This window comes from Marmota marmota, unplaced genomic scaffold, assembly GCF_001458135.2.
Source record: "Marmota marmota marmota unplaced genomic scaffold, marMar, whole genome shotgun sequence".
Lineage (NCBI taxonomy): Eukaryota > Metazoa > Chordata > Mammalia > Rodentia > Sciuridae > Marmota > Marmota marmota.
The window spans coordinates 4,861,669-4,997,940 of NW_026000000.1; the positions used below are offsets into that span (position 1 = coordinate 4,861,669).

Below are 136,272 nucleotides of genomic sequence, written 5' to 3' on the forward strand. Positions count from 1 at the left end.
CAGGCCTACTATAATTATATTTGGATGTTGGACCAGTGCTCTGTTATCCTTGCCAGATTGTCTGACTCACTTTAAGAGTTGAGTAGTGCATCAATTGTAGGATGCCAATTTTCCACATTATAACATCTCTAAAACTGGGGTGTATCTTCTAATCAGAGAAATCTTACCATTATAATTAATAGCACTTTTTTTTTTACTATCTTGGTGATTAAAAACATAATATAGGTCATTATTGTGAGTGGATGCTTAGATTTTATGAAACACAGTATCACCTTGGGATGCACACTACCTTGGAAGTGCATCTACCTGAAATATATACAACTGAGCAAGTTTACTTAATTTAAAGAAACTTTAATTGTGGAAATCGTTCTTTTGGGATACAGTTAATTGTGAAGCTGCACCTGTGGTACCAGATTAGTCAACAAGTAGGATAAAGATTTTAAATGATCAATAGACCCTTATATAATAACATACAAGCCTCTATAAAAGCTGTAAAATGATTGTGGTGAAGCACAGACAATAAGGCCTTTTGAAAGAAAGAGCTTGGATATATGATATAGGAATAGATGACATTGCTGTCCTGTAGGTACAATTGATCAAATATTGGCACTTTCATATGCCTCTGCCATTTGTTTCTCATTGTGTATAAAAATTTCTGCATGTTGTGTTTACTTTGCATGTCTTTAGTGGCATACACCTGTAATCCCAGCAGCTTGGGAAGCTGAGACAGGAGGGTTGCAAGTTCAAAGCCAGCCTCAGCAATGGTGAGGCAATAAGCAACTCAGTGAGACCTTGTCTCTAAATAAAATACAAATTAGGGCTGGGGATGTGGCTCAGTGGTTGAGTGCCCTGAGTTCAATCCCTGGTATTCCACCCTTAAAAAATTACTTGATTTTTATTTTATCATAGTTTCTCAGTTTAATTGTGTTACTTTTTTGATGTAAAATTATTTGTACTTTCATTTTTATTATAAAAGCTAAAACTACTTGTGGAGTATTTAAATTATATAAAAATATAAACCTATAACCTATCCTTAGAAAGAACTATTGGGTAACTTTGGTTGTAGCCAGAGATTTCTAGTTCTTCTCACAGAAACAAATTCTTCAATTATGGAGTTTATTTAGTGAAGAAAACTAGTTCAGTCTGTGAAAATTTGATCTCCTTTACAGTAGCACATTTAAGACTACCTATGTGATCTTGAAAAAATGACTGTCTTCAAGTCTATTTTCTCACTTTCAAAATGAGAATGGTAATACATACCTGTCCCATATTGCTGTTGTAAAGATAAATACACATTGTGAAGGTTAAATAACATTAAATATATACCAAGAGCTATTAAGTTTGAGATTCACATTCTGAGGAAACTATTAGAAATGGTAAATTTTGTGGAAAAGAGACTAAACCAGTGAGGATGTCAACTGATCTTAAATTTTTAAATTAAAATGTGTTTATTATTTTCTTTAATTGTTATAGACAAAAATTCAGAAGGAAAATTGGTACTGACTCTAGGAGAGTTTCAACACTTTTTGTAGATTCAGAGAACAATTCCAGTGTCATGTTATGAAGGCTTATCATGTGTTAAGCTCTTGTCCTAAGGCCACACAATTTAAAAATGGCTGCCCCAGAATCTAAACTTGAGTATTGTGCTTACAAGCTTCCTCTCTGATCCCTGTACTACACTTCTCAGGGGAATAAAACAGAAACCTCTGACCAAAACTTTCTTCTAATGGCAAAATATAAATGATGGTCATCCAGGCTCACATTTTGTTAAAGGTTGTTAGCTGTGTGTGTGTGTGTGCACTTCCTTTAATGAAAGCATTATTTCTGGAGATGGATGTCTAAAAGGATCTTTGATTCCACATTGTGTTCCTTAAGCAAATGCTCTCTGTTTCAGGATACAGTCGCCAACATGAGCAGCGGTCCAGAGCCTCCATTTTTCAAACAACTGATTATCCCACTGATTCCTAATATCGAGGATAAACCACCAATAGGCAGAAATTTTGGAGATGTCCTAGAGCCAGTGAAACCTAAATACAGAGTGGTAAGACTCAGAGAGATGTTTTAAAATATTTAAGAGGACATGTTTTTGGAGGTGAAGGGAAGGATATTGTTTAATATTAAAACCTACTACTAATCATACCATAGGGCAGCTTTACCAGTGATCATTTTGAGAGTTATTTTCTGTAGAGACTCTGTAATAACGTAAGTAAAGAGAATGGGAAATGTTTTTATTTTTCCGGGGGTAATTATGTAAAATTAGATTTCTATACTATAAAATATTATTTTTTTCTTAAATGGATGGTGAAAGAACCATTTGCTGGCGCTGAGAGAATATGTCTTTTAAATCAAGCATATGGAAATGAAGCAGGATCTTTACCTGTGCGTTTTATGTTGAGTGTGTGCTCTACAGAGTCTTGCTAAATCATTTCCAATAGGTGGGTTTTCTTGTTTGTTTGTTTGTTTGTTTTGGTATGGATTCCTTAGGAATTTCAACATATAGTATCATGTCAATTTTAAAAAAATAGCTCTGTGTATGTTTTCTGGATGTCTTCACTTTTTTTTGTTTTGTTTTGTTTTTGTTGTTGTTGAATGGTCTAAAACCTTCAAATACAAGGGTGAATAAAGTTGTGAGAATGGACATCCTTGCTTTGTTTCTGATCTTAGGTGAAAAATATTCAGTGTTTCCCTCATTTAATATGACACTTTCTTTAGGATTTTTGTATATGACCTTATCAGGTTGAGATAGTTCTTTTTGATGCTTCATTTGTTCAAATTTTTACTTGTGGTGGGTTTTGGATTTTTGCAGATGCTGCTGAGGTGATCATGTTTTGTTTTGTTTTTGCTTTCTACTCTATTAAAATGGTATATTGCACTGATTTTCAGATATTAAATACTCTTTCATCATGGCGTATTCATGCTTTTTCCTGCTGCTGACACTAATTTGCTGATATTTTGCTAAGGAGTTTTATATCTTTGCCCATGAGGGATATTTGTAGTTTTCTTTTGTTCATTGTCTTTGTCTGCAGAGGTTGCAAAGAAAAAATTGGATAGCATGTCCTCTTATATTTTCTGGAAAAGCATGCAGAAGATTATTTGTATCATTTCTTGTGTGAATATTTGATTAGATTTATCTGCAAGAGTCTATGGAATTGGGCTTTTATTTATGCCAATAATTTTAATTACTTATTTAATTTCTGTACTTGTTATAAGCCTACTCAAATATTCTATTTTTTTCCTTTGAGTCTATTATAGGTCTTCCCTAGAATTTAACTTTCTTTTTAGTAATCTTTATCTTTCTAGCAATTTCCATTTGTCTAGAAACTTTCCCACTTTGTTTATGTTGTTTAAGTTGTTGGTACAATATAAAATTTGTTATTCATAATATTCCCTTATAATCCTTTTAATTTCTCTAGGGTTGATAATGTTGCCTCCTATTTCTTCCTGATTTCAGTAATTTGTGTCTTCAAAGAACTAGATTTTAGTTGTATTGCTTTTATCTATGGTTTTATTTATTACTAAGCTTTTTAGGAAGGGCCAGAAAAACTTTTAGTCTAGGGCAAATCCATTCTCCCCTACCCCTCACCCTATCCCACTGAGGTAAAGCTCTTCTTAATTATAAAGTTTTCTAATCTGGTTGATGGAAACAGAACTTTTTACAACTCCATGTGAACCTGGGGATTCTTCCACCTAATTCTTTCAGGTGAATCTTTTCTGGTTTCAGGTAGCTCCCTTGCATGCTTGTGCACTTAAACTATGCCTTCTGCAAATTTTGAGTTCTCACCCTTCCCTGCCCCATTAATTCTCCTTTCTATGGTACTCTGCTCTCTGGTACTCTAAGCTGTGAACTTATTCAGACTTCCTGAATTCCCTCCTCCATACCTTCAACTTAGGTAGACTCCCTGGCTTGACTTGAATTTCTTTTTGTGTTATGGCTTTTAAACTCTGAAGGCATTAACTTGGAGCAATTGTTTAAAGAATAATAATAATAAAGAAGAGACAAGGCACAGAGGCAGGGAAGTTGGCAGAGCGGTGTCCAAGCGGCCATGCTTATTTATACCAATAGGTTACATTAGGTCATTAGTACCATAACCACATTATTGTTTAGAATATCAATAAGGTTGCTTATTGTGCACTTACATTTCATAGTTACAATATGCAATGTTAGGAGCTTTGTGCAGTTCTCAAGAAAGTCCATTGTGTGAAGTTACTGTTAGGCTGGTAGTTCCAGGAGTACTGGAGCTTGGTGAAACACTGTAGTTATCTAGCAAATAAGTTCTTCTGTTCCCAGGAGCTATGTGCCTGCAATCAAGGTGGAGGCTTGATGAGGCTCTAACACAGAGGCATCTCAGGGCATTGCCATGCCAGATAGACATTGCACATATATTAGCTATGTTACTAGATCCTAAGAAAGATTGCAGGGCATTCTAAGGGTAGGAAACAGGGTGCTTGTTACCCTCTAGGAGTTTGCTCACCAGGGGAACGCTTTCCTATATATTTCCACGGTCAGAATCTCTACACAATTGTAGAGCTTACATTCCTTGTTTTCTACCACTCGGGGATTGCTTTTCAGTTTTTAAATTATTTCAGGTGGTAGAGTACTGCACACCCAGAGACTCCATCTTATAAAAATATAAGATAAGTCATACATGGAGTGTTTTAACTCCTCTTATTTGATTCAGCCTATTTCCTGGGTATGTGTGGGAGGGAGGCATGAGAAAATTTCATCTATATCTGAATCTACCAGAAGAAAATTCATTGACCCCATGTTCATTGTTACAAGGGTATTTCTCATCCTTTTCTTAGAAGGTAGTCATGTGATTAAATAGAAAAGAATCTATATAGGCATCCAGAACATATAGTAGATAATGACTTGAATATGAGTACAGCAAAAATTCTTTTATTAGAGCTCACTAAATGAAATTTTTATTTCTAGGGAGAAGTTGCTGAAGTTACATTTGTAGGTGCTAACCCAAAGAATTCAGCAGAAAACCGGGTAAGCATCAATTGTCTTTACAAATTTAAATTCTTTTAGAGGTTCACAACATAAAGAAAAAACGTGCAAACTTGTTTTGCATCTTATTTTTTGAGGTGGGAAAATATGCAGTGGATAAAGTTAATGTGAAATGGAGTCTGGAAAAACAGTACACAGGAGACATCTAACCTGGCTCTACTTAGGACACATATGGCACAGTTCATATAGGACTGTGTTGTCTTTTTAGATGATGTTTGAACACAATCTCATTTATGTACTCATATTTAGAACTCCAATAATTTGTCAAAATAATTAAAGGGCCAAGCAAGTGAACTGTGTCCTTAGTTCTGTCTCCCTCCTCCGTGGGCCTCTCCTTCTTCTCTAGTATTGTTGCCCCTGGTCCCACCTCCTTTGCTGGGGGATGGTTACGGATCCCTGGGTGGATGCCTTGTGGGTGTGGGTTCTGACCCACGGGCTTTACTTTACTTTTTATTGACTATTCCCTACTCTTGACTGCTGGCACTAACAGGGTGCTTATTTATTAATCTTGCAAAATGGCATCAGAACCACTTGTACAATGCAAAAATGAACACTGTAGAAGTATATAAAATAGAAAGTGAAAGTACCCTTCTTCTTATAAATCTGCTTTTCAGAGGAAGTGTACTATTAAGAGGTCATAACATAGCATTTTAGACTTTCTTATAGGATATAGACTTTCATATAGGATCCATGGTATCTCCTACTCCATCTAAGGCCTTCCCAACTAACAGAAACAGTTAATAGGCCCTAACTAGACAGAAAAATTCTCTTTATAAGTTGCTATGATTATGAAAATTTCTTTTCATGACATATATGATAAATTATTCACATATGCAATGTATCTAGTAATAAAATGAAGTAATCTTACTCTTCTATGGCTTCCTTAGGATAGTCTTAATAACCACACAAGTAATAATGGGATACATTCTGGTTGCAAAAATTTAAACAGTGAATAAATCCGTAGAGGAAAACAAAATTGGCATATGAAAATGATTTCAAGGTTGTATATTTTACGGGGCTAAGAATGTATTTGCTTTATCCATGAGCCATTTGCCTAGGGTCCATAGTCACTTATAATCTAAAATACCTTTCTTCTAAATGAGCTTTCCTTTTAAAATGCTGGTATAGCCATGATAACCATTGTGGCCCTATGACATTGTCAAATATGAGATTGGGGGTAGTGTTCTGCTTGAATAGTAAATATGTACCTATTTGAAATAATTTCACTGGGAGATCAAGCTATACAAGGATATTAACATGCTTATAATATTATTTTCTGAAGATATTGGAACATTATATCGGGCTTAGCTGTCATCCTATATCCTTAAGGTAGAGAAGCACTGTCATCATTAATGCCATGGAGAAGCAGGAGAACAAAATGCTTAAATGAGTAAAAACTATAATGAGAATAGAATTAATTTCTATGAATGCTCAGGGACTTTGTGCAAAACAATTTCTAGTACCCTTTATTTTTAATAATCATTATATCATCATCATTACTATTTAATGCATGCTTATTAGTAGTAGCTACTAGCCTAAGTACTTTATATGCCTCATCATGTAAATCTCATTTAATCCTCATTACTGCCCAATACATTGTTTTACTGTCCTTAATCTATAGATGAGTAAACTAAACCCTAGAAAGATTAACTAATTATGCATCTGGAATAGTTTATGATACCTGTGTTTTGTCCCCAATGTTTGGTGGCTTCTACTAGTTTTCCAGTTGGTATTCTAGATGTAGTAATTAGGATCCATGGTATCTCCTTCTTCATCTAAGGCCTTCCCAACTAACAGAAAAAGTTAACAGGTCCTGGGCTAGGGTTGTGGCTCAGTAGTAGCGTGCTTGCCTAGCATGCATGAGGCACTGGGTTTGATTCTCAGAACCACATAAATGTAAAATAAAGATATTGTGTCTACCTAAAACTAAAAAATAAACATTAAAAAAAGAAACAGTTAACAGGTCCTAACTAGACAGAAACAGTTCTCTTTACAAATTACTATGGTTATGAAAACTTTTTTATTGAATGCAATCCATCAGTTGAATAATTAGAGAAGAATTTTATATAATTACATGGCTCAGTGTAAGTAAGCGGTATATTCAATAAAGGGTTATTTGAGCTCTGGTAAATGACAGGTGTAAAGACTATGATGGATAAAGCTGAATTAAGCACAAGCCCTATCTTTAAGGGTCATAGTCCAAAGGATTTTGAGGGAAATTAAAGATTTACGGTCTTTGCATTGAATAGCTTGTCATATTATTCAAATCTGTACTTTATTTGAAGCTGAATTCTTGGTCTGAAACAGATTGCTGTGTTACAGTGATCTTCCAATAGGGAAATAAAATCTGCTTATGATATGGTTTATGGGAATCCATTATGACAAAATAGAGGGACTGCCTTTAGCACCACAGGACAGGGAAGGTTTAATATATTCTTTTCAGCGCTTTCACTCAGGGAGGTGCTGTAACTAATAATTCATTCACTTGGAGATGGAGAGATGAAGAAATTTTTCCATTTTTCCTCCTAAATCACTAGGCAACTAGAGAAAGCTTTAGAATATAGATCAAGAGACACGTCATGAGAAGCCTTGACTTATGCCTTTTTTAAAGTCTCCAAGTTTTATTTCGAGTTTCTTTTCAGCTCTAACCTCCAAAATTTGCTTTGAGCTCCATAATTACACTTCCTTCAAATTTCTAAAAATGTCTTGGTTTTTAATAGACTGGATAAGTTAACATTATGAGGCTATGGCACAGGTTAAGCGGAACGCTTAAGAATTCAGATAAAATTCAAATACATTTTCATACAAGGTTGACATGTGGTCATCAAAAGGTCTTAGTACAGAAAGGATCCTTTTTGTGACTGTGCAGTGCCTGATGAGTTATGTTAATTGCATTTCAGACCCACCAGACCTTCCTCACTGTGGAGAAATATGAGAACACTACAGCAGCGTGGCAGATAATGTATAATGATGCCTCCTGGGAGACTCGGTGAGCATGACTATGGAATATTTTATCTTTGTATATGTGTAAAGCCTCGAAAAGAGTTGGTTAGTAATGCAGGAAAGGCAAATGAGAAGAATGACTCCATATGGTATTTATGGTATCAAAGTCCCCAGGATTCTCTGGCTTTATTTAATTGATTTTTTTAGACAAAACGGTGTGGTGTGTGCTTCTACAATGTTAGGTGCTAATGAGGTTATGGCTCCTGTCTTATAGACATCTTGGCAGTTTTTTTCTTTCCATGATTACAGGTATTACCCTTAAAAATTGACTAACCTTCTTGCAGATTGGTTGAAAGGGATCTTGGTTGAGGGAGTGGAGATGTATCTACAGAGCTCAATGTTCCTATTGGGTAAAGAACAAGTCTATTTTCAACTTGTAATGCTTGTTTGTGTATGGCCAGTAATTCTTTATTTGAACTATTGAAACTTAAGAAGTTACATTTAATTTAATTAATTACATTTAATTCTTATAGATGCAAGAAAAGAGGTAATAAGCTCATGGCATTCCTTCAGAGAAATACATACATTTCAGTGTCTTTTATTACCAGATTCTTGAGCTGAATAGATAATTTTAAGATTTTGACAATGTGTCTGAAATAAGAAAATATTTTTATTCTAAAGTCTATAACTCTCACACCATAAAATGTGGCATTTGGCAATTTGTGTCTGATTCAGATTGTTTTAAACCAGGTAATTCTTTGCATGCTGGTTTGGTTCACATGGTTAACTAAAAATAAGGATTTATCATATTGTGGTATTTTTGATAGCTATATATAATGTTCTAGTTAGCTTTGTGTGTCACCGTGACTGAAAGACCTGATATGAACAACTTAAGAGTTGGAAAAATTTATTTTGGCTGATAGTTTTAGATGTTCAGTTCATGGTTGGCCAACTGCATAGCTTTGGGCCTGAGGTAAGGGAGAGCATCATGGAATAGGGGCTTGGAGGAAATCTGCTCAGAACATCCAGGAAACAGAGAAAAGAAGCAGAAAGAGTTCCATTTATCAGAAACAGAATATTAATTCAAAAGGCATATCCCCAGAGACATACTTCCTCCAGCCACACCCTACCTGTTACAATTACCATCCAGTTAATCTACATCAGTAGATTAATCCACTGATTAGGTTACATTCCTCAAAATCTAATCATTCTACCTCTAAACTTTCTTGCATGATCTCACAAATGAGCTTTTGGGGGACCCCTTGTATCTAAACCATGACATACAAATACAGGCATGGGTTTTCTTTGGTGTGTAGGAATCTAAAATATAGGCAGTTTTTAAACAATACATATTTATTGTTAGAAAATGGTTATAGTGATAACAAGAAAGGATGATTTATTTTCAAAAGCTAAACTAGAATACCTGTCAGCACTGAGGATATGTTCAGACCTCTGCCTTGTTCATCAGGGTAGTTTGGTCAAATATTTATGGGGAGCACTGAGGCAGTCACTGAGACACACAGAACGTTGATCATACCCTCTGTGCCCGAGGTATTTACTTTCTGCACAGCTGAGGGATTGGCTAGTTATGCCATTGTGTTTCTTACAAAGGGTCTGGTCTCTGCGTGATCTGAGCCCATGTTTCTCTCATCTCACCACTCTTGCCCAGTTAACTGTTCCTGCAGACCTCTTTTCTGTTCCTTGGCCACTGCAAATTATTTTCTTCTTTGGGCACTTTGTATTCTCTGTATTCACTTTGATTTTCCTCCTCCAGGCATGTGTGGACTCAGTGTAAATGAGGACTCCTTACAGAAGTGTCTTAGTCTTATTGTCTTTGTTGCACTTATTACTCTCGAAATTCTAAAATGTATGGGTTTATTACCTTTATTCCCATACCTACACCAATAAAATGTTAGGTTCATGAAACTTTAAACAATCCTTTAAACCATCTTTATCTTGCTCACCACTGTATCTTTAGCTCTTGTGTCTCAAAATATACATTTTAAACAACTAAGTTGATATGAAAAGAAGTATCAGAGTCTGATAAGGACAAAAAGGATGCTATAGAAATTTAAAACAGGGGACATCTGTGTTCTGACGATCATGGAAGGCTTCCTGGGGTGGACAGAGTTTAGGTAGTTAGAAGGATAGAAGTAAAGATATTTCTACAAATAGCTGTTTTCTTCTAGAAAATAGGCATTTATGTCTATTCTGTTCAGTGTTATATCCTCAATGTCTAGAATAGAGCCTTGCTCAATGTAGGCACTGCTTGAATATTCATTGAATGAATAATCACAAATTTTTTTTTGGTACTGGGGACTTAACTCAGGGGTGCTTTACCACTGAGCTACTACATTCCCAGCCCTTTTACTAATCATACTCTTTAAAATTAATTAATTTATTTATTGGGTATATATGACAGCAAAATGCATTTTGATTCATTGTACACAATTGCAGCACAACTTTTCATTTCTCTGGTTGTACACAGTGTTGTACCATATGTGCAGTCAAATGTGTCTAATCACACATTTTTAAGAGTAAAATGGTGTTTTGCTTATTTGTTTTCTACCAACAGATTTTATTGGCACAAGGGATTTCTGGGTCGGAGCAATGCAACCATAGAATGGCATATTCCAGACACAGTCCAGCCAGGAATTTACAGAATAAAATATTTTGGACATAATCGCAAGATGGAGATCCTGAAGCCCGCGGTCATACTTCCATTTGAAGGCATTTCTTCCATTTTTGAAGTTGTAACTACTTAGTGAAAAGTTGATGTTTATTTTAAAGACCAGCTTTACTCTGTATGTACTGATTGCACATGAATGTGAACTACCATTTGGACTTCTATGATCGCCCCTGTTTGGGGACAGATAGTTTACTGCTAATGGGACAGAGGAGTATGTGTGTGTGTGTGTGTGTGTGTGTGTGAGAGAGAGAGAGAGAGAGAGAGAGAGAGAGAGAGAGAGAGAGAGAGGGAGAGAGGAGAGAGAGGGCAGGGAGGGAAAGAGAGGTGTGTCCCATTCATCTTACTACAGCGGCCAAGCACCTAGCAGTTCACAACCTAAAGCATGATTTCCCTGAAGGCTTTGTGATTGTTTAAGGGACAGTTCTCTTCCATACAAAGCCTCTGAAATGTTAGAGTTTTTAAAGATGTGTGAACAATATCTAGTCTATTCGTTTATAGAATTATTGAATGTCAACACTGGAAGACTCTGCAAAAATCCTCTAGATTAAGCCTTCCTTTTATGGATGGAAAAAAATGAGATTTTTTTTTTCCATTTAAGATTAGAATAAGGTTATAAGACCTTTCCTCCATTTGCATTTAAAAATATTATGTAACCTTACATAAATGTATGAGCTCGATTAGAGAAACAGAAAATTAGCATGCCAGTTTTTATACCCAAATAAGCATAGTCCATCAAAGCAGTCACTCTGGAGTTGGTATGCCTAGTTCAGAGCCGTTGATGATGCTCAAATCATTTCTTAATTTCCTTCAGAGCCCAACTGTGAGAAAGTCAGACTTGCAATATTTTGATCATGCCTTTTATTGCCTTAAGTGTCCTTATCCTGCTGGATTGTGTCTCTTATTCCCAAAACTTAATCTAAATGATTTTTGACTCTTTTCCAATCAAATTCACCCCAAACCACAAAGCTTTGTCATTAAGATGGAGTTTTCAATGGGAGTTTTACTGGCTGGAAGGCAGTCCTCAAAGGTAGGTTCTAAAGTCTCTTATCAATTCTTTTATCAGTTGCTCACTTGCTCATTCACATACTCACTTATGGACCTGTTCAGGTGTAGAATATTTACTAAATTTACATGTCCAGCATTGTCCTAGTATTTGGACCTTGACAATTAGTGAGATCATATTTGAGACAAAATATGTGTTAAAAGATAACTATTTTGAGGGAGAAAATTTTGAATTTGATACATAAGTTCTGGAGAGACATTTAAAAATCAGAAGTCATAAAATTGCATGTTGTGTGACTTCTGTGTTAGACATTCTAATTGGGGAGAATAGAGGCTGCAGACAATTTTGTAAATAACTTTTTAAAAGTTATTTAGGGGGCATTGTGAAATACCCAGCCGGATGTTCCAAAGAATGAAAAATGATAGTCTAACATCAATTGCCTGAAAGTACTAATTGCATTTAAAATTATCTAAGTTATCTAGGAGCTCCCAGACTGCAAAGTAAATTTCCAAACTCCAAGTCACAGATTTTTGTATGTGTGAAAAAGCTTTAACACGTTAGGACAAAATCAACTTTTATTTCAAAAACAAACTTTAAGATTTAATAATAATAATATTAATAATGATAATACTAACATTCATTTATATATAGCTGAACAACTCAAACATGATAAATTGAATTAGAATGAACCTGGAACACTTTTTGATGAATCAGTACTCCAGAGGGTTTTCTATGAAAGTCCACTGCTAAAGAATTAGCTAATGAGAATTTCCAAGGCTTGTTATCATTTTTCTTAATACCATATTGAGCATAAAAGTTTAGGAGCCAAAAGAACAGGTGATTCTGAAAGTAGTCAACCTCAACCAAAATAATAATTACATTAGAACTTATGATATGGGTTTTTAAAGTATTAATCACTACTCAGAAGAATTTATCAGTTATTTTCCAACATCTCCATTCCTCCTATTGAATATGTTCTCAAAAAGTTTGATTCCTTCTTGTTCATGGGCAACTGTATAAGGTGGTCTTTTTATCACCTGTGATCCTTCTGCCCCTCTGTTGAGTACTCTTGCTCCCAGATAGACAGACACTTATTACCTCACTAGCTATCACTTCTTCCATCCCATGTAGCTGTATTTTTTGTGGTGCATAAAAGTAAAACAGAATTCCTGCATTATAGGTACACCTGAGCATGAACCATAATAATTCACCTGAGCATGAAAGAATCCCACTAAGTATCTAATCTGATCTAATAATCTAAAAGCCGACTCAGTCTGTGTCTGTGACTGCTGTTGGGAATGGCTCATTGGAGCATAACCATGTGAAGGAAACTCCTAAGAATGGCAGGCAGTGTGGAAAATGGTGGGTTGGGTTGGAGGGAGAACTGTTTTGGAGAAGATTTTGTTTCTCATATCAAAATGTCTGTGTTTTATTAGTTGTACTCTGCCTATTCTGATTTAAATGATACTGTGACTTCTGCAAAAAACAATGAATGATTCTTCCAGGTCTGTATTTTTTCAATGAGTATTCTGTAAAACTGTTAATATTCAATAGAATATTTAATAATAAATTAAGAATTACACTTGGTATTTTCTAATGAAAAGTAATGTAGACAAATTAACACTTGTTTTTTTTTTTTTTAAGAGAGATATAAAGGTAATAGATTACATGTAAATCAGATTGGAGAGGGAAACAACTTCTGTAAAGAACCATTCAAACAAAATAGAGTTACTTCTTCATCAGCTCCTTCCCAACCTCTGAAGATCAACTACTGGTAAAACACATGTGGTTGGCATTCTGTGTACTTACTTGGTCAACTTAGAGTTTCCTAGGCAGGTAGCTAATTATAAAATTGTTTTATGAGCTAATTCTGAACAAAGATACCAATAACAAATTTATTTGTGAATATCTTTTTCCAATCTACTCTCTTATGCTTCTTTTACAGTGTAAGCAAGATCACTATACTTTTCTGAATCAGCACAAGGGTTGAAGCTTCAGGCAAATAATCTCATCACTAGATGGTCACCTCATGTATTCAGTGATTACAAATAGTATTTTTGGTTCCTGGGTACCCAGTGTAACTTTCTGGTTTATACTGGCTCTTGACATTAAGATAAGATAAGAAAAAAAAGATAAGAAAAATAAATAAATAAATAAAAGAAAAAAAGATAAGATGCCAGAGATAGAAGCTCACATATTCCCGTATGTTAAGGTTTGGGTATGAGGTGCCCCCCAAAAACTCACATGTGAGACTATGCAAGAAGGTTTGGAGGACAAATGATTGGGTTATAGCTTTACCTAATCAGTTAATTAATCCCTGATGGGATTAACTGAGTCGTAATTGGAGGCAGGTGGGATGTGGCTGGGGGAAACAGTTCATTGGGGGCGTGGCTATGGGGTATATATTTTGTATCTGGAGAGTAGAGGCTCTCTCTCTGCTTTCTAATCACCATGTGAGATACTTCCCTCTGCCATTCTCTTCCACCATGATGTTCAGCCTCACCTTGAGCCCCGAGGAATGGACATGGCTGTCTATAGACAGAGACCTCTGAAACGTAAGCCTCCAAATAAACTTTTTCTTCGCTACAATTGTCCTGGTAGGGTCCTTTTAGTCACAGTGGTGAAAAAGCTGACTAAAACATCACACAATTAGTTAGGGTGTATTCAATGGGAAGTAACAAAATATTCCTAATCAACAGTAGTCCAACCATTAAAGACCACTAACAATACGTACAATCTCACACTGTAATCAGTCTTGAGGTGGCAAATTCAGGTTTTGGATAGCCACTCAATTATGTCATTGAAACATTTTTAAAAAACATGTTGGCCTTAATTCTTTGGTTTATATTCTCAGTCAAAAAACGTTTTTATACAATTGCATACAGAAGGAAAAGGGGAGAGGAAAGTTCTTTTCAGAATCTCTTTTTGGAAGATTGAAGATATTTAGTGGAGCACAAGTAGAATTTCCCTTCAATTTCCTTGTCCAGATCTGTGCTGCATGGCTACTCTTAGCTGCTAGGGAGAATTGGAAAGAGAATATTTGGTATTATCTATTTCTAGGGAGGAGGCTAGTAATATTAATAGCAAGAATAAAGCAAGAATAGCAAGAATAAAGACATGGAGAAAGCAGATATTACCAAGCATGTCAATCAGGACAGATTAGATATGTAGCAACATTAGAGATTTATGAAATGTCCATTCTGGTCATCTGGAGAATCTGTTCTACATCTCAGGGACACAGCCTGATAGAAGGTCACACCTAAAACAGACTTCTATCATTAGGGGAAGTGGATCTGTGCTTCTGTGATTGGGGGTAGTGAACATGGAAATCACACATCAACTATTGAAGCTGCCACATGACTTTTCTTTTTATTACCAGCCCTGCAGGTTACCATAATATACAAGTGCTCAAGCCTCAGTTTCTTCATCTCAACATACCAAACTTAATTTCTCTTCAAAATAACTGGAGCTAGTTTTACTCTAGGAAAAATATTTTCAGAAAGAAAAGATGATGGAAAGGAATTACAATTTATATTACAGACTGTATGCATTCCTTTAGCAAATGTTAAGCACCTGTGTACTTTGTGACTGGCATTGTGCTAAGCCCCAAGGATAAAACAAGGATGAAGGCACAGCTAGTTTTTTCCATCAAGGAACTTAAGAGTTTATTGGACAAAGTAGACAAGTAAACAGGCAATCACTATACAGAGTGACAACATGGCTACAGTAGTTCAGAGTATTGGAGACAGCACCTCATTGGGTCTAGGTGATATTGCACTAGGTTTCTTAGAAGAAATGACATCTAAATTAAGACCTAAAATATATGTGAAAATTAGCTAGAAGGATAATGGTGTGTGTGTGTGTGTGTGTGTGTGTGTGTGTGAGAGAGAGAGAGAGAGAGAGAGAGAGAGAGAAAGAGAGAGAGAGAGAGAAAGAGACAGATCATGCATGTGCAGGACAAGTGGACTATTCCAGATAGAGAGAATGTCAAATAGTTTATCAAGACTCTAGTTAGAGAGCAAAGGAAGATTGGTCAGAGATATACTACTGAACTTTGCCTTCATAAATAGCAATTTGGTTTTATATTTGAATTAGAATCTTCTTCCTTAAAACTAATCACTTAAAACATAAATGTCCTAAACTGTATTTGCCCTTTGCTCTAATAATAAAACACACCCTTTATAACCAAGCCTATTGAGTTTTGTACCCAGTTTCCAGTTATACTGTTGTTATCCTCTGTCTCTGTGGATTATGACCCCATTTCTTTGAATTGAATTTACTGAGACTTATTTTTCTTTTATCTCATGTTTCCAAATATCTAATTTATTTTTGCATTGTTATATCTATTAAGGTGGGAACCCCAGTGATGGGGTCCAGAGTTCTAGCCTATATACCATAATTTCTTATGTATCTTAAAAACTAAGCTACACACATAAACTTCAAAGTAGCTTACCCTACACAATGCTAAGTTATCAGAAATTCTCTTTCTGTTGATTTTGTTTTTAGATGTGTTTTTGAATAATAAACAAGTTAGAAACCACAGTGTATTGGCTCAACACTAGCTAAAAGAAAATAGGAAATTGAAAATCCTATTGTCTGTATGCAAGAATCTGGAAACATTGACTTGAGTATTTTTTCTATTTTATTAAAGGTTTTCTGTTTAATATAAAAGATTCACCTTTTTTCTCTAAACTGGGATAAACTAAACATACCCAAGAATTTAATATTCTGGTAATTGCAAGCTTGGAACCAAGTCCAGTAGGGATACATCACATTCTCTAATTAGCCAATGACTGTGATGGTAGTGTAGAGGAAGATGTCCTTAAATGGTACTCAAAAAACTAGCCTGTGTGGATTTATAAAGTTGATGCCACCATCATGAGGAGAATATACACTCAGATGTTGTTTCAAAACAGTGATGGTGTTCTGCTGACTTGTGGGCTTTTATCTGTTTCTCTTAACCTCAACTCTTCACAAATGCAAAAGAATCTCTCATGGACTGAGGGGTAGCTTATAACCATAGATTGTAAATGGGAAGTTGTATAAAATGGAAGAGAAAAAACCCATGAGCTTTGGAGTTTGGTCAACTTGAATTATGGCTGTGGTCTTAAGAAGGTCATTCTACTTTCTTGGTTAATGAAGTGGTTTTAATAAGTTGATTATTAGAAGAGAATATTCAGGAAACTAACTAGCTCAAATATCAGTCCCTCCACTTAATCAGAGTCAGAGCTTGAACAAATTAATTTTGAAAAGCCTCAGTTTCTTCATCTCAATTTCTTACACCACTTGTATTTACCTTTCTAGATTGTGAGATTAAAATAAGGTAAAGCTGTTGGCACAGTGTGGGGTGTATATATATATATATATATGTATATATATATATATATATATATATATAAACAATTTACTTAGTTCTTATTTTTTTCCATTTTTATTTATGCATTAGAGTTGTACATAATGGTGAACTTTGTTGCTACATACTAAATATGCATGCAATATAACAATATAATTTGACCAATATCATTTCCCAGTATTTGCCCTTTCTCTCCCCCTCTTCCTCCTTTTGGTCCCCTTTCTCTATTCTACTAATTTTCCTTTAATTTTTATAGGATATCCCCCCTGCTTTCTTTTTATTTTTCCTCTCTAGTTTCCACATATGAGAGAAAAATATGACCCTTGACCTTCTGAGTTTGGCTTATTTCACTTAACATGATGTTCTCAAGTTCCATATATTTTCCTAAAAATGACATAATTTCATTTTTCTTTATGGTTGCATTAAAAACTCCATTGTGTATATATATATTATGTTTTTTTTTATCCATTCATTCATTGGTGAATACCTAGGTGGGTTCCATACTACTTAGTTGTTAATTTAGTTAGCCAATACATAAGATAATACATATAAGTATTTGGAAAATAGTAGGAACTAAAAAAAATTCTTCCACTGGAAACTGAATCATTATGGACCCTAAAGACACTATTCCTTCTCTAATTATTTTTAAAGATGTGCTTTGACATCTCTGAGATTAGTGTAGGAAGAATTAAAATGGAAAGAGAACAGAGGTTGTTAGAGTGGCCTAGACTGAGAGAGAATGGAAGCCAGAATGAGAACCAGAAGAATGGCTTCAGGAATGGTGAGAGGGGTGTAGGTGCATAAAACTTAAGAATTGAAATGGACACAACTTACTGATTAGACTAGGTGAGGAGTGAGAGGAGGAAGGCAGTTAAAAAACAATGAAAACCCTGAAATGTTGTTTGAAATTAGTAATAGTGAACTAAAAATCCAGAGTAAAAGAGACTTCAGGGAGATGGTAAATCTGGTTGTGGACATCTGAGACTTTGACAAAATGTCCAGGTAGCAAATTCCAGCACACATTGGGAAATGTGAGGTGGGGGCATTGGAGGAAAAAATAGAGCAAAAGATAAGAGATATGGGAAACATCAACTTGATTGATTGAAATCAAATAAATTGGTGATTTTGCTAGAAGAAGGGTATGGGGGGGGGGAGAAGAAAGATCGGAATGACAGGACTTTGGGACATATTTAATTTTAGAAAGAGGAAGGAGAAAAAAATACTACTATTAAGAAGAAGAAGCAATTACATTTAAGAGTTGGGAAGGAAGAATTCCAAGAAAGTTAATTACATCACATGTTATAGCGAAAATTGAAGGGATAAGGACTAGATTAAGCTCTTGAAAGTTGAATGTAAGCAATTTTATGAGTGGAAGGAGTTTGCGAAGCATGAATGAGTAAATATACCAGGTTGACTGGATGTGGGAGAGACTGTTAGTGGCCACACTTGTCTTCTCTCTTATTCTTCCAAAGTGATGGTTTTAGTTGGTCATGAGGAAGGACTACATTGCCCAGCCTGGGTGTATCTCAGGTCTGCATTTGGCAGCGAGATCTAGTGATCTGGCTCAGCTTTTTCAGTGGGATGAGAGAAGTGATGTGTTTTACTTCTCACCTGTGTTCTAAAGAGTCCTAGGCACACATTCCCTTGAATTTCCTTCCTAATAGATGTGTAAAAAACATGAAAGCAAGAGCTAGAGCAGCCATTTGAGCCTAGAGATGAAAGCTCCCTATTAAAGATGACAATAATACAAAAGATGCTCGGGTCCCTAACAATTTGGAGTTTTCACATCATCCCTAGATGGCTTCATCTTACATGATTAATTAAAGGGAAAATAAACTTCCATCTCCTTTTTCATCATAACATTTCATTGTTAGAGTAGCTGGAAGCTACATTCTAACTAGTATTCCAAGTACAATCCCCTGAAGGTTATCAAATGAAAAAACTTTCTTCTGTGGCTAGAACAAATATGAACATATTTATACAAAATCTGGAAGCAGATCTTGCTGACCTGTGGGAAACAGTATGTTGATCTGTTTTTGATTTTTTGACTCTTATGGGTTGAACTGTGTTCCCTCCACCAAAAAGTAAGTTGAAGTTTTAAGCCATCTTTACAAAAAAGAAGTCCTTGAAAGAGAGATACTCAGGAAGAATAAAATGTGATTATGAAGGCAGAGATTGGAATGATGTCTCTATAAGCAAAGGAATGCCAAAGATTGTCAGCAAATGGCCAGAAATGGGACAGAGGCTGGAACTGATTCTCCCTCACAGCTCACAGAACACCATCTCTGCTGACACTTTGATCTGGGTCTTCTCTCCTCCAGAACTGTGGGACAATATATTTCTGTTGTTTGAGCAGGCATCTGTTGTATTTTGCTATGACAGCAAGAGCACACTACTAAGCTGGTTAGTGGATTAATTTCCTCCTTTTAGGAATAAGCCCATACAAATTCGTGGATGCCTTCCAGTTTAGAGGATCTAATAGTTATGTCTTATTTTTACTTTCCTGGATAATATGGTCAGCTTATTACAACCAATTTTATCTTTTTTTGGCAATTTTAATGAATATCAATTTTATTAAAATATTAAATATAGCTTTATTAACCAGATATTCAAACTTTACAATTTCTATAAATATATTCAATGTATTTTTTATTTGTTCTTTTTAGTTATTCATGACAGTAGAATGTATTTTGATATCTTATACATACATGGAGTACAACTTCCCATTTTTCTGGTTGTACATAATGTAGAATTATATTGGTGGTGTATTCATATAGGAACACAGGAAAGCAATCTCTGATGCATTCAACTATCTTTCCTATTCCCACCCCACTTTCCTTTATTCCCTGTTGTCTAATCCAAAGTACTTCCATTCTTCTCTACCCCTCCCTTATTATGAGTTAGCATCTGCGTATCAGAGAAAACATTTGGGCCTTTGGTTTTTTGGGGATTGATTTATTTCACTTAGCATGATATTCTCCAGTTCCATCCATTTACAGGAGAATGCTATAATTTTCATTTCTCTTTGTGGCTGAGTAATATTCTACCGTGTGTGTGTGTGTGTGTGTGTGTGTATCACATTTTCTTTTTTCATTCATCGTTGAAAAGCACCTAGGCTAGTTCCATAGTTTGGCTATTGTGAATTGAACTGCCATAAGCATTGATGTGGTTGCATCACTATAGTATGCTGATTTTAAGTCCTTTGGGTATATACTAAGGAGTGAGATAACTGGGTCAAATGGTGGTTCCATTTCAAGTTTTCTGAGGAATCTTCATACTGCTTTCCAGAGTGGCAACTGATCTTACCTATCATTGGTTACCTGTGAGTGTTCTCCATCTCTGTTAAAGACCATAGTAAATCCTGAAGCTAATTTACTTATAACAAAGAGCCAAATATATCAGTTGGGATGCAGCTGTAACTAACATTTTATAGAGAATAAACATTCAATTTTGGAATTTGATCTTTTATGGATTCTGGGTAAGACTATAAATACCTACTATATATATTTATAAGATGACAGAATCAGGACAAATACAGTGTGCATGTTTGTTCTTGGTTGCAGTTGAACTGAGTTGGTCTTTTTCTTTTCAACTCTATCATACAAGTATTATAAGCTCTGCAATAAATAGGGGAAATGACAGTGTACAGTTCATCTTTCTGTTCTACATAGAAGCAAAGCCAGAAAAGAAACATGATGAACTGAAAAAATTTGTTAGGTCTAGTTTTAAATTAAGGCAGAAGATGGTTGTTTTCATGTTTAGAAAGGAAAAAAAAGTAAAACTGTAGAACTGAATTTTTCCCTCTCTCTGGGTGATTCATTTTGCATTTAAATAGGTGAATATTTTCTACAGGAAATGCTTTTATGAAAGAGTGATTTTATAGAGTCGTTTAAAGAGGCATCTTTCAATCTATGAGGGCACAATTTTTTTTAGATTAAGCAAGAGATACCTCAATAATCATATTTTAGCACATAATTTAGTGGCTTGCATAGGAAACAGTATTTTTCTTCCTGGCTGGGGGGTATGAAGTTCACTAGAGGAACTGATGATCTTCTCTCATTGGTGGTGATCTTCTTGTACCTTCACCATCATGAGAATGCCATTATGATTTCAGACTTAGAATATTTTTGGGGAAAATCCCTCTTATTTTGAAAAACTTGAGAATTTTCCAAAGAGAATAGTATGATGATAACTCATCTAGATCATCATCCAGCTTCAGAAATCTTCAACAATTTGCTGATTATATTTTATCTTTCTCTTTAGCATTTATTGGGTTTGGGAGCGTTTGAGCTGGAATATTTTCCCTGTAAATATTCTTTTAATAAATAAAGACTGTTTTTTTTCTTTTACTTAATTAAAAAGTCACTCTCACATTTTACAAATTATAAGACAATTTCTTAATTTAATCTAATACATGGTCTATGGTCAAGATTCTCTGATTGTCTAAAAATAAATGTCTTTTTACACTGGATAAAAACTCGTCAAGTGACCTAATATGACATAGTTTTCATGCTACTCTGTTTTGTGCATTTATTTGTTAGGGAAACCGTGTTGTCTGTCCAGCAGATTCCCCTGTGTTCTCGCCAATTGCTTGCTCATGTGTATTTTAACTTCCTCCTCCATCTTTGTTGTTTCCAGCAAATATTAGCTATATTCAACTTTTTGGATTAAATTCAGATTAATTTTGTTTATTTCTTTTGTCAAGAATGTTTTGTTGGTAGTGCAGTTTATTTTCTATTTTGTAAAACTAGAGTTTCACAGTCTGTTGTCCTGCTTCTGCTAAGATTCCCATGACATACAGGAGTTGCATTTTGGTCGATGTATTTTAAATATCCTTGTGAACTTTTCAGCTTTGGTTTTAGCAGTGTAGAATAATGGCAGTGATTACAAAATAGTAACTTTCTATCATTTCTTCTGTATTTATTATTGGATTTCTTCTATAAACAAACCTTTTCTCATGAATTACTAGTATTGGTTCAACGTGAAATACACTTTGTACATAAATGTAGTATAGAAATTCTCTCCTCTCTTGCCTTTATCTGCTGTTTTTCAGAATAATGAGTTGATTTCCCAGCCGTCTCAAAATGTGAGCAATGGTTTTCTTTCATCTTTAATATCTCATAAGTTCTTGTTTTATTTTATGTCTCTGTTCATTTTCATCAATTTCTAATGCTCTTAGACTGGTAAGTTTGCTCACATGTCTTTTTCACAGGACCTTTAGTAGGCTCTGATAAGAGCCTTCATCATGCTGACTGATAAAACGGTGCATTTCCAGGCTCCTTTTGTTCATTTCCTGTACCATCACTGGGGTCTCCACAGTGGGGAATGGTATGTAGAGACCACTATTTTCACATAGGAGGTTCTTAGTGCTACTTAGTTATCATTGTTTTGTGGCTTTTTAAATGAAAAAAAACTGGGAAACACATTTTTAAGAAAGAAGAAAATAGAACACATCCATTTCAAATTCAACTAAGATTGCAGGATTTTTCTTAATTAAAAAAAAATCTTGGGGCTGGGGTTGTGGCTCAGTGGTAGAATACTCGCCTAGCATGTGCGAGGCCCTGGGTTCAATCCTCAGCACCACATAAAAATAAAGATATTGTGTGCAATTACAACTAAAAAAATAAACATTTTTTAAAAATCTTAAACTTGTTGTCAATTTTATTTTACACTAGAAATCTTGGTTTCTCACAACACTAACATATTTACTTATTTTATGATACATGGGATATACATAAATAAATCTTTTTAAAAATATAAGTATCAATATTACTGATATTATTATGACTACTTGATGCAGTTTAAAAAATGTTTGTTCCTGTTTTTGCCTTGGGGTTAATCTCTCTAGTGAGTCATTTATTATTATGTGTTTAAAAAAATACTGTGTTTGAAGGCATGTGAAATAATTCTTCTTATGTGATATATGTTTAGTTTCATTTGTTTCAGTTTTCAGTTTTTAAGGATTACATTTTTTCATTTGACTTAGTTGTGTTAAACATATATGTATATATAGTTTTAAAATTAAAAAAAATACACTTAGAATTATAGTTTCTACTCCTGTTTCCTCCATCTTCATTCCTCCCTTGGTTTATAGGAAGCCATTTTCCATTTAGTTTGTGGTAAAGTCTTCCATTGTTTCTTTTTAAATATACAAGTAATAATTATTTCATTTCTTTTTCATAAGGTATTATATTGTACATACCCCTTTGCACTTTCTTTATCTTACTTAAAAATATATCTAGAGATTTTTCTATTTCAGTAAGTCATTCATCATTTAATGACAGGGATATGTTCTGAGAAATGCTAAATTGTCATTGTGCAAACATCATAGAGTGTGCTTAAACAAATCTGTATGGTATGTCCTGCTACATATTCCTATTACTCTCAGAGCCAGGATGAATAAAACAACACAAGATTAAATTAAGCACAAGAGAAAATGATGCAATTTTGAGACAGGATGAACATGAGATGTGTAGGACTGCTGCAGGTAATGTGCCACTGTTTGCAGTCAGCGTTTTTTAATGAGTAGGTGTACACTCTAATGATGAAAAATATAGTACATGAATAGATCAGTAAGAGTCATTTATTATCATCGTCAGCTATTATATACTTGATATAATTGTACATGCTATGCTGTTACACAACCGGCACAGTAGGTTTATTCACACCAGCATCACCACCAACACACAAGAAAGGGGTTGTGCTAAGATGTTACAATAGCTATGACATCACTAGGTGATAGCAATTTGTCAGCTCCACTATACTCTATGGGACAACCACTGCATATGCAGCCTGTTTTTGACTGAAATGTTGCTATGCCATGCATGACAGTATGGACACTTCTATTATTATTATTTTTAATAGTTTTCTAATACCACAGTTTGTAAGTATGCTAGAGAGTATTAGCCAGTCCTGTATAATTAAACATTTGTGTTGGTCTTCACTTTTGGTGTTATAAATCAAATATATATTTACCAATGCATCTTTGAGATAGTGTCCTAGATGTAAGACGGCTGGGTAAAATGTAGAAGTAACTGAAAGTTGTCAATCTTCTTTCCATAGGGTTTGTATAATTTCATATTTCCTTCACTATTGGATGAGAATATCTGTCCTCCTAGAGCTGTGTTAACAGAGTATACTGTTGTGCTTTTGAAGTCTTTCTACTATAGTAGATATAGTTTGGCTTTGTCTTACTAGACTGAAATTGCATGTTTAATTTTTTCCCTTTTATTTATGTTTATTTATGTTTTCCATTTTCCAACAGGAAATAGGGTTTTATTTTTCTTAATTTCTAGATGCTTTCTATGCTTTTGCTATATTGACACTTTGTTAGGAATTTAATTACTGATTTTTTTTTCAGTTTGACATTTGTCTTTTGAATTTGCTTATAGCATATTTTTTCTATGCAAAAATTCAAATTTTTATTAGACATGAGTTACTTTTTACTTTATTGTGTTTTATTGGATTTTAAATAAAAGTAAAGAACATTTTGTCTGCTTTTTTAAGTTAGAAAGGAATTGACCCAGATTTTATTCTAGTGCTTATATGTTTTTGTTATTTACATTTAGAAATCTACTTCATTCAGAATTTCTCTTGGTGTGTGGAATCCGACCCCATTCCATATTTTTCTAAGTAACTCTCTACTTGTTCTAAAGCTAACTTAAGCAGTTGACACTTTCTTCCCTATTTTGAGATTCTGGTCTGTATTAAATACTACATTTTAATGCATTTAGGTCTGTTTCTAGATATTCTGTTCTATCCTGAGTATCTGTTCTAGATATTATGTTCTACTTGTCAGGCTTTTTAATGTTATAATACCACAATTTTAAATATAGAAATCCACAATATGTTTTACGATCTGCTGGAGTTCTCTCTCTGCTTCATTGCTCTTTTTTAGTTATTCCTGGATATTCAGGCTTATTTTCTTTTTACATAAACTATATAATCACTTATTTAGACTTCTGAATAAAATTGAAAGTATTTTATTGGTCTTCATTAATTTTGTGAATGGACTCAGGGAGAATCAACATTTACATGATGTTGAGTCCTTCTATCCAAGAACATGATAAGAATTTTTATTTGCATAAGTCCCTTTGTGTGTCTACAGTAGTGTTTTCTACATATGAGTTTTGCTCATTTCTTGTTAAGTTTATGTCTTGCTTTTGTAGTAGTTGTTGTTATTGTTCTTCTTCTTTATTATATCTTCCAGCAGGTTATTGTTGGTATATGTGAAAGCTACTGTTATTATATGATAATTTTACATCCTCTGACCTTATTTAGTTTTCATATAGTTTGTTAGTACTGTCCACTAGTTATTTTAGGATCTCTAAATATAACAGTATTATCTGAAAATAGAGATAGGTGTTTCTCTTCCTTTCTGATTCATCTTTTGTGCTTTACTTGCTGTATCTTTTTTTTTTTAATTTTTTTTTATTGTGGGTTGTTCAAAACATTACAAATTTCTTGACATATCATTTTCCACACTTTGATTCAAGTGGGTTATGAACTCCCACCCTCACCCCATACACAGATAGCAGAATCACATCAGTTTCACATCCATTGATTTACAAATTGCCATCCTAGTATCTTGTTTATTGTATTTTGCAAGATCTCCAAGACAATATTGAAGAATTGTGGGTGGTACAACTCATACATTGCTGGTGGGACTGCAAATTGGTGCAGCCATTATGGAAAGCAGTATGAAGATTCCTTGGAAAACTCATAATGGAACCACCATTTGACCCAGCTATCCCTCTCCTCAGGCTATATCCAGAGGACTTAAAAACAGCATACTACAGGGACACAGCCTATCAATGTTTATAGCAGTACAATTTACAATAGCTAAACTGTGGAACCAACCTAGATGCCCTTCAGTAGATGAATGGATAAAAAAATGTGGCATATATACACAATGGAATATTACGCAGCAATAAAAGAGAATAAAATCATGGCATTTGCAGGCAAATGGATGAAGTTGGAAGCGATAATGCTAAGTGAAGTTAGCCAATCCAAAGAAAACAAATGCCAAATGTTTTCTCTGATATAAGATGACTGACTCATAGTAGGGTAGGGAGGGAGAGCATGGGAGGATTAGACAAACTCTAGATAGGGCAGAGGGGTGAGAGGGTAAAAGAGGGGGCAGGGGGTTAGCAATGATGGTGGAATGTGATGGACATCATTATCCAAAGTACATATATAAGAACATGAATTGCTGTGAACATACTTTATAAACAAACAGAGATATGAAAAATTGTGCTCTGTATGTGTAATTTGAATTATAATGCATTTTGCTGTCATGTATTTTAAAAATAAAATCAATTAAAAAAAAGTTTTGTGGGTGGCACAGAGCATTGTAGTCTTGTTCTAGTGTTCCCCCATCCTAACTTTTCACTGAGGCATACGTATTTACCATGTAAGGAGATTATCCCAATTTTTTCTTTATTGAGTATTCTTAACATGACTGGATATTGTTTTGTGTTAAATATCTTCTTGATATCTTCCTCTTTATGTTTATCCACATGACATTTTACATAACAGATCTTTAAATATTAAACTATCCTTGCTGAAATAAATCTCACTCTTCAATATAATGTTGAATTCTGCCCTCCAAAATTTTAGAAATTTTAGATTTCTACAATATTCATAAACAATATTGTCATGTTTGTTTGACGTGTGCTTATAATATTTGTCAGGTACTAGTATCAATATTATATTAAATATAGCATAAATTAGTATAATATAGTACAAATACTATATTACTATTTGAAGACTTTCTTAGTTTTTCTAAATTTAGTATTCTAAGTATCTGCAAAATTAGCTGAACTAAAGATTTCATAGAATTCCCCTTGTGGAACTATCTGGATATGGTGGTTTTAATTTTTATTTTGTTTTTTATATAAGGGGAAGTTTTTTTAAGTGAAACTTCTGTTTTTTTCCTATGGATATTAGTCTGCTTAGACTTCCTATATCTATTGATTTCTGTTTTTAATTTATTCTGATTTGTTATACATGATGGCAGAATGCAACTCATTTCATATTACACATATAGAGCACAGTTTTTCAAAACACTGATTGTACACAAAGTATTTCCACATCATTCGTGTCTTATACATGTACTTAGGGTAATGATGTCTAACTCATTCCAACATCATTCCTACCCCTTTGCCTCCTCCTTTCCCCTCCCTCCCTGCTGCCCCATCCAAAGTCCCTCCATTCCTCCCATGCTCCAGCCCCCCGCCAAATCGCCATAATGCATCTGCATCCTCATATCAAAGAAAATATTTAACCTTTAGTTTTTTGGGATAGGCTTGCTTCACTTAGCATTATATTCTCCAACTTCTTCCACTTACCTGCAACTGCCATGATTTTATTCTCTTTTAATGCTGAGTAATATTCATTGTGTATATATACCTAATTTTCTTTATCCATTCATCTACTGAAGGGCATCTAGGTTGGTTCCATAATTTAGCTATTGTGAATTGTGCTGTTATAAACATTGATGTGGCTGTGTCCCTATAGTATGCTGTTTTTAAGTCCTTTGGGTATAGCTGGGTCAAATGGTGGTTCTATTCCCAGTTTTCCAAGGAATCTCCATATTGCTTTCCAGATTGGCCACACCAATTTGCAGTCCCTCCAGCAGTGTATCAATGTACCCTTTCCCCCACATCCTCACCAACACTCATTGTTGTTTGTCTTCATAATAGCTGCCATTCTGACTGGAGTGAGATGAAATCTTAGAGTAGTTTTGATTTGCATTTCTCTAATTGCTAGAGATGTTGAACATTTTTTTTCATATATTTGTTGATTGATTATATATCCTCTTCCAAGAAGTGTCTGTTCAGTTCCTTGGCCCATTTATTGATTGGGTTATTTGTTTTTTTGGCATTAGGTTTTTTGAGTTCTTTATATGTCCTAGAGATTAGTGCTCTATCTGATATCCTTGTGGTAAAGATTTGCTCCCATTCTGTAGGCTCTCTATTCACCTCATTGATTGTTTCTTTTGCTGAGAAGAAGCTTTTTAGTTTGAATCTATACCATTAATTGATTCTTGGTTTTAATTATTATGCTACAGGAGTTAAAATTATCCTTTTTCTTTCTAGGTTGTTATTACTAGATTGCTATTCTATTTAGACTTGTGCAAAATAGTATTTTATGATATTTTAAAATTTTCATTGGTTTGTCAATAATGTATTTTTGCATTTGTTTTTTCCTCTAAGTGGTATGTTGTTTCCAATGTTTGCATTACTGTCTCATTATCATTTAGCTATATGTCCTCTGTTCAGAGGTACCTTCTTGACCACCCACTCTGATGTACTACCCCCCACTTTTGTCTCTGGTCCCTCTGATCTTTTCCCCAGCAATTATTTCCTTATGAAATTGACCCATGGAATTGTCTGTCATGCTCACCATGGCCTAATTAATAACTTTATGAAATGAATAAATAAATGAATCTTCTTTGTATCTAACACCAGATGGCAGGCTTCAGGAGAAGGGAGGAGTTACATGATTCCTTAGTCTGCCAATGTAGATAGAGGTAACTCTTCTGCCCACCAAGGTTGTGGTGGCACATGCCTGTAATCCCAGCTTCTCTGGCAGGAAAGCTGAGACAGGATGACAAGTGCAAGGCTACCTTGGGAAACATAGTAAGATTCTGTTTCAAAACTTTAAAAAAGGGCTGAAGATATAGCTCAGTGGTAGAGTTCAATCTCCAGTACCACAAAAAAAAAACAACAAAAAAACAAAAAACAAAACAAAACCCCAAACAAAAATCTTCTGCCCAGTCCTTGATGTATCTTTGAGGTTGAAGTTCTGCTTTTCAAACACAAGGATGTTCATTTCAAAGTCTGGTCATCTGTGATGGTGGGCTAGAAACATGGGCCAGTTAGGGTGTCACTGGGGATGAGAAAATGGGAAAAAAACAGTCAGAATCCTAGGAATCATGAATTTTGGTTACCTGTTCAGTATGTATAGTATATCCAAGCAGAGGGCACAGGACTGGTCCAGGGAACACTGGGTATTGGGCCCTAAAACCTAGGGACTAAGCCAGAATGCTGTGTGAACAGGGGACATCTGGAGCATCTCTGTCCTTAAGTCTACATCGGTGTTTCTCAAAGTTGAATGATACATGAACAGGAATTAAAAGGGAAAAACAATCCTCATGGATACTATAACCCCCCCCATAAATTCTTCTTTTTACATATTAAATATATAGAAACAAAATTAAATACAAACTAAATACATTTAAAAATAATAAATCTACTGAAAAACCACAAACCCGAAAGAATCAAATAATTACAATCATTAAATGGGATGCACGAGACCATATTGCTGAAGTTAAATAGCCACTTGTTATTTGATTATGGTGCTGACTGCTCTTGTTTGATTTTTTGGAGTCTTCTTGTTCATGCTGTAGTGTTGTGATGACTCTTCTAATCGTCACTGCTGTGTTCTGTTGCAAAGTTTACATTTGAGCGGATGTTGTGGCATTTGCTGGCCCTTTCATGGCACAAAATATCAATTACATGTAAATCCATCTCACATTTTTCCCAGTAACCTGTGACAAAATAATACTGCTTCCCTAGTGCTTCTAGGAATAACACAGGGGGTTACACAGGTGGCCCTGAGAGCCTGTGACTCCTTTCCTACTCCCACCCTTGGCACAGGCCTCTTTCCTAAAAGGAATTCAACTGGTATATTTTCTCTCTGGCTCTCTCTTTGTCTCTCTCTCTCGAGCGCGCTTTCTCTTACAATTATGCCCACTTCCCATTTTTTTTTCTTTTTTAAATTATTGGTTCTTTTTAGTTATACATGACATTAGGATCCATTTTGATATAATTATACAAGCATGGAGTATATCTTATTCTAGTTAGGACCCTCTTCTTGATAGTGGGATTCATTGTGATGTTTTCATATATGTACACAGAAAAAATATGTCAAATTCATTCAGTTACCTTTCCTTTTTCATATCCCACTCCCTTCCCTCCATTCCCCTTTGTCTAATCTACTGAACTTTTATTCTTCCACCCTCCCCCCACTTATTGTGGGTTAGATTCCACATATCAGAGACAACATTCAACCTTTGGCTTTTAAATGATATTCTTCTAGGGTTGACTGGAAGTTTATTAGTGAACAACTCTAGCTTTTAAAAGGAGCTCCAGACTTTCTCAACTAACCCTCAGAATAAATTTAGGTAGTACAAAGATAAAATTGTGCCCTATTACAAAAGATGGAATTTTAATATTTTTTTTTGGATACTGGGGATTGAACCCAGGGGTACTTAACCACTGATCCACATCCCCAGTCCTTTTTGTTGTTGTTGTTGTTTGTTTGTTTTTAAATTTAAGACAGAGTCTCATTACATGTTGTTTAGGGCCTCATTAAGTTGCTGATCACTATACTATGCTAATTCTTGAAGCAGTAATGGAGTGGTTTTATAATACTTTTGTTAAAAAAAAACATGAATTATGACAAAATGCAAATATTTGGATAGGCTAACAGTGGGTACCTGGGGATCTGTTATGCTCACCTTTTGACCTTTTCTATATACCTGAAACATTAATTCACAGTTTTAAAAAGAATGCAAGCAGAATAGACAAAAATTAGTATGGCTGGTGAGAAACAATGGGAAGCAGAAAATGACAGGTTTCAAATCTAGGTGACTGGAGCAGAGTGGAAACATTTAGAACTGTAACTGCTAGATGAAAATCAGAAATGAGCCAGAGGGTGATAGTATCTATTTTTGGATGCATGATATTTAGAATTCTGGTGGAATTTCATTTAGACATCCTCTGGAGCCCACTGAGGTTCATTCTGACATCATCAGTAGTTTGGAGTAGAAGGCTACTTCTATTCAGATTCAAGGGCTTTTCCCTCAGCTTTTCTCTAAAGATATTTGGACAACAGAATCGGAAGTTGAAAAAAAAAATTATAGAAGTTTCCTGAAAAAGCAATATTAATGACAGGACCTACCATTTGCCACAAAATTGATAACTTATTGCCTTAAAAACCGAGAGAGGTAAAAAGTCTTGGCATTTGAAGATCACAAACCATGGGGAAGGAGGTACTGGAAGGTCATTCCATCTGGGTTCACAGAGCAGTACTATTTTGGGTCAAGACAAAACTGTCCCACCCACGTGGCACGGGGCACCACCAACTGCTTTTGATTTAATTTCTGCCTGTTTTTCCCATCCCCATCTCCAAATGAGGAATGAACAGCTTGTGTTTGGTCATATGAACTTGGCCCTTGGTATACTTAGCAGGGGGGAATCAAGTGAGGGGGAATGCAACTCTTCAGTGAGAGTCAGGAGTTCTGGATTCTTATCTCTGGTTTTCATAAACCATTTGGTAAGCCTTGGATGTTTCTGAACAACTCTAGGATTTGATCTTGACAATCTCTGAACTCTATGGCAGGTAATATAAATATATTTCATTTTTGGTGCCTTGTTAATTGATTTATAGTAGCTGCTGGGACAAATGTATTAAAAGGGATGGGAGATGGTGTTGGGGTCCAGTGGGTAAGTGGCTGTGAGTATGAAGTACTGACAGGGTCTTTTAGTGGCCAAGTGATGGCCCACATTCGCCCTTCTTGATCTATGGAATTTTATAAATGCCCCTTTTCAAGGAGAGAAGATATACAAGTAGAATTTTTAGGAGGAGCATAAAATTATTTCTTATACTATTTGATCCCATATCTTGCTCTAGCAGTACACACTGGTTCCCCTCTAGGTAGACAACTCTAGATTCTACTAGCAAGGGTGAAATAAAAGCAGGATATTCACCCTAGGATAAATGTACATTCACTCCATGGATTTTTCTGTACTTTGAGTCTGCAGTGCCATCTACTGAACCAAACAAGAAACAATACAAAGACTGTGAAAGTGGGCCAAATGACAACATTAGGAATGTTTTTTGCTTTTTGTTTAAGAACACATATTTTAATCTCATAATTTAGCTTCACTGGAGGGTAATGTTTTGATTGAACACCTTTGAGAAGTTCTCACAGCCATTTTTAATCCAATACAAATTACAGTTGTATATGTTGTCCATACACGTTTTCATGTGTTTCCTTTTTAAAAAATTAGTATTTTCAATGAAAGACTTAAGGGTTAAAAACGCAATACCCAAAGTACACCTCTGATGTCTTTGTAATCACATAACTCTTTTTTGTATGTTAATTTTAGGAAGTCAAAAAATTTTTTAAAAGTCTAGGTGGAAGAGAGAGGCAAGTAGTGTTTTGTTAATGACTTGTTAGAATTTCAGTCCAAATTGGAATTTCCTGCATTGTTGACATTACTGTTATGAAAAATTTTCTTTGATTTAATAATTTTGGAAATTACTCTATACTCAGTCTGTTTGTCACAGATTCACTATGCACATGAGGACAATACAGGTTTTGGAAACTCTGATGGCAAGAAATCCACTGAACTTTGTCTAATTCAGTATTTCTTCAACATAGTTGAACAAGGTCCATTTATTTTACGGAATTTCCAATATTGGTCTGTCACACGCCAGACGTGGTGCTGAGTGTTCCATATGTCAACTGACCCTTTATTACAGCCTTGTGATTTTATCTCCATTTTAAAGAGAAGGGAGTTGGAACTGAGAGAGTTGAAGCTACTTGCACAAAACATATAGCCAGGAAGTGTCAATGCTAGAATTAAAACCCAGGCTTTGTCTGATTTCTGATCTCATGTTGTGACCAGTGGACTCTACAGCCTTTCAACAGTCATTCTAGTGATAAGCTCTTTGTCCCTCAGTTTTTAGTTGGCCTTTCCTTGGGATAGAGATGCTTTCAAGGCTCTTGTTGGAGAAGAAAGTGGTTGGCTCCTTCTGGATGTTAGAGATTGTGCTCTGCTTGTGACAGGTGGCCTTGTGTGTCATTCCTCAAAAACACAGACCACCCACCTACTCCTAAAGCTGGATCTCTTTCAAAGGATGACTAGAGAGAAAAAAGATGTCTTGGGGGATTATTTTTTTTTTTCATGCAAGTGCTAGAGATATAACCCATGGCCTTGTGCATGCTACTACTGAGCTACATTCCCAGCCCTCTAGGGCATTCTTTCTGTGTGTCAGACTTTCATTCTTATGTTTCTTTGCCATTAAAGCATAATTTACAGATCAATTCTCTGAGATTCCATTTCAAACTCACTCTCTTGAAGAGATCATAGATTTTTGTTTTTACCTTGCCAGTAAGAATCACATATAAAAGAACAGATAATTCCAAAGCTCACTTGTCCAGAAGCCATTTCAGGTAGACTACATTGTATACTTTACATATAAAATTTGGTTGAGCATGAGATGTATGGATAGGGGACAGGGCAAGATGGGCTTTTTGGATCTTACTCTGTCCCTCACTCTTTGTGTCTCATAGCTTCACTTTTCCCAAGTGTCATCAGGAAATGAGTGTATCTTCTTCTCTGGGCTAAGCTGAGTACCAATTGAACTGTTAAATAGCTCACTCTCTCATTCCAAACTGCTGTATGATTATCAAACCCCACAAAGACAATCACTTATGAAAGCAGCTGATAAGACAAAATATGAACCTGGTGGAGGGAACCTGAGTGTCTTGACACATGCTGTAGATTATATTTTATATTCCCACCCCACCCCATCTCCTACCACAAGAGGTAAGCTACCGAAGTTTTCTCCCTTAGCCTGTTAGGTGCTTGTCCACTTTATAGTTTAGACATGAGGTGTCCCCCTAAAGCTCATGTACGAGACAATGCATGAAGGTTTGGAGGAGAAATAATTGGGTTATGAGAGTCTTAACCCAATCAGTGAATTAACCTGATGGGATTGAGTGGTAATTGAATGCAGGTAGGGTGTGGCTGGAGGAGGTGGGAATTGGGAGTGTGGCTTTGGAGTATATGAATCTGGCAAGTGGAGTTTTTCTCTGCTTCTGATCATGATGTGAGCTGCTTCCCTCCACTACACTCTTCCATCATGAGGTTCTGCCTCACCTTGAGCCCCGAGGAATGGAACCACCCTTCTATGAGACCTCTGAAACTGTGTGCCCTGAAATAAACTTTTCCTTCTCTACAATTGTGCTGATTGGGTCTTTTAGTCACAGTGATGAAAAAGCTGACTAAAAATCTACCACCCTCACTTTCATGTGAGGCATACCTCTGTGGAGCATTAATACAGCTTATTAACTACTGCTCAGCTGCATTATCCTTATAGAAATTTTTCCAAAACATCTTTAAATATTTGAATCATTGAACTGTCAAGGACATTCTCTCCTCTACCAGAACATCTTTCCAGGTCAATATAAATGAAAACTTTAATAGTTTGGTTGCTGCTGGTGCCAGAGACACCTGTGCTATATATTCTATTTGGGACGGAGTCTACCTTGCCAGACAGGTGGTGAGTGAGCCAGTCCCGAAAACCCACTATATTGCCTATTTTCTTGGACCACTTCTGGTGCCACTTATGTTTTTCAAGAAGCAGATTCCAAGATGGGATTAGACATGCAAAAGAAAAGAACTCCCTAAGGAAAACATCTTTTTCATGATAAAGATGGAGGAAGAATCAAAAGTTTAGAGAACTTTCAGGCTGCAGTGCACACTGGCATTTGGGCAAGGAGAGATGGAGAAATGGTGATTGGATTGGAAGAAGCTCAGACCACACTCTAGTCTTGAGAAACCTTGGTCAATAACATGAGGAGTCCCTCAACAAAGGATGCTTGAAAAGGGGTCCTGTGTTGGGCAAGAATGGCCCAGTTTTAGTATTTCCAATATGCTTAGTCATTGTCTAAAGGCAATGTGGAGAAAGTGTGGCCTTGGCACAAATGATATGGTAGATCCAATGGTGCTCACTATGGCAGTTTCTCTTAAAGAAGGTCTGAGGGGGCTCCCCTCCACAGCCAGCACGGTGGTTAATGTTCTCAGTTCTCCCCTCCACAGCCACCACGGTGGTTAATGTTCTCAGTTCTAAGTTCCTGGATTTGAAACTTGATTTTGCCATTTATTATCTATGTGATCATTCCAAGGTACTTAATTTCTCTAAGCCTTAGTTATCTCATCATAAATCATGAAGATAATAGTAACTATCTCATAGGCAAACTGGGAGACTTGAGTTAATACATGTAAAATGGATAAAACATGGATTTACATGCAGAAAGAGCCTAAACATGGTGGCTTACAAGTAAACAAAACAGGAGGAATGGCTCTAGAATCTGTTCTCATCTCTGAGTCTACTTATCATTCTTGGATGTGAACTAAAAATGTAATTATAATGCATTAGGATAAAAACTCATTCTTAAAGACAGATTCGGGTTCTTTGAAAGGGGTATTTTATTGTTTTTGACTTGAATATTAAAGCAGGGGTTAACTTCTACAAGTGGAGAAGGCTAAGAAGATAAAGGGGACAAAAAAGAGGTAGAAATCAGGGAGAAATTCTAGGTAGAAGAAAAGATATGTTTGACAGAAAGCAGAGAAAACAAACATTTCCTGGGGTTTTAGAGTGGTAGGTCCCAGAGAAGATGAGTATATGAGGGAAGTACACAGAGAAGAGAGATGATATCTTTGACAAAGGTTGAATTTCCTTTTGTTCTGGTTTAGACCTTAAATGTCCTCTAAAATCTCATGTGTTGCAGTCTTTGTTAATATTGGGAGGTAATGGAAATTTTAGTAGGTAGGGCCCAGTTGGAGGACATAGGTCATTGGGGCATGCCCTTGAAGGATTTATGGGGAACCTGGACCCTCCTCTATCCCAACCTTGGCTTTCTGACTGCCATGGGGTAAGGCAGCTTTGCTCTACCATGTGGTTCCCACCATGATGTTCTGCCTCATCACAAGTCTAAAGGCAATGGAACCAGCTGACTGTGGACTGATCCCTCTGAAATTGTGGACCAAAATAATCCTTTCCTCCGTTTTAGTTGTTTATCCCAGATATTTTGTCAGAGTGATGCCAAGCTGACTAACATACCTGCCAAGTTTTGGAAAATGTAAGTGAAAAACTAAATAGCTTCTTGGATGTGCCTCTGCTCTGAGACTGAACTGAAAGGGACTAGTTTTTATCAGGGCAGAACAGGCAGTGGGTATTGAAAATAGTTCTTCTCTGGAAACAGTGCCCCTTATTTGTGGCTAAACCAATGACTAATGGTGGAAACATTTCTGGCTAGATAGGAGATGACTTCTGACTGCTCCTACACATATGCTCAAGGGTTCAGAATGTTGAAATCCAAATCCAAGTCTGCAAGAAAAGCCCTTTAACTACACAGAGAAAATTTGCTCTCATTATCTTGACTTTTAAATTTTTTTAGATTAGATTATATACTCCCTTACTTGATTACAAATAGGACTCTAGAATAATTTAATTTCTCTTAATGACCTTGGGTCTTCATTTTGGATATTAATTATTATACCAGGTTGTAGAGGGTGAAGCTCTGGAACTTAAAGTATGTCAGACTTTTTGCCCCTGTGCTAATGGCACTGCCTACACAGTCAAGATATATTTAAAAATTTTATAAATTATTCTTCTGTCTTCTTTCTGATGCCAGTTCTTGAAGCAGTTAGTGGGCTTAATGGTAATTCTCCCTCTTCTTTGAAGTAAAGCAGAGGATGTTTGTGTTTACAGTTTGTCTCTTAGCGGTCTGGAGGTAAAGAATATTTCTAACTTCCAAATTTATAAAATAGAAATGTGGCAACATGTTCTCCAAAGTCTCAAAATGACGCATGTTAAGTGTGGTGTCAGGAGTCAGACTATCAAGACCATGTTTAAAATTTCTCATTTGCAGGCTTGCTAAGATGGTTGGGTAATTCAGTTAACCTCTATGCCTCCTTCTATTTCTTTATTCACTTTGGTGGATAATAAGAGTGGTCTCACTGTTACTGTGCAAGATGGGCAGAATAAATGGGAAGCATTCCTGTTGCAGTACCTGTTATCCAGTGGAAAATACTTGTTAGTTCCAGTTGCTTTTCTCCAATTGAAATCTTTTCAGTAAGACTAAATGCCAAAGAGGTTAGAATTCCCCAGGCTATTTGAAAGTCTCTAAGTGTCATTAGCTAAATAGGCCACTGGATGTCATGCTTGATCTAAGCTACTGCGTTCTTGTCCAGGGTGCTTTAGTTTGGACAGTCATTAACTTTTAGAGTTTGAGTGGATCTTAGGGATATTTAAATCCAGAGTTTGAAAACTGTAGGCTGTAGAAAGATTTTGTTTTTCCATGTTTTATTTTTATCATTTTTAATTGATCTCAAATACATTTAGACAAAAAAAAAAAAACAAAACACACTCTTCAGTTTGATAAGAGCTGGGACAGCTGGGTCCTACTTAGGGAGTCCTCCTGGGGTGCTCACTCATTTGAGTTAGCCACCTGGTTCCTTGAGGCAATGGAGTGTAGGAGTCTCTAATCTCATTTGAAAGAGAAAGACCCTGATCAATGGTTGGACCTAGGTTAAGTTGGTAATAAATCCGGGACTAAAACTCAGTTTACGGACTCCCAGCTTGGTTCCAGACATGGAGTCACTGTAAAGATATACATCACAATTATGCACCTTTAGGAAATATCTACCAGATAATGAGAAGAATTATTATCTATCTCTGGCTTTTACCTAAACTCTGTCTAAGCATAAACTACTGAATATTTTGGCCTTTTGCACTAGCACTAGATTGGGTGTTTTATCTCATGAATATTTTATCGCATTAATGTGGTTAGAGGATGAGACTGTGGTTGGACATTGCAGTCTAATTCCCAAGGCACTTAGTAGAGACACATTAGGCTAACCATAAAGTCCACAACCTCTAACAGGAAGTCAGTAAGACAAGCCAAGGGTCATGATTTACCCCAGCTCTTATCAGAAAAGGCAAGCCAAGAGAGCTTACTCTGAGTACCAATAAGTTATAAAGTAACCATATGTGCACACATGTGTGCATGCACACACACACACAGAAGTTTAAATTTTCATAACTGAGGATATTGCTTATACTCTACCCACTACCTTTGAAAAGACCAAGTGTGAGAGAGAGAGAGATAGAGAGTAATTGTCTCTCAAATTCAGTTGTCCCTAGTTGTATACTCATTAAAATAGTAAAAGTTTATTTGGAGGATTATGGTGGCATATTTGCAGACATATAGAGCAACTAAGATAAGAATGATTTGGGTTTTTTAACTGGGGCTCTTGTTTTGAAATCTTGTGTAATTTAGTGTGATCCCTTTCCTGTTGTGGGCAAGCCAGGCCTATCTCTTCAGTTAATATGAATTCTGAAGTTTCCTGAGGAAGCTCACCAGCAGTCTCTTCATTAAAATCTATTTTGAAGAACCTGATATCATTGATTAAAAATAGTAGCATAGCTTGTGGTACTGCTTCAGGTCACAGTACCAAAATGGGGACCCAGAGGCAACAGAGGATGTGCTGATGGCTATCCAGCAATTTAGCTGAGCCAACATGTTCTTGTACCCAGAACACTGGAATCCCCCTTCCTTGATTTCTTTAATTACCCTGCTGTATTTCCTATATCATTCCCTTTGTTAAAAAAAATTGAGGCATTATCAACACACAATAAAATGTACATAATAAAATTGTACAATTTGAAAAGTTTTGACAAATGTTTATTCTCACAAAACCATCATTACAACAAGATGATGAACCCATCCCATATCCCTTGGAAGCTTCCTTGTGCTGCTTGGTGATAGCTTCTTCTTGCACCTCCCCTCCAGACAACCACCAATTTCACATTAGATGAATTTGAATATTCTAAAGTGTTATAAAATGGAGTAATACAGTATGTACTCATTTTTGTCTGATTTATTTAGCTGAACATAATTATTTTGAGATATAACCATGTGTCAATAGTTCACTCTTTTTATTCCTGAGCAGCATCCCATCATATGAATGTGTCACAGTTTGTTTTTTCACTCATTCATCTGCTGATGGATGCTTGGGCTTCTTTTGGTTATTGGATATGACAAATAAAGCTTCTATAAACCTTCATATGCAGGTCTTGTTATGAATATATGCTTTTGTTTCTCTTGAGTCAATATCTAGGAATGGAATGGTTAGATTATATGACAGGAATGTTTTACCTGAATAAAACAGTTTTGTAGATGCCATGGATATATAATACATGGCATATTTACATTATATAACTTGATAGGTTTTGACATATGCGTATACCTATGAAAATGTCACCACATCCAAGAGAGTGAAGATATCGGTCACCTAAAAGTATCCCTGGGTATTCTTTTATAATCTTGCTGCCTTTCACAACCCCAGGCAGCTACTGATCTGCTTTCTGTCACTACTGGATAGTTGGTTTGCATTTTCCAGAAATTTATAAAATGGAATAATCCTGTATGTGCTATTTATGTTTGGTTTCTCCCACCATGGATTCCTTCTCCTTTATAGTGTCTGGTTCTCAGGAGCTCCTTGGGAAAGCTAGAAGGAGGACTTTCTCTTAGAGTTCTAGTGTTTGTATCTGCTGCACAGTTCCATGACTTAGGTCACCCTCCGGTTAAATTCCAAGGAGATAAAGGAGGAAAATCCCCAGGAAACTCACTTCAGTTGTGGATAAATCATGCTTTGACTTTCCACCCTAATCTGCCTGCTAGAGTTGTTTGTTGTAATCAGTGGGAAAGATAAGCTACGATTAGTTTACCTCCATTCAGATAGCACTGGAAGGGAGTCTGAGTTTTACTTGTTCCATAGAGGAAAGAATCTGAAAATTTCTATCAGGTCACTACTAGATTTCATTTGTAGATTTGTGTAATAGTAATTATATTTATTTATTTGACATATACCATGCCAGGCATCAGGATGAGTATTTTAATGTACATAATCTCAATTCCTCATAGTAACCCTGTGGGGGACACATTATAATTTCCCTTTAAAAAGATCGGGAAACAGAACTGGGACTTTAAGTAATTTTCCTAAGATCAAATAGTAACTGGCACATCAAACTCAGTTTTGATTGGCTCAAGAGCTAGTGCTTGTGCTGCTCCGGAAGGCAGCAGGGGATTGAAAAGGCCAGCGGGAGCCTGTTGAGGTGCACTTGGAATGCTAGAAAAGCTGGTCTCAGTTCCCAAACACAAGCTTGAAAGAAAAAAAAATCCCTGTTTTTCTATTGATCAACCTGATTTTTTTTTCTTTTTAGTTGTACATGACAGTAGAATTTATTATGATATATTTATACAAGCATGAAATATATCTTATTCTAATTAGGATCCCAGTCTTGTGGATGTACAGGACATTGAAATTCACTGTGGTATATTCATATATGTACATTGGAAAGTTATGTCAGATTCATTCCACTGTCATTCCTGTCCCTATCCGTCCTCCCTTCCCTTCATTCTCCTTTGTCTAATCCACTGAATTTCTATTCTCCCCCACTACCACCCTTGTGTGTTAGCATCCAAATATTAGAGATAACACTCGACTTTTTTCTTTTTTTGGTGTGTGTGTGTGTGGGGGGGGACTGGTTTATTCACTTAGGATGATAGTCTCCAAATCCATCCATAAACCTGCAAACGTCATAAATTCATCCTTCTTTATGGCTGAGTAATGATCCATGTGTATCTATACCACAATGTCTTTATTCATTCATCTGTTGAACATGGACATCTAGATTGGTTCCAGAGCTTAGCTATTGTGAATTGTTTTGCTATAAATATTGATATGGCTGTTTCACTATAGTATGTGATCCCACCTATGGGAAGGATAAAAATAAACATTTCTAAGATTCATTTCTAAGATTCAGGTTCTCATCTCTGAGGTTGTGCTACTACAAACTTTGGTATCCTTCCCAGTGCCAAGACACAGGAGTGGAAATGGAAAATCTGATCCTCATTGTTAGGTCATGGAGATAACCTCTGAGAAGGCCAATGTCTCTGTCCTGATAACCCTCTTTATACTCCCTTAGAAGTCCCTACTGTGTTCTGGTCATGGACATGAAGTCAAAGCTGTGGGAACTCCCACTAATGCTATTCTTTGAGATCTTGTCACCTTTGGTTGGTGCTGCTTGGAATCAGGATCTAAATTCCCCAGGCTCCTAGTTCTTCAGGCTCTTTGTTCTCTCTCTCTCCCTATCCCCATTCTATTTTGGGGATAAGGGCACACTTTGCTCCCCTTCCTTCTCCACAATACTTTGTCTGTACTGGGAATTTTACTTTCTCCCACTCTTGATTCCTCAAAAAAAAAAAAAAAAAAAACAACAACAACAACAACAACAACAAAAAAACCCTATAAATTCTTTGAACTACTAAAGTTTTTGGAAAATTACAGCTAGAAAAGCTTTCAGAAAATCTTATATTTGGCTAAGTACCTTTAATCAAAGTAATAATAGACAGATGGACCTGCTGAAAAAGGGGGTAAATACAGTGAGAATAGAAATGAGTAAATATCTAAAATATTTATCTAGCCAAATGAGCTAAGACATCGGTAGTTGATACAGTATACAAATACATTGATTATTAGCTGTGGAAAGGTTTTACTTTCTAAAATAAGCTGTCTCTAAGTGGTTTTGCTAATAATCACTTCCGTTTTCTGGATGTGCTGTAATAAGGAAGCCAGAGATTTATGGTGCTGTCCTTCATAGCTATGCAGATCGATTAGTGGTATCCATCTGGAGCCCTGGATTCGATGGGATTTTGAAACCACAAGGAAGATCAGTAGAAGACTAATGGAGTCACATATCAATGTCTGCCAAGGGTGGGAGAAGGGGAGAGGCTGCTTGTGGGTCAGATATTTCCTTTCCCTGGTGTGTTTCATCATATTGCTTCTTTTTAGGAGCATACAAAGGGAATAGAAAATTTGAGAAGAGGCAAGGAAGTAGGCATTGTGGTAATACTATGTTGAGTCTGTGCCACTTGAACAATATTGACCTGTCTGCCTTGTCAGCATGCGTTTTAATTGATATTTTCTATTATTAACATCTGAGAGTCTTAGTCAGATATTAAGAACAGCCAGCAAGTGGCAGAACTGGAGTAGGAATCCTGGTCTCTTGCCTCAGAGTATATTTGATGTCCTTGTAAAATTTCAGATTTGGATTTTTTTTTCCTAGTGAAAAATTTCTGGATCTAAGATGGTTCCTATCATAACACTGATGTTGTTTGAGATATAGGAGCAATAGGGCCTTACCCTCTTGCAGGTACTTAGTATCATCCAGGTTCTCACAAGCCCGGATTCTCCTCTCCCCTCCAATCTTCCTTCACTTCCTTTCTACTCTTTCTGTACTTCTCCTTCCTCCCTCTGCATTTCCCCCTTCCCCCATACCCTCCCTTCCTTTCTTTCTCTCACTCACCACACTTTCCAGCACCTATTGTGTATCAGGCATGTTCAATTTTCTTAGCTTTTATCCTCTCTGGCCCTGGGCATGTGCTCCCACAGTTGATGTTAGCAATAGTTAATCATAACCTCAAAATTGAGTTGGTTCCTGTGATTTTGCCTAACAGCTCAGTGACTCTCAGATGATTAGCACATTTGAATCACTGTAAATTTACAAGTTTTATTCTTGTATTAGTTCTCTACTGCTGTGACTCTCAGATTATACAAACATTTGGAATGCATTGTAATTTTATAACTTTTTACTGTTCTATCAGTTGTCTATTGTTTCATAATAAATTTTTCTGAAACTTAGCAACTCACAATAACATGTATGACCTCACAGTTTCTATGAGGCAGGAACCCGGGTAGCTAGCTCTGGGTCTGCTTCTGAGTCTCTCATCAGTTGCACATAACACAGCCTGGCCTGCCATCCTCTCAAGACTCAAATGAGGAGGGATCAGCTTCTAAACTAAATCACATGTTGTTGGCAGGATTCACTTCGCCAAGATCTTGGCTGTAGGCTGCTTTTAATTCCTTGCCTCTGAGATCCTTTCCACTGCAGAGCTTACAACATGGCAGCTTGTTTCCTCATAGTGAGGAAGGGCCAGCAAGATGGAAATCAATCTCTTTTATAACCTAACTTGGGAAGTGATATTCTATAATTTTTTCCATATTCTCTTCATTAAAATCAAGTACTAGATTGAGCCTGAACTCAAGGGGAGGAGATTATGCAACAGTATTAATCCCAGGATGTCCCCACAGTTGTACTTTCAATAGGTATCAATATTCAGGATACTAATGAAAATAAGCCGTTTCCTTTTAGTTGCTGAAGCCAGGACGAGAGGAAGTGCCTGCCCTGTGCCAAGTCCAGGACCGAATGGTTTCATGTCCCTTACTTAATCTTTACATCCTATCTGTGATGTAAAATTTGTGGCAGATTCTGCTAGTTTTCCCTCAATATTCATTCTTTCATTCTTTTCATAGTACAATACTTTTTAGGGTTGTCTAGATAAAAGACTACATTTCCCATCCTTTTTTTTTGCAGCTAGGTGTGGTGATATTCCTAAATTCTGGCCAATGGGATATAAACCACGGTATTGTGTAGATATAAACCACAGTATTGTGTGGCAGCTTCTGGTAACTTCCTTAAAGGAAAGTTAGTGGGTGTCCCTTCCTTTTCTGTATCCCTCTTCCAACCTTCTACTTGAAAGGTAGATCTTAGACCATAAGTTAGAATCTTGTTAATTAAGCAACAAGAAGGAGCCCAGGTCTAAACACTGTGAGCACAATATCAGCATTGGACTGCCTTTTGGGGCTTATTGTTGGGGCAAGAAACAATAAGTGGTCTCTTAATTAAACTACTGCTATTTGGGGATACTGTCATTGCCAGCCAAACCTAATCCTAGATAACTCAGAATTTAGTACCTGGAAGTGAGGTGCTACTTGTGACAGAACCTAAAATATACACCATTTGCTTAGTGTAGGGTTGGCAAACTTTGCTGTAAGAAGCCAGATAATAAATATGTTTGGCTTTGCAGACCATATATTGTTATGCAGCCCTGAATCATTACCCACCCTTTAAAATAACCTTTTAAAAATGTAAAAAATATTCTTAGCTAAGTCCTTTACAAACACAACAGCCATTTTTAGCTCAAGGGTCAATACAACTGGTTGGTCCTGGAGGGACGTTTAGCTGATCCCATTCCTATCCAGTAGGGTTTAGCAGATGCCCTCAGGAAAATGTCAACTTCAAAGCACACATACCTTTTTGGAGTCCTGTTTTCTCTTCTGAACGTTTCTCTGGTTTTATTTATTGATTAGAAAACAATACAATTAATTCCTAAAAGTCACATTTACTCTCAGAAAATGCATCAGAATTTTTATAAAAATGGGAATGTAAAAAAAATCATCAGAAACACATCACAATTGCGGATTAACAGTAAGATATTTACTCAAAAGAAAAAGTAAAACTTGAGTTTTCAGAAAAGAAGAAATCAGACAGCAAGTTATGTTGATAATTTTTTAAAGTTTATAATGGTACTGTAAAATTCAATTAAAAACCACTTCACTCTCCCAGAATTACACACTATTGCATTGTTTCTCATTTCATATGATTTATAATTCTAAGGTGCACAATATGTTCATATCTTTCAAACCAACAATTATTTTCCCAATAAGCAACTTGTATAATTTTATTTAATTTAAGTAGATAGATAATAGGTTTCTATAAAACATTGTACTCAAAGTACAAATACAAGTGCTTTATGCACACTCTTTAATACTGTTTCTATCTTTCTTTTGGTACCTTAGTTAACTTCACATAAACAAAAACAATAACAATAAGGAAGAGAAGCAAGAGATTGTTTAACATGTGGAAATTAGAAATGCATTTCAGTGAGAGCTTGCTTTTCATCAAGAGATAAGGGATAACAATATTTGGCTATAGTGCAGTCAGAAAAATGAAGAAACAACAGTTCCATGAAGGATTAGGAAAACAAAAATGCCAATGATTACATGAACTATTTATATCAGTGAAAGTGATGATTGATTTAAATAGATACATTTGCAGTCTGGGAGCTCAAAGATGTGCTAGGAATTATAGTGGAAAATGCCAAATTTAAAAGTAGTATTATACATTTGTAAAAAGAAAAAAAAAGTTTGTATATTCATTGCAAATCATTCATTGACAAAAATATAGGTCGGGCTATGGCTTGTTAAATAGAGTTTTGAATTTTGTAAACACAAGCACATCTAGAAAACAGAAATAGTTAATGACCCAAGTGTTATGTTAATAAATGAGTACCATGTTTCTCATTTACTTAAGTCAATATATGAATTTTTTAATTTCAAGTTTTAAAGTGTCTTCTGAATCTCTAATCTTCTTCTGCTTTGGCATAATTCTTTATATTTTTTTCACAGAATATATTTTTAAATTTATTTTGCTTAAAAAATAATAGGTCAAACATTAACTTCATCTTTCAAAAAGACTCTACCAACTAACTCAGTGTTTGGCAATAATAGTGGAAACTTAAGTTTTAGAATAGAGCTGATTTATTTTTGGGATTCTGACCAAGTGGTAAAATCTACCAGCTGATGTATTTGTATTCAGCTTTGAAAAAATGCAGAATGGACCACTGGACTGTGTGCCCCACTGAGGAGAAAAATGAGAAATGTATGTATTGTTTTTCACAGTTTCTGGGATAAGAGTAGGTACACAGTAAGCACAGACTGATCACACAACCTATGAAGAGTAAGTTGGTGGGTTAATAGCAATTTAGCTATTCTTTATTAATAATTCCCAATATTAGTAATGAGAATAAAGGAAGAGTAAAAATTCTATAAAAGGGGAAACTAACCCGTCAGTGTTATTTTAGATTAAAAATAATAGAAACTGTGTGTGGAATTATGTAAAGTTTTTTTTTTTTTTTTTTGGTGAAAAATATTTGTTAAGCAGCTGTATTAGTGAAGTTACTGTAAGGAAATTAGTGTTTAAACAAATTTGTGAAATGGAAAAAGGGGGGAAAGGCAAAAATATTTTTAAGGTATAGATTTACATAGGAAGTTCTCTCTGATTTGGGATGTAAGTAGCTTGGTTTAAGGAAAAAAGGAACTGGCAAATGTTCTGAAACCCTGTGGATCTTGACAGGTTGGGCAAGCATTCCCAAGGGCCAGCTTTCATCTTGTCCCCTGACAATCTGGCCAAGCTCTGCCAAATCAAGGTGGAATTCAGGTTTTCTGTCCCAGCAGAGTAAGGGGAGACTAGGACTCCCCTTACTGAAAATACACTTATTGAAAATTCTCTGAAACATATGAAAATATACTAAATAGTATACTGAAAATTAATATAAATTAAAAATTAAATTGATATAGCATTTTACTAATCTTATAGAAGTCTTATAGAAGACTTGAAGAAATTTTTAAAAAACAAACCAAACAAAAATTAATTTTCTGCATAGCTATGATCAATTCATGGCTATTAACAATACATAGCTATAGTTTAACTTCCACCCCCCTTTAAAAAGTTGAGGAACTGTGGTTTGCAAATAGGTCCTCTTTTGTTAGATATTTTTTGAAGTCAAGGTTTTCATAATATGAGGTAGTTTTCTAGCAGCATTTTGGGTGTTGATACCCAAACACAGTGTAGTTCGGCATGATACTGGGGTTGAAGGGTACCCTAGTTATCTAGGAGAATTATGTTTTATTGCAGTCAAAGGTGATTTTCTTGATATATTAAGTGGGGGAGGGAGAGAAATATAGCAATTTGAGAAGAGGCAACATTTTTATAGGTAAGGAAACAAACATCCAATCTCAGTGCTGTTCCATTTCCTCCTAAGTAACACTGGACTGATTTCAACCATCAATAAAATATTCATTGACAAAATTTAGAAGCTCAATACTAGGTATCTAAATTGTTGGTTTAGGTATTTTATTATTATCACTTGATTTGCTAACTAATTTTATGTTTTTCTATGGAGAATTAGAAAGCAGTCAAGGAAGAGTAGAAAAATGAATAATGATGGGTAAGGTATGGAGGTGTTAAATAGGTGCTAATTTCTTAAATATAAAAATACGAACATTATGCAAAATTAAATTCCAGTTCTATACTTGTTTTTTTAGAAAAAACTAATTTTCCTCCCCAGAGTTTCAAACTCATCATAGCAGAATTTGCTCTATATTTCTTAACTTGGGGAAAATAAAAACAAGCATAGACACATGAATGTATTATAAGGAGATTCAAAGTCTCAAAAACATATCTATTCACTTGTCTAAAAATCAGTCCTAAGAAGGCAAATGTTATGTATACCTGTGTTTCTCCTCAAACGTAATGATATGGTGTTCCACAGGTAATTTTCTTGACACTTTAGTATTTTTTTTTAATGTTTATATCTCTACTCTTCATCTTTTAAAACATCATTGACAACCTCATTCAGAATAATGACTTTTCTCATAAGGAGATTCCTGTAGTAACTAATCATCTTTTCATTTGGAATACATTTAAAATTTCTCTGAATTAGTTTTTCTATTTTACATTGACTGAACTTTGCAGAATGCCCTTTGCTATTTATTTTCAAAGATTCTAAGGAAAATCAAAACTTTTGCTCTTGGAATTTGGAATGCTTTTTTAGGCTGAGTGGAAATTTGCCTTGCCCCAAAGAACACTTGTCATTGTAATTGTTGTCTTTGAGAATAAAAGCAGATCTTTGGGGCAGTATAAATTTGAATATAAGAATTGCTTTAGGAGGAATATTTTTACTTTCTCATTTTTAGAGTTTGACTCAAGACTTAGTTCAAAGTCAAATGAATTGTATTTAAATTCATACTGTTTACAAGGTGAACATATGTAAAAATATGCTTTGGCTATTTGTTTTAACTCAGTTTTTCCTGCATTTTTCTATTTAATAAAAGTGAATTTTTTTAAAAAAAAAATTAAGAGATGGGGTGGAAATTCAAAGAATATAGCAGTTCCCAAACTCAGCTGCACACTGAAATCACTGTGGAATTCTTAAAAAATACGGATGCCAGGCCTCCACTCTAAGACATTTTGATGTAATTGGTATGAGGTGTGAACTTGGCATTAGCATATTTAAAAGCTCTCCAGGTGTTTCCAGTTGCAGCCAAGTTTAGAAAATATTATCCTTGGGAATATGAGAAGCTAGATGTGAAACAGAAAGCACAAAAACCTTTCAGAATTTCAGCTGTTGTTTTGAAGACTTTGATGTCTGATTGGAATTCATAAATTGAAATGTTACAAGTACTTTTAATGGTGATTGAAATTTACCTGACTTCAAGTGGAATCTGGCCTGATTTTGGACCACAGAATTCCTAAGGAGCTCACAAAATTGTTGACACCTTCGTGTTTCTGTTTTCCTTGGAGTGTCCTATAATTTTGCAAGGGTCAAAAGATTTTTTTAAATGAAAATCCTCATGCTATGCCTTAAACCTCTGATAAAACTAGCATAATAGTAATAGATATTTGGTGCTGGACTTTGATTACTTATGTTTTGAATAAAGTGATCATTTACAAGTATGTCAGGAAATAAGTGCCTCTTTTGTACCCTCATTCTTGGTTGGCATCACCTCCCCACCATCAGATATTCTTGGAGAAGAATCCCAAGACTCCAGGGAATTTGAGCAAATAATACTCTTGCTGGGTGTTTCTTCTGAAGAAACAGTGTCTATTCAGTAGTGGTGGATATAAAATTATCTTGGAATGATTTCAAGACAAAAGGACTCAGGTCTGATAAAACTGCCTCTCTTAATTGAAAATAAAAGGAAAGGATTCTGTGAGTTAGATAATTCAAGGCTCCCCCAGTTTATGTAACTGTCTCTGAATACTAGATGGTGGTCTGGGTGCTGCAAAAAAAAAAAAAAAAAAATCAAAGAGTTGAAAACAGGACTGGTGGTGCAGGTTAGTGTGGAGTGCCTACCTGGCATGCAGGAGGCCCTGTGTTTGATCCCCAGTACTGCAGAGCAAAGCAACACAAAATGACAATGACCACTAAAACAAAACAATAGACCAAAAAAACTTCACTTTTGTCTTTGACATGACCTTGCAGCCTATTTTGCTGAGTAGGAAAAAATATCTTGTAGATATGTAAAGTGTTTTTACTGCATTAGAGATGAACACCCTGCATCCAAGATGAAAACATTTCTGTATGGATAAGGAAAAGTTTTTAAAATGAGAAAGTAACTTCATATTGGTATGGTTTTTGTACTATGGCATCCTGGGCAGGGCAGGAGTTCTAGAGAAAAATAGTTTAGGCTAAAGAGTTGAATAAATAAGAAACCTGGAATTGTTTCAACAGTATGTGCAACATGTTATATCAGTTTCTAGGATGTCCCCAGAGACTGAAGGGGCCAAAAGTATTCTGATTTATGACAAAATTTGATTGGGTGGAATTTTCAGACTGAAGTGATGCTGAATCCATAAAATCTTGGACAAGTGTCTTAGTTTCAGATCTGGGATATGGGCAATGGTGAAGGTGTTTTGCAAAGTAACCTCCTACCTTCCTTTTGCCTCTTTGTGACTCTTTGTATCACAAAAGCAGCTGTGAGCCAGGGATTGAGAACCTGGAAGTTAATCAGCTTCCCCTTGTTGTTACTGACAACCCAGGTTTGCTCAGCCCTCACACCTGCCTACTGAGAGATCTCTCCCACTCTGTCAGTATTTGTAAACATACTTCCAGGACACTCAGGAACCTTGGAAGAATAAATTTGGGGTCAATGGCTCTGCAGCTTCCTGTTAAACAAAAGGCTCCTTGACATTTGATTTCATTTAGGAATAGCATTCACATTTCATGATTCTATAAACGAGTGCCAGTTATACTGTCTTAGGAAAGGAACTACTTTAGGAAAGGCATGGCTTACGATCATTAGGGTACTGAGTGAGAAGTTTATTTCTCCTATATAGAGGTTTGTGTTTCTTATTCCTAAGTTAAAAGAAAGGTATCTTCAGAAGGTTCCGTATCCATCCCCTCGGGCAGTCACTGCAAAAGTGGGGTAGACCTCATAGGTTGTGTATGCTGCTAGGTCTTGTCCAAGGGTCACTGCTTGCTTGAGCTGGGCTGCAGACACAGGTGCTGTTGCACTGGGGACAGCATATCCTAGAGAAGGAGGCAGAGAAAACTTCATGAAAGGCAGTCAGATTTGCTCCCTTTGGGCATGTTGTCCTCCTTTAGGAATTTGAAAATATTTAACATTGGCTTAAAGTTAAATTTAAGAAGAAAAAAGTTAAAAGCAAGTATGTATGTTTTAAAAGGTGTTCTCATGGGACACAGTAGGTGGGCACACTGATTTTTAAATGGCATTTGGAAAGCCCTAAAACAGTGATCATCAAAGCAAGAACTGTCCGTGTCACCTGGGTCAGAAGCACTTCATACCTGGGGAATTAGAAACACTGGAGAGAAGATCCAGGAAGCAGAAATGTAGGAGGATGCTGGGTTAATGAAAGTCTGCATTGTGGAGCTTTTCCAGAGTGTCTCGGAAATTTTAAAGAAAGAGAGGCCATTGAGGGGTCAGCAGGGCATGGTGGTGGTTCTGCTGCACCCCTATACCTGCCAAATTAAACATGAAAAACCATTGCCTTCTCCCAAGAAGGATGTGTAGGCACTGGCTAGATCAGTAGTGGAAATACTGTAAAGTTTTAGTGTGTGTCTTCTTAATACCATAAAAGCAGATGTCTACCCTGTCCACGTTTGGACTTAACCATAAACAGCAGAAGCCCTATCTTGGGACCCATCCACCAAGCCTGTCCTTAATGTATTCAGAGGCCTTGATACTGGTCCTCACTCTCAGGGAACCAAAGAGTTTGAGTAATAAAGAAAGCATTCATGCTCTCAGTTTATATTATGTCTGGCTGATGAACATTTGTTTTTGAAGAAGAAAACCCAGTAGTTACTGTCTACAGCTATATTTCTTTGTTAGTGTTCTAGAGCAAAGCCTGGATGTTTCAGAGATGACCCCCAAATTGTAAAAAAGGGAGAGAGGAACTTAAGGAACAAGTTGGGATCTGATTTAGAATTTTAAAAGTCCTGTTGGTTTATGTGCAGTGGAAGTCTACCCTAGCCCAGACACATTGATTTTTTTTTTTTTCCTGGTGGCTTCTCAGGAAGTGTTGGCAGGAAGCTAGCTGGACTATGTTTTTAAAGATCAAATTCATACCTCGGTTGTACACTTTGGTTAGTAATGCTGGCTAATGCACATGTAAAGTTTGGTACATTTCCCAAAGATATGAGAAAAATATCAATATTACTTTCATTATTTTGGAAATGGTGCTTCTAAAGTTAGCAAGGAATATAAATGTATGAGTGTGTTTGTGTAGCACTGATTTTTCCTTTAGAAATGTTGGATTTTCTCTTTTCTAATTTCCAATTGGCTAATTTCTTAACTGTAAGGGCATTAGTGTTTTAGATTCTGTCCTTGGAGTCTATTATTCTTTGCCTGACTCCACAGTAAAGTTATAACAGGCTACCAAATTCTTAGGTATTCATTCCTAAAACAACTCTCATGCCCTAAATATTTTTAACTTCTTGCTGGAACAAATAAAAGGGAGGATAAAATTAAAAAAAAAAAAATCTTGGGTGAAAGCAAATCCTTTGAGAAAACTTTAAAATTCCCTTTGACATGGCTTATTTATTCTTATAGTATATTGGTTGTCTATGGGTACAGCTTTCTGCTCAATTCTCCAAGACTTGAGAAGCCTTAGCATAAACCCTGAGTAGAAGGAAAGGTAAACACTCTGTCAGCACAGAGGCTGATGACAGTGCTGCCCAGGGAGGACCTTGCTCTCTGCAGTGGCAGCTGTTGCCTTGGTAACCTTACAGGGTCTCACCACAGAGCCTCTCCATGTTCTTACAAAGAAACAAAGCTGGAATCGAGGTCACATTTGTGTGTAAAACATGATTAGCTTTAGCCACATGTATCAGAATGGAAGACATTCACAGTCTTTGAGGAATAAAAGAGAGGAAGAGAGAACCCCAGGTGTTCTGGATATGAGGAATATAAAATTCTCCCACCTACACGTGACCTATAATGTGAGTGAATCAATGGTATAATTCTAGGTCTTGCAAAAACTCTCAAATTTGAGCATATGGAGGGGGACATGCTGAACCAATGACAGGACAGAACAATAATTTCTTCAAAAGAAATAGAATTTTTTACTAAAAAGTAGAGGGTTAAACTAGCTGCTATGAAAAATTTTCTTGCTTGGTCCTTTCTGATCTCTAGAGGTTTCATTTTTAATGATTACCCTTTGTCGTGAGTATATAATAAAGTGGGAAGTCCTTTAAATATGATTCCTGAGGACATGTTGATAGAATTCATGCTAAGCAATCAGCATATGCCCTGGACCAAAATTAGAGAATGATAAATTGAGGCCTCATTGTTCACACATTGAAGAGTCTTTGTCTTTCATGCACACACATTTAATTTTTTACTAAAAATGATTTTTTAAAATGTGATACATGCATCTTTTTCCAGAAAGTAAAGTAATAAAAGTAGATAGAAGACTAAAATTGGAGAGGGAGTTTAAGCATTGCTAAAAATCTAATTGACATTGGCCCAATTACTTCATCCAGTACCTGGGTTCTTTTATCTGTAAAATGGACATCATGATTTAACCTAAACCAGTGGTGTCATATTATAAAGCTTGTGAGCATTAGGGTGTCTCATTCAGTAACACCCCCTATTAATAGATTGTCCCAAAGTCTGTTACTAAAAGGGAAAACAAAATGTCATCCCAGACTCAGAGAGAGTGACTCATTCAAGATTTTGCAGCTGCTTTAATTTGAGCTGAGTTGGGAACCAACTCTGCTGCCTTGCTCAATTTCCTTGCCTCATACTTGAATGGTTCACTCAAATGGCAGACCCTTTTTGTTTCACAGATGGTGTAAGTAGGATCTATTGGAGGTGGAGTTCACAAACAATTCTATGAGCACTTGATAGCAAGAAGGGTTTCCCACACACTCTCTGGCATGATTTTTCCTTACCTGGGAAAACAGCAGCAGAAGCAGCAGCAGCAGCAGCAGCAGCAGCAGGTGTTGTCCCCACGTCACCTCCATCGGTGGGGATGCCCAGGGTCTGCAGGGTGTACTCCGCTGCGTATGTCTTCGCTTCATCCACATAGGCACTTAGCTTCGGAGGTGTGAAAGGGTGGCTGGAAAGCACAGCCAGAGTAGGAATTTTTAACCTAATATACTGGGGTCAGGTGAAAACCTAAGGTACTCTTAGTTATTATTATTATTTTTTCTGATTGGCTATCTGCTGTCACCATTGGAACTTTAAGATGATTAGATGATGGATTTTGTATGGTTATTTTTTATAATCTTTGCTATTAAAATCTTCTAAATATATGTGCATGTAGGGATATACGTGAATTGACCCAATTGCCAGTGGTCCGTGACATTCTTGGGGCATACTTTATAATTTACTACAGCACATGTGAAACATAGATCCATAAATGCAAACTTGAGATAAAATCCAGAAGGTGGTATCCACTAACAGGGAGGTCATGTCTTTGGTCCAAAACTTTTAAATGATGAAACTGGGTGTGGTGGCACATGCCTGTAGTCCCAGTGACTTTGAAACAGGAGGTTGAAGCTGAAGTAACTTAGAGAGACCCTAAGCAACTAATGAGACTCTGTCTCAAAATGAAAAATTAAAAAGGGCTGGAGATATAGCTCTAGCTTGGTGTAAAGTGCTCCTGGGTCAGATCCCCAGCACCAATAAACAAACAAATGAATAAAAAAACAAAATAAAAATACAATGTTAAATGATGGAGCAAACATTATACATAAAAATGGCAATTTCATATGGTTCAAACTAAACACAGATAAAAAAACTGGCTATAGTTTTTCATTTCTTTCTCATGACCTACTGGTCTCCATTGGTTGATTACATTACACAGTTTTTGTTGTCTATAGGAAATTTGGGGCTTTTTGATGCAGGTCTCATAGCTGGCACCTACATCCCAACTATACATCTCAATGTTTGCATTTAATGACAAATTAGTAGGTAATAGACTTGAGAATTTATACTGTTTAGATAATGATCAAATAAATATATTAAATTTACAAGTGGATCTTATTCTAAGAATTTGGAGAAATTTACATACATTGCGGGATTCTGACTGGCCAGAGCAGGAATAGTTACTTTGAATAAAAATAATTGTCTTTGGTCTTGTCCAATGGCAGAATGCAGCTGGTACACTGGCTGGCCCCAGTTATTTTTCTGACAAATTTCTTCTAATATCTGTAAGAGTAAAAAAAAAAAAAAAAACCAAAAAAGATGATTTCTCCCTCAAATGTCACATTTGCATTATTTTTCTAGTTTCCAGGTTTTAAACTCTGATCTCCAGAGTTTAAACCAATATGAGAAGATAGAAAATGCTGCATGATTTAATGACTCATAAAATTTAAGTTGAACTCAATTTGAACTCCATTTAAAATGTTATATCTATTAGTTCATAGAACAATTTTCACACCATTTACTCTAATAAGCTTTTTAGTTTAGTCCATTAGCTGTAACTTTTTACTAAGAGCTTAATTTCATGACTTGTTTGATATATTTATTTCATCTTTAAAAAAACCCTCTTTGCAGCAATGTGTGGATACATTTACTTATTATTACCCTCAAGTCCTCTGTTTATAGTGGTTTAGAGAAGATAAATGAAGAATATATTCTTATTTAATGTCATTTGTCATAAGGCATATTTTAAAAAAAAAAGTTGGTGAAAAGTTTTATGAGTTGGTATTTATTGATGACATTGATAGATGAGTGTTGATAGTTGCAATGTTTGGCAACACATTGCTTTTGGATACCTTTATGATGACCTGTTTTTTTGATTTGTTTTGTTTTGTTTTTCATCCTTTGCATGTTTTCATTTTTTCTTGTGTAATTACACCAAACTTAATCTTTTTAATTTCTTCATCCAGAAGTCATTCCAGAGAGGTCCTGATCAGCAGAATCAGTATACTGTGCAAAACAGGCACCAGTCTGAGAAAATAACTCTGAGACAGAGCAGTGCCCCAGGATGTGTCTCTTAGCACTTCTTATCTCATTTGTTCTAACACTAATCTAGCTGTGTGGCATGACATTTTCCAGCTTATTAATTTGTAGATTGCTCTTATTTTCTCTGTTAACTCTTTTTCAAAACACTCTTGTAGCATTTCTTGTCATCTGCAAAGCATTCTCCAAGGTTCCCAAGCAATAATAAATTAGCTCTTGCTGGAGGATAGTCAGTCTGCTGTTTATGCTAGGTGAGCAACATGCAGTCAGAGTAACCACTCTAACTACTGACCATGCAGGACAGGAGCCTCTGCTCTTCTGCTTAGGGTTTCTAAATGCTACTACAGGGTATTTTTGTTAGGGGTCACATGGTCTTCAACTTCTCAACCATAGCTGCTAATATTCAGAGATAAATTAATTAAAGACCTTTCTTTAGGTGATACACACAGTTATTCACAGATTAATATAAAGCATGGCCAATTTCTAACCTGAGTTTTGATGTAAAAAGCAGAGATCTTTGCTCATGCTACAGCAGGTCTCAGAAATACTATACAGAATTTATGATTATTGTCTTTTAAGATGTTCTTAAATGATTTCCATGAATACCAGTACTTGAAGTTTTTAATAATTGGATTTTGACTCAAGAGAGGTATTTTCTCAGAAATCTTTATCATGTCACCTACCCGATTTCTCTACAATCAAGTGTTGGTATCATCCCACTTTATTGCCATATGAAATTTGATGGTTATAATCATTTTTTCTCTCCAGCACTTAACACAATGCACTGTTCATAAGAGAAACCCAATTAAAAAAAACAATAGCTGATTGTTACTCTGATAGGCATTCTTTTAAAAACAAATTGCCTGCTAGGTACAATGGTACATGCATGTAATCCCAACAGCTGGGAAGGCTGAGGGAGGAGGATCTCGAGTTCAAAGCCAGGTTCAGCAAAAGCAGGGGGTTAAGCAACTCAGTGAGACCCTGTCTCTAAAAATACAAAATGGGGCTGGGGATGTGGCTCAGTGATCAAGTGCCCCTGAGTTCAATTCCTGGTATGCCTCCCTTCCCCCCAAAAAACCCCAAATTGCCTAAATAGAGTTAGCAGAAACTTTAGATGAACTAAAACTGTGGTTATTCATCCAAAGTACATTGTAGAGAGATCAGCATATAATGCACACCCACAGGGAACAGTCTAGGGTTAGCATAGATTCTATTTTGTCTTATTTTCAACCCTGAAATTCAGTTTTCACACTGAAACAAACTTTATAACTTTCAATTTTCATTTAAGAGAAACCTCAGCCTCCTACAGAAACACAGAAAGTTAGAACTGTTAGATGATTGCAAAAAAACTTCACCATAATGCCACTGCACAAATATGATCATTGTAGAAGACTCAATTTGATATGACTGATGGCACGTTATAGTTAAAGATTCACTTAGATATCATGGAATAGCTTTCTCTTAAACACAGCATTTCTAAGAAAAGATGTCCTGATTGGTCTATTTAGAGTTCCCTGCCTTTAGTACTCTTCATTTGCCAACTGAATTGGCTCACACACTTAGACACTTATTCTAAGCCAAGGTGTTTGTCTTGTTTTATTTCAATTTAATATATTGGTTGACAATTCTTAATAGATTCTTAGATTCTTTGCATTTCAGTGGAAGATGATTTAAGATTAAAAAATAATGAAAGAGCCTATAATGGAAAATGACACTCAATACCCCACATCCCCTCAAATTACATGATGTTGGCTAGCCACTTTATCTATTAAAACATAATCATAGCCCAAGTAAGGATCAAACACAATCATTTGATGATAGGTGTATGATGATCATTGGCCCAACTTAAAGAAGCTATCTCTGTAATTAATTTACCTACCTGGGGAGCAAGTTTAATTCCTTGGGGTTTTAAAGTTACAGGATTCATTGGGGTGAGCTCCATCCCAGGTAAAATATCATAGAGTTTGTCTTCTCTCTTGTCTCCTTTGACTTGGTATCCACGGCCCAGGCCTGTGTATGCCAAATAGCCACGGCCGCCCAGTCCTCTCACTCCCGCAGCCCCTACAGGTACATTCATGTAAATTTCTAGGAACGTAAGAAGGCATTAAACTGAATCAAACCACCAGGAAATCACCCTGAATCTTACTGTAATGGAAAAGTTAGCCCAACTCATGTTGATTACAACCTCAAAGATAGGTAGAAAACTCTAGGAATCTAATGTGATGAAACTCAACCTAAATTAAGGCTCACTGTAGGCATCTCTGTTTTATAAACTACCTGAAACTAATACCATCAGGGCTTTTGATAAGCACATGAGCAATTTAACAACTTTGGTATAAAGAGAAACTTTGCAATTTCCACCTTCAGTTAACCTTTTCTTAATGTTTTTCTGAAGACTAAAGTTTGGAAATGTGTGTATTGAACATTTCAACATAATATGACCACTTGTATTGAAACCAGTCTTGCATACAGACTGTCACTGATCAGAAAATCAGAAATGAATTCTAGCTTCCCCAATTATTCTACCCCTAATGGCTTAATGGAAAACCAACATATAGAGAAAACATGTTTTTAAGATCATCATTCTCTTTCTGATATTCTGTCAATGTGAGTCTTAAATTTCCATTGAGTTTCACACATAGATTCCTTTTGAGTTTTGTTTTGCCATGTTGTTACTTTGATTTCCTCTTGGTGGCATAAAGAGATTAAAAAAAAACTAAATTGATTACCCTTCATCCATTAATATTATTCATTGATTCCTTTCTTTTTATAAATCATATATATTTCTCTTAGAGTCTTTTTTCTACATCACAACTGGTTGACAACTTATATTAATATATGGCTTGCTTAATGATATATTTTAGATTATATATGTATGATGTTTCAATGACGTAATTTATTATCATATAACATAGAAGTTCTGTAGGAAGACCTGATGATTTCTTTTGTATTACAATTTTGGCAGGGATGATTATGATTGAAGAACTTTTAAGCCTGTTGAAGGATAGAGGTCCTAAAATGCTCAATTCAGTTCTACTGAAAAATTGTAAAACAGTAATATGTTTGTCTCCACAGTAACATGGATGTGTCTCATTGCTTCTAAGTTGAACCCAAGAATAGATCTAAATACAGAGTTTGTAGTTATTGCTAATATTGATGTCACCTTTGGAAAACAGGACTGGGATTCTGCTGGCATTAGCCATATTCTAGCACAACCACACTTATCTATCCTATAGGAAGAGACAAACCAATTGCTTGCTTGGAAATGAAAAATGTTTTTCTCATCTTCTATATTACTTGAACAGACTGAGCTCAGAAAACTGCTTGAATATTGGGAATTCTTATAGGATTCAAACATGAAATTGTTGTGGTCTGGAAGTTGGGCTGAGTTTGTTTTTCTATTTGGAGTTTAATAGTTTCCCATACACTAAAGAAATCAGTTGATTTCCTTAGTGATTGGCTTTTTGAAGGCATAATGTATATTCATTAGGAAAGGTCAGATGAGAGTATCCCATCAATCTATTAGTCTATATTTATGGTGATTTGTAATTTATGATAAAGATGATGCTACTCAGTCACCATCAAGTACATAAAGCCTTAAAATGTTTTTTGTTATTTCAGGTAATCAATTTCCATTTTGGACAATACTACTTTGCCTTAGAAGTTTGTTGTTGTTGTTGTTGTTTTACTGTGGATTGAACCCAGGGGAACTTTGCTACACAGCAACATCCTCAGCCCTTTTTATTTATTTATTTGGTACTGGGGATTGAATTAGGGGCACTTGACCACTGAGCCACATCCCCAGCCCTATTTTGTATTTTTATTTAGAGACGGTTGCTTAGTCCCTTGCTTTTGCTGAGGCTGGTTTTGAACTCATGATTCTCCTGCCTCAGCCTTCAGAGCTGCTGGGATTACAGGCATGTGCCACCACGCCCAGCTCTTTTTATTTTTTATTTTAAGATAGGGTCTCGCTAAACTGCTAATGCTGGCCTTGAACTTGTAATCCTCCTGTCTCAGACCATATCCTGCCTTTGGAAATTTTGTAATTAGTACAAGATGGTAGAGCTAGGTTTTAGTTCATTCAAATTTTATGGGTCTGTGCAAAGATCAAATTTGTGCACTAGTTTCATTTACACAAAGTTCTGATCAAGGTTTTTCAATTACCAGTTGTAATGTAAAAAAAAAAAAGATTCCTATGAAGTGAGAGCTATTGATATATTTGATTTTTAATATGCATTTTTCCAGTCCTTTTCTTCCAGTGGTCACATCCAATTGGTCTAAGGCTATTGCACTACAAATCATTTGAAATCCTGGAGTTACTCTAATACAGGAAATGATTGGTGTTACCTCTAACAGAAGGGGCTCGGATAATGGCCCTGTTGCTGAGGTGACCTTTTGTGGCTGGGAAATGAAGACTGGGAATTGCTGCATAGGCCTGGGGGGCGTAGAAGACTGGAGCTCCAAGGTAGGTTGTGGTGGGATCATAAACATGGCCCAAAGAGTAGGTGTACTCTCCTTGAAGCATGGTGCCCCTTCCACCTGTGCCTCGGGTATACCTAACATAACTGTCCTTGTCCACTGGTTTGGCTAAGGTCACTTCAATGGGGGAACCATCCAGCACCTGTCGTAGAGAGCAAGGAGGAAGCAACATAAGAAGATATTAAGACAATCGAGTGCGGCTGAGCCCTAAAAACATATCTTCTTCTGAGTGCTAGAGTATTTCCTGTATATTTACTGACTGATTCAATTATTCACATCTTGTGTCTTTATAGATTCTTATTTGTATGCCTCTTGATTTTCTCTGAGTGGTTTTGTTGGTAAATTGCATAAGGTGCCAACAGGTTTGACAGTGGCATACTGGCTACTGTTCATTGATATATTGGTTATGAATTTAAAATCTAGAGATAGAAAAATTATGAGATGGAAAATTATGTAATATCTCTATTATGTGAGATATATATTTTAAAGCATATATTTATATAGTCATATAGTTACCAGAAATTTTAGGTTCATTATGGGTGAAGTATAATTTTTACTACATGACATAATAAAATAAAGGTGAAGGAAGACAACAAAGAGTTCTTATCACTTGTTAACACTGAGCTACTATGGGTTCTTTAGCTAGGCCTTTTCAGCTATCAGGGAGCCAAATGTCTTGCTCATTAGAGCCACTACATAATAGGTAATTTTCACTGGGGAAGAACAGAGGCTCAGGTGAGGCCCAACTCAAGGAATAGAAACCTATGAGGCTATGCATTTTCTCCCACAGATACTTCCTTGTGAAAAAAAAATTGATCCATTGAGCAATTGGGAACTAATAAACAGGGTTGACAGGGATCGTGATTGGGATATGGGAGCAGTACTGAGAATTCTCCAGTCATGAGATGCTTAAAACATGCTCTCTAGAGTTATTGGAGTAGCCCTTCTCCAATGCAAGTTTCTGAAACTGCATACAACTCCAGATATTGAAGATAATGGCTGTGTAGGTCTTCTGTGTAACTTACTCCTATATACAGTTTGCCTACCCATGAAACAAAGATGTCTCTCAACAAATACTTGATAGATTGATGTATTTTCTTGTTTAAGGGACAAAGTGTTGTCAGAAAACATTCATGGCTTCTTTTGAATAAGAAAACAACCAGTCTCTAATTTACACAAAGAATGTAAATAACAGAAAGTGTTCCTGCAAAAATTTCTGTTCATAGCAGCTGAGTGTACATCCTTATCCTTCAATTTCATGAGTGACTCAGTGGTTTCTGGCTTACTGAAGTGTGCTGGACAAAGCTGTGCCTCACAGTCATCCTGATATTTTCATTAGCCTCTGCAGCAACTTTCCCCTAGTTTCATGTATCTACCTGAATTTTTAATAGTAGGATCCAGTGTCAAATATAGACAGAATGGACAAAACCCAGCTAATACTCAACAATCATATATTGCTATAGATGTAATTGGAAGAGACTTGGAATGTTGAAGGAAGGGGAAGGACTTAAGTATAAGACTCTTTATATCTTTCGTTCTGTCTTGAAGAAAATGAGGTACTCAAATAGGTCTCTGATTATAAGAACTTCCATATCAGGAAATGTTTTGAATGAAATAGTCACTGGCAAGTCATATTTCTTACTGTAATAGATTTTGTTCTGCATTTCTCTGCCTTTTCAACAGCATCTTATACACAGTATAGTATTTTAGTTGTTGAGTTTAGACATTTGAATAGTTGGGACAATGTCTTATTGATCAGTAGACTCTAAGCCCCCCCAGATTTTTATCACCTCAGAGATACACATAAGTATTTATAGAATAAGTGAGTAATCATGTTCAAAACTAAATTCATCACATTTTTCTCCAAAATAGGCTTTTCTTCCTGACCCACCTAGTCTGTCATTATGGAAAACTTATAATGACTTCTCCTTTTTCATCATCTCTAGTCATTTACTACACTTTGAATTAACTCCCCCAGAGTTCTGCATAGAGGTCTCTATTATATTCCATTTCCGCCTTAGTTCAAGCCCTTATTTTGATGATTGTAATAGCTTTATAACTAGTTTCCATCATCTCTTTCTTGCCACTCAAAAAATCAACTCTTACTAGGTTAATTTCTCCAAATTATATATGATCATTACTCTACCTCACAAAGAAACTTCAAAGTCTCACCTTCTTTAATAAATGAAATGTAAATACCCAGAGTTGAAATAATAAGCCTACATATGTCCTGGGAAAACTTACTTTTGATTTTTTTTCATGCTACATTATACTTAAATATAATATTTGATCTATATTTGCTAATAATATTAAATATAATTAACTCTATATGAGAACACTGCTGTGAAAATATCTAGCTGCAAAATTGACAATAATTTGAATACTTTTATGCCATAATTATTCCAGTATAATTATTTAGACTTTAATTTACAGTTGGCTTTGGCTTCTCAGCAATCATCATGTATACTCAGAAATATTTCCTAATAGAGAAAAGCTAACTTACAAATTGTTTTCAATGTAATAACATGAATATGTCACATACATTGAATATATCATATGAATGAATATGTCAACATATATTATGTATTCGTTATTACTTTGAAATAATGGTTTGTTTCATAGGCATGTAGGTATGTATTTAAATATGTATTACCTTTTGCTTTTCAGTATGCACTGCCTTAAACATTTTTGAAGGCTTCAGGCTGTCTGAAGATACCTGGGCTGGAAAGTCTCCCATTTTTCCCTCTAGATCAACTCCCCACCAATCTCTACCCTGCCCTCTGCTCTGGGAGACTTCTCTATATGGCTCCTCTCTAGGGATTGTGACCTTCTTTATTATCACTGGACTTGCCACTGAGGAACATTGACAGGCAGGTAGAGAGAAAAACAACAGTGATTTGCGGGCATGTATTCTCCTGGATCCCTCTCTAAGAGGCTACCTTGGACTGGTTGTATCCTTTAACCAAAGGACATTACACCTTTCAGACAAGATTGAGCCTGTTCAAGGTGGTATGGCCCTAAGTCACTATGCCTTTTGAAAAGACCAACTGTACCCACTTCTTTTTTCTTTCAGGATTTCTATTAATGCCCCAGTCCCTTGTGCCTTTGACTTCAGGAGTACTGTGAGCCTCAGGTTCCTGTACTACCTCTTTTAATTTCCCTCCTCCCCACTCACACATCTGTAATTAATTCCTTTGACAATGTTTTTCTTTTGGTATTCTGACAGATGCAAGACTCAAATGTAAAACAGCCCCAAGTGCATTATGTTTTAACTACATTGCTTACCAATTTTGCCTTGCTATGCCCAATTCTGGCCTCTAAGACTGAGTCTCCTTTCCATATTTTGTCTTTTGAAATTAGATCCAATTTCTAAGGCTTCTCCTTTGTATTATCTTCTCATGTCCATGAAGATTTTCTGGTTCTTGATGACCCACTTCTTCATTTGAACTTTTTTTTTACTGCTTTTCTATCTCTTTTTACGATATTCTACCTAATTGTACTTTGCATAGGTGTTTGTGTGTTTCTCTTATTCCTCCAGGAGAATTCTGGCTCTTTGATAAGTATTTTTGGTTTGATTCTCTTTGTATCACAGATGATATTAGTAGATAGTGTGTTTTAGTGTTTATTGGACTGATGTAAATACTAAGTTGGTTTCTACAGACAAATCAGTAGTAGGGATATAGATGTTTGTTTTCCTTCAGATATTACTCTTGGCAAGGTGGGAGATTCTAAGCCATCCAGAATTGGAAGATCAAACTCTGAGGGTAGAATGACAGATATCTTGACATTTTAAAAAAGGGACCGTTGGCTCTTAAAATACTGCACTAGAAAGTACAATAATGAGAGAAATTTGGAATTGGGTGGGGGGAGACACCTTAAAGTAATTAAGTCTAATCCCCTCTTTCTAAGAAAATTGTGGGCCAGTGATTTGTTCAAATCAGAAAAATAATTAGAGGCAGAACTGGACATATTAGCTCCATCTCCATCCTCCACTGTATGTTTATCATTTTTCTTCTGTGCATCTTAAGGGGACTGCAGAAGCCATGTTGGACATGGGAAAAGATGCAGTGCAGTGGACTTGTTGCTCTATTGAACAGGAATCTGTACATATTTTATCCTTTCTCCTACATTACCTTCCCGTTTAAAGCTTTCATAGCCTCAACTGCATCTTCTCGGTTACTGAAGTGCACAAAGGCATAGTCTCGGATTTTTTTTACTCTCTCCACCGCACCTGAGAAGAGAGTGAAAGTAGCCCGATTAGCAAACTTGAGACAGCATTGAAATGATGCAGTTAGCTTCTGAGAGTGCACATAAGGATCTTATTAGGAATCTTGTGTGTCCAGGTTTAAAGTTTTGCAAATTTCAAAGATTTTGTTTGTAAGTTTAAAACAACACTTGCAGTGTGACTTGTTATAATTATCTGTGGATTCGTGTTTTCTACTTCCTAAGATTTTTAAGGGCAGAAATGGCAGCTTACTTTGCATTTTATATAAATGATGATATCATATGCAATGGTAAAATGCCATTGAATTGAGTTGAACTCAACTATTGGTCATCTTACATATTTAGTTGATTACCTTTTTGAAGTTTTATGCTATCCCTCTGAAATATCTTATTTCTTTTGACTATATAATAGAATTTTAGAGCTAAGTGAAACTTTAGTAATGATTTTAATTTTTTATTACTTTTACTATACTTATTTTTACTTATATGTTAGGAAACTATGATTCTGACAAGATAGGTGATGTTTATCTTCCACATAGCCAGGACCTAGAACTAGATCTTCTATATCTTATCCAATACTCTTTAAATTAAAAAAAATAATAAAATTGCTTCTGAATAACATCTGAGATTCCTCCCATGCTATAATGATATCTAAAGATTCCCTCCCATGCTTTAATGATATCTAAAGGTTGGAAATCAAGTAGGTATCTACTAATTCTATTTTGAGGAACATTTCATATAGAAATAAAATTTGCATTAAGATTATGCATGAGTAAATCAATTATACCACTCTTGAAACAGCAAAAACAAAATAACTTAATATACATTTTTTATGGAGTGACTAAATTTGGTACATTTATACCAATATCAGAGTCTTCAAAGGCAACAGAATGGACCTGTAGGTACTTAAATGGAATATTGAGACCCACTGTTTATTTACTTATTTACTATATTTATTTTTTAGTTGTAGTTGGACACAATACCTTTATTTATTTATTTTTATGTGGTACTGAGGATCGAACCCAGAGCCTTACACATGCTAGGCGAGTGTTCTACTGCTGAGCCACAACCCCAGTTCCCACTGCTTATTTTTAAAAGTTACAAAATACTGAAAGAATGACAGTTACATGAATGAATTGAATAAGGATGGGGTATGGGATCCTAGAGTTGTTAAATTGAGGATCTCCTACCTACTGGTTGTATGACTCTAGGTAAGCTACTTTACTCTGGGTTCTGGTTTTCTTATCTAGAAAATAATGGAACTAATACATTAACATACATTATTGGGTCACTGTGATGAATAAGTAACACATGATGTAAAGTGCCCACTGTAATGCCAGCCAGTTGTTAGAAGTTTTCTATATTAGCCATGAATTTGTAGGTTTTGGTATGTGCTCACACCATAATACTAAAATATCAGGGAAGGCTGAGTTCCTGAGGCTGAAGAAAGACAAATCTTTGGGGAATCTTTAAAAAGAAAAAAATGACATCCTTGCTAATTAACTTCAGTGTGAATCATCAGCTTATTATTTTATTATGCCCGAAATAGCACCCAGAATCTGAAACAGACAATATGAATATATGCAGTGAATATTCTCAGGCAGTTTAACATGGTAGCATTGTGGCCCAGGCTTGTCAACATTCTAGAGTATTTTTCTGGAGACTTAGACATTCTGTCATGGAAAAATGTTATTACTGTGCTAAAACAAGCCAATATTGCCCAGAATATGTCCCATGATACACTAACCCGCCAAGGTAGCCTGCCACAAAAGAGAATCCATGCTCCAAAAGTTTGGGAAATGAGGTATCACATATCTCTTCTTGAGGACTTTCAAGCATGTTAGAAGGCTAATGACTCTAAGTCCCATAATGAAGAAATCTGCTTAATTTTGCAGAAACTGGTGTTTACAAACTTATTTGACCAGGGGACCCTTTTATCAGGAACATCTACTAACATTTTGTAGATGTGATGTTCTGTATTAGTTTATGCAAATGCTCATTTTTATACTGTTTATTGAAATGCTTTACCAGTCTCAGTGTTATAGCTTCCATATTGAGAAGAAAGAGGTGGAGAGTCAAACTTGTAGTTTATAATCAACATTGAAAAGTATTGGGGCTGGGGATGTGGCTCAAGTGGTAACGCGCTCGCCTGGCATGCGTGCGGCCCGGGTTCGATCCTGAGCACCACATACAAACAAAGATGTTGTGTCCGCCAAAAACTAAAAAAATAAATATTAAAATTCTCAAAAAAAAAGTATTGACAAGATAATTAGCAACTAGTTATCCCTTTTTGTTGGGACCTTTCCTTGATTCTTTTTCCTCCCTCTTCACCAAGTTTCCAAAGATTGTCACTGCCTTACTTTTGCACCTGAAGTCAAAAGTGTATTCCATTACAACAGTGGTTCTCAACTGGGGGTGATTTTGCAATGTCTGGAAATACTTTTGGTTGTTATGGAGGTCACTATTGGTGTCTACTAGGAGGAGCCTGGGCTGCTGTTGAATATATCCTACTATCTTCTGGACAGATCCCCACTATCAAGAATCATCTGTTCCAAAATTCCCTTAGTGCTAAAGTTGAGAAACCCTGCATTAAACCTAGAGTTATGGCCATGAACTCAATAACACAGTCAATATTTATCAAACACTTATTATATTGCTGGCCCACAGACTGAGGGTCTGAGGATTGAGGACATAAAAAGAGAAAAAAGAACTTATATTCATGGAATTGCTAGTTTAGAGAAGTAAATGTGGATTCATTACTCACACAGATAAAAACATGATTATAATATTGTTAAATGTTGTATAACCATAGGTATCACTCTCTAATCCAAAAATGGAAATGTAGCTTGAGTAATGTACATTAAATTATGAGAATGACCTCAAAAAAGCTATTCTCTTTAAAGTTATCGGAAGCCACCTGAAGCATAAGCTTGTAAAGTATTTTTTGAAAAAGTAACCTTACATGTACGTCCCACCTGGTCTAATATTGTTGAATTCCTTTTCAATCATCTCTTCAGAGGTGGACAGCATAAGATTTCTTACGTATAGGATTTTCACGGAAGACATGGTGTCTTCATCAACTTCTACTTCTGGCTCTGCCCAGTCTACTGCAATAGGATGTCCCCATAACTGAATTCTTCCTGTGGAAAATGATCAAATGTATGGTACATTATTTGGAAATAAGGACAACATTATCTCAGTTCATGCTGATGTTCTTTTAAATTAAACTGACCCTTGAGGTCTTGAATGAGCAAGACCATTTAGAGAGGTTATTGTTGATTTTAAGACATTCAAAAAATGTAAAAGTTGGTTAGAAGTGAGTTCTGTGTGACTAGTGGTTTATTATAATGATTGAGTATAAAAGGAAATAGGTTGTGGTTTGAAATAGAAACAGTAGACATGTTTGGGTCTTAAGATAGATCTTACAGGGTAAAGATAGCTGTTTAAAGGAACAAAGAAAAAGGAGAGAAAGGCCAAGAGTGGATTGAGAACTCAGACACAGAATTTGGTTTCCTGAAACATTAAAAAGGTCAGTAGAATATGTGTCTGCTGCTATTGGAATCTGTATTGTTATCTGGCCCAGGCACCATTTGAGATGTCTAACAAATGGTACTTGGGCAAGGGTGGGTGAGACCCAGGGACCCACTCACCCTTAGTTTGTTCTCTACTCCTTATACTTGGTCAAGGCTCCAAGCTACTGTGTTTCCTGCCAATTTTCTTTTAGAACATGGGTAACTTGGGAATCTAGAGAAAAATAATTTTTTAAAATCCTAATTAAGAAGAGAGATGAAGAGCAATGAAAAAGTCTATGATAAGAATTATGTTAAAAAACATTAAACTAATAGATTATTTTAAAAATAGTTTTAACAGTATAATTTTATAAATTTAAAACTTAAGTATTTGCATTACAGCAAAAATTAACATATATTGCATTAACTCACTTTTACAATTTAGTGATGTGAGATAGCTAAGCATCAGCACCATAAAACTGTTAAGATCTGTTCCTGAAAATTCAAGGAAATAATTCTAAAACACTAAAAATTCTGACTGAATACTAACCCAGAGTATCAATAGTTTTGAAAGCTATAATTCAGGGAATGGTTTTCAGAGTTACCAAAGTTTTTGTTAACTATAGAGACAAAGCTATAGTTAACAAAACTCATACTGAGTTTTTTCATTACTCAATTTTAATAAACTTTCCAATAATTTCCCATCTGTCAGCATCTCAGGATCATGTCACAAAAATGGAAAGAACTACAGGTATTTGGTATAATTGCTATCTGTAATTCAGATTCATAAAGATATTTATTCTAGCAAAAAATCAAAAAATATGTTAGAAAACTGCTCTTAAAAAAAATACAGTTACTAGGGATTTAGCCCCAGGTCATGCACATGTTGGACAAGTGTTCTACCACTGAGCTACATCCTTAGCTCAGAATGGGATTAAGTCATAATTTCTCTGAGGGTCAGCTCAATTATGACAAGAAATCTGACTATCCTTAAAGTGTAGTTGCTGTCCAGGATTACATATATTTTTGTATTTCTATAGTAATCATTTATTAAGTATTTTTCTCTATGTGCTTTCTCAATTCTTTCTTACCATAGCCTTGTGGGGAAGAGGATGAATCCCAGTTTTACAGAAAAGGAAAGGAGCTTCAGGGTTGGTAACCTGCCCAAACCTATTTCCCCTCACCACCTCTCTCCTTTGGTTTTTGTGGTTCATTTCTTTTACCTCTGTGAGTTTCAGATCCTTGTCACAGTAGTAAGAAGGTGAGACTCAGTTCTAAATTTGATGCTAAACCTAGTTCTTTCTTTCTTTCTTTCTTTCTTTCTTTCTTTCTTTCGCTTTTTAAAGTTTATTCTGTTTTATAACCCTCAAAATACAGCAACCCCAGAGTAGCCCTCAAAGCAGTGCTCACTGCTCCCCTGGAAGGGATGGATGCTTCTGGAGCCTGGGGCAGACTACCTACTTTGTTTTTATTCATTGTTTGGGAATAAGCTCCATCCTGTGAATAATACAAAGTTGGAGAGAAGAAAGTCAGGAGTCCTTAGTAATAGTAAGGATTTATTTATTTAAATATGATGCATAGGAGGCAAGTATTTTCAACCCAGATTCATCGTTTTATTCCTTGGAAAGCACTTGTGATCTCTGACAAAGATTCCAAGAACTCACAGTGAGTACTGAAAAGGCAGTCTCTTCAATAAATGCTACTGGGAAACCTGAATATCCACATGCAGAACAATGGTGTTAACCCTCATCTCAGACTATATAAAAGAATTGACTCAAACAAATAAAACAAATACAAGGCTCAAATGTAAGACCTGAAACTATAACACTGCTAGAAGAAAACAGTGGGTGAAAAGTTTCTTGACACTGGTCTGTACAATAATTTTTTGAATATGACCCCCAAAAGTACAGTCAACAAAGCAAAATGAGACAAATAGAATTGCATCTAACTAGAAAGCTCTGCACAACAAGAAAATAATCAACAGATAATGCAAAGAAAGGGAAAATATTTGTAAACCATACATTTGATAAGGGGTTAGTATCCAAAATATTTAAGGGATAACTCAATTGCAAGAAAACAAATAACCCAATTAACAGTGGACAGAAGACTTAAATAGACATTCTGAAAAGAAGAAACACAAATGGCAACAGGCTTAATATCACTAGTCATATGATATGCTCAATATCACTAGTCATCAGGAAAATGCAAACTAAAACAATGAAATATCACTTCACTTTGGGTAGAATGGCAATTATTAAAAAACAAAAGATAATGTTGGAAGGCTATAGAAAAAAAGAGAATCCTTGTACAATGTTGGTGTGAGTGTAAACTGGTACAGCAGTTACAGAAAAAAGTATGGCAGTTCCTGGAAAAAATAAAATAGAAACTTCATGTGACCCATGTGATCCTGCAATCCTACTACAGGATAGATATCCAAAGGAAATGAAATCAGTATGTCAAAGAGACTTATGCACTCCCATGTTCATTGCAGAATCATTCTCAGTAGCCAAAATATGGAATCAACCTAAGTGTCTATTGATGGATAAATGGATAAGGAAAATTTTAGAATTTTGTGAGTCAGTTGACATCAAACTGGTAGCTTGAAATTAGCCACAATTGGAGTGTTCACAGCATGAAAATAGGAAAATGCTACCAATCAGGGCTCTTGTTTTTCTCCTGAGAGCAGCTATTCAAGATATACCAGCTCATTACTGACTCCTGGATGTCCCTGGATGACCCTCGGATGTCCCAGGAGGTTACTGTACATGGTCTGGGCCTCAGGCTTTTAAAACAGTCCTCAATTAATTAACATGCAGCCAAGGTTGAGTACCACTGCTCTTGCTTTCACCTTCCCAGCCTGAGACCAATGTAAACCATGCCTGGGCTTACAGAGCTGCATAAAGCTGAAGGGAACAGAAATGAGAGCAGACACAGGAAGCAATGATTTCAACAAACATCCGTGAAGGGCTGTGGTGGAAGGCAGGGTGCCAGAGTGATTTGAGAACACGGCTTTGAAGTCAGGTAAGTTCAAAATTGGAGCAATGATCTTGGCTAGAAAACATACTTTCTAAGCATAATTTTCATCATCTGTATAATAAAGGTAACTACTATTGTGAAGACAAAAGAAAATGATGCAGGTAAAGGACCCAGTTTATCACTTTCAAATAATTCAACAATATATAGTCCTTTAAAATTCTTTTTTTTCTATTTTTCTTATAGGTATAATTTCCTCAGTATATCTACTCTTTGAGTACAACAGTTATATGTTTTGTTTTATTATTAGAATCTCCCATATCATTTAGAAGAGAGCATTCTGTGTTGTGGATGCTTAATAGATATTTGTGGGTTGAGTGTTCCTATTTACATCCCATGAAGGTGAGTGCCCAATGTCATTAGCTGGTAAATTTATCAGTGGATCATAAGTTTGACTTGCACAATTAAGAAAGAAAAAAATTCATGTGATCTGTGCTCATAATTTTTTCTTAAATACCTCTCTTTTCTTTAAAAGTAGACTCCCCATATGGTTGCTAATTACTGAATTCTTTTGTTGCTGATGAATCTACAGTAGAGTAACAGGGAGAGGGCTCTGAATTGGGTAACAATTTTGTTCTTAGGTCTTCCTAGAAGTAAAACTGTTTGCTCTGGCTGGCTTATACCCTATTGGGCCTCATCTTGTTGGTTTGCTGGTAAGGCAGCCCAACTGAAATCCAGTGGAGTGAAGCCAAACTGAGGTCATCTCAAAGGGCTGTAGTTCAGGGGGTCGCCTTCTGTTGTGATTAATATAAGAAGTAGAAGGGGAGAAGAAGATAGCCTCTCAACTGTTGGATTCTGGGCAGGGAATCCATAAAGGAAAGGCAGAGTCTTGGCTGGAAGCCTTCACCAGGTGCTTGAGAATTTTGAAGCTCAGCTACTCAGTCTTGCTTGCCTCTAGTAAGCTGAACTTACATATATAGAAGCTGCTTTTGGGGTCAATGTGCTGTTTTCTTTGAAGAGACGTAGAAGTTTTCTGGAGGCTCAGACTTTCCAGGAGCATTGGTTGTCTGGACCCTGAAAACTGTCTTTCACCCACTTAGGACCCTAAGCTCCCAAACTCATTCTGCATATCTGACTTTACCGATAATGAATGGCTGCCTGAATGTGAAATTGATTAACAGGGGCAGGAAAAGTGACACTGTGTTCATCAGGATGTTGGCTGAGTTGAAGAAGGCAGAAATGAGCATAGTGGTGTTGGAAAAAAATCAGTCCTGATAGAAAGGAGAGGTTTTGTTGGAAAATAAAAAATATGATTGTAAAGAACAGGTGACATGAATGAAGGGCCTTGAATACCAGGGCCAGAATTTACTCCTTCTCTTATATGCAGCAAATAGTTGGGGAACATTCACGAACTGGCAGGTTACTGACACCATTCAGTCAGCTTCTTCATAGAGACTAAATTTTCACTTTTTGCAAGAATTTGTTTAAAGAATGATAGGATAGCACTAGTCTAGTGGTAATATTCAGGATGGAGTAGGCAGAGTGTGTTTGTGTCAAAGAGAGAGAGGAGAATTGGGAGACTTTGAAAAAATAATCTAAGGTGGGGAATGTATGTATTTAGACTACATTGGTGGCCTGATAACAGGATGAATACAAGGGACTTTTGAATAATAGGAAGGTTAGTGTTGAAAAGAGAAAAACTGAAGAGGATAGCAAAATCATAAGCCCAGGTCACCAAGACACTTGGATCCCACAGCTATGGACCTTTGATTCAATGACTTGATGTTTAAGTAATGAAGAATGAAGTGGTGAAGAAAAACCTCAACACTAAAGATATCTACCTTGCCATCAGATTCAGCAGTTTTTGGAGTTAATTTTTTGTTTACTTTAAGTTGTCTTTGTGAAAATATTATTAAAACATCTTTTCTTAACTCAGAAGCTTTCTTCCAATTTTGAAAATTTCTATAAGGCTAATCCTACAATCAATTGGTGTGTTCTGTTTTTGAGAATGTGTACCAGGGCAGTATAAATCTATATGCTTTTGTTGTTATGTTTTTTGTCCTCTCCCATAATTTTCATAAGAAAAGTTGATTCTTACATGTCCATTCTGTCACTCTTGAAATTCTCTTTAATACTTTACAGTGTAATTTTTTATTGAACATTTTATTTTAAAATTTAATTTAGTTTGATACTTTTTAAATTGTTTATGTATATTGTATAAAACGAGGGGCTTTGTGATATTTTCATGCATGCTTATAACATACTTTAATTGTACCCATATTATTACCCACTCCAATCCCCCTCCATTTTCAAATAAGCTGAGGTTCATTTTTTTTATTGGTGCATTATAACTATACATAATAGTGGGAAGAGCTCAGGATCTTAAAACACTTTTCCCTAAGTTGATCTGACTAAAATAGGGTCTTGGTGGAGTCTTAAATTCAGGAACTTGTTGTTTTTTCCAGAAGGGGACCTGCCCTGTGACTGGAATACCCAACAAAGGTGCCCTTTTAAGAAGGGCTTCTTTTCTCTCATTTAGACCGAAATTATTAGACATCAGGGAGTCATAATAAAAGTACATCACTTAATTGTCATTGAGATTACTTGCAGTTTTATTACGTCTACTTTATAATGGATAATATATTCTATTTTTAATAAGCCTGAAACATAATTTATATGCAAAATAACTGATTGTTATATTTAATTTTTAGAAGATTCTTCACTTTAAAGATTCATTAATAGGATTGCTATAGCTTAAAGTTTTAGACTTCTCCAGTGCATGCAAATTAGACCTAAGGCACAGAATGAATGTTTTCAAACTCCATCTGTACAAACTTCAGGGAACTGAATCAAGTATGCAATAAATAAGAAAGATGAAAAGTTGAATATACAACATAAGGATGTAAAAGAAAACAAGAAAGAGCAATCACTGCTTTCTTTGCTCAGAGAGCAGGGCAGCAGTCTAAGGCCCGCCGGATGGAGAGGAGAAGCCTGGTGTTTGAGGAGGGGTTTGCTAACCTGGTAACAGTTTCCTCCTGGCCATGGCAGCTGCCCGATGACTTTCATATTCCACAAAGGCAAAGCCCCGGTTTTTGGTTTTATCTGCAGCACTTGGGTAGACGATGACATCAATGACTCCCTCGGTGACCTTTTTCATCTCCGATAAGATTTCTTCTCTTTTTTTGGTTTTCGGGATTCCCCCAACAAACAATCTGCAGTTGTCCACACTGGCACAGACCCCTAAGAGACGCCCATTTCTGCAAAAGAACAGGCATTTTGATTGACAAAGATCATTGTTTTAACATGATGGTTAAGGTTTACTGTGGAGGTTGTAAATGTATGGCCCTGGGCCAGAGAGGTATTTGGTCTTCATAGTGTTAAAACCATTTATGGAGTTTTTGGCTTCTTTTGGGAGATAAGGAGATGTGTCAGTAATTTTTAAAGGGGAAAAATGATGTAAAACTGAGTAGCATCTGTTCTTTTTTAGCCCAGAAGTGGATCGATGAGTTGTGTCCATGACATTCTCTGATTGGCCCCTAACGCTGAGGCTGCTACACCTGCCCCACATTCCTCATGTCCCCTGCTTGTCCTGCAGGTGTTTGGGGGTACAACTCTTCATGTTCCATTTCTTTTCCAGTCACAGAGAGAAACTATTCCAACACAATAGCTATTAAAAATGGTCCCTTATGCTGTAACATCTTTTACATATTAGCTTATTTGGCTCATACAAAGGAGCCTATGAAATGGGCAGAGTAGGTGTTATTTCCATTTTACAGATGAAGAACTTGAGACTCCCAGAAATTAAGTGATTTGATGAAGCTATTATAGATTTGAAAGAATGAAACTGGCCTCTAGGCCCTCAGATACTGTTTCTTTTGCTGTGAAAAATTGTTTGTTAGCAAAGTGAAGATTACCTTTATGGTCAGAGGAGAGATGGGTTCAACTATTCCAGAGCACATTTGGGAAAATCGTTCGAAAGTCTTAAGTGTGTATATTATTAGACCAAATAATGCCCCTTCTGGGAGTGTGCCCTTAGTAAATAGAGAGGAACGCTAAGCTTTTATGCATAGGTATTCATTGTCATTTAGAGTAACCGCCATATTGGAAGTAAGCAATACTTTATAGTAAGAAACTGATTTAATGCATTTTGATTGAGATATCATTGACTTTGTGACTAGATGTTTTCTCTTTGTACATTATGGTATGTTTCTCATTCCTGGTTCTTGTCCACATAATGCCAGTAGTCATCCATCAGGTCATACAAAAATGCCTTCCCCCTTTGTAAATGTCATTAGGGTGACAGTACTGCTCCTGGCTGGGAATCACTGGTAAAAAAGAGATGGACATTTTTACCAAAAATGCTCTGCAATCATTGAAAGTAGTAACATAGAAGAACACTTATTGATTTAAAATAGTCAGTTTACTATATTATTCTCAGTTAAAAAAAAGTCTGTAAGATAAGTACATGAGAAGGCAATTTTGATTAAAAATGTAAAAAAATATAGAAAATATAGAAAGCCAATATTGTGTCAACATAGGGGTTATATTTAAGCACTTCTGTTATGGAAGAATTATTTTAACTTTGTACTTTCTAATGTTTCCATGTGTTGTGTATTGGGCCATATAATTTTTAAGTTATTAAAAATGGATATAGGGGGCTGGGGATGTGGCTCAAGTGGTAATGCACTCGCCTGGCATGCGCGGGGCACTGGGTTCGATCCTCAGCACCACATAAAAATTTAAAAAATAGAGATGTTGTGTCCACCGAAAACTAAAATAAATAAATAAATTTTTTTGGGCTGGGGATGTGGCTCAAGCGGTAGCGCGCTCGCCTGGCATGCGTGCGGCCCAGGTTCGATCCTCAGCACCACATACAAACAAAGATGTTGTGTCTGCCGATAACCAAAAAATAAATATTAAAATTCTCTCTCTCTCTCTCTCTCTCTCTCTTTAAAAAAATTTTTTTTAAAAAAATGGATATAGTATCCTTAACAGAAACTATTTATTAGCCATGAATAAAAGCTCTCAACCAGGTAAGTGGGAGATTGGTCTAATTTTCTGTGAACTAGTGGCTCTAAGGTGTATGGCAGGGATTCTGACCAGGTTTGGGCCACAGTCTTAGTTGCTTCCTGTGCTTTGCTGAAAAACCAAGGACCACATATTAGATCCATGACAAATTCATCTCAGAAAGTTGAGCTTTGTCCAAGGAAGATGGTGTCTTGGTGGAGGGAAGGTTGATAAAGTAATCTTCCAATTGTTAATTTTTTTAAAAATGAACTTTAAAAAAAGATAAAACCCCTTTCTCTTCTAAGACATTTAATTAGAAATAAAAATGTTTTTAATACTTAGAGGGCTAATCTGGCTATCAGTTACCAGCAGGGGGAGCCTAGAGTTTCTGTTTCCTAATTTTAAATGTATGTGGTTTATTAGGAACCTTCCCAGAATTGCTTGGAGACAGAGTCGTCTTTCAAAAGCTGAGGGCACGACTTTAATGTCTTCAAAAGCCTGGCATCTAGACGCTGTTCAGTGAATATTTGATGAGGAGGAAGATGGTATGACAATGTGGATAAGAGCTATACAAGGTCCTCTCTCTGGCAGGACAGATCCAAGGCAGAGTGGGAGTCGTGAGGGTGGCTCTGGGAACTCTTCAGCTATTTCGTATTCTATTGATCTCACTCCCAAATTTGTAAAGTATTTCTGTGCCTTTGCCGTGCTTCTGGCATCCAACTGAAACTTTGACTGCAACATTAGGTACTAATTGTCTTTCCAAATTCTTTGTCACATTTCTCCTTTTTCTCCCTCTTCCTCTCTCATCACCATCATAATTATCAGCAGACTTTTATAGAGCAGCCAAAGTGTGTCAGGTGCTGAGATTTATGTGTATTATCTCATCTATTTTTCATAATACTCCATGAGGCAGGTATATTTTTATCTCCGTTTCACAGGCAAGACACTGAAATTCAGAGGATACTGCTAATTAACAGTGACCATGGTCGAGTGATCATATTAATTTTTTATACCCTATTTTCAAAAGTATTAACATGCCCCAGTGAGTAACAGTGTTTTAAGTAGATACAACAAATTCTATTGATTCCCTACCTGGCCAAATCCACTTGTATCTCAACTCAAAAGCCCTTTTGGGACTAAGTCTTACTATTAGTAAGTCCAAGTTTCATGAAAAACCAAGGAGTTGGGAATCTTTAATCTCTGATATCACATAACTCTAGTATTAAGTTATATACTATATAAAATATACTATAATACCATATTGCTATATATAGTATACATATGCTTATAATACTATATATACTATATAATACTTAAAGCAATGTATATGTATATTATACATACGTAGACTATAATACTATATGGCAACACATATGTATACTATATGTACTTACTCTAGCTAAAGTTCCTTTGGACAAGCCCTTTGATTTCTTTGAACATCACTCCTATCATTAACACCTGATCTTGCAACACAGAGAATAGCATACACTAAAGTGCTTTGGAAAGGGCTACACAAAAATATAATACTACATAGCAATGGCTATGTAGTATTATAATACTACAAATAAACTATACATAAATTCTAATACTACATAGCATAGCACTTGCTGTTCTTTTCTGCAATAATCTTCTCCTGGGTATAACTGTCAAAATTTGCAATTGCTATGTAGTATTATACTGTATGTGTACATATGCATCACTATATAGTATTAGGGTATATCTTAATATAGTTTTGTGTAGCCCTTTCCAAAGCACTTTAGTGAATGCTATTCTCTGTGCTCCAAGATCAGATGTTAATGATAGAAGTGATATTCAAAGAAATCAAAGGACTTGTCCAAAGGAACCTTAGCTAGACCTAAGGTCTCCTGATTCTTATTTCAAACAATCCCTTACACATTGCACTAAGCTCTTCTGGGTTCAGGAAGGCATGTGTGGGAAGGAAGCCCCCTTTCTGTTTTCTCCAACAGAGAAAACAACTCTGCTCCAAAGTCCAACCTTGGTATTGAAATAGCTAGGACAATAGTAGTTGTCAAATCCCTCTGCTTTTCCTGTGGATAAAGAGTTCAAGAAAAATGACTGAGTAGTTGATTGACTAGAGAATTATAAAGATAATGTATGACTTATTTTGGTTTGTTGAAAGTGGGAGAAAAATACACGTGGGAAATCTTTTCTTTCTGCCTTCATCAGAGTTAATAGTCTATCAATCTTAACGTGCATCTGAATTTCAAAAAGGAAATAGATATGAAAAATTGCACCTAACAGTTGATGACCTGTGCTAATTTTTTTTATCATTTGTTGACTTACTACTGAATCCCAAATACTGGATTAAACATTGCAAAACATGTATAATATACTCACAATAAAACCTATGAATCACATATTATCCCCATTTTATAGGTGAGGAAGTTGAGGCACAGAGAGATAAAGTTACTTGTTGGCACTCTCCAGTGAAGCCTGGACGACCCCAAAGCTGTTGCTGTTTCACTGCTATACTAATCTGCCTCCCAGGTGGCTCAGGGCCTTTTTAAAGAAGGAATTTATGACAGTTTTTCCTTCAAGTAAAGTTTTTAGAACTCATTCAATTATATAAAGTTAGCTGCTTCCATTTTATAAAAACAGGTGATTGGTTGCACAGGATCAATTATATCCTGGAACTCTCCTGTAGTTCCTATCTATATTTGGCTGATTCCCAATTTATACTCCAACTATTACCTCTCTCCTGACTCCACTGAGTTCTGAATGCTCTCTCCCTTTAAATCAAATATCTAGCAGGCCTGTCTCCTAAGCCTCCACAGTGTATTCCAGATGTGAGCCTCTTTGGTCACTTCCACCAATGACCCCTTGTCCACTCATGGTCATCTCTTGTCTAGATCTAGGCTACATAGGAGCCTTCTGCATCGCTTCTCTCTTTTAGTCTTCACTTTGCTGTAATCTGTTCTTCAACCAACAGCGCGAGTAATATTTTAAAACCATACATCTCATTAAAATCCTCCTATGACTTCCCCTTCCTATTTAGATATTATTCAAATCTTCATCACAGAGAGCAAGGTTCTCCAACTGTGTTGCTTACAACATCCTTTCTCTCTTTTCTGGAGGCATGGACTTTCTTCCTGTCCTTCAAACACATCAAGTTTCTCATTTTGGGAAGGTTGCACTTGCTGTTCTTTTCTACAATAATCTTCTTCTGGGCCTGTCAGGGCTGCATCTTTTCATTAAAATCTCAGATCAAAATTTGCTTTCCTAGAGAATATTTTCTTAAATGCACCAAATTAAATTAACCAACTCCTTGCACAACCATATCACATCCCTGGTTGATTTTTTTCATACCATTTTACATGATCTTATATATTTATTTACTATAAAGACAAGGAATTGTACCTTTATGTATTTCCAGTATTTGGAACAGTACCCAGTACATACTTATGAAATTGATAAATTAGTAAATTTCATTTCTTTGAACATACAACAGAACTTGGTTGGGCATATCATGAAGCATTAATATTAAATAAATATTTAACCAGATTTATTTTCACCAAATAACAGATCTAACATTTAATTTCTGGCTTGACTATATTGTGCATATGCCCTATTGGACAAAGTTGATAGAAAAATAGATACAAGTGCATTGTCTGATGCAATTTTAATTTAGAAGATGTCAGTCTTACCTAATTTCATAATTATTAAGTTGCTTGATTGCATTCTTGGCTTCCAATTTATTTGAGAATGTTACAAATGCATATCCTCTATTGTTGCCATTAAAATCCATCATCATTCTCATTTCATAAATTTTACCAATCTATAAGTAATAGAAACAGAAAATTCACATTTATATACTTGTACTTCTAAATAAACATGTGCACATGTGTGCACGCGCGCATACACACCCACTTAATGTTTTCTGAATTCCGCCTCCTGCCAGTGTTTGGTATTTGCATCTCATGTGGAATGGTTTACATATTTTTATGCTTTGTTGAGATTAATTATGTGACTCATGGGAAAAGTCAAGTTAAATAAAGAAAATATATACAAGTGGCATTTCAGCCTGAGTTAACCAAATATGTTTTGACAGAGAAAATGACCTTTCATCACACTATTATCTGGAGATTTATGCAATGTTTTAGGAATCTGAAACCTCATTTGTCATCAGAAGTACAATTTCTTAAAAGATTTGTCCATGGCTTCTAATTTAGCTTCTGAGGTCTCCATAGTTTGACCTTTACTTGGTCATACTCTATCACTGATATTTAAAACAAAGACCAGGAACACTCACTTGGGATCTTGCTAAACTATGTGGCTGCAGTATTTCCCCCTGCCATGACATCAGTATAAACACAGGTGAGTTTCAGAGGATGGTCTGGGCAGTGCTGTGATTTTCTCAGTGTGTGGGCTGAAAGCAAATGCTAATCTCAATACAGCTGACATCGGGCTAGTACCTCCATAACAGAAGAGCATTCACTCTGCCCCTGGCTACAGCTCTTCTGCTTGTCCATGTTCTACTCCTTCCTGCACCCCAAGTGTTCTCTAGCCACCCAGACTCAGAAGTTCATTCTCTTGGGGCTGTAACAAGGGTGATCCAAATAGGTGTGGCCATGTGTGCAGAGAAGTGTTATGAAGAGCACAGACCATCACATTAGTGGTTGGTGGCTCCTCTGCTCAGTCTCATGCTGCCCCACTAAAGTACTCAGTGATGAACATTTTTTTTTCCTTCTGTTCTTACTAGGTAAAAACATGAACATGTTTCATCTGTGTTTCAGATTTTTGAGATGCTCATTTTCAGTTTAAGAATATAAAATTCTTACAGGGTTAGGTGCTCATAATTTGTCTATATGCCAACTGAGATTGTATACATAAAATTAGGTGTGAATTTGAATCTGAGGTTGAATTACACACACATGTATGTGTGTATACACGCACACAATTGATTTTGGCATTCATAAGAAAAATTAAATTCTCATATTTGCTAAATTTTCCTGAAATGTAGTTGCTGCTAAAAGCTTCTTGGTAAGTTATTAAAATAAATTTTAATTTTGTATTTTCCCTTTAATCTTGAGTCTACAAAAAAATATAATTTGGAATCAAAACTGAGAAAAATTTATGCCTTAATAGTTACATAATGACATGGAGAAACCCTGTTTTAATCTTACTGATATTCATTTCATTAATAAGAAATTCAGACTTTTAGAAAGAAGAAACTTTTATTCTGAGTTAGTATGTACAGGTGTATGTTTGAGCTATGAAAAACATATACAATGTTGTTATGTGAAAATGCTACACTGATAAAATTATATTAAAATGTCAAGTTGGAGCAATAACTTATTTTTAGATAGACTATTGTAGTAGTTTTCTGGTTTGATAGACACATTGATGTCAGATGGTCATATCAGTGGACGGATTGGGGACAAGATATAAATCTGAGCGCCATCAGCAATGATAGTTTCTATAAGTAACAGGACAGAGAGCTGAGTCAAGGAGGGATAGTCACTAATGGCTAGAAAGGCTTTAACTTTGTCAAAGAATGACAATTAGAGGAGAAACAAAGCAGGGTGTGAGTGCACACTTGTAATCCCAGCAGCTCAGGAGGCTGAGACAGGAGGATCATGAGTTCAAAGCCAGCCTCAGCAAAAGTGAGGTGCTGTATCTAAATAAAATGCAAAATAGGGCTGGGGATGTGGCTCAGTGGTGGAGTACCCCTGAATTCAATCCCGGTACAAAAAAAATAAAAGAAGAGAAGCCTTCACTGACCAGGAAGGACATGAGCAAAAGCAATGCAAAGTAAGTAGTATTTTCCTTTTGAAAGATAAGAAGAGTTAAATATTAAATTCGGACTCACTTTTTCACATAATGGGATAAGTTCATCCTCAAAAAGGTCTCGGGGAAGTTTTCCAATAAAGATTTCACAGCCTCTTTCTGGGGGTGCAGCATCCCAACCAGGTGGAGGGCCACCATATTTTCTTTGTCCATTTTCCTGCAAATTCAGGGGGATGTATATGAAGGAGAGAAGAAAACAATAAAATCTTTAGTTTCATTTCCTTAATTTCATTTAAAAAAATCATTCACAATAAGGAACATATTTATCATTCTCAGGTAATAATATTTGACTGGTTGGAGGGCAAAAGGTAAAGTTTCTCTCTTTTTTAAAAAAATATTTAATTTTTTTGGTTGCAGTTGGACACAATACTTCTATTTCATTTATTTATTTTTATGTGGTGCTAAGAATCGAACCCAGGGTCCCGTGTGTGCGAGGTGAGCACTCTACTGCTGAGCCACGACCCCAGCCCCTGAAGTCTCTTTTATGTGAATTATAATACCATGGTTTGTGTTCAGAGATTTGCTTGAGATAAGCATTGTTAAAAATTGTAAATTGCTGGAAAAATACATTTAAAAATTATTATGGCAAGAATATCTAGCATTGATATCTTAACAAATTAAGGAATTATTATTTTTTCCTATTGTTATGTACTCACCAAAAATCTGATTACCAAATGAGCTGACTATATTCAGGACTCTGATTTAACATTAATGGCTATGTAGGGTGGTAGCAAAGGTCCTGGAATTACTTCTTGGCTCCACTGCTCACTGGGTGTGGAACCTTCACAAATGACTTAACTCCTCTAGACCTCAGTTTTCTTATATGTAAGATGGAGGTAATATCAGCTTTGGGTTGGAGGAGACAATTCATCAATATGCATGATATGACTGTGATATGTGCTTAACAGTTATTAATTCTTTTTTGCCTTCTTGGATTTGGGTCGCTTCCTAAGATACCATCTCACTCCAGTTAGATTGGCAGCCATTATGAAGTCAAACAACAACAAGTGCTGGCGAGGATGTGGGGAAAAGGGTACACTTGTACATTGCTGGTGGGACTGCAAATTGGTGCAGCCAATTTGGAAAGCAGTATGGAGATTTCTTGGAAAGCTGGGAATGGAGCCACCATTTGACCCAGCTATTCCCCTTCTCGGTCTATTCCCTAAAGACCTAAAAAGAGCATGCTACAGGGACACTGCTACATCGATGTTCATAGCAGCACAATTCACAATAGCAAGACTGTGGAACCAACCTAGATGCCCTTCAATAGACGAATGGATAAAAAAAATGTGGCATTTATACACAATGGAGTATTACTCTGCATTAAAAAATGACAAAATCATAGAATTTACAGGGAAATGGATGGCATTAGAGCAGATTATGCTAAGTGAAGCTAGCCAATCCCTAAAAAACAAATGCCAAATGTCTTCTTTGATATAAGGAGAGTAACTAAGAACAGAGTAGGGTCGAAGAGCATGAGAAGAAGATTAACATTAAATAGGGATGAGAGATGGGAGGGAAAGGGAGAGAGAAGGGAAATTGCATGGAAATGGAAGGAGACCCTCAGAGTTATACAAAAGTAGATACAAGAGGAAGTGAGGGGAAAGGGAAAAATAATACAAGGGGGACAAATGAATGTCAGTAGAGGGGGCAGAGAGAGAAGAGGCGAGGGGAGGGGAGGGGAGGGGGGATATTAGAGGATAGGAAAGGCAGCAGAACACAACAGACACTAGTATGGCAATATGTAAATCAATGGATGTGTAACTGATGTGATTCTGCAATCTGTATTTGGGGTAAAAATGGGAGCTCATAACCCACTTGAATCAAAGTGTGAAATATGATATATCAAGAATTATGTAATGTTTTGAACAGCCAACAATAAAAAATTAAAAAAAAAAAAGATTTACATTTGGAGAGGTGCATTGACTAATTTGGAGGGTAGCTAGTGAGGGATTTGAATCTATTTTCAAAGCTGATAAGATCCTAAGAAGTTTTTACTAATGTTGGCTCTTTATGTGGTGAATAATGATATTCTCAGCTCAAACTGAATTAACTACTACTACTTCTTTTAAAATTTATTTTGGGGAGGAGTAATGATGGTGTTTTTCTGCAGTGCTATCTTTGTTTTAATAGAGGTTAAAGACCAAAGGAAAGTATGGGCCTAATCCACTGCTATTGATCTTTAATAGTTCATTTGCTGGTGAAAGATAAACAAATTACTTTGCACTTTGGCACAGTTAGAGCTCAGGTCATTACATTTTATTGTGATTTTTGGAAAAAGGAAAATATAAGGGACCAAATGTCAGCATTCTACTAACTTCACAATTAATATTTTAGGATGTTTTATGCTATACGATGATACATGTTGTTGGAGAAAAAAATAGTAATGTATAAAATAAAAAGAAAAATGCCTCAATATATCATTTTATTCCCCATGAGAAGTAGTTACTATTAAAAACTTCAGTCTGCTTTTCCAAATATTTTTCTATCTATACTTTTAAATTATGTTAGTTTTTTAAAGACATTGTTTTTTGTGATAGCTGTTGTGTCCCCAAGTCACTCTGAGATTGCAACATATTGCCTTTCTGAAAAAACAAAAATTTCTGAAATTCTAAATATATCAAACCTTAAGAAATTTGGAAAAGGGATTTTCAGAGGGTTGCTATAAGGATTAAACATAGCAATCTACTGTAAGTACCTATTAGATAAACTATTAATTGTGACAAGACCCCTGAAATATGATCTTATTCACTGAATAAATATCTATTGAGGGCTGGGGATGTGGCTCAAGCGGTAGCGCACTCGCCTGGCAAGCGTGCGGCCCGGGTTCGATCCTCAGCACCACATACAAACAAAGATGTTGTGACCGCCGAAAACTAAAAAAATAAATATTAAAAAAAACTCTCTCTCTCTCTTTAAAAAATATCTATTGAATTAAAAAATTAGTGTAAAACAGTTTTTAGTATCTCTGTTAAACATTTACACCAACTTGACTCTTTCTTAATTATTAATAAGTACCGGGAATTGAACTCAGGGACATTTAAACACTGAGCCACATCCCAACGCTTTTTAAATTTTTTTTTTTTTTTAAATTTTGAGACAGGGTCTCTAAATTGCTTAGGGCTTCACTAAGTTGCTCAGGCTGACTTTGAACTGGCAATCTTCCTGCCTCAACCACACCTGGCTTTCTTAATTACTTTGTAAAGTTTGCACAAAGGCTGTTTGGATCACAGAATTTACATGATGTCTGTGGTTGAGACCCTTTTTAGATTCTTGATAATATAACCATCTTGCTTTAAATAATATGAAAGGTTGATAGATGAATGTTCCATCTTGCCTTGATATTTCTTGTTTCAGGCAATTGGATACTTTTCATTTTACTGAATACTTAAAAATTTGACTATAGAATTCTTGTAATTTTTTCCTGACCCTATATTCTTACAGGAGTACCCAGTACTCCTTGTAAGAAAGTGAAACTGTGGTGTCACTGACAAATCTAAGAATTTAAGTATTTCATGCTTTTAGGAAAAAAAACTTAAGCATTTAGTGCTCTCAATAAAAATATGACATTGGTAGAGATATTGAAGGTTTTAGTCATTGATTTTCTTATTCTCTAACAAATACCTACGTAGCACATATTGTATGCTAGATGGTGATCTAATTCTCAGAACAATGTCATGGGTTAGTGATGTTTTTTCACCCTAATTTACAGAAAGCATGAATTCCATAGAGCAACTTGCTGAGCTAACATGGTTATGGGGTAGAAAAGCCAGGATTTGGACCTAGGAAGTAGGCCTGGGTTTATTAACTTAATGTTGCTGCCTTGATATAGGGAAGCCTGAGCCTTACCACACATGCATACATTAAAATAATCCTTATTTATGAAAAAGTTTATCATGTTATTAAATAGCAAACTCTCTGCTGCATTTAAAATCCTTTCCAATTTTCAATCATCTTAAAACACCAAATTTTGGGGAGAACATCTTCCAGAGAGGCCTATTTATTGCCAATCACAGTTCTGCCTGAGCAATGTCTTTCCACTTGACTAATGATAATGCCTTTTGTGTTCATTTCTGTATATCTTAGATGTCTATAACATTCAATAGATCATTGTAATAAATTTAGTATAAATTTGGCAGTATTTCTACCTGTTAGGTTGAAGAAATCAAGCCCTTGTCCCATGAGAGTAGAGTGGCTCTTTCAGAATTTCTGATTTGACACACTTTATCTGATAGTTTGAAAACAGGCAACCAACAGATAGACATTTCTAATTTTGCCTTCAACTTTCTTGTTATAATTGCTAAAATTGTCACCAAGCTATTCTCTCTCTCTGTATGTGTGTGTGTGTGTGTGTGTGTATATATATAGTATTTTGTATGTATGTGTGTGTATATATATATATATATTTTGGGGTGGGGGGAGGAGGCTTGGGATTTAACCCAGGGCTTAGTGCATGCAAGGCAAGTACTATACCAATTGAACTATATCCCCAGCCCTATTTTGTACATATTATGGATGTAAGAGGATTCATTTGTTTATGAGCTAAGATGGTTAAGAAAGTTTATTAATTGTGTTTCTGTGGTTTCTACACACACTTGAAAAAAATTCTCCAAGAATAGTCTTTGGTATTGCAAACAGTCTGACTGTTCCAGAGATGTTCTAAGTTCATGAAGTGGAGGAGATGTGCTTGCTGAGCCAACCAGTGGGTTGGAATGCGCCAGTAGTTAGAAGTCCAGAACTATTTAAGACAGGCCTTGGGATTTAGTCATGGGATTAGAATAGCTGTCCGTTACTCAGAAAGGACAGTTCAGGTTCTGGTTTGCTGGTATTGCAGGCCCTATTTTTATAGTTGAAGAGTTTAAAATAGATAAAGCCCAATTATAACTGCTCTTTTCCCTCCCGGCTGATATCATTCTTATGGGATGTGATCTCCTAAGCAGCCTGAATGTATTAATAGTTCAAAGGAAAATACAGATTTTTTAAAAAATGATAAGATGTTTATTAAACTCTGGGAACTTTTACTTTTCCAATCAAAGACTTAGAAATTTGTTTCTCTCATTAATCACATATACATAATTCAACTGTGTAAATTAAAAATTGAGGACCCAATTCTAACTGTAAATCCAGTGGCTTTATTTTAAATATTGAGTGTTGAGCCTACCCGGTAACTCAGTTTGCATGTCAAGAGTATTTGGAAATCCTTCCTGTCACAGATATTTCAAATCCTTCTTAACAGAGTCATGGAGTCTTAAAGATATCATGGCTACCATCTTCTTGACCTTCAATAAAAGCAGACAGTCTTTTTCAATAGATCATTCTGGGCAATAAGCCTTAGCATGAAAATTGAAAATACTGAGTTTATTTGGCCACCAATCATCTGAATTTTTATATATATATATTTGGGGAATCTGTGCAAAATCTCTTTCTCCTGCAGAATTTTGAATTGACAGATACTTGCTTTTCCAACTTCTCTTGAAAAAACTGGGATGACCATGGATTTACAGTAAAATAAAATTAAATTCTGGTTCTGAAATCACAGTGGTGGAAACTTTAGTGTTGAGCATTCTGCAATGGTGTATACATTTTCTTATAAAAATCTGTGATGTGTTTGGAGGTTTCATTCCTAAAAGCTCACTCATGAATTTTGTTCTCTAAGTTCAAAATTGCTATAATCCAATATCCTTTCAATAAACTGTTTCTCATTACTTAGCCAAGACTATATTTTGTTATTTGCACTTAAAATTAACAGCAGCAAAACAACAGCTAAACCTGGTTAATCAGGCACTGTGCTAAGTGTTCTATATGTATTAACTTAAATAACTTTCTCAACAAACCCACGAAGATAAGGAACTGAAGGCATAGAATTCATCCAAATGCATACAAGCAGTAAGCAGCAGAGACAAAATCTGAATTTTAGGTCCATGTTTGTCATCAAGATAGTCCTGCTTTTTGGGTTCTCGATTAAGCCCATATACTCATTTTATAGATGAGAAAACTCAGAGACATTACATGAATTGTCCAAAGACAAAGTGGTTTAATTTATTGGAGAAAACACTAGAATAAGGGTTCCATGATTCTTGGATGAACTTCATGGTGTATTTACTATTCAACAGTTGTGAAGACTTTTCTTCTCAAGCTTTCCAGCCTCATGATTCTACATGCTGTGTGTTATTGCCTGTTTCACCAGATATGGAGACCAGATAGTAGCTTCCTCATACATGATTTCATTCATAAACTGGAAAGCTATTAATTGATGAACCCTCATTCAATCTGTTTTCTTTCTGACTAGTAATTTTGATTCTTTTAATGCATCTTTGCAGATTTGATATTATAAATCTGTAATCATCTTAGTGGTTCTCTTTGGTTCTTTATATTTTTCTTTTTCCTAACTAAACTGCTTTCAGATGTTCTTCTATCCATTTTCCAATTGACTGGGTTTGTATTTGCTGCTGTTCCTGGCCAATTTATCCACACTGGGTGGCATTTCTAGATTTCTCTGCTTGTCATACTCAAGACAGTGGTTCTGTGTAAAACTGCTGTGGGTAGTTCTCAGAGTTGAGACCAATTCATTAAGAACATCTGTCCAGATTGTGTCTATTGTGGTTCCTGAGTTTATACTAGGGGTTCCCACTTGTTAATTTGTGAGATTGACTAAAGCTTTTTATAAGACATGATTTCAATTACATTCCATTTATATCCAGATCCCTCATGATATGATGGGGTCTAAAGCAAGTCTAATGGGCCTTAAATAAACTCTACTGAAAAGACCCTCCTAGATGTGATTTTTACATTGAGTCTTATGAAGGTTTTGTTGCCTGGAAAGAACAGACAGTGCCAAAGGGAATATTCATTTCATTGATTCTATATAAAGGATAATTCTCTGTTTTGTGCAATTTGTTCATTTTTACATCTTGTTAAGAATGGTGACATCATGGTGGCAAAATCTATTTTTAGACTGAGAATTTTTAGTGGGCATAATTTATGTGACTTACATTTTTATATGCTCAGGAAGTTGGTGTTACTCTTAATAGCTATTTTCTATAATCCTTACAAGGCATATGCAATATGAATGCCAGATATTATCCTAAGAATAGACAATTTAAGTTCTGTTGCCTAGGTAAACAGTCCTAATTTCATCCTTTTAGTTGTTTCATGAAAGCAAAAAATCAGGGTTTTTTTTTTTTTTTGGTCAAATTGACACATTTAATAATAGCATATTTTAATAATTTTGTTTTACCTTTAAGGATTATGTATTACAAACCACCCCTTAGAGATTCTGTACATCAATATTTGAAGCATTCACAAACAAGCAGGCTTTTTAAAATGACTTGTGTTTTATGAAACTTTTTATATGTAAGTTTTTGCCATTCATATGGGATATTAAATTCAAGAATACATGAAATTGAAGTCAGAAAACAATGACATGTATATTAGTTTAAATGGAGGGAAAAGTAAAATGCCAGCTCACTATTAAGACTCTCTTCTGGGGCTGGGGCTGTAGCTCAGTAGTAGAGCACTTTTCTAGTACATGTGAGGCACTGGATTTGATCTTCAGCACCACATAAAAATAAATAAATAAAATAAGGTATTGTGTTCATTTACAATTAAATATATATATGACTCCCTACTTATGTTTTGCAGTGAGGTTTGCATGATGATGGACCGTGGAACACATTTTCTTCCAGAGGCCAGGAGTTGCTGTGCTCATGCTTACCTCTGGCTCTGTACATGTGTTTTGACACAGTGTTCGGTATACAGGAGCCTCTAATGTGCACTTAAGAAATCACTCAGTGATAGCTTTAGTGATGTGTTCATTGTTTTGGGGTTTGGGAATGTATTATTTATCAAATAGGCCCATCTAACTTTTTATTTACTTACAGATACAGCTTGTCTTTTTGGATTAACTAATACTATTAAAGCAGCTGAAGATCCCATTAAGTTATGTAAAACTGTCCACATGTGGATAAAGACATAAGAAGGAACATCTGGTTTAGATGATTGCTCTCCTGTCTTTTCCCACTTCAGCATCTGCCAAGGGTAATCTCATCTACTGCACTTGGATTTTGGCATGCAAGAAATTTCATATAGTCATTATTCTCTTTATCATACACCCGTGAATTTTAATTTTTCACAAGCTGAGGGACTTGGCAAGGCACTCAATCCTTTCTTTCATTTCTTCATCTATAAATAAAAGTGGGGTTTACTAGGCATTTGCAAGAGTTCTATGAGGTGCTAGGATGCTCATGAAAGGGAAGCTGACTTTGATGCCATATTTAAATGCAGAAAAATGTTCATAGGATGTTTTATGAGTTAATCAATGGAAGCCTTACAGGTAATGTATTGGAATTTAAAAAATTAGTATATCTCTGGTTGAAAATACATATCTACTTGACATCTATTCTATTAATTACTTAACAACTTTCTTTGCATTGATTCACTATTGAAGAAACTTATACTACATTTTATATATTTACATATGTGTATGTATACGTATATAATAACATATGTGAGTACACTATAGGATTAATACATATTATAGGATATATATATATATATATATATATATATATATATATATATACACACACACACATTATATAGATGGAGAATATCTATATCATTATCATTTATCACAAATGAAAGGTAATTTTTATTTAAAAGGTAATTATTATTTATCAAATAGGCCCATCTAACTTTTTATTTACTTACAGATACAGTTTGCTTGTTTGGATTAACTAATTCTATTAAAGCAGCTGAAGATTCCATTATTTTCTTACATATACAGTTATGAAAGAGGAAAATCATGATCAGCTTCTAGCAAGGCACTGTCATCTACTAAAAGATCTGAGTCCTTGTCCTACACTGTTTGTTTAAAAAGATGAGCAGAGGTTGGGGGATTGTTCAAGACATGACTCCATCAGCTAACTTTTCTCATCAGAAAGCCTGAAGGAGGATTTAGAGTGGAATAATTCCTTAATATATGCTTCAGGGTTGCTTAATGCTTGGCAGTGTACAACTTAACATCATCGCAGTTCTTTGTGCAGCACATCTGAAATAATGTTATAAAGGATTACAGACACTGAAGTCCTATAAACATGACGACACAGCTTATGATCTCAATAATTTCTGTCTAGCTATGTTTGAAAGCTGTCTTTGCATCTTATAATGGTTCCAAAGATGAAGTCACTTATTTTTGGTTGCTGATCAGAAATAACAAATAGATATCACTTAGAAACATCTTGAAGTTGCCTGCGAGTACAGTCTAAACCTCCTGTCCATGCTTCTTCATATTTGGGTCATGAGGTTTACATTAGTTTCTAATCTGATAAATAGGAAATCTTTGTGCTAGAAGTTTAAGGGGCAGTTTGCAAAGATTTTGAATTATACATTGAAGATTTTATATACCAATGCTCTATTAGACTGTCTATTTGAAAATAGCTTCTAGTACATACTTCTAGGGATGATGAAATTCACAAAAATATTAGGCACATACATTCTCCTTAATGGGATCCTTCATTGGGGGTCTTCTACACTACACTCTGGCACCTCTGGCTAGAAAAAAGCTAGGTTTCTTCTGAGCTTTAAAATAAAGTTGGCCCATGGATAGCCAAAGTGATAAGCTTAGGGAAGCATGAGTTTGTGATGATCTACTGGTCCCATCCTGTTCTCAGGCTTATTGCTACCTATTTAAAGAACTGGTATCCATGTACTTGGTGAATGACCTAAGTCTTTGGATAGCAGGGATGTGATCATGTGGTGAGAACAAGCCGTAGAAGAAAAAGGACCCAGAAACTATATTTTGCCATGAAGTCAAATTCCTATTTCTGTTCCTAAATTTTTTTTGTGTGTGCAGTGGTTAGAAAAAAACTGTCAATGTCACAGTGTTTTTCCATCAGCTTTTCTCTGGATGAGTTCAGATGAAATCAGTTAGTAAACTCAGGGTCCTAAAGTTACTTATTGGTTTAATTGTATTAGTTATGGTCTCTTGTTGAATTGATTTATTTATTACTATTTAATGATATTGTCTTTTTTATAGTTTTTTTTTTACTTAAAGTGTATTTTGTCTGATAAATGTATAGTTACTCCCTGTGTATTTGCATGGAATATCTTTTGCCATCCCTTCACTTTGAGTTCATGTGTATCCTTACACATGAAGAGAGTCTGTTGTAGGCAGCATATAGCTGGGTCTTGTGTTCTCTTATCCACTCATCCATTCTGTATCTTTTAATTGGAGAACCTAATTCATTTACCTTGAAGGCCATTATGGATGGGTAAAGATATATTACTTCCATTTTGTTAGTTTTTTTTCTGGTTATTTTGTAGATACATTATTCCCTTTTTCCTCTTTCACTGTCTCCTTTTTGGTTACGTTATTTTCTCTCGTAGTATGTTTTGATTTCTTTGCTTTAAAAAAATTTATTATAATGTTTTTGCTTTTCATGGTTACCATGAGGCTTACAAACAACATCTTGTAGTTATGACAGGTTATTTTAAACTGATAAGAAGTTAACTTTGATTATGTAAAAAGGAAGAAGGGGAGAAAGAAGAAAGAAAACTACTTTTTTTGTTGTTTGTGTGAAAGGTACTGGGGATTGAGCCCAGAGTCTGGCACATGCTAGGAAAGGGCTCTACCATGGAACCATACCCCCAGCCTTTTTAATTTTATGCTATGGCATCTCTCTTAGTTGATGATCTACTGGTCCCGTCCTGTTCTCAGGCTTATTGCTGAACTTGAACTTATGACCCTTTTGCCTTTGTTTCCCAAATGGCTGGAATTACAGATGTGCTCCACCAGGCCCAGTTGAAACTTCTATTCTTTAACCCCTACCCCCATTTTGAATTTTCAATGTCACAAATTATTATATTTGTTATTATTTTAGTAGTTTTGTCTTTTACTCTTCATACTAAAGATATTAGTGGTTTACATATCATGATTATAGTATTAGAGTATTCTGAATTTGTCTGGATCCTTATTTTACCAGTGAGTTTTATCCCTTTACTTATTAGTGTTCTTTTCTTTTGTCTTTTCAGAATTCCCTTTAACAAGGTGGCGATGAATTCTCCAAGTTTTGCTTTTTCCTTTTCATTTCTGAAGGATAGTTTTTCTGGATATAGTATTCATTTTAGGTGGGTTTTTTTCCTTCAGAATTTTGAATACATTATCTCATTCCCTCCTGGTTTGTAAGGTTTCTGCTGTGAAGTCTGCAGCCAGGCATACTGAAACTCCCTTATATTTTATTTGCTTTTTTTCTGTAGCTACTTTCCAGGAACCTCTCTTTGTGTTTGACCTTTGACAGTTTGATAGGCCCAATTAAAATTACTAATGTATATTATACCAGACTAGAGAAGGGTAGTTAATTTAGGTGGGATTACCTTTACCATCAGAAGGGGATTGGTATTCTAACCAGACCTATGTTGAAGTAACACTATCCTCTGTACCTATGGCTTGTAGGTATTTGTTGAAGAGTTGAACAAATTAGAATCAAAACACAGTTGCATTGAAACTCTATATAAGAGAGAATGCATCTGAAGCAAAGTTTGAGGGATGGAAATTAAAGAATGTATTTTGTTCTTAGCTTGAGGGGACTGATCCCAAGGGTAAATGAAGCCCACTTAAAGTCTCTTGTTTATCTGTTGTAATCTCTCTAGATCTTTGAAATTAAGATTCATAAAAATCTTTACTTCACCAAGATCAAGCATTTTACAAATACTTTGGTGAAGGAGTGGTCCCCTCCGATGCATAATATCTTCTTGACTGCAAGGTTTGCTTTTGTCCTCTAAGTCTCAGCTTCAATGCCATCTTTTCTGAAGAAGGTCACCTGACATATTCTGTCACACAACCTGGTTTATGATGTTCCAGGATTTATTATCTATAATTATTTTATTTATTTGTTTACTTTCTGTCTTCCATATGAGAATAATCTCCATGAAGGCAGAAACCATGTTTTTCTTTGGAGAATCAATAAATGAGTTAAAAAATGAATGAATGAGGGCTGGTTCTTTTTTTTTTTTTTTAAATATTTATTTATTTATTTTAGTTTTCGGTGGACACAACATCTTTGTTTGTATGTGGTGTTGAGGATCGAACCCGGGCCGCACGCATGCCAGGTGAGCGCGCTACCGCTTGAGCCACATCCCCAGCCGAGGGCTGGTTCTTGATGAATAGGACGGGAGGGATACACTTACTTCTTTGAAGGAAGCTTAAAAACTTTTATAGAGCCTTATACAGAAAAGTATACTCATATTTTGTGTTACTTTTACTACATTGCTCATTTGAGGCTGACTAATGTTGCCATTTTAAATTTTAGATAAGTTAATTTTCATCTCATCTACTCTGTCCCCTTTGGGCCAGGCTATGCATTTTATACTTCTGTACTCCCAAGACCTAGCACTAACACATTGGTTTCAATAATACAGAATAAGGAAACAAGCAGAAAAACAAAGTTAAAAAAAACCATTGATGTTCATTTAGGGCAACCATTGGTGTATTAATGCAATAGGAGCAGGATGTCATGGAACATACATACCTGTAAGCCCAGTGATTTGGGAGGCTGAGGCAGGAAGATCACAAGTTTAAGGACAGCCTCAGCAACTTAGCAAGACCCTAAGCAACTTAGAGAGACTCTGTCTCAAAATAAAAAGGGCTGGGGTTGTAGATCAGTAGTAAAGTGCCCCTGGGTTTAATCCCCAGAATAAACATAAATAAATAGAAGAATGCAATTCTCATTGTTCATAAACATTGACTGGGTTATAATAATTTTTAGAAAATAGATTATAAAATAGCATACTTGAACAAGTAATGCTAATATACACTGTATTTTAAATCATGTAAATTATATATGATGATAATCCTGAGTCTACTTTTAAAAAGTACTCAAACTGCTTGAGGGTGATATTTATTAGACATAAATTTACTAGTAGTAGAACTAAGATTAATGTAAACTGACCCCACATTGGGTCCAAAGTTTTCTGAATATGCTCATTGGTGAGTATGTACTTTCCTGGGTCTAAGGAGAAAATCTCAGGCAGAGGAAGCATCACATACCTGAGTTTATGACCCACTCCATTAATCCATTCTTGTAACAAGGACCATCATAATGTGATTTTTTTCTTTGATTCTCAAAGAAACATATACTAGCTTTAGAAAGTCTGGAAAGTGTAATTGGGAGTGAAAAATTAGGAAAAAAATAAACCCATACAAATAATTCCATACCCAGAGACAAAAACTGTTTATGTGTTAATGTTGTATAGCGCAATACCCAAGTATTTCTTTCTATATGGCATAGTGCGACTATAAAGTTTACGCTTGCACTTGTCAATTTTATTTGATTTTTATCAATACTATTTATTATAAATGCCTACTATATACAGGGTTCTGTGTTAATTTTCTTTTATTTTCTAAAGTACTTTGATAAAAATTCTCAGCTATCAATATTCAAAGATATTCAATTATTTAAAAAATCACAAAACATGCTTTTAAATCCTCAAAAGCACATATTATTATATCAGTTGCCATGTAAAGGATTATCTCATATTATTAAGTAACTTGAAAAATCTATTTTTGATAGCTGTATTTGTCCTGCTAGTGATGAGAAGACAACATTGTCACCCTGTTTTTGAATTCTTGTGTTGGAAGAATCTAACATTTAATATCAGAGACTGTGAAGATACAGCAAAAGTAAATCTACCAAGCTGTCACTTAGCAAATACCACAAAATTCTGAAACCATTACCTTAGGGGTATGCTCCTTGAATTATATTAAGATATTTCTTCATTTTTGTATGGAGATGTTTTAAAAAGTAAATCTGATTCTCAAAAAAAAAAAAAAAAAAAAAGGAAAACCTGATGTTGCTGTTGCTGTCTTTATTTGATAATCATAATAGTCTTTTCCATAATCCAGAGTAGGAAGAAGACTAAAAGATTTTCCCTAAGTCACCCAGTTTAAGACTATGTCTTCACACATGTCTGGTTCACTTCTTCAACCAAATAGTCCAGTCTGCTGACTCTGATGACTAATAACCAGATTCAGAAAATACTAGAACCACAGATTTATGCCCAGTAGAGGAGGGGAGTACTTTTGGGAAATTAAGGCCTAAAGTAGTTAAATCCCTTGCTCAAGATCATACAATTTGTATATAGTAGGGAACACGTTAGATCATAGGCCTTCTGATTTGAAAATTTGAGTGATTTCCCACATTTTGCAGCTAATATCAGGAGATATTTTTTCAATTCACTTGAAACTAATTGCATGTGTATTTACATTTTGATTAGAGGTTGTAAGTCTAAATAACGAGTATTTAGAATTTTAGGCTTTCATGTTACTGGAGAACTTCTGATCCAATAGTCATTCTGTTAATGAATATTACTTAAAGTAAATCATGCTTCAAAGTTAAGGAGTGTTACTTAAGTTTTTTAAAAAGATTAAAAAAAATTTTTTCCATGGATGACTTTATTTAAGTCAAAGGAGAAGCTGATGTTTCTTGTTCCAAAACCATAAAAGTCATGTCATTTTTAAATCATTAGTAAACTTTAAATATTTTTATTTCTAAAGTTAAAGTGCTTCCATATAGTGAATGATTAAAATTTTTATTCAGCTTTCCTAAAAGGAAATTTTATAAGTGATAGGGGAAGCTCTGTAAATTTTTATAGTCTATAACTTTTTTTTTAACTTTTAAAAACCTCTGCTCAGGTATAATTAGTTAAAAAGAGGGTTGCTTCTGCCTTGTACAAACAGAGGATTTTTTTGAGTCTACACAAAGATGTTTGGAGGCAACTGCTGTTAATATTGAGTCTCACTTTCCCTGCACAGTAGAGATTGGTGGGGAAGGGTGTCCCTCCCTTTGCCTATACTAGGGAAAAAGTGTTAAGAAAAGCACTGGATATTTGCCTTTGTATCTGGGGAACACACCTGGTTGTGTGGGAACACACTCACTCCTGAGATATCTAAAGGTGAGCTGTCAGGTGGCCTAGTGCCCTGACATTGGCCAGGGGAGCTGGCTGCTTTGGTTTCCAGTTTCCTGGGTCAAAAAATGAGTGAATGTTTCTAGAGAAGTGGAGTATGACTACCTGTGGAACCCCTCTGTTGTTCCTCTCCAAGAGGACCGCCTGGTGTCAAAAAGAGTTCAACACAAAGAGGCTGACCTGGGAAAAGTATGGCCAGGTGAAAGACTGTGACTGTGGGATGGAGGACATCTCTGACAATCCTACAAAGCAGCCCACAACTTTCAATATCTTTCAGGGTCTGAGAGGCAGCATTAGTCAAATGAGAACTTTCCTTTCTTCTCCTGTTCGTTTTCTCTCTCCCTTCTGTTCAGCTCCAAGCCAGAAACCTCATTTAGCAAATTGGCATTGGGAGCGTAAAGCATAAAGCAGGAAAATGGAAAAATCACCCTCCATCCTGATATACGTGGGAAAGAGAAATGGTGTTAAGATCATTCAGATGAAGAATATAAATAACTTTGAGCATTGTATTACATATAATGAAGCATGCCATGATTTATAGAATTGGTCAAAACAAATTGTATATTTTGCAACTATCTGACAAAAGAACATCTAATAAAAGGACACTGTTGCATATTTTATGGTTAGGCATGGATGATATTTATATTCATGATAGTACCTAGATTTGTTAAGTAGGAAAAGTGTGTGGATGAAAGACAAAAGCTGAGGACTTAAAATACTTTGTCTTACTTTAAAAAGAACATTATTTATTCAACTAAATAATATATGTATCTAACAGGTCTGCTTTTCAGTGCAGCATAAGTTCTCTAGAGGAATTTATAATAGCAATGATAATATACAGACAATTCTTAATAACCAATGTCTATAAATACTGTTTTAAGATTGACATTTTTTATTTTATTTAAAAATTGTTATTAGTGCATTATAGTTGTATCTATTATTGGGCTTCATTTGGACACAATGATGCATGCAATAGAATATAATTTTCTCCAATTCAGTCCCTAGGACTTTCCACTTTCTCTTCTCTTATCCCTTCTCTGGTTGCTTTCCTCTACTCTGCTAGTCCTTCTATTTATTTACATTTTTTTAAATTATTGCATTATAGATATTCATTAAGGTGAAATTCACTGTGGCATATTCATTATGTACATAGGATAGTTTGGTCAGGGCACAGGCAAAATTTAGTGTTATATATTCTAGGCTGGATGGGGAGGTATTCTGAGAAAAAAAAACTGGAATAGGTAGGCTGCCAAAAGTTCATTTCTTGAACCCATACCCAGAAGTCCTCCTATATCTTCAGGGATCTCTCTGGAAACTAAGGCTAGTTCCGATGAAGTTCTCTTTTGCTGATTCCTGAAGTACTAGTTTAGTTCTTCTTTGCCAAGAATGGGAAATTCCACTGGCCTTTTCATAATCTAATTGTTTTTTCAAAACTGTGATAGTCTGTATGACTGTGGATACTGACTCTGTTTTTAAGTGACAAGATAAGGTTGAGTGGATAACCTAGAATAGAAGGCCTGTCACCTACCAGTCACCACAGAACTGAAAGGATGCACTTTTCTTCGCTTTCAGAAAAGGACAGCCATGTGAAGAGTTACATGAGTTTACAGTTTGCATCTGAGGACTTCTAATGTTCCCACCACTGTACGAATTCAGTGGCGAGTCTCAGCAGACGTCAAAAGAAGTTCCTACCTGGACCAAGCTATATCCTGTGCGCTGGACCAGTGCGCGGAGGGCTGCTTCCTTCTGGGTGCCGCTCAATCCATCCCCGGATTTGTGATTTGATTCCATTGAGAGTGATTATCAGCAAAAAATCAGGTTAATTAGGGTAGCTCACTGAAATCAAATTTAAGATAAATTAAGTAAATTACTGTTGCCAAGTCCAAACTTGTCCTTCTGATGAAGAACATCTTTAGGAAACATTCTCTACAAATAAATCATTGAAGTCAAAGCAACTAACAGCCATACACAAAGAAAGTAGGTGACTAAATGTACTCTTTAAGAATAGAGTGCTTTAGGGGCTGGGGTAGTGGCTCAGCGCGTTTGCCTAGCACGTGCGAGGCCCTGGGTTCCATCCTCAGCACCACATAAAAATAAATAAATAAAATAAATGTATTGTGTCCAACTACAACTAAAAAAAATAAATATTAAAGAAAAGAATAGGGTGCTTTAAAAGGTTCAGTATAGTTGAAACTTAGAAGGTGAAAATGTGTGGTACCCCTTCTCCTGTTAGTATGCAGGTCACTAATTCTCAATCCAGTTACCTTAGGATGTCACCAAATGGTCAAATACAAATGAGTTCACATCAATTAGAAGAATATGAAAATCTGGGCATGGTGTTGTATACTGTAATCCCAGCGACTTAGATGGCTAAGGCAGGAGGATGGAAACTTTGAGGCCAGCCTCAGCAACTTTGCAAGACCTTATCTCAAAGGCAGAAATAAAGAAGGTTGGGGATGTGGCTCAGTGGTAAAGTGACCCTGGGTTCAATCCTCAGTACCAAAAAAAAAAAAAAAAAAGAGAAAAAGAAGAAGAATATGAAGTTTGGTTCTTATAGATGGGGGGGAAGAGGGCATTGTGTCTATATCAAATCAGCAAAGACAGGACATCAAAATTCGGAGATTGACTTTCATTTATCTATTGCACATGTTTCCTAAGACACTTGTCTACTTATTTTCCAAAGGTAAACTTTTAGAGGAAAGTGTGCTGGTGACAGATAGATGTACAGAAGCCACATATGGTACATGCCACAGAATGAAAATGTGGCATAGATTTTAACAAAACAAGAATAATGGATTTTTTGGAGGGTGTTTTGGAAGGGTATTCCAACACCTGGATCATTACAACATACACAACTCAACCCTTTGTATAATCTAGGAAATGATGAAAGTTTATATAGGTCCATGTCTGTGTGCAATTTCAGATTTTGTTGTCTAAACTCCGTTTTGAACCCTATTCCAAACATCATGGTTGTTACTCAAATTCACAGGTTTCCAGGACAAGAATAATGGCTATTCTGAAGGTTTCAGGCTGTAATGGAGTGAGGCTCTAGAGGTTCCTATGTACGTAGAGTGGGCTAGAGTGTAAGCAGCTCAGTGAAGGTTTTATTCTGGGTTTTTACTCTGCTTAATGTGCTCTACGGCCTGGCATAGAGGAGATGTGTTTTACAATTATTTGAACCAAATGGAACCCTAATGTATTTGACTATAGATTCTTTTGAAAAATTTTTATCAAACACACTGAGATTTCCTATATTATCATCATTTATAAAACAATATATAAACCATTAATAATATAGGAAACTGGGTCAAAAGTTGAGTGACAGAAGAAAAAAGTGAAGCTTCAAGGAATTGTTACTAAAATTATTATTACTTAAGTAATAGAATAGTAATATCACTAGTATCAAGATTATCAATAGTAGCAATAATGCTATTGCTAGTAATAATAGCAATAGGTATTCTATTACTAAGGTGACAGAATAAAAAAGCCTACAAACTAATTCACAGGAATTATTTAGAACATAATATTTTCAACATACTTTAGGAAACCAAAGGGAAACATACAAAATTCCAGAGGAAGAATACTCATAATCTTTATAGGGACAGAACAATGTCATCCTCTGCAGATGAGTATGACCATTTCTTGCCTGTGACCTTTGTGATACTGTTGCTTACTCTTGCCCCAGGTCAACTCACTCATTCTTTTAAGAAGTATTTAGTTAGTTCTGTCTGTATGCTGGCTCCACTCCCTGCCTAGCTTTAGGGCATTGTGCTTCATGGGCAGTCTGTTAACTCAATAAGTTAACATACCAGGTTCAGTGTCTACACTTTGCAAGGTTTTTTTTTTTTTTTCTTGTCTTTTTTTCTTTTTTTAAAAATTTTTATTATTAGTTGTTCAAAACATTACATAGCTCTTGACATACCATATTTCATACATTTGATTCAAGTGGGTTATGAACTCCCATTTTTACCCCGTATACAGATTGCAGAATCACATCGGTTTTGAATCTTGCAAAGGACAGATTAGAATTTCTTTGTAATAGTAGTGATTTGATATACATGTAACAACTTGGGTTGGGAAAAGTACCTTTATTGATACATTTAGAGTATAAGTACTTTTTCTATGGATTCTAAAATATAGTGTAAATTGAGACCTGCATTCAGTTTATAATCCTAAAATGCTGGTGAATACAGGCATAAGGATTTCTAGGAGATAATATAAACCTTAAAACAGATAAATAAAACTATGAAATTTTTTGAAGATTTATAAATAAAACTACCTTTAAGACAAATTCTAATTCTTACACTGTTTCCAAATGTTACTAAATTGTTTTTTCATTGGACATTCTCAAACTCTCCCGCTGTGCTGATTTAACTTGCAAGAGAAGGAGGTGGTGGATGAGTGTATGTCTTACAGCCCTTTGAAGGCAAAGTCTACAGTCTTTTGCCAGGTTACAGATTTACACTTTGCTGAACTTCATCTTTTCCATCAAAAGATAACAGTTCATGGTGACACGACAAATTTGCTTTTGCAAAACCTACCTTTCGTTTTTGTTAATAATTACTAAAGGTGATTAAAGGTATTTTGATATCAGAAAGGTCTTTTGATTACATATGAGTTCACTCTGAAGTTATTGAGACAATTTGTGTAACATTTGAATTTTGTCTCAAGTCATTGGAAATCAGGACATGGAAATAAAGTTCAGAATCTGCTAAAGAGGCACTTGAAGGGCTAGGGGTGTAGCTCAGTGGTAGAGTGCTTGCCTAGTATGTATGAGGCCTTGGATTCACTCCCCAGCACTGTAACAACAACCACAAAACAAAACAAAGAAACACTGGATATTCAGTTTTTATTCCTCCAAAACAACTCCCTCTCCCAATGTTGACCAAATCTAAGGGGTAAACTTGAATCACAGATAAATATTTTTTTTAAGCAAGTCAAACTTTTGTGAAAAATCTTGGTCAATTTGAAATGAAGGTTTTGCAATACATTTTCTAATTCAGTGCTAGCTGTAAATTTTTAAGATCTGAGACTATTTTGAAATAGTAGTTCCCAATGTAATTTATTGAGGTAACAGCATCCAAACAAAACCTATCCATATGAGGCACTGGAGCTAGAAGAGAGCATTAACAAGTATCTATTACTTATTAATCAAAAAATTGCTAAGTGCCTACCATCTTCCAGGAATTTTGGAGACACTGAAGATGTAGCAGAGAATGAAACAGATCCCTCCCCCAAACTTCTCTGGGAGTTTTATAACAGATGGGGGAAACAATAAGTAATAAGATCAATAAGTAAAATAGAGTGGTGGTATGATATTTTCTGAGGAGAAACAAAATAAAGTGTAGAAAAGGAATATTTACAATGTGTTTGTAGGTGGGGAACAATTAGAAAGTTTGTCCTAATAAAGTGAATTTGGGAAGAGATCTGGGTGAAGAAAGAGACTTATTGGATAGAACATTCTAGGCAGAAAAAGGACTAGGGTGGGAGCATGTTGATGGAATAACAGAGGCCAGTGTGGTAGAAGCTGAGGCTCAGTAAAAGGGAGAGAAGTAGGAGTATAGGTTAGAGAGAAAATCAGACCAGCTCATGGTAGATCCTATCAGTCCCAGTAAGGACTTTGGCTTTGGCTCTTAGACAAGGATCACTGTGACTGTTGTGAATACATGGAAGGGAGTAGAACTGGGCCGGGAACAGTTCTATATTACAGAGAGGCAAGTAATGCAAATACAGAGTCTAGTCCTGATTTTATTTAAAATTTCGCTGTTTCATTCATTATGATTTTTTTTTTGCTTTGATTTAATTGAAAAGTATTGCCTTAATATATCATTTGTCTATATTACTGAGTTTTTGGGTGTTCCTTTAAATTTCATTCTGGAGATAAACATCTTATTTGCCTTACTTACCTCACTCTAGTTGGTGGAGATGGGAGAGAGAAGCAAAAGATATACCAGAAGCCATTGCTACATCTAGGAAAAAGATGAGAAGGGCTTGTACTTGTGTGGAGACAGTGGTGACTGTGAAAAGTGGACACATTATAGATATATTTTACTGACTGACTGGATGTGTTGTGTGGGAGGAAATAAGAATCAAGAATGACACTCAGTTTGGGAGGAAGAAAAGCAGGGGCTCCAGTTTGGGCATGTTCATTTTAGTTCCTTTGAGAGGTACATTTGGAGAAGTAGATGGCAGGTGGATATGAGTCTGCATTTCTGGGAGAGTCCCAGGAAGGAGAGGCTGACTTTGAGGTTATCCATGCAGAGGTGATATTTAAGCTGTAAAACTGGATGAGATCATCTAAGCACTGAATGTAGAGAATAGGTGAAAGACTGATCTCTGGAGTCCAATTTGTAGAAGTTGGCATGTAAGAAGGAACTAGCAAAGACAATTGAGTGAAATGTCAAAAAAAAAAAAAAAAAAAAAAGGAGAAGAACCAATTGAGTGAGATGGTCTAAAAGCCAAGTAATTTTGAGAACAAGTGATTGGCCAGCTGCACAAGTTCTACTAAGTCAAGGAGAAAAGGTCTGAATAGGAATCCAGACCCAGGAACTAGATTTTCAGGGTTTGCATCCTCATTGTGTTCTTACTGAATTCTCCAGGCAGATTTCTTAACCTCTCTGCTCAGCATCCTCAACTGAGGCAATCATAGTACCTCTCTCAGGGTATCTATGGATATTACATGAGTAATGCATTGAAGGGGTTTTGTAAGAGCCCCTGGCAGATGGGACATGACTGATTGGTGTTAGGCAAAAGCATATGACACCAGAAAGAGGAGAAAGAGAGAGGCAATCTCGTCCCCAACTATACAAGGAGCACCTCAACTCTAAATTCAGAGACTCTGCAATAAGAAGTTGTGTGGATTTGAGGAAGGGCACTGTTATCTAAATGAGGAGAGAACAAATGTCCAGAAAAATGGAAGTTGGATGGAGGAGAGTTTTAGTCAGCATTACAGGAAAGAATCCTACATTCATACATCCTCCCTGGGCATTAGCATCTTCGTCTGTGAAATGGAATAATAAGTTGTAGATGATACTGCCGTGGAGATAAAGGAGAAAACCCTTGTGAAGCATTCAGTTTAGGTCTAGCATACAGCAAGTCCTCCAGCATGACTGCATAACTCATAGCCATGTGACTTCCTGCTACTAACTCATTTTGGAGGACAGAGGCAGAATGGAGTTGATTCTAGAAGGGGCCTCCTGGAGAGGTCATCATTTCCTTGCATAATTTCCTTCCTTTTCCCTTCTTCCTTGTTATTTTCATTCTAAAAATGGGGCAAAGGAGGAACCACTCATGTGAAAAGCCAGAGGTCCCCTCTGTCGCTGCCAACTTTCGGTCCTCTGTGGTCAGTATCTTCCCGTTCCTCTGACAGTATGTATTTTCTTAGAGATTGAATTCTTGGTTTCAGAGTATGCTCATCACCAAACCTATGATATGAACACGATCTCTTTTATTCTTCTGCTTCCATCCCAGGAAAAGCTCTCTGAGCCTCAGTCTCCTTATATATAAAACTAAGATAATTATAGTTCCTACTTCATAGCTCTTTTGAAAACTAAATATTTACACATAACATAACAATGGTTTTAGCATTTAATAACTGATGTTAGCTATTGTGTCGTGCTGTTGTCATAATTGTTTACCTTTATGATAACACTATAACACTATCTATTCACTTATGGGGAGGATAAAAACCCAAGTCCTTATGAACACTGTCCCTTCAGCATTAGATTCTAAAGTCCCCTTCCAGTCATTCACATGCCCCTCATTCAGTGTTCCGATCCTTCCTGTACCTTCAGCCTCTCTGTTTGAAATCCTCTTTGCTTCCCAAGTCTCCCAATTTCACTGCTTGGCCGTATTCATCCTTTTAAATTTGATGTTTGTTCTGTGATGCCGTCTCTGACAACCTCTGTGGATAACATTGTCACTTCCTCAATGCTCTCAAGAAAGCCTGTATAGCCCTCTCTGATTGCACACAGTGCTATAATTATTTGCTTCCATGTCTGTCTTTCTCGCTGAACTGTGAACTTGCTAAATGTGGTATCTATCTTGTACTCGTTGTTGTTTATCCAAAAGGTTAAGCTGGATGTTCCACTAAATACTCCACAGATACTTGCAGGACAAATGAAAGACTTTGAATCAGTAACTTTATAAATTACGGTGACTTGTGTTCACTCAGAAATAAAATTAACTTGAATCTAATGTCCTAAGACTTATCATTTCTCTTTTTACCAGTCTATTCCTGAAAGTTTCATCCTGGAACAAACTTGATTTATGTGAGAAATTGGTTTTCATGGTTTCTCTGCATTTATTCTTCTCTCACTGTATTTATGAGAGAGAAAAGAAAAGTAAACATTTTCAAGTGCAAGGTGATTGAAATTCAAGTTGATATTTGGATACACTTTTCTTCTTTAGATGTTCTGATTTTATATGTGCAATGTTAGTGCCCATTTGATTAAGGACCTAGAAGTTGGAGTCTAAGATTTCTGCCTTTTTGAAAGTTAGGGGAGGATTACAATGAACAGCTCACTTCATCACTTTGCTAAATTGCTCAATAGAAATTTCCAGAGTTCACTGTTGGGCAAGGTCAGAGCTGCTGTTCCTGACCCTGAAGGCCTTAGGTGCCAATGGGATCCGGTTCAGGAAAGTATCAGGGAGGCAGAGAGGAGAAGTAAGCTAGAAGAGAGGACTGGGTATGGGGGAGAAAATTCTGAATTTTCTAAATTCACATCTTTCAGATGGATATTATATTCTGTTCCATAATTATAGCCCTGGTCTAGAAAGAGGAAATACATTTATCTTAAAAATTGGTGCCACATGGAGAACAAGTTATGAAGGAAAACCAGGAGAGAATTTTAAGTGAGGTTTGTTATCTCGACTTGTCAGAAGTTATGGCAATGAAAGAATTATTACCTCAGTGGAACATTCATGAGCAACTAGGGAAACAAAGAAAGTGGGGGACAATTTTTGTTTTATTTTAAAAAAGTCTCTTAAAATGGTAAATTGGTCAAGATATGAGACACATGTAAGAGAAATACATGCCTGGAAAGTACATAAAGAGTCAAAGAAGGATAGGCTTCAGAGGCGAAGGCAGAAATGACAATTGTGAAAGGCAGAGAACGAAAAGGAGATAAAGTTGGGGAATTAAAGTAAGGGGACATCTTGAACATCAAATAAAATAACTACCCTCAACTTTAACAAAAATATCAATAAATCTTAATTTAATATTTGCTATATACCTGCAGTAGATAAATTAGTATTAGCAAGTGAAGGAGTTCTATTATTATTATATTTACTATATTACTTATTTTGATTTGATTTTTTGGAAGAAATTAGACAAAGAAACTGGGAAGAAAGACTCCTTCTGTCTTGGTCCATAGTGGAGTGATGTTCTTTTGTAACTAATGGGTGCTTCTTAGGGCTGAAGGTGACATTATGCCCCATGTACATTTCAAGTTGTTGATGGGTTTACTAACTATTGGGACTTTTCTAAATCCTCTCTTTCCCTAATGTTTTATGCTGTAATATTTCATGATTGTAGTTGGACGTAACCCTTATGCAACATGAATGTTGTATAAGTGGTTTAGCATGAATTTTAGCCTTTTAGTATCTCCTGGGAATTTTGCATTGCATTCCAGATTGTACTGAAGCGGTTTGTGAAGGATTTGTGACCAAAGTTCATGTGTTTGCTTGATGATGCTAAGTAAATAGAACTTTCTGTTGCTTGATACAAAGAAATACAAATTAGCTCTAATATTCAATTTGGAAAAATGTTTACAAATAGTCTTAGGTATATTTTGGAAGTGAATGTGTTAGTTCTTCATTTGGACACACATTATGAAGCATAGCAAAAGTCATATAGAATATGCATACATAGAATTCCAAAATGTAATCATAATGACATCACACAAAAATCTCAATTATGTGGCAACTTTTTTTGTTAATGTAATATATTTCAGAAGAAAATTGACCAGAATCTCCTCTATGTTATTAAAGCATTAGTAAAAAATCATGCATCAATTTGGACTGTGTCAGTTTGGACCTGGACAAGCTTTAAAATAGAGAAAAGAAAGTTGTTTGTAATGAATATATTGCTTTTACTTGAAATTATTGACAACTCTCCTCTGTAACAGTGTCCACATTTTTGGAGAAGATAAGCTTGCAATTAAATTTCAGTTCTGCCACAGTGATTTTTCATTTTTCTGAAACCTGGTTTCCTATTTTTAAAAAAGAATAGAACACTGATGCCTAACTTGAAGTTATGTGAAATTAAAGGGATACAAGACGAAGTCAAATTATCTATTTGCTGATGAAATGATCTCATATTTAGAAGGTCCACAAAACTACCAGAAGACTTATAGAGCTGACAAACAACTTTAGCAAAGTAATAGAATACAGGGTTAACATACATAAATCAATCACTTTCCTATATACTTCATTAATGAATTGGCTGAAAAAAGAAATAAAAAAACCCCATCCCATTCACAATAACTTCAAAAAAAGAAAACCATGCAAACTAAACCCAATAATTTTGGAATAACTTTAACAAGGAGGTGAAAGATCTATATAATGAAAATTATATAACACTGAAAGAAGAAATTGAAGACTGTAGAAGATAGAAACACCTCCTATGTTCTTGGATAGGCATTATCATTATCAAACTGGCCATACTACCAGAAGTGTTACACAGATTCAATGTAAACCTTATCAAAATGCCAATGATATTCATCACAGAGAGCAGTTCTTAATGAATTATTTTTATTTTCTTTATCTTTACTTATTTAATTATTTTTAAGCTTTCTATGATATATAGTTCCTACAATTAAAAAATGAAAACAAAATTATATTAATAAATGAATATTAAGGAAAGCATGTGACATTTTTCATTATAAAATCTGGTCAAGATTTTATTCTGAGGAAAGTATTTAACATTTATTAGAAAACAAACAAAAAGAAAACTTCACTGAAAGTAACTAAACATTCAACTAAAGGAATTAGGAAAAGGAAAATGGATCAAACAGTATCAAAGATAAAAGTAAAAATGTCAAAACCTTTAAGAAAATGATAAAATTCTACTGAAAGATCTAAAGGCCTGGATAAATTAAAGGCTTATAAAATATTGTTTTTTTTCAAATTATTAATTTAATGCAATTCTAATTTAAATCCAAATACAAGTAGTTTCCAATATGACCAATTGATTCCACATTTCATCTGGCAGGAAAAATGTGCAATAAATGCTACGAAGTATATTAAAAGAATAGAATGATTTTGAACCAGCCTATTCAGCTCAACAGAAAAAAATAAAGCAAGCATAATAATAGGCAAATTAGTGCAATGGAATAAAAAGCCCAGATCCATGGTTTTGTTTATATTAAAATTTGCCAACAGATTCTATTTCAAATCATAGGGAAATCATAGACAATTTGAGAAAGAGAGAAAGTTGGCATATGACCTATGACAAAATTCTAAGTGGATTAAAGAAATAACCTTTAAAAACTAAGCATGTAAAGAGCCATGATGAAAAGACTAATAGACTTAACTACACTGAAATCACAAACTTCTGTAAGGGCAAGATGAGTTAAAAAGAAGTCACAAACTACAAGAAAATGATTGCTATTTAAATAAAAGGAGAATGATATCTGTAATTTGAAAAGAGTGCTTTTCAAGAAATAACCAAAAGACTGGCCCACTAGTGGACAAAGAGCAGAAGGCATGAAGAGTCAATCCACAGAAAAAAAGAAATAAAAATAACCTATAAACTTATGATTTATTTATGGTGATCTTTAGTGATAAGAAAAATACTAATTAAAAAAAACTAAGATATCATTTTTTGCTTATTTGGCAAAATTTAAAAAGATTTTAAATAATAATAATAAGCACTGTTCATATTTACTGAACACATATTATATGGAATATTTTAAAAACATAAAACATGATCCATTTTAATCCTCACAAGAACTTACTATTCCCATGCTACAGGTAGAAGCCAAGGTAGAGAAAGGTGAGTTATTGTGCCCAAGATCACACAGGTAACAAGTTACAGGCAGATGATCTGAATCTAGGTATTCTGGGGGCAGCATTTATGCTCTTTTTAAATATTTTTTTTAGTTATTGATGGACCTTTATTTTGTTCATATTTATATGCCATGCTGAGAATCGAACCCAGTGCCTCACATATACGAGGCAAGCACTCTGCCACTCAGCCACAACCCCAGCCCCATTTGTGCTCTTAATTACTAAATTTTACTTATTTCCAGTTTCTTCACCTTAAAAAATGTGGTCAGAGAGTAGATTATATTTCCTGCTTTCCTTAAAGTGTTACTATGAAGGACACAGGGCACCATAATGAGGTTGATGAGGATGAACTGTGAGTCTGCATTCTGTTCCACGGGGACACAGAGTCTTGGCCATCTGAAGCACTAAGTAATTTAGTCTCTTGACTGGAATGAAAATGAGTTATTATAATAACTTCTTTGACTAATTGGTTGGGGATGGTTTGTCTGATGATTCACTTGGACCAGGCATTTGACCCCTTTCAGACATAGTAAAAAATAGACATGTGGTATTGAATAGCTATCTCCTATGCACTGAGCTGTATCTCACCCAAACATCACCCCCTGCAGAGAGTAGTTTCTACATGGTTTGCCAGGTGATAGGTCACTTGTCAGGATCTGACCTATTATTTTTATTCTTTTATTTTAATTAAAGTATTGGGGGTTTTCTTTTTGTTTGTTTTGCCTTTTGTTTTTGCTATTGATCTTCAGTTTTTCTAGACTATAGATGATAGGCAGAGAAAGAAGTCAATTATGGATCAAATATCTGATGGGTTGGTGGGTGATGGCCAGCCAAAACCACAATTGCCTCTCACAGCCCAGCACAGCTACTTTGGGAGCGGAGTCTTACACTCTCCCCCTTCAAATGTCCATATATTCCTTTTTCGCCACCTACCTCTCACTCTCTTTCATTCTTTAATTCCTTAGTTTCCCTTTGTTCCTTTGGTGACACTCATGGCAAAGAAGTTGCTGATTGTATCTGAAATGTATACTGTATTTTTTTTTAGAAGATGTGTTTTTGTTGTTGTTGTTGTTGTTATTGGTGGACCTTTATTTTCTTTTTTTATCCATATGTGGTGCTGAGAATCAAACCCAGGACTTCACACATGCTAGGCAAGCACTCTACCACTGAACCAATACCCAGTCCTATACCTGTATTTTTTAAAAAATATTTATTTTTTTAGATATAGATGGACACAACACAATGCCTTTATTTTTATGTGGTGCTGAGGATAGAACCTGGGTCCTGCCCGTGCCAGGCGAGCACTCTACTGCTGAGCCACAATCCCAGCCCTCTATATCTGTATTTTTAAGACAAGTTATTAACTGTTGTTGAAAGCATCACTGATAGACATAACTTTTGAAATACATAATTATTTTTTTGCAGAAATGTATAGGGCAAGTTATACTCCATTACTGTTTGTTGATGTTTATAATCCATATATCTACCTATTTGGAATCATTCCAAATCCTAACTAGAGTAACTTAAAATAGCAAAACCCAAGATACTGGGGAAATTGTATTGCAGTAAAAATATCTATAGAGAAAAATAAAACTGTATCATGGGGAAAATATCATTGGAGCTACTAACTTCTTTATCAGAGAAAAAGAACAAGCAGATGTATAATAGACAAATGATTATTGTGTTGCAATTTTGCCTGTGTATATATACACATATGTTTGAGTACATATGTGGATACACAGGGGCCTAAATCAGGGCATTAAAACATGCAAGTGGAATGGAAGACATGTTTTCCTATTTTTTTTTTTTTACTATGTCAAAATCAGGAATGAGACACACATTTATTAAAAAAAAAAAAAAGTTCCCAGAACTCTTGGGAAAGTTAAGCATAAGTTTCTGGTCCACAGATCAAGCTTCTTGAAAAACAATTTTTTTGACATTTAGAAATCCTTTTTTTGTTTTGTTTGAAGAAAAATTTCAAATAGAACTATTTGTTTTCATTTAGAAATCTGCTTAAAATTATGTGATTTATGGTCCAATACAAATACTTCTGCTTTTTAGCATATTCTCATTAAGTGTATATAGTAGAGGTATATTTTATCTGCTTCAAAATGTATTATATTACTTATTCGTTTAAAATGCCCTTTAGATATCAATGAGAAGCCCTTCAAATCCCTGTGGTTTTGCTTGAAACTGGAAATTATACAGGGAAAGACAAGCAGAGGAGGCATTTTTTTGCACATTTTGTCAAAATAGGTTTTTGAGATTTAACTACAAGTGTTTTTCAATTTTAGCAAGTCACATTCAGTCCATTAACTCTAGGCTTCCTTTGTTTTTTCATAATCTCAAAAACAACTTCACTAGCTGAGCACTGTAGCATGTGCCTGAATCCCAGCTACTTGGGAGCCTGAGGCAGGAGGATTGCAAATTTAAGACTCAGCTGAGCAACTTAAAGAGACCCGGTTTTAAAATTTGTAAAAAGGGATGGGGGGTACTGGGGTTGTGGCTCAGCAGTAGAGCGCTTGCCTAGCATGTGAGAGACCCTGGGTTTCATCCTCAGCACCACACAAAAATAAATAAATAAAATAAAGGTATTGTGTCCAACTATAACTAAAAAATAAAATATTAAAAATAAAAAAAGGGATGAGGATGTAGTCATGTGGTAGAGTGCCCCAGGGTTCCATCCCACAAACAAAACCAAACAACAACAAAAGGTTCACTGTAATCTGCTCAAAGGCAATGTCCAGTTTGAGTAAATTCTTTAACTGTGACTTCAATAACTTGCTTTAAGGCCCTATCTTTGTACCCCTATTAGCACATACTCCCTACTGGCACAAAATGATCACCAAAGAATGAGAGCTAGCTGACAACAGGAGTGAGATGCAGGAGCAATGCCCCAGGAACAGATCTCCTGCCTGGCTTCCTGTCAAAATCACCTGTGCTCAGGCTGTCCTCTCTACTCTGCAGGATTCTGATTCAACTGATCTGGCCTGAGGCCCAGGAAATGGTATATTTTAAAGCTCCCTGGGTGATGATAATATGCAGCTGAGTTTAGAACAGCTCACGGAAGCTCTGATCTATACGTGTTAAACATCAAAACAAAACAACCCAGAGTAATTGAATTTTTCCTACCTGCCAAATAGAATGGATACTCACACAAAAATTTTTATTAAAAAGAAGGAAAAAAAACAAAAACAAAAACAAAAACACACACAAAAATATATATATATATATAAAAGAAAGGTGGAGACTGGACTACAGGAGAAAAGAAAGAATGATTCCATATTGTCTCTAATAATTTTTGTCTACATTTTCATAATTTTTAATAAGTAAATGTTTACCAAATTGCTGGCATTTAGAAATAAGGACCTGGAACTACCTCACAAAAATTAAAAATCCCATTATTAACTCTATTCTGGCTCCACTGACTTGTTTTCAACTCAGTTTCATTGAGGACCAACCAAGAAAAAAAAAAGATATATATATTATATATCTTTTGTGTGTATATATAAAAGATATATATATCTTTAATATATATATATATACATATATGTATATATATATATATCTATATATATATACACACACATACACACATATATATGTCACACACATATATACACACACACATATAACATACATATTTATGTGTTATATATATGTAATATATATGTTATATATTTATTTTCTTTCTTTCTTTTCTATTTTTTTTTTTGTACCTAGGATTGTGATTCTCATATCTCAGCCTCCCGAGTCACTGGGATTACAGGTGAGCTGCCACCATGCCTGGCTAAGAAGATATTTATATTAACACCATATGCATAAAACTATTTCTTTTGGCTCTGTGAGTGGAGGAAAAGCAAAGACAGAGGAAAGAGAGTGAGGAAGGTTTGTAGCAGAGGGAGGAGCAGATGGAGGAAGAAGTTGAGTCAGGTTGTTGGTGAAGCACCTGAGCAGTTCTAGGAATTCCTACATCTGAATCCATCTCCAATGCAGGAGGCTTGGCAAGCCTGGATCTCATTTTCCTACTTTCTGTACACATGTATTCCTACTCAGTGCTCTCCCTTTCTATGCCCTTTCTCCCTGCTCCATAAGATGTGCGTGTGTGTGTGGTTTTGTATGTATGCATGTATGAACACACTAGCAGACATGTGGTCCTGATCACACCTATATACAGAGGGGTGAATGAACTCCTGGCAGCAGAACACCACATAAAGCCTCTCTGTACATCTCTTGTATAATCAGTTGTATCACGAATAGTTTGCTACAGAACTTAGACCAGAAGGTTAGAAACCTTGAGACTGGGATACTCATACATGACTTGTACTTGTCAACCACGAAGACTGAGAGGTGAATGATGTTTTTTGTTGTTATTTTTTTAATCCAAAAATGATCTTGGAAAATTTAACAGCAGATGGGAACTGTTCATGCATTGGGGAAAGGGGTGGGTAGTGGGGACACAATGGAGAGTTTTAAATCAGACAACATGAGCAGCTGCGACTCCCCTCAAGATGACACAGGGAGGGTTAATCATATATGTCAGTTGGACTCGGCCTCTGAGGGCCCAGACATTTGGTCAAATGTTATTCTTAGAGTGTCTGTAAGGACATTTCTGGATGAGATTAAAGTCTGAATTAGTAGACTGAGTTAAGGGATGTACCATTCTAATGTGGGTGGCCTCATCTGATCAACTGAGGACCTCTGTAGAACAAACAACACTTAAAGGAAACTCCCAGTGGGTTGCTCAAGATGAAAATTTGACTTCTTGAGTCTCCAGCTTGTCAGCTTCAAGATGGGAACTTATACCACTGGCTGTCCTGGCTCTCAGGCCTTGGACTTGGACTGCCTACTCGCTGGCTTCTTAGGTCTCCTCTGTTTTCTGAATGCAAGTCTTGGGGTTTCTGCTTCCATAATCTTATGAGCCAATTTCATATAATAAATCTATAGATATAATAAATATATGTGTACACACACACACACACACACATACACACCCTATTACTTGTCTTTCTCTGGAGAACACTGATTAATCTGATTTCTATCTTCTTGTAATTATTCTAGTGCCAGGAATATCAGGCTACAGATGGCTGTTTTGTTGGCTTTGCTAAGAATAATACTCAACTCTTTCCACCATGACAGACTTTCTTAAAGATTCCTGGGAAAGAGTTGGGAGCCGTGGTGCATGTCTGTAATCCCTGCTGCTTGGGAGGCTGAGGCAGGAGGATTACGGGTTCAAAGTAAGCCTTAGCAAAAGCAAGGTGCTAAGCAATTCAGTGAGACCCTTTCTCTAAATAAAACAGAAGACAGGGCTGGGGATGTGGCTCAGTGATTGAGTGCCCCTGAGTTCAATCTCTGGTACCCCCACAAAAAAGACCCCTAAAAACTCCCATTTAAAACTCAAATTTTGAAAATATTCATTAAATACAGGAGTGGGTATAAAAAGGAATCTTTTGGTGGGGAGGGGTACCAGGAATTGAACTCAGGGGCACTCTGCATTGGTTGGCAGAATTTAGAATTCTAAAATGGTATAGCTTAATAAGAAGAGTAGGATTTCTTTGCATATATTTAATATTTAAATGAATATATAAACAGCTGAAGTGGTAATCATGAAATGCCAATGTAGATATCCTTCAGTTTAAAAGCAGGTGTTTGCTGTGTTTTGTCGATAATCCTGGTACCAGTTATTTATGTAGCACATTACAGAGACTTGATGTATTAATGAGTGCATTTTTCATTCATTCTTGGTTTCCAAGCATGCACCATATATCAATGGTGAGGTTCTAATTAATTTCTCAGCCACCTTATTCCAATCTAAAAACTATCCTCTACAGTTTCATCTCACAGCATCTCTAATAACCATTTTCTTCTATTACAGCATTTTGTTATCAAACAGAAATGTGATGGGAATAATAGCTACAATAGCTAAGAGTGATGCACACTTGCTTGGTATTATTCTAAGAACTTCATATTTAATATCTGATCTACTTCTTGAAACACTCCCAACTTTAACATAAGTAAAAACAAGCACAAACAAGGTAAGTAACTTGTTTAGGATCACACAATAGCAAATGGTGGGGACAGAATTTGAACCTAGGCATTTTGGGTCTGGAATCTTCTACTTTAACATACATTCTGTTTCTGTCTGCCATTCCAGCACTAACCATCATTGGGCTTTAGAGAAGACTTTACAATTCTGAGTTACTGAATTATTATATAGAAAATATTTGATTTTTATGGCTTGTTTCTGAAAAGGCAAATAAAATGAATTTCTAGGTGTTATAGCTTTTCCCCTTAGACTATCTTCAGGGGCCATATAATGGCATTCCCCGGGTGATTCCAGCTCACCAGTGCACTGGTGTTAAGTACCTATTACAATTAGGAGATGACACAGAGGAATTAGAATCTGGTATGATGCTCAAATGACTTTAATAATAAATCAAAATTATTTAATAAGTATATTCTGCCTCAAAGGTCAAACAAATACCTGCCATTCCAGACCCTTATATCACTCTCTGGTTACCCTTGGTAACCTGTGTTCCACTTTTCCCCTTCCCTGTCATTAGAACTGAACTTCTGAGCACCAATCCCACAATGCTTTGCCAACTTTGTTAATCTGCCCAGTGATTTTAGGTTGAAGTGTCCCCATCACTTACATCCTGTATCCCACCTAATTTATATTTTAACAATGAAATACAATCTTGTATTTTAACAAGAAACTTCTGGAAATTAACTCATTATTATCCTAAGCCTATTATTCTGGCTGGTGGAAATGCTTTTTGGGAGCACCTGAGTCTTAATTTAAAGCTCCAAATTAGGTCAGTCTAATATGGGACTTTGCTAGCAGACATGGACCTAGCAGCCCAGATATTTTTCCCCTGAGGAGAAGGTTTGTCCTCTAGTTGGGAGGTGCTGTGTCCTCTTTAGACACTAAGAGAGTTTAGATGAGGAAGCCAAGCCCTTCAAGACAATTATTTGTATGTTCAGCAATGTCTCCAGGGCAGATCCTGTACTATATCCACAACACCCCTGCCTGCACATGTCTCCTCTGTCATTTGAACCTGTCTCCCAAGTCACAAAATGGGCTTCAATAGAATTAATAGAATCTTTTAATACTCTATATGTGTAATAAGAATTGTAATGCATTCTGCTGTCATGTATTTTAAAAAATAAAATCAATTAAATAAAAAAAAGAATCTTTTAATAGAATGTCTGTGTCAGTCTGTGGTGTGGGTATAGAAAGGAGGGAGGGATTTAAGGTAGATTTCCTCTTAATCATGGAGGTCCTACTAATATTGTGTCCTATAATTTATGTAGATAATCAGGTTGATTGCTGCTGGGTGCAGCAGTGTATGCCTGTAATCCTGGCAACTTGGGAGGCTGAGGTAGGAGGATCCAAAGTTAGAATAACTTAGTAACTCAGTAACTCAGTGGGGCACTAAGCAACTTAGCAAGACCCTATTCCCCCCACCCAAAAAAATTAGATAAAATAAAATAAAATTGAAAAGTCGGGGTTTTAGCTCAGTAATAAAGCACCCCTCTGTTCATTCCTAGTACAAAAAAAAAAGTGCAGTGGGAGGTGCTGTAATGGCTAGGCCCCACATGAGGGTTGAAGTTTTGCATTTGATTTCTTATCCTAATCAAAAGTGCTTTCTATTCTTGGGAAATTCACTTAGCTCTTCACTCTGCCAGGAGATCTTACAGTTTCTTTCTGTTACCAAGCCTCAATGCTTTTTAGTATTCCATCTGTCCTTGGTTTGCAGGGTGGTGCTGTGATTCACTCCTGCCTCCACTACTTATTAGCTTGTTAGTTTGAGAAGGTTAACTATATCCCTAAGCCTTAGCTTCTTGGTTGGAAAAATGACATAACAGTAGAATCCAGTTTATAGGAGGAATAAATGAGTTCACTAATGTGCCCTGGCACCTGGCCAAAGCTAGATGAGAATGTTCAAGTTATTATTAATATCATTATCAGTACTATATGGTTAATTAATTGGTTGGGAATAAATGCCCAGATCACGGGGGGCTGGTTGGTCCTATTAAGTCTGGGATGGACATCTCTGTGTGCCAGCACATTTTCCCCTGCCCCTCTGCCATGGAATCAGATTCTGATTTCTAACTTCTACTGCAAATAATGAAAGGCATCAGGATCTAAGTATATCTAATAAGCCATTTTACTTCATGGTGAGTTTCTAGCAGAAAAGATAAGCACTAAACAGAATCCCAATAAAAGAGATAAATAGTAGAACACTAAAGATACTATAAATGAAACACAATTGCATGAGTACATAATGCTTCACCAGTCCCCTGAAAGCCTGTTTATGATCACTCCTTCACTTCTTTCACTGGATATTATAGTATCTGGACTGGCTTTCGTCTTTTCAGGGATGTTTTCTTCATGGACTCTTTTTTCTCTTACATCACTATGGACACTATGTACTCTCTTCATTGTTTCATTTAGCATCTTGATTGAGCAAGAGATAAGTTAGTGTTCAGTAGTGTAGTTGAAGGCCCATCACATCATCAGCACTATGCTACATACACAGAGGAGGCAAGAGTATCTTCCAATTCACTAGTTTTGTATACGTGGGATGATGAAAAAATGGACTCAGGTAACTTAAAGTAAAGGCATACTACGTTTAGAAAGAAACTTGGCATTAAAAAGTCCATATAAATTCTTCTGTATGAAATACTTTAATAAACTAGAATATTCTATGGAAATAAGCTACTAAAGTAGTTAATTCTACTACTTAGATCAAATGTTCTTTAAATCAATTGGGCATCCCAAAACAATGATTAGTTTTTAATTGTTGGAGGAAGGGAAGACATTACTACATAATTGAAAGGGGGATTTTATAGAATTACAAGCCAGTTTGCTCACTTAGACATTCAGTCTGGCCAAATTGTCATGTGCTAATTCTCTTTAGTCGTATCATTTACTGGAGCAGAACACTGCACACAATTGTGCAAAGTAGAGGGAGTTATCTTCCATCCTCATCACTACTTTCCTCCTAACTTTACCAGAGACAAAACAAGCAAACCTGGAAGATGTTTTCCAAATGATTTCTAATACCTGTATACACAAAATTTCACCAATATATATATGGAAATCACAAAGGAGAAGCTTAGCTTATATGCCTTTAAAAATCAACTGAAGAGCTGAAGATACCAGGATATTTTAGAGAAAACTAATTTTTTTTACAAAAGAAAATGCAGTTGTCTCTATAAATCTGTAGTTTCCCCATCTACAAATTACACTGTGGGTTGAAAATATTTGGAAAAAAAATTGCACCTGTACTGAACATATGCAGACTTCTATCTTGAACAATATTCCTCAAACAATACAATATAACAACTATTTAATAGCATCTACATTGCATTAAGTGTAACAAGTGGAAATGATTTAAGTGCAAGGGGGATATGTGTAGACTCTATGCAAACATTATGCCATTTTATATAAGATACTGGAGCATCTGAAGATTTTTGGTGCCCATCAGGGGTCCTGGAACCAATCCCTTGGGTTAAGAAGGACATTATATTTTAATTTTTGATTTGCATTAACCAAACACATGCAATGCAAAATTTTAGTTTATTACGGTAAAAATTCTAAATTGTGTTTAAACTGATTGGAATGAGTTTGATGGCATAAAATTATAAACTAACTTTACTGATCCAATTGGTAGTAAATATTTGTTAATAATAACTGCCTGGATTCATAGTTTCAGGCCGAGGAGCAGATGAAATTAGATTTCTAATACAAGGCTTTAACAGTGAGAATAGGGCTCCTTTTTCAACCACTTTTCCTGGGGGAGTTTGGACTGTTAGAACTGCACTTTACAGGAGCCTGGTTACTGTTTCCATGAATAAGATAAAATGGTGTTTATCCTCTGTCGATCAATACTGTCTTGTTTGAACTTATTGAGTCATTTAGAGACACATAAGGTAATGAAAGCCATTGTGCAATAGTACCCAAAGTACTACCCTGCTTTCTAAGAGATGACAGTATTTTTAAAAAAATCTTTATTTTATTTATTTATTATTATTTTTATGGGGTTCTGAGGATCAAAGCCAGTGCCTCACTCTTGCTAGGCAAGTGCTCTACCACTGAGTTACAACTCCAGCCCTGAAATGACAGTATTTTAAAAGATAGCTACTATGACAGAATTTTAACATCAACTGACTGTGTGATGAAATGAGTATACACTTTTACCAGAGTGTCCTGTGGGTTTGAGCAAAAAGTATGCTGGGCTTTGGGAGTTTTGAGCAACATTCTCTAAAATAAAACTATACACTGTGTGTGCTAATATTTAAAAAAATTAAGGTTGTTTCTCTGAATAAATGGAATAGGATCTGCAATCATTCAAAACTTCATCATTTACATAGTTTTCTATTTTAATAGAATTGTTTTGACAAAAAAGAACTATTAGGTAAGTTCAAACATTAGTAAAAACCAATGATAAGTTTTAGGAAGTTATTCTGGAGATTGGTACAAATAGGGAAACAGAAAGGGAAGAGAGCTTTACTGAATTCCTAAGCTCCAGGGACTGTGCTTAACTATTTTGCTTTATCATTTTATTTCATTGTCCCAAAATTCTGTGGAGTAGATTTTATACCCATTCCACATTTGAGGAATCTAAGACTCAAGAAAGTCAAATAATATGCACAAATTTATATGCCTAAGAGAATTTGGGAACTAGCATTCTGACCAGCTTTGTCTGGAGAAAAGTCCAGTGTTCTTTATGAAAAGCTTCTCAGCCAGGCATAGCTGATGGAAAATGGAGAATGTAAGGACCTTAGACATATTTGACTGCCATAACTTCAAAAGTGATGATTTCAATTGATTCTGGCTGCTATGAATGCCAGGCATGAGCTATAAAAATGATTTATTCTTCCTTAATCTCTGTTCCAAGGAATAGCAGTTCTGAGAAGCATCAATAAATATTCCTGGAAGAAGATACTCTGTTGTCCAGTTTAGGAAACAAAACACTTCCTACTCTCTTGGTTATGCACAATGAATGGACCTATTTACACACATAGCAAATCCCCCACACTTGTGTAAATGGCTCCCTATCAGTGCTCTGGAGTAAGACCACCTGGCTGGGGGAGCCGTCAATTGCTAAGTGAGTGACAGTAAGCCTTAGGTAAATTGTCTGTAACTCAGTTTTGTCATGATAGTGTCTACCTCATCTGGTTGTTCTGAGAATAACATGAGATAAATGTATGGAGAGTGCTTGGAACTGCATTTAACAATATGGTACTTATTTAATGTTATTACTCAAAAGACTCATATATCAAATAGTAAGAAGGACACTTTAACACCATATCCTCAACTTATTTGACTATGGAGTTGCTTTTTTGTGCTACACTTATTAACCATTCAGTACAGTGTAGGACATGTTGATATTTGAAATACTTCAAAACTAACTTGGTATTAGCCCTGCTGGAAATGACAAAGTAGTCAGTGATTTTTAGATATATTGTGTCATAATGTCTGCCCATAACAACTTATTTCTTTTTCTTGCCAACTATCCTTTCACTTCCCTTACACTTGATAAATAATAAATTGGAGCAGTGAAATGTACAAAACGTCTAAAATGGGTAGTATCAATGTTGTTCCAGAAAACATCCTTAAGAATGACCCCTGCAAGTCATTTCTTTATTGCTCTGTATTTAACTGGAGAAAGTCTTACTGCTTTGACAAGTAAGTGATTTCACTTCTTTTCGCAGATCTATCCTCCCACTGGGCCTTCCATCATGTTATAAAGAGTGCTTCAGGCCAATGCAACACACTTTTGATGCTCCTAAGTTATAAATGGAGTAAGACTTAAGAGTGTATATTTTGCAAAGTATTAATCCTATAAATATACATATAATATTGCATTCTTCATCTTCTTGAAGATACACAATGTTCAATGAGAATTCTTTTAATAAAGAAACTTGTCTATTTAACTATTTTGGAACTTAACTTGGGTAATCATAAAACAAAAGTGTTTCAATTAAAGAGTTGAGGAGATTTCTGGTAGGAATGGAATAATCCTGTTAAATGCCGTGATGGGTTTCTTTCTTCAGAGCACATCATGTTCTGGTTGTGAATCATCTTTTTTGGGGGTGAACAAAATGATAACATAAAAATATATCCACCACAGTGCAGTTGTCCAAACTGTGGAAACTATCTAATAATTAGCCACTCCAAGGTTGAATTTTAACACACAAATGTCAGTAATTTTCCATAACTGTTTTTGTTTTCTTTTTTGCTAGAATCAAAAGCAAATAGTTTAGGGCATTCTTTTGGTTAGCAGGGTAATGGCAGAGGAAATAGCAAGAATTCACCACAAGGTTTTCTTTTTTTTATGGTAGTGTAGTGAAGGAGATAATTGAATTCATTAAGTCTAAAATATGATAGGAATTATGACCTGTACAGAGAACTCCGAATCTGCCAGGGATGTTACTATTATTTTTCCTGTTAATTACATTTCTGTTTCCAGGGTCCTTGGACCAGGACAGGAAGTCCACCACAGCTCTCCATGATGTCTGGCTAGAGCTAAATAAACTTCTCAGAGCATTCTAGCACTCTTGACCCCACAGTCCTGAGCTACTTTTGTTTTAGATCAAGGAGCAAAACATAGCAGCCATCTCCTTCTGAGATCATGTGACCATTCCAATATATTATTTTGTTTTCATTTCATTTTGTTATTGTAAAAGCAAACTGGATTTTTTTTTCCCTGATTAGGTTTAGGAATAGAAGACAGTAAAAGCTGTTTTCATGCATCCTCACTAGTACCACAATGCACAGTTTCCGAATTGAAATACAGAAAACAAAACGTGTGGACCATACCTGAGTAATTTCAGAGATCCCCACCTGGAGAAGTTTCCTTGATTATGGCGAATTCAACGTGTCACTCCGGTTATGTTCTAATCGTCATATCAAACTCCAAAGGTTCAGTGGCTTTAGGTTTGGTTTACAATTCCTGGGAGTTAAACTTTAACTCGCCCTGTCTCTTGCATCCATGCAGCCCTTTGACCAGATAATTGGGTCACTACAACCCAAACCGAATCTACAAAACTACTCTTCTTTCTTGTTTGCAAAACTGAAATGTATTTTGCATTAAAAAACATTGGGGTAAACAGTCTTTGAAGGGATTTTATTGACTTAAATATTTAAAAAGTAGAACTCACTGCAATTTGGGTAACTAAGCTTTACTTCATCTGAGTTTCCTTGTGTTTTTTTTTTTTTTTTTTTTTTTTACTATGCCAAAGTGATATTAAGGCTAAGGCAATTTAGGAGAATATTCCTTTGTTTTATGGTTTTTCTATCACTGTATTACATGAGTGAAGTGCAGTGTTTTAGGTCAAGTATGTGGATAGATGTTGGCTTACAAACTGAACATACACAAAGCATTTACATAACCAGGTGGACAGGTAAAGGCCAGATGGGGTTGAGGAAAATGTTCTTCCTTTTATGCAAGCTGCTCATTCATATTTTGAGAGGGCTCCATCTCTGAGAAAGCATAACAATCAACTGCACACTGGGGTTATGGGTGATGCTATTGTTCATTTGTGAAATCTCAGTGGTAACTGTGTTTCTTAAGGAGTAGAGAAATGGAATTTTAAAAGATATACTCTACCTACTAAATTCTCTAGTTAAGGCTTCATTCTGTAGAGGAAATCCTGAAAGGTAAAAGGCCACTTAAAAGAAAAAAAAATAATAATAAGAAAAGCTGAAACCTCCTAATTTTGAATAAATATTGGTTTAAGAGTTGTGAACCACGGGCTCCAAAAGTAGAATTAGAAGATCATCTCATTTGGAGTTTAATTTTCTAGGAACAAACTATTAAGAGAACATTTTGTTTATAGAAAAATACAGAACCAGCAATTCTTCTATAATATAGACAGAGGAAGACGTACCAGTTAAGCATATCTATGATTATACAAAGTGGAGATAAAAGAATGCTAGTTCTGCCTACAGTTTTCAGTTCTCAAATATGAGAAAAACTTTTTTGATTTACCTAATCTTTTCCCAATGCAATGCATATCAGGGCCTAACAAAAGCACCCTTTAATTGTTTTGCCTTATAATTGTGTTCTTGGAGTGAGAGGTAGGGAAGCATTCATGTCCCATCCGGCCAGACAGTTATTTGAGGGTCATATCCTTCTACTTCCTCAGAGTAGATCCCTTCACCAAGCAATATTATTGGTTTTTCCAGGGAAAGTTCAGCCTAGGTTTGAATGATTCCCAAATGAATGGGGAATTCTTATTTTGAGTTTGGTCTGACATATTCACATGTCAAGAGTGACATTCCTGGGAGGGTTTCCTTAATTGCTTTATTTGGTTGGTTGCCTGGATAGTGATAAGTGGAGAGGAAGGAAAAAAAAAAAGGAAAGTTGAGACTTTTAGGTTTCTGATAGAAACAGCAAAATATAACAGGTAAAATAGTGAGCTCTACAGAGGATCCTTGACTTACACTGGGTTACTTCCCAATAAACCCACTATAAGTTGAAAATACCTTAAGTTGATTTTGCATTTAATATACTTAACCTACAGAACATCATAGACTAGTGACATGATGCAGTGGGGAGTGGTGGTTTGTCCCCTTCTGACTGCATGGCTGACTGGGAGCTGTAGCTTACTACCACTGCCTAGTATCACGAGAGAGTGTGCTATGGCAAATCACTAGCCCAGGAAAAGATCAAGATTGAAAATTTGAAGTACAGTTTCTACTGAATGTGTATCATTTTTACTTCATTAAGCTGAGAAATCTAATTTGAACCATTTTCAGTCAGGGCTATTAGTTTTAATTAGTGTCTCAGTTCAGGTTGCTATAAATGAATACCACACACTGGTGGACTCAACTACAGACATCTGTTTCTCATAGTTCTGGAGGCTGGAAGTCCAAAATTACCAGTAGGGCCACATTCTTGGGTGTATCCTCATATGGCCTGCTTAGGTGCATGCATGCAGGAAAAGAAATCCTGAGTCTCATTTTTCAATAATGGGAATAGTCCTAACCAGGGTCCCACACTCATGAACTCATCTAACATTTTGCAATGAGGGTTAGATATTCAAAATATGAATTTCACTGGGATGTAAAAATTTAGTGCATAAAAACTAGATACAAAAATACAACAACAGTTCCTTATTTGGTAAGTTCTGACTGTCAACGGAGCAGGACTACAGTCATGTGGAAAACACAATTCATGTATTGCTCATAGGAGCCTATGATCATAAGGAATTTGATGGCATTGTTAGGTTATAGCTTTTGATTTTCTAAAGCATTTTTTTACAGCAACAGGGATGTGGTGGTTGGAAATAAAGTGGAAAATGATAGATCAGCCTTTCTTTTTCTCAGGTGTCGCAAGCCATGCACGTTTGAGCATATGAGGGGACTGGTCTGGCGTTGCCTTCTGATTGGGCTGTGTGGACACAAATGTGCCTTTTCTCTCTCTCTGCCTGTGATCCCACACAGCACCTGAGATGAGTGTGACTTGCCAAGATGTCACTCAGTCTGCTGACCACAAGACATCACCAAGCAAGACTCCACCCTTCAAAACCCTACCCCTTGCCTTCTTTGAGTGTAATACTCTATCAAATGTCTTCTCCCCAATTAATAGGGGGCGGGTTCTGGTGTGCTTGCTCTCTTGCTCTTTACAGAACTGCCCAGCGTGGAGCTGACCCTTAGGGGCACCGAGCCATCCTGCCGTCTTTCTTAGAAACTCTTGTTTGTGTGCTGCATGGTTTCTTCACTGTTTTCTTAGTTATTGATACAGCCAGCTCCTTTAAACCCAGCTCATCTCGTAAGCCTGGCCAGCTGATGACACTTAGGGCTATGCAGGTGAAAGTCTGTGTTCCTGGGACAAGAAACAGGGAGTTCAGTGTACTTAGGATGGCAAGATTTTTTGTTTTGTATTTGTTTTGCAGCACTGGGAATTGAACCCAGTACTTCATGCATATCAGGCAAATCTTCTACCATTGAGCCATGTCCTCAGCCCAAGTCTTTTTTTTTTTTTAACTTTGTAAAAATAAACCCAGTTAGTGCCTGGTATTTGTTTATTCTCTAAACAACTACTGAAGAACTACTCTCTACAAAGAGTTTTGTTAGGTGGATAATTATTTAAAATGAGTGTTGAGTCTATTGGTAAGCTGTATAATCAATAAAGTAGGTTATATCCAATGTATTAAAAATAGAATAGAAAATACCAAGTGAATTGCACCTAGAAAGGGCAAGCATTGTTCATGAGATTTTTTTCAAGTACCTGTGTGTCTGTGTATAGTTGTTATATTGTAATTTTATTTTTTTATCATTGATCACAATTTTAAAAGCTTGCCAAATACTGCAGTAGTCTTTAGTGATTCAGTGGTTAACTGAGCAGATAGAGGGTACATGAAGCAAATACTTTCATGATGAACTCAGAATAGTTGTGATACATACTATGAAGGAGAAGTACAGGATGCCAAACAGAGACCATAAATATAATTCCCAAACCAAAGATTACTAAGGATATGAAGTTGGTCATTCTTTTTCACCCACCTCAATAAAATATTTCTTCATTGGTTTTAATTTTTCTAGGAATTTAACATTTAGTTTTTGAACTTTGTTAGGTAGGTGGAGATATATAATTAAATAGAGGGGTGCGTGCTAAAAGATGAAAAGTGTTATTTCAGAAATACAATGGAGGGCAAAAGCCCAGTTCCTTTCCATGCTTGTTGTGTAGAAAAGAACACTGACTCAGGAGTCAGGACCTTGAGGTTCAAATCCCAACATTGCCACTTAGGAACTGTGTAACCTTGAGTAAGCCTCTACCTTTGCCTGTGTCTCAGTGCCCTGGAATGAGGAAAACATCTACCTCCCTTACCTCCCTCCTTGATTACAGAGAGGATAAAATGAATTTATATATGTGAAAGTAACTAAAAAATAATAGAGTACTATACAAGTATAAAATGGAATATTTATAGAGCAAATTAAATATACATCCTTCAAGGCTATGCCAGTACAATTTCTTGTTTTTATCCGTAAGGACTTCTAGGATTTATGCCTGCTCTTTTGGCAATTTATAATATTACAAACATAAATGCTCAATACTATTCTGAATGCCTGCAAGACTTTGGAAGATAGCAGAATTTGAATGAGTGGGTTAGAATCCATCTGTTTTCAGAATGACAAGGGTCTAGGGTTTTAGGCGTTCCAAAATGCATTGGTTTTGTAACTAGAGCCATCTAGTGTTGAGTTGGTTAAACACACCCCCACTCCTCACCCCCCACGTACGCCCAATTACATGTTTTTCCTTGCACATTGAATATCAGTTTAATGTTATATAATTGTAGGAGTAAATGAGAATTTGAGAGCTTATGCAAAGTCCAGGCTATATCTAAAAGCCATGGCAGCAAGGGGGATATTACACTGGCCCTGTCCTTTAAATCTGAATTATAAATCTCTCACCTCTGAATCCTTATTCCTTTTCATACTCACTCCTATATTTAATGAATATGTTCAAATTTTGAATTTTAAATATTGTCCTGTTTTTTTTCTTTTTTTGTGGGGGAGGGGGGTGGGGGTACCAGGATTGAACTGAGGGTTATTCAACCACTGAGCCACATCCCCAGCCCTATTTTGCGTTTTATTTACAGACAGGGTCTCACTGAGTTGCTTAGCACCTCCCTGTTGCTGAGGCTGGCTTTGAACTCTTGATCCTCTCGTCTCAGCCTCCTGAGCTGCTGGGATTACAGGCATGCCCAACCACACCCTGCTTGTCCTGTTTTTTGTTTTTTTTTTAAACAATATTATTTAGCTCAACAAACCCAAAGCAAACACTGATTTTTGTAAAAGCAATTTTAGAAAACATAGTTACCAAAAATTTGGTGTTTTCCTCTAGTAATATTAGAAAAGGTAGATTGTTGAGACTTTAAACTGTGCTGTGCTCTATTCTGTTTCTTGTAGAGAAAATTATTCCCACAGGAAAATCTCCACTAGCTTTTAGAGAATTTATTGAGAAGGAGTTATCGCATATTCTTCCTTTTAATAATCATGTTATCACCTATTTATTTGTATTAGTTTTATTAAATTTTGAAGAAAAAAATACGTTTTTTTTCAAGTCACTCCAGATAAAAGACAGTTGAAATACATAGTCATGCAGCATGGAGCCACGTTTTGGTCAGTGACAAACTGCAGTGGTCCTGTGAAATCATAAGGGAGCTGAAAAATTCCTGCCGCCTAGTGAAGTCATAGCTGTTGTAGCATTGTAGTGTGATGTATTAAATGCTTGAGGTGATGCCGATGTGAATAAACTTCACTGCCAGCCATAAAAAAAACACAGCACATACAATCATGCACAGCACATGATTCTTGTTGATGGTAATACATGACTATGTAATTTGCTTATGTATTTACTGTACTATATGTTTTATTTTTATTTCAGAGTGTACTCCTTCTACTTATTGGAAAAAGTTAAGTGTAAAACAGTCTCAGATGGGTCCTCCAGGAGGTAGTACAGAGGAAAGCATCATTCTTACCAGAGTTGACAGTTCCATACACCTCATGTTAATCAGCTTTCCATCTCCATGACAAAATCTTGAGATAATCATCTTACTAAAGAAACAGGTTCATTTGGACCCCAACTTTCAGTGATTTTAGTCCATGGTCATTTGGGCCTGAGGTAGAATAGTACATCACAGTGGGAGTGGGTGGCAGAGAAGTCCTGTTCACTTATCGTGGCTGGGAAGCAAAGAGTGAGAAAGGGGTCACGGTTCCAATACCTCCTTTGAAGTCATGCCCCCCCCATGACCTAATTATTTCCCATTAGGCCCCACCTTCTATGGGTTCTACCATCTCCTAATGCCACCATAGGCTGGGGGCCAAGTCTTCAACACCTTTGGGGGACATTTGAGGAACATTCTAGCTACAAACTATAGCACCCTGAAGACCTTCTAGTGGGACAAGATGAGCAGGTAGAAGGTATTGATGATCCTGACCCTAGGTCGAGGGTGATGTGTATATATTTGTCTTAGTTTTTAAGAAAAATGTTTAAAATGAAAAAAAAAGCAAAAAAACCTTTTTTTTTTAAATCAAAAAAAGCTTATAAAATAAGGATTTTAAGAAAGACAACATTGCCATATAGTGTGTTTGTGTTTTAAGATAAATGTTATCACAGAGTCATAAAGTTTTAAAAAGTTCATCAAGTAAGAAAGTTATGGTAGGTTAAGGTAGACCTATATTGAAAAATATTAAAAAAATAAATTTAGTGTAGACCATGTTTATAAAGTCTGCAGGAGTGGCATAGTAATGTCCCAGACCTTCACTGCTCTCCTAGGGAAACTTCCAGTCCTACAAGCTCCACTCATGGTCAGTGATCTCCACAGGTGCACCATTTTTTACTGTGTCTTTTCTATGTTTAGATACAGAATACTTACCATTGTGTTGCAATTTAGTATAACAGCATGGTGGGTTTGTTGCCTAGGGCGATAGGCCCTGCCATGTAGCCCCAGGGTGCAGAAGGCTCTACCTTGGAGGCTTGGGTCAAGATATTTGCAAAATAACGAAATCACCTAATGAAGCATTTCTCAGAATGTATCCCTCCTGTGAATTGTTGCATGACCATGTACACAAGCATTTCTGGGCAATCCTCACATATCTAAATCTATCTAAATACACAAAGGACAGTAAAAATATGATATGAAACATTATACAAGATTGTCAAATAAATATCATCTTTTTCTCCTCCTTCACACAAATGCAAAACTTTTCCATCTGATGTTTGAATTCTTCAGGATAACAAATATTCTGGGAAGTTAGATATGGCAAGTTAGGCAGCATCTTTCATTTTTTCCCAATGAAAACTACATCTGGCCTTCAACACTGCGTGAATTCAAACCAAGAATAATTTATTAAATCCAGACTTTCTATATCCAAGTAAAAAAACATTTGTCAATGAAATAAAAAGGATATTTTTTCTGATTTTCTTAATAAATACTAGAATAACTTGGTGTTTAGGAATATCAAAAGTAGAATAACAAAATGTTAATTAAATGCACTTATACATTTTAAGTGAAAAAAATGAAAGCTAAAATTAATGGCAAGACTTTCGTGAAGACAATATTATTAACCTTTTGAACAAAACTAAAGCTACCGCTTGAGGAACTTAATTCTTAATTTGTGTACATTATGGTTTATATAAAATGGAGTTTTACCTTTCATATGTGCCTTGAAGTTCCATAATAACTTCATCAGGTCCTAACAACCATATCAGTCCTAGGAGTTGGTAAAGGATAATATTAGAAAGCACAGGTTTTCATTCCAGTGCCTTGGACTGAAATCCTACCTTGACCCCTCTCTTGGTGACACCTATATTTTAAGTATCTGAGACTTCCAGGAGAGAAGGCATGGGAAGAGCTTAGCTCAATGCCAGATTTGTGGTAAACATTTACCTATGTTAATTTTATATTAACCAGTTTTTAAAAGAGTCTTGAATTTCTTCCATTATCCCAGCAAACAGAAATGAAAACCATAATCCTGTGTCATCTCAAGACACTCTTCTCTGAAAACTGGAGCGTTTCCTATCACAAGGTCTAAGCTCATCTGCATGGTTTGGTGAACGGTGCCCCTGTGGGGCAAACCAGGTGAATGTGCTCTGAGGATCACAGGAACTGTGGAAATCAAGAAAGAAATTCCAGGGAGCAATTAGGGCAGGACAATTTCTTTCCCTCCCTCCCTCCCTTCCTTCCTTTCTTCCTCCCTCCCTTCCTTCCTCCCTCCCTCCCTTCCTTCCTTTCTTCCTCCCTCCCTTCCTCCCTTCCTTCCTCTCCTACCAGGGATTGAACTCAGGAGTGCTTAACCACTAAGCCATACCCCTAGCCCAATTTTATTTTATTTTGAGACAGGGTTTCACCAAGTTGCTTAGGGACTTGTTAAGTTGCAATTTCCTCTGTTTTAAAGAAGAGGAAGATGAGATAATGAGGTTGAATATTTTGTACAAAATAGTGTTGCACTAGGAAACAGGTTGAGGCAAAGAGTGCAGACTTTTGCTGTTTCCTCACTGAGAACCCTTGGAAGATTTCTGTTAAACAGATGTCTTGGGGCATCAGTTTTCTCATTTTTAAAGTGACATTGATAAACACTGTGACAACGTTTTTTAGGATTACAATGAGCTGCTACACACACAGACACACACAGACACACACACATACATACACACTACATACACATGTGTAAATACAAGCACATCCTCTGTTGGTTATGTTTCTCTGGAGAACCCTGAGTAATTTAGTTGTTTTAATCATAGAATATTCAAACTGGAAGGAGATGTGGGAAATTAATTTTAAGTGACAAAGCTGTGCAACTGCTCTCTAAAGCCTCACCAAGAGGAATATGGCACTAGAAAAGTGGGGACTTGGCCTGGGTAGGCAATGACTAGAGAGTGAGGAACCCCAGCATCCAGAGAACCAAGCTCCACTGGTACTCAGACATCTTCTCTTCATACCCCATCCCTGCCTCCCTCCCTGCCCTGAGGCAGGCTGCCATATAACTCACATTAGAAACTTGACTGTAACCAAAAAGAGATGAGGCGTTATGAAGTGAATAGATAATTAAGATCAATAACATTTGAGCAAAGACAAATGAGAAGCCACAAATTAGAAAGGTAAACTTGCCAAGAATTATTATCCCCAGAGTTATGTTATAGGAACCAACATTCACAAACAAAATGAAACAGAACAAAACAATAAACCAGGTTACTATAAAAAAAAAAAAAGATATCTTGGGCAACTAAAAATATTCACTTCAATATTATTTGAATTTGGACAATTATGACTTGGAATATCAATCATTCCAGAACAAATCTACATACTAATACGGATAATGAGATTACTAAATAAATTTGTTGGTAAAGAGCTGTTGAGAGCCACAGCAGAAGGGGCCCCAGCAAACTTCCAGCTGCCAGCAAACTTCCAGCTGCCGGCTGATGATTGGCTCACAGCGGCCCCAGCAACATCTAGCTGATTGGCTCCTCTGCGGTGATGCTCATTGGGCTGTTTCCCTGCCCTTTCAGACCACGGAGCTGCTCATTGGGGGACTTTTTTGGCTCTGCCCACGTGACCCAGCCAATCGGCCTCAAGAGCAGGAGGATTGTGGGAGGTGGAGAGAGGCTTGTGTGGGAGAGAGAGGCTTGTGGAAAGCCGGTGGTGGCAGTTGGGGTTCTGAGGGTTTTTCCTGAGAGGCTGTTTTGTTTGGCGTGTGTGATTCTAAAAATAAAGTTAGTTTCTTTTGACAAGTGGCTCCTGATTGTGCCCAGCCAGACTGCGGCAAAGAGCTGCTTAATAAAACTCAATTTGATGAGCTGGAACAGAGTTGGGCCTAGGAAAGAGAAGGCTGGGTGGGAGGGCTCACTGTGCATGGTTTATTCCTGGGCTAGGTATATAGCAGATACAGGATAAAAGTGGCTGCATGAGGAAAGTTTTTTTTTTTTTTTTTTTTACAGTGTGGAAAGCTGGTTTCCAGGAGTAGACAAAGATGTTTTACTTCCCCATTTCCTACCAATGGAGAGATGGTGGTTGTGCTTGTCTCTCCCTTTTTCTTCTTTTTCCATAGTTTTCGGATCTTTACGTAGTGTTCATCAATCTCTTCCTTATATTTTGTTCCACTAAAATAAGCACAGAAAGAAACACAGCTTGGGACAATGTCTTGATGTACAGACAAGTTCATTCTGGCTTTAGTAAAAAAAAAAAACAGTATCAGGAATTGTTGGCCTCTGTTTCCTTGTTTCTCATCACCACCTGGGTGATCATAGGTATCCTTTCACCATTAACTTCCCTCCAGTGGTAAAAAAAAAATGAAAGAAAGAAAGAAAAGAAAAACACTGTGGTTCTTTCATTCCAGGATGGTGGCACTACCAGTTCTTTGTGATATATGAGCTTCTAGAGAGCTAGTGTACTTGGTAGGCTTAAAATTCTCTGTGAGCAGGAAGCTCAGAGCAAGTTTCCTATGGATCACCAGAGAATCAGAAGTGCTAATCTACATAATTTCGAGGTATGGGATAGAAGGCTATGAGTGAATGAATGAATGAATGAATGAATATGAGACTTGTAAAAGTCTTTAGTCCGACCCTTTCATAAGAAGTGACCTGAGCAGAGCTGGCAAAGATTCAGTTTGGAGGAATGGGGTAAGCAACCCTAAAACTTGGATTCCAGTCTTAGAACTGGCTGGGTTCTAGGTTTCAAATGGGAGGTTGGCACTGGATCACACTGGAATGATGTAGCTGGTACTTATGTCCAGTACTTGTTAGGAAGTTGCAATGACTCTCAGAATTGGATTCTCAAGGTTGACGTCTTACTCATTTAAATTCTTTTTTTTTTCATTCTAGAAACACTGATTGATATGATATTTGCTGAGAATGCAATTATAAACATAAGTCATAAAACCTGCTCTTTGGAAACTTCCATTCCAATAAACAAAACTGACAAAAAATAAAAGAAAATGACCAATGTAAGTGTGATAAAGTTTTATGGAGGAAACAAAGATGGTGCTGAAGTAGATGCTCAAAGTGTTCAATATGAAAATCTTCATTAATGTGTGTAGAAAAGACACTCTTTGTAGGTTTCTCATTTAAATTTTAACTCTCCTACTTACTGATGAAATCTTGATGAAATAACTCAATTTTTTTGATGCTTCATTCTTTCTTTCTAAAATGGAGTATTTGAGAATTAATTAGTATAATTACATGAAGTGATTAGCCCAATAAAATAAATACTCAATAGATCTTAGCTATAGATTATTGAAGTAAAACATGACTTTCAATATTATTAGTTCATTATCCAGAAAAAAATTGAGAAATGTGGGGCAAAGGGAAGAGTTGTTGTATATCATTAAATTATTATTTTGCATGGGCTCACAGTCCACTCAGTGTGTGTCAAAACACAATTAAAACATGTGATTGGTGCTAAGGGTAGCACTTTTATGCCTGAATACTGGGGTGAGAGAATTGGAGAGAAAGGCAGCTCATGATTTAAACTCATCCCAGGTTGTGTTTGCTTTGGCCATCCAAAATATTTCTGGACTTTGTTGCTGGAAATATTTTGGCCTGTCCACATAGATTACTTCTGACCCATTAACTTCACACAATGCAAGCAACATGGAAAATGGAACAACCAAACTTTACAACCTCACCCAATTCTGTCCACTCAGTTGGAAAATGAACTGCGTGTTAATGGCAGCAATTGTGGATCGGTTTGTTGCAAAAGGACATTCAACCCAAACACCAGTTAAAGGCACACTTAATTCAGCAAGGCCTACTTTGCTGAGTTCCTCTGAGTCTGGACATCTGACTGCTGACTTTGTGTTGGAGTAGTTGTTTTTTATTTTACTTCTTTAAAAATTTTAGCAGGGAAATAAATTGATATTCTCACTGTTCTGTGAACTTTCTACATTCCTGTGTAACTGTGGCCAGGATGAAACTTTAAAAATGATTTTATCATATTAGGGTGTGCTCTCTGTATCAGACAAAGTCAGTAATTATTCTAGGTTATATAGAAAAGCAGAGAGTCAGAAAGATTTCAGCTCAAGTCTAACCTCTGGCAGATCTGGGCATATAATTTCTGAACCTTGGTTTTCTCATCTGTAAATGGGGAATTTTCATGCTAGTCTTCAGGAGTTCTATGAGATGGATATTTCCTATAAAGGTCTGCTGCACCACTGAGTACACCAGTATTTCCTACATGTGGTTTTCCTTCATAGGGTAAGAGTGGTATCTAGAAACAAACTCACAATTAGGGATCTTTTCCTGCTTCCAAGCAATGGCCCTTGGCCAGTCTACTTCAACCTCTGTACCTCTAGTGCAGAGCAAGTTTCCCTCACTGGAAATGCTTAGAAATAAGGATACTAATAATATCTGCCTCATTCTTATTTTCTTTCTTTTTTTAACTTATTCCAGTCATTACCTATTTCATTTCATCTGTTGATTTTACTAGTTGTCTTGTTTTTCTGAAGACAACATAAACTCCATGGTGGTAGCAACTTTGTTTGACTCAGGCCTTTGTATATTTCAAGTGCAGTGCACAGCAAAAATATAAGCAAAAAGGAGGTAATTAGAGGAAAATTAATTAAATTAATCTGATAAGTGAAATTTGACAAAGTAGACACAAAGGCACAGAATCAAGGACACAAACTGAAAGGAGATGGAAGGAAAAAGGACATAGTTTAGTGCAGTCTCCAACTTGATTGTGCATATGATTCTCCTAGGGATGTTGTTCAATATGCATATTCTAATTCAGTAGGGCTGAGGAGAGACTGAGTTTGACATTTTCCCAGGTGATGCCAAAGCTATGTTACAGGAATCATTTTTTAGTTGCACGATCTGGAGAAATCACTGTAAGAATGCGACTTGGGAACTATTTTTAACAGATGTACCAGGTGATGCATTTCAGAGTACTTATTAGGAGTTCTGGGATCCCCTACATAAGCTCTTAACAGGATTTTATTTACCTCAAGGAAAAATGATGCCTAATTTATTACTGATGACAACACTGCTAAACTTTGTATTGTTTAAATGAAAAATTATGTATCTCATTTAATTTAACACCTATGCATTCTGGCCACCTTAACCTGAGTTCTTCTGAATTAACTGGCAAACACTGCACACAAGTTGAAGATTTTTCTAGTACCTCATACTGCTTTTGGAAGGATCCAACTATGTCTGATAAGTGAAATTTGACAAAGTAATAGATCTCTTATTAAAGATAATGAGAAAGCCATAGCCAGCATGTATTTAGGCTTCAATAAAATGTTAAATCTTTTTAATATTTGTGAATTCAGTTTCTTTGCAAGGTTATATAGAAATTGTAATATCAGTGGCTTAATAGTAACTGGTGAAGATGGGAAGAGAGTAAATAGGTAGAATTTGTAGGACTTTGACCTTAGGCTACTGCAGTATACTATTTTTACATGATTTAATGAACAATCATTAAACCTGCAAAGTTGTCAGTGATGGTATCTCATGGGTAGAATCCAAATTCAAATTGTACTTAAGGGGATGTAGAAGTGGTTTATTTATATATGCAATAACTGATTTTGATTATATATTCATCATATCAAAAATAAATTCAACAAATATTTGAATGTCTGCTATATGAAAGCTGCTTTGCTTGGCACTGGGTAGAATATGGAACAGAAGCCTCACATGCTGTTTTCAAGGTGTTTATAACTCTGGGAGGAAGGCAGGACAGGCACCTGAATAACTAATATTAAAAACATAAAGGTATGTATTCTGCCAGGAGTATCAATCGAAGGCCATGAAATTCCAAGGAGCTAGGGTTTCCATTAACCTGGATTACAGACTTGATTTTGAAATTCAGTGCAAGTGAGGGACTCTTTTATGTTTGAGATTCATTAGCTTTATTGTAAAATCATCTCTGATTAGAGCTAAAATGTATTTTAGCATCACTTTAGTAGCAAAAAAGATTGCACTAATCAAATTGTTAGTAGTACACTGGTTAAATTATGATACATTTTAATACAGAGAAAACCCCACATAATTACAGTTATTTTATATTAGACATAGGTGCCAAAAACATATATTGTAGAAAAGATAGCCTCCTTAAAAATTGATGCTGGCAAACCTGGAAATCCATATGCAACAAAATGAAATTAAGCCCCTATCTCTCACTATGCAAAAAACTCAACTCCAGGGAGTGGAGACAGCCATGGGGTGAGGCAGAGAGGATGGACGAGTGGAGGGGCCCGGAGGAATGGGGTGGGGGCAGGAAAGATTCCCCAGATGGCCAGCACGGCCTAAGACAAAAAACACCGCACACTCATATCTTTGGTCTGTCCCCTGCAAGTTAATCGAGGGAACGGAGAAGGAAAACTTGCAATCCTGGGGATCAAGGGGAATAGAAAAGAAGCAATCATTGATATCAATCACAATGAGAGTCAAGTCCCAAGGGATGGAGGGTATCATCTGCTCATTAATCTTTCTTAGGTCCAGTAACATTCTCCTTTTCCCAGTGGCTTTTTGTATGACAAATATAGGACTATTCCAAGGGCTCAGGGAGGGCCTAATAGGGGAAGCAGCCACTGTTCAACCCACAAGGAATCTCAGGTGGAGTTTGACCTTTAGTCTGGCCTGAGGGATGTCCCTGTGGGACATCCGATCTTTGGAGGCACTTTTCCACCCTCTCCATGAAGATGGCAAGATCCTCAGTAGCCCTCTTGAGTAATTCCTGCTACCAGGGACTCTGAGGGGCTTTCCTCCAACTTTTTCCATGCTGCCAGCCCCAAAGCCCTTACCTGCTCCAGGTAGGGGGAAGGGATAGCAGCCTGCATAAAGCCTGTGGAAAATTGATCACTGACCACAGACAGCATCCCATAAATTACAGGAACCAGGGGATTAAAAGCCTGATTCTTCTAAGCCTGAGTGTGGCACTCCTCATTAAAAAAGGCACACCATTTTAGGTACAGGGGACCAGCAAGGACAGCCTTGGTTAAGTTTTTCCAGTCTTGGGTGGTACACTGTTGGTGGGCTAGACCCCAGAGGATGGTTTTGGCCTAGGCCAAATTAGGTCCATCCTTGGAAATGGCCTTTTTGAGTTCTTTCAAATCTTGGGCCTCCCAGGAATACCCTAAGGCCAGTCTTTAGTACCCAGGGTTAGCAATACAGGAAAGCCACACACAATGGGGATGAGTCATCCCTGGTCTTACAAGAAGGTAGCTTAACCAGCTTTTCCAGGTTTGCACAAGAGGGTGGAGAATTTCTTTCAGGGAAGGGGTAACACTATGGCTGAGGATGCTCCCCATCCCAACTGTCTAAGACGGTTCCAGGACATGAAAACTTGGTGCAGAACCCAGAGGACCAGGCCAGGCATCAAAAGGGTCTAGGAGGCCATTGTCAGAGTGAGGCTTTAAGATTTCGCCTACTGAGCAGTGAGAGAACTGACTCCCTGTGACCCAGGTCGCTCCTCAACAATGGCTTCCCAATACTGGTCCTCATATTTTGTGTGAGATTGCCCCATCTTTTCGGGGAGACCCCTACCTCGAAACTCTCTTGGCTTGGATTAGCAATAAGAGTATCACTTTTTTTTTTGATATGCAGAGGGGCATGGAGGTAGGAAAGATGGTGGAAAGAGACAGACATCCTTACCCTAAGTACATGTATGAAAACACAAATGGTGTGACTCTACTTTGCATACAACCAGAGACATGAAAAATGGTGCTCTATTTGTGTAATATGAATTGAATTGCATTCTGCTGTCATATATAACAAATCAGAATAAATAAAAATTTAAAAATGCATCATAAAGTAAGCGAAATATAGAAAAAATTATGATACATTTTATAACGGAATATTGTGTGACTGCTAAGAAGAATGAGAAAAACTATATGTCCACTGAGGTAAGACACTCTCTAAGATATCAGGTGACAAGAACCAAGGGCAGAAGGGTGTACACAGTGCTATTAATTGAAAATGAGGGGATGTATGTATGCAGAGATGTACTTATAGATGCAATATAGATGCAATGAACATTTCTGGAACTGGTACCATCGTTATGGCTTCTGTGAAAGTGAGCA

At 36.0% G+C, this 136,272-nt stretch overlaps 2 protein-coding genes across 4 annotated transcripts in view; one reads left to right on the forward strand and one right to left on the reverse strand.

Annotated features, from left to right (window-relative positions):
• Asah2 (N-acylsphingosine amidohydrolase 2) overlaps positions 1 to 13,228 on the forward strand; it is an 87,352-nt gene extending 74,124 nt beyond the window's left edge. The window contains exons 19-22 of the mRNA XM_015498881.2: positions 1,895 to 2,041; positions 4,934 to 4,993; positions 7,912 to 8,000; positions 10,530 to 13,228. Of these exons, the coding sequence (XP_015354367.1) occupies positions 1,895 to 2,041; positions 4,934 to 4,993; positions 7,912 to 8,000; positions 10,530 to 10,719 (486 nt within the window). The 3' untranslated portion in view covers positions 10,720 to 13,228. The remainder of the gene's footprint in view (positions 1 to 1,894; positions 2,042 to 4,933; positions 4,994 to 7,911; positions 8,001 to 10,529) is intronic.
• A 30,956-nt stretch (positions 13,229 to 44,184) lies between these two features.
• Positions 44,185 to 120,671, reverse strand: A1cf (APOBEC1 complementation factor). 3 transcript variants are annotated; one of them, XM_015498883.2, is made up of 12 exons: positions 120,565 to 120,671; positions 97,416 to 97,559; positions 80,785 to 80,919; positions 78,620 to 78,750; positions 72,966 to 73,204; positions 66,441 to 66,605; positions 63,375 to 63,472; positions 59,110 to 59,383; positions 56,642 to 56,823; positions 53,870 to 54,006; positions 52,746 to 52,912; positions 44,185 to 49,862 (listed from the first exon to the last, which is right to left on the reverse strand). In XM_015498883.2, exons 2-12 carry the CDS (start codon positions 97,512 to 97,514, stop codon positions 49,711 to 49,713), a joined length of 1,779 nt encoding a protein of 592 aa, XP_015354369.1. In that variant the 5' UTR covers positions 97,515 to 97,559; positions 120,565 to 120,671; the 3' UTR covers positions 44,185 to 49,710. The 3 variants fall into 3 exon arrangements, with proteins under 3 accessions (XP_015354369.1, XP_015354368.1, XP_048663404.1); XM_015498882.2 differs by having other exon boundaries at positions 56,642 to 56,847; XM_048807447.1 differs by lacking the exon at positions 97,416 to 97,559 and having other exon boundaries at positions 56,642 to 56,847; positions 120,565 to 120,653.
• Between the last annotated feature and the right edge of the window lie 15,601 nt (positions 120,672 to 136,272).

Bases quoted from the DNA above. Each gene is read 5' to 3' on its own strand.
- A1cf (XM_015498882.2), bottom strand. From the start codon at position 97,514: ATGGAATCAAATCACAAATCCGGGGATGGATTGAGCGGCACCCAGAAG. The intron at 66,606-72,965 runs GTTAGCAAACCC...CATTTTCCACAG, and splicing joins CAGGAGGAAACTGTTACCAG to GAAGAATTCAGTTATGGGGA. The intron at 54,007-56,641 runs GTAGGTAAATTA...TTACTCTTACAG, and splicing joins GAATTAAACTTGCTCCCCAG to ATATTAGAAGAAATTTGTCA.